This window comes from Schistocerca nitens, chromosome 8, assembly GCF_023898315.1.
Source record: "Schistocerca nitens isolate TAMUIC-IGC-003100 chromosome 8, iqSchNite1.1, whole genome shotgun sequence".
NCBI classification, from domain to species: domain Eukaryota; kingdom Metazoa; phylum Arthropoda; class Insecta; order Orthoptera; family Acrididae; genus Schistocerca; species Schistocerca nitens.
The window spans coordinates 558300350-558422245 of NC_064621.1; the positions used below are offsets into that span (position 1 = coordinate 558300350).

At 41.5% G+C, this 121896-nt stretch overlaps 1 protein-coding gene across 1 annotated transcript; it reads left to right on the forward strand.

Annotated features, from left to right (window-relative positions):
• The first annotated feature begins 52256 nt into the window (after nucleotides 1-52256).
• Nucleotides 52257-119541, forward strand: LOC126198665 (3-ketodihydrosphingosine reductase). The gene is made up of 8 exons (XM_049935148.1): nucleotides 52257-52300; nucleotides 64350-64465; nucleotides 67442-67610; nucleotides 67775-67914; nucleotides 88412-88606; nucleotides 104284-104451; nucleotides 117858-117959; nucleotides 119312-119541. The coding sequence occupies exons 2-8, from the start codon at nucleotides 64358-64360 to the stop codon at nucleotides 119420-119422; spliced, it is 993 nt and encodes a 330-aa protein (XP_049791105.1). The 5' UTR covers nucleotides 52257-52300; nucleotides 64350-64357; the 3' UTR covers nucleotides 119423-119541.
• The last annotated feature ends 2355 nt before the right edge of the window (nucleotides 119542-121896 follow it).

The following is a 121896-nucleotide window of genomic DNA, read 5'->3' on the forward strand; positions in this document are numbered from 1 at the left end:
AAAGCTTCTATTCTCTTCTTGTCCAAGCCATTTATCGTCCATGTTTCACTTCCATACACGGCTACACTCCATACAATACTTTCAGAAACAACTTCCTGACAATTACTATACTCGATGTTAACAAATTTCTCTTCTTCAGAAACGATTTCCTTGCCATTGCCAGTCTACATTTTATATCCTCTCTACTTCGACCATCATCAGTTATTTTGCTCCCCAAATAGCAAAACTCCTTTACTACTTTAAGTGTCTCATTTCCTAATCTAATTCCCTCAGCATCACCCGACTTTATTCGACTACATTCCATTATCCTCGTTTTGCTTTTGTTGATGTTCATCTTATATCCTCCTTTCAAGACACTTTCAATTCCGTTCAACTGCTCTTCCAAGCCCATTGCTGTATCTGATAGAATTACAATGTCATCGGCGAACCTCAAAGTTTTAATTTCTTCTCCATGGATTTTAATACCTACTCCGATTTTTGTTTGTTTCCTTTACTGCTTGCTCAATATACAGATTGAATAACATCGGGGAGAGGCTACAACCCTGTCTCACTCCCTTCCCAACCACTGCTTCACTTTCATGCCCCTCGACTCTTACAACTGCCATCTGGTTGCTGTACAAATTGTAAATAGCCTTTCGCTCCCTGTATTTTATCCATGTCACCTTTAGAATTTGAAAGAGAGTATTCCAGTCAACATTGTCAAAAACTTACTCTAAGTCTAGAAATGCCAGAAACGTAGGTTTGCCCTTCCTTAATCTTTCTTCTAAGATAAGTCGTAAGGTCAGTATTGCCTCACGTGTTCCAATATTTCTACAGAATCCAGACTGATCTTCCCTGAGGTCAGCTTCTACCAGTTTTTCCATTCGTCGAGAAAGAATTCGTGTTAGTATTTTGCAGCTGTGACTTATTAAACTGATAGTTCGGTAATTTTCACATCTGTTAGCACCTGCTGTCTTTGGAATTGGAATTATTATATTCTTCTGGAAGTCTGTGGGTATTTCGCCTGTCTCATACATCTTGCTCACCAGATGGTAGAGTTTTGTCATGACTGGCTCTCCCAAGCCCATCAGTAGTTCTAATGGAATGTTGTCTACTCCCGGGGCCTTGTTTCGACTCAGGTCTTTCAGTGCTCTGTTAAACTCTTCACGCAGTATCTTATCTCCCATTTCATCTTCATCTACATCCTCTTCCATTTCCATAATATTGTCCTCAAGTACATCGCCCTTGTATAAACCCTCTATATACTCCTTCCACCTTTCTGCCTTCCCTTCTTTGCTTAGAACTGGGTTGCCATCTGAGCTCTTGATATCCATAAAAGTGGTTCTCTTCTCTCCAAAGGTCTCTTTAATTTTCCTGTAGGCAGTTTCTATCTTACCCCTAGTGAGACAAGCCTCTACATCCTTACATTTGTCCTCTAGCCATCCTTGCTTAGCCATTTTGCACTTCCTGTCGATCTCATTTTTGAGACGTTTGTATTCATTTTTGCCTGCTTCATTTACTGCTTTTTTTGTATTTTCTCCTTTCATCATCAAATTCAATATCTCTTCTGTTATCCAAAGATTTCTATTAGCCCTCGTCTTTTTACCTACTTGATCCTCTGCTACCTTCACTATTTCATCTCTCAAATCTACCCATTCTTCTTCTACTGTATTTCTTTCCCCCATTCCTGTCAATTGTTCCCTTATGCTCTCCCTGAAACTCTGTACAACCTCTGGCTTAGTCAGTCTATCCAGGTCCCATCTCCTTAAATTCCCACCTTTTGCAGTTTCTTCAGTTTTAATCTATTCATAACCAATAGATTGTGGTCAGAGTCCACATCTGCCCCTGGAAATGTCTTACAATTTAAAACCTGGTTCCTAAATCTCTGTCTTACCATTATATAATCTATCTGATACCTTTTAGTATCTCCAGGGTTCTTCCATGTATACAACCTTCTTTTATGATTCTTGAACCAAGTGTTAACTATGATTAACTTATGCTCTGTCCAAAATTCTACCAGACGGCTTCCTCTTTCATTTCTTACCCCCAATCCATTATCACCTACTATGTTTCCTTCTCTCCCTTTTCCTACTCTCGAATTCCAGTCACCCATGACTATTAAATTTTCGTCTCCCTTCACTACCTGAATAATTTCTTTTATCTCATCATACATTTCATCAACTTCTTCATCATCTGCAGAGCTAGTTGGCATATAAACTTGTGCTACTGTAGTAGGCGTGGGCTTCGCGTCTCTTGGTCGCAATAATGCGTTCACTATGCTATTTGTAGTAGTTCACCTACACTCCTATTTTTTTTAATCATTATTAAACCTACTCCTGCATTACCCCTATTTGATTTTGTATTTATAAGACTGTATTCACCTGACCAGAAGTCTTGTTCCTCCTGCCACCGAACTTCACTAATTCCCACTATATCTAACTTTAACCTATCCATTTCCCTTTTTAAATTTTCTAACCTACCTGCCCGATTAAGGGATCTGACATTCCACGCTCCGATCCGTAGAATGCCATTTTTCTTTCTCCTGATAACGACGTCCTCTTGAGTAGTCCCCGCCCGGAGATCCGAATGGGGGACTATTTTACCCCCGGAATATTTTACCCAAGAGGACGCCATCATCATTTAACCATACAGTAAAGCTGCATGTCCTCGGGAAAAATGACGGCTGTAGTTTCCCCTTGCTTTCAGCCGTTCGGAGTACCAGCTCAGCAAGGCCGTTTTGTTTAGTGTTACAAGGCCAGATCAGTCAATCATCCAGACTGTTGCCCCTGCAACTACTGAAAAGGCTGCTGCCCCTCTTCAGGAACCACACGTTTGTCTGGCCTCTCAACAGATACCCCTCCGTTGTGGTTGCACCTACGGTATGACATCTGTATCGCTGAGGCACGCAAGCCTCCCCACCAACGGCAAGGTCCATGGTTCATGGGGGGGGGGGGAGCCTTGATACGTTGTTGGAATCAATGTCCTCCAATTTCACAAGTATATACTCGTTACACTACTGTCATAAAGTACCAGCTAGCTGCGGACTCGCGAAAGTAACTTTTGCATCTCGGCCCAAAACTATGGATACATAAGACATGTTACTTGCACCAGAAGGTGCAATAATCATTTCCGACCATTCTACTCTATTTGAAACTGTACGTGCCACATGATTCTTGATACGACACACCACCGGGATACTTTTAGAAATGCTGGCACTTTTTCAATGACCACAAAATGAGTAGAGCCTTCCCCTGCCGTAACCAAAAGGTCATTAGCAATGCCAATCACACAACACTGAGACAGCGCACAGCACAGCAATAAAGACAGTCTACTTACTTGCATTGTAGCAATGACGTCGCGGCTGGCAATAGCTTTGCGCATTATCTGACATCATCTAATTCTCTGAGTATGACACCAAGTCAAAAACACTTAAAATCATCAAACAAATTCACTTCCTACACCACTTAACTTTCGACAACATTATTTATGTAATATGCGTCAACTCAAGGCGTATTTTGCCATAGCTGAGGAGCTGCCTCAAGATACGTCCATTCGCTTCAGATCCCAGCCACGTTCTCCGGAACAATATCGCGTCCTATCTGCTGTCCTATCAGGGCGCGAATGACGCCACGCTACCACCTATAATAACTATGAATGTTTTTGGTCTTAGAATACTTTCCATCGATACCTTCCAGTCAAACCGTTGTAGAATTATACCTGCCAAAACTTTATCTCTGTCCCAACTATTACAATCCATAACATTATCAGTCCCTACTTCGTTGGTTGGTTGATTTGGGGGAGGGTACCAAACAGCTAGGTCATCGGATTAGGGAAAGATAGGGTAGGAAGTTGGCCACGCTCTTCCAAAGGAACTGTCCCGGCATTCTCCTGAAGCGATTTAAGACAATCGTGGAAAAACCTATATCAGGATGGCCGGACGCGGGTTTGAACCGTCATCCTCCCGAATATGAGTCCATTGTGATAACCACTGCGCCATCTCGCTCGGCTCCTACTTTGTCTCTAAATTTTTACACTACTGGCCCTTAAAATTGCTACACCAAGAAGAAGTGCAGATGACAAACGGGTATTCATTGGACAAATATATTATGCTAGAACTGACATGTGATTACATTTTCACGCAATTTGGGTGCGTAGATCCTGAGAAATCAGTACCCAGAACAACCACCTCTGGCCGTAATAACGGCCTTGATTAGCCTGGAATTGAGTCAAACAGAGCTTGGATGGCGTGTACAGGTAGAGCTGCCCATGCAGCTTCAACACTATACCACAGTTCATCACGAGTAGTGACTGGCGTATTGTGACGAGCCAGTTGCTCGGCCACCATTGACCAGACGTTTCCTATTGGTGAGAGATCTGGAGAATGTGCTGGCTAGGGCAGCAGTCGAACATTTTCTGTGTCCAGAAAGGCCCGTACAGGACCTGCAACATGCGGTCGTGCATTATCCTGCTGAAATGTAGGGTTTCGCAGGGATCGAATGAAGGGTAGAGCCACGGGTCGTAACACATCTGAAATGTAACGTCCACTGTTCAAAGTGCCGTCAATGCGAACAAAAGGTGACCGAGACGTGTAACCAATGGCACCCCATACCATCACGCCAGGTGATACGCCAGTATGGCGATGACGAATACACGCTTCCAAAGTGCGTTCACCGCGATGTCGCCAAATTCGGATGCGACCATCATGATGCTGTAAACAGAACCTGGATTCATCCGAAAAAATGACGTTTTGCCATTCGTGCACCCAGGTTCGTCGTTGAGTACACCATCGCAGGCGCTCCTGTCTGTGATGCAGCATCAAGGGTAACCGCAGACATGATCTCCGAGCTGATAGTCCATGCTGCTGCAAACGTCGTCGAACTGTTCGTGCAGATGGTTGTGGTGTTGCAAATGTCCCGACCTGTTGACGCAGGGATCGAGACGTGGCTGCACGATCCGTTACAGCCATGCGGATAAGATGCCTGTCATCTCGACTGCTAGTGATACGAGACCGTTGGGATCGAGCACGGCGTTCCGTATTACCTTCCTGAACCCACCGATTCCATATTCTGCTAACAGTCATTGGATCTCGACCAACGCGAGCAGCAATGTCACGATACGATAGTCCGCAATCGCGATAGGCTACAATCCGACCTTTATCAAAGTGGGTAACGTGATGATACGCATTTCTCCTCCTTACACGAGGCATCACAACATTTCACCAGGCAGCGCCGGTCTACTGCTGTTTGTGTATGAGAAATCGGTTGGAAATTTTCCTCATGTCAGCACGTTGTAGGTGTCGCCACCGGCGCCAACCTTGTGTGAATGCTCTGAAAAGCTACTCATTTGCATATCACAGCATCTTCTTCCTGTCGGCTAAATTTCGCGCCTGTAGCACGTCATCTTCGTGTTGTAGCAATTTTAATGGTCAGTAGTGTATATTAATCCGAACTCGTCGAATCGTTTGAAAAGGAGTGTCCACTGCTGCAAGCTACGCAGTATTTTTGATCTAGGACACATTCCGTATCCATTCGCCAGCTTTCGAATTTTCCAGAACCGGTGACTGTGCCTGCGCAGCAGTCACTTGCGTTTCTCGGCCAACCGCGCCGCATGCTGCAGCACTGGCGGATTCCACCCGCTCTGAATACTCGTGAATTGATAGGCCAGCGGAATTAAAACGTAAATATCTATTGAACTGTTAGTCGGATCACGTTGTAGTTTCCTTCTCCACGAATCTAATAAAATTCTCTATGAAACTGGATATGCTATTATTTGCTCACATTTCCTTTACTTATCATAATTTACACAATGTTGGACGAGGAGTTCAGTGACGTGGACAGTCTACACCAATACCGCTGCCACGTCTCATTATGAAAAATTAATAGTTCCGTGTGCCTTTTATAGCTTAAAACGAATATTTTGCTCATTCTACAAATGATTGAGGACAAGCACAACTTTTAAATTTTTAATCTTGTTGTAGTAGTTCATTTAGTGTAGCAAATTATCAAAGAGCTGTTCCGGGGAAAAATGGCGACGTACAACGCGCACTTGGCTAACCTATTCCTCAGTTAGCTAGCCCCGTATTTGTCTCGAGATTGTACAAGTGGCCCTAAACCCTACATGTTTTGATAGAAAAAAGTTAATATATTTTGGTTTTCGGACTTTGGTGCTCCAATTACTCTGCTATATTTGTGACGCTGCCTGCCAATAAGGAAACCGTTAGATGTGTTGATGGAGCTTTTTTTCTTCTGGGTCGAAGTCTGTCGTCTTCTGATGTTGCTTCTACTGGGGGTGATAGTGTGAATGCTGCTTCACCTACTGCTGGTGATGTTGCTCCTGTGCCATCTATTGCTGCTGCTGTTATTATTGTAGATGAGTGTGCTGTGACTATCTCGTTTCCCTCTTCAGAGACTTGTCCTTGGTCTTTTGTTGCTCTTCTGCAGCTGTTGTCACAGCTGCTTTTCTGCTGCCACTCACTTCTGTAGCTGATGTTTCTTCGTGTTCTGTTACTTCTGCAGCAGGATTCGTTAGTAGTGAAAGGTCTTCCAGGACTTTGACGGCCTTGGTTTTGCAAGATATTTTGCAGGTCTCATTTTCTGAAGGTAATGCAACTGTGTCATATTTCTCACGTGCAGAAGAAACACTTGCCATGGACATTTGGTCCTCTGGCTGAGTAGTGATTTGTCCCATTTATTTAGATGCATTCTATGTGTTATAAAGTGCTTGCTTTCAGGATCATCTAAGAAGATAAAAACGGCATTTAAAGTGGACTGTCAGATCTTTTTGTAAGTCCTGGTGGCTTCGTGTATCTCTTTGTTTACACATGAAGATTAGGTTAGGTGATACTTGTGTATTATGCCTATTATGTTCACATTCTGATTCCCTAATGTACATTGTGTCCCTCGTAACATTCTGATCGCTACTTTGAGTTCATTCTTATATACATCGTTTGCACCGCCCTTTATCATGATTTTGTGACACTCGATTCCCGTATTCACAGTCCTTCAGAATTTTCTGCGAACCTGCTCCACCTTTCACAGCACTTGTATTCTTGAGATCTTGCTGATAATGAAGAATTCCTGCAATTCCTCTGCCATGGCTTTTTGAAAGCAAAAATTTGTTAACACTTTTTGATGTCCCTTTGTTTACATTGTTGCACTGTCTGCTTACCTTCGCTTCGCGACTGTCAGTACCTACAGATCATTTCCCCACTAAAATACACTCCTGGAAATTGAAATAAGAACACCGTGAATTCATTGTCCTAGGAAGGGGAAACTTTATTGACACATTCCTGGGGTCAGATACATCACATGATCACACTGACAGAACCACAGGCACATAGACACAGGCAACAGAGCATGCACAATGTCGGAACTAGTACAGTGTATATCCACCTTTCGCAGCAATGCAGGCTGCTATTCTCCCATGGAGACGATCGTAGAGATGCTGGATGTAGTCCTGTGGAACGGCTTGCCATGGCATTTCCACCTGGCGGCTCAGTTGGACCAGCGTTCGTGCTGGACGTGAAGACCGCGTGAGACGATGCTTCATCCAGTCCCAAACATGGTCAATGGGTGACAGATCCGGAGATCTTGCTGGCCAGGGTAGTTGACTTACACCTTCCAGAGCACATTGGTTGGCATGGGATACATGCGAACGTGCATTGTCCTGTTGGAACAGCAAGTTCCCTTGCCGGTCTAGGAATGGTAGAACGATGGGTTCGATGACGGTTTGGATGTACCATGCACTATTCAGTGTCCCCTCGACGATCACCAGTGGTGTACGGCCAGTGTAGGAGATCGCTCCCCACACCATGATGCCGGGTGCTGGCCCTGTGTGCCTCGGTCGTATGCAGTCCTGATTGTGGCGCTCACCTGCACGGCGCCAAACACGCATACGACCATCATTGGCACCAAGGCAGAAGCGACTCTCATCGCTGAAGACGACACGTCTCCATTCGTCCCTCCATTCACGCCTGTCGCGACACCACTGGAGGCGGGCTGCACGATGTTGGGGCGTGAGCGGAAGACGGCCTAACGGTGTGCGGGACCGTAGCCCAGCTTCATGGAGACGGTTGCGAATGGTCCTCGCCGATACCCCAGGAGCAACAGTGTCCCTAATTTGCTGGGAAGTGGCGGTGCGGTCCCCTACGGCACTGCGTAGGATCCTACGGTCTTGGCGTGCATCCGTGCGTCGCTGCGGTCCGGTCCCAGGTCGACGGGCACGTGCACCTTCCGCCGACCACTGGCGACAACATCGATGTACTGTGGAGACCTCACACCCCACGTGTTGAGCAATTCGGCGGTACGTCCACCCGGCCTCCCGCATGCCCACTATACGCCCTCGCTCAAAGTCCGTCAACTGCACATACGGTTCACGTCCACGCTGTCGCGGCATGCTACCAGTGTTAAAGACTGCGATGGAGCTCCGTATGCCACGGCAAACTGGCTGACACTGACGGCGGCGGTGCACAAATGCTGCGCAGCTAGCGCCATTCGACGGCCAACACCGCGGTTCCTGGTGTGTCCGCTGTGCCGTGCGTGTGATCATTGCTTGTACAGCCCTCTCGCAGTGTCCGGAGCAAGTATGGTGGGTCTGACACACCGGTGTCAATGTGTTCTTTTTTCCATTTCCATGAGTGTAGTATTGTGCCTAGAAATAAATATGAGAAGGACCTATTATTCAAACAGCCCACGGAAAATAATGGACGCTCGCTGGAAAAATATCAAAAAAGTATTCTTGAAGTTCTCGGAAAACAGAATCCGGCATGATCGACTAGGGAAGCTTACGCTGCGCTTATATCAGCCATAGATCTAGTAGGTAGCACATCTATACGTCAGCGGTAAACAGAGATTTACTCCGCAAAGCAAGGTGTTTTCTAAGGGGACTCTGAATGTTTCAAACCCGTTGCTAAATGGAGGTTAGCCTTATCTAAATACTGTAGAGGACGGACATTGCAGCGGTTCATAGAGTAAAGAAGAATAGATATGATTACTAGGAGATTCCTGAAGAAAACAAGAAAAGGAGGCTTTGGCCAACTGCTGTAATACACTCCTGGAAATTGAAATAAGAACACCGTGAATTCATTGTCCCAGGAAGGGGAAACTTTATTGACACATTCCTGGGGTCAGATACATCACATGATCACATTGACAGAACCACAGGCACATAGACACAGGCAACAGAGCATGCACAATGTCGGCACTAGTACAGTGTATATCCACCTTTCGCAGCAATGCAGGCTGCTATTCTCCCATGGAGACGATCGTAGAGATGCTGGATGTAGTCCTGTGGAACGGCTTGCCATGCCATTTCCACCTGGCGCCTCAGTTGGACCAGCGTTCGTGCTGGACGTGCAGACCGCGTGAGACGACGCTTCATCCAGTCCCAAACATGCTCAATTGGGGACAGATCCGGAGATCTTGCTGGCCAGGGTAGTTGACTTACACCTTCTAGAGCACGTTGGGTGGCACGGGCTACATGCGGACGTGCATTGTCCTGTTGGAACAGCAAGTTCCCTTGCCGGTCTAGGAATGGTAGAACGATGGGTTCGATGACGGTTTGGATGTACCGTGCACTATTCAGTGTCCTCTCGACGATCACCAGTGGTGTACGGCCAGTGTAGGAGATCGCTCCCCACACCATGATGCCGGGTGTTGGCCCTGTGTGCCTCGGTCGTATGCAGTCCTGATTGTGGCGCTCACCTGCACGGCGCCAAACACGCATACGACCATCACTGGCACCAAGGCAGAAGCGACTCTCATCGCTGAAGACGACACGTCTCCATTCGTCCCTCCATTCACGCCTGTCGCGACACCACTGGAGGCGGGCTGCACGATGTTGGGGCGTGAGCGGAAGACGGCCTAACGGTGTGCGGGACCGTAGCCCAGCTTCATGGAGACGGTTGTGAATGGTCCTCGCCGATACCCCAGGAGCAACAGTGTCCCTAATTTGCTGGGAAGTGGCGGTGCGGTCCCCTACGGCACTGCGTAGGATCCTACGGTCTTGGCGTGCATCCGTGCGTCGCTGCGGTCCGGTCCCAGGTCGACGGGCACGTGCACCTTCCGCCGACCACTGGCGACAACATCGATGTACTGTGGAGACCTCACGCCCCACGTGTTGAGCAATTCGGCGGTACGTCCACCCGGCCTCCCGCATGCCCACTATACGCCCTCGCTCAAAGCCCGTCAACTGCACATACGGTTCACGTCCACGCTGTCGCGGCATGCTACCAGTGTTAAAGACTGCGATGGAGCTCCGTATGCCACGGCAAACTGGCTGACACTGACGGCGGCGGTGCACAAATGCTGCGCAGCTAGCGCCATTCGACGGCCAACACCGCGGGTCCTGGTGTGTCCGCTGTGCCGTGCGTGTGATCATTGCTTGTACAGCCCTCTCGCAGTGTCCGGAGCAAGTATGGTGGGTCTGACACACCGGTGTCAATGTGTTCTTTTTTCCATTTCCAGGAGCGTAGATTGAATAAAGTCTCTGACATTTCGGAGGTGTGGAGGACAACCCTGTCTCCAAAACATTCTAATGCAGTTACTTCTCCACTAATGGATCCATTGTGATTAGAGGGATTTGTGTCAAATATGCCTCCTCCATCTTGCTCTGAAGTCCTCATGGCTATTCCACAGGAAACAGATTTCAATTACCATCCGCTAATTTCATTCACTATACATGAGTTGGAAGTTTGTAATGTTGATGCATTAATTTGTTCTCAAAGCGGTGCTGATATTCAAGACAATAAAACCAGGTTAAAAGCCGTGAGCTATCTGGGGAAGTTAACCTTGCATTACTGAGTAAATGTTTCACCAGGTATCCAGTCTAGCTTACGAAATTTCCGACCAGACTAACATTAATTATAATCTTTTAATAGTCATCTTACGACAACCGGTGATATATATATATAAAGAGAATTTAAATAAAAAGAAATAAATCAGTTTACATTTTGACATTTATTTTAACATTGATCATTGTTCCGTTAAAATTTCAACATATTACACTTGATTCGTAGCTAAACTGGTGCCTTATTTAGGATTGTGAAAATGTGAATTTGTAATCATACGGAACACATCAAATATAGAGCCAAGATTGGGAGACTGCATACAACCCTGCATTCATAAAATAACACACGAAGAACGTTGAAACATATGCAAGAGGAAATTAACCACAACCAACCGATTCAATTTTGACCCAAAGAAGTTACATTCGTAGCGCAATTCTGTCCGTCATGAAATTACCACACACTGGTATACTAAATTCATACTAACTCTCTGTGAAATCTTCCTGAAAAGAATAGCTGAGGGCTACTTTGATGAATACAGCACATGTTTCACGTGGTCAACTTGGTTTACACAAAGAGTGTAACTCCACAGTAATTTTGATAATTAAAATAAATTACATCTAAACGCAATTTACAAAAAAAAACCTCGAACTGTTTACTATCGTCTTACTATTAACCTGATGGGTCAAACAATTGTACAAGCACGTGGTACTGGTCTCACAAAGTACACCCCACGTGGGTTGAACATAAAGAAAAGTTGCTGTATTGAAAAATATTGTCAAGACGAGACGTTATAATCTCACGCACATTCGCATTTAAGATTGATGATCTTAGTTAGAGTTATGGATCATCCACACATGGTACCACTTCACTCACGTAGTAGTGACAAAGCAACTACTGGAAGATATTCTAGACTTCACACTCGAATTACACTGTGTTGCAATTTAAGATAACATTAGATATTTTAGATCTAAAGCTGAAATAAAGGTGATTAAATTTTCAGTTATCCTGAACTTAAGAAATCCATTGTCCTACGGACTTAGCAGACACGCGCTTAGCCGGAGATCTTACCACTTCAGACGCTCTCCGCGGACAGACTGACCTGGGCCCCTACTGAGCGTGCTTAACAGATACAAACGGAAGTGACCAGAGAGGCAGCTTCCTACACCAACATGACAAGAGATGGACAGGACCACACTAAGAATAGAAACCTCTTTGCTTTTATGAAGCGTATCTACCTGTTCTGACGTTGGTCCTACTGTTCTCTAGCAGACAGGCTTGTCTGCTACCATCAAGCATGCAACTAGAAATACATTTGCGCATTCATCCTTTCACACAGAAGGGAAGGGGGATGACAATATCTTATCATATACAGTATATAAAAGAAAGCGGATGTAGGTTCCGTATGAGACTGTGTGACATGAATTACATATAAACTGTGTTTTAAAGTGTAGTAGTGTGACAGATCGTTCTTGATTATGTGTAAAAATAACACGTTCCACTGCTCAGTCTCCTCCCAGATAGAAACACCACAGTAAATTTAGAAGTGGAATATGTGCCGTAAATGACAACAGTTTAAAAAAATTAACATGAAAGGAATCCAACAGAGACCTTTCAAGTTGTTATGAATAATTCTACTAATATTTCTCCAAGAATTGATTATGTTCACTACGAAATGATAAAAAATCTTCCACTGGATGCTTCCGAACTACTTCTTTGGATATTCAATGAAACGTGGGGAAGAGGAATGGGTGACCTGGATATTATCAAGAGCTGGTGTCACATCTAAAAATAATGATGTTAAGAACTTCTATTCTTGGAAAGCTGAGAAAAAGTCATTGCACAAAACTGTTATACAATACACTGTTGCTCTGGCGAAGAGAAATGGATTATCACCCTTATATTGAAACCTGGGAAAGACACTGAAATTCATACCTCATCATTTTGTTTGGGGAAAATTCTTGGAAAATATATCAGAAATCGTCTTGAGATATGACTGGACAGTAATGAACTACTACCTCAATCAAAATTTGGGGCTATTAAAGGAAGAGGTGTTTGTGCAATGACATTTCCAAGCTTTCCAAGAAGTGAAGTTCTTAACGTCATTATTTTTAGATGTGACATCAGCTTTTGATAAAATCCAGGTCTCCATCCTATTTGAAAAGCTAAAGCGAATAGATCTTCCTAGCAGCTGGGATACAGTATTAATACTTTCCTCGCAAAGAGAATTTTTTTTCAAATACCAGAAACAATTTATAGGCCTTCTGGTTCTATCCAGAGGCTTATCCAAAAGAGCAGTCCTTAGAACCTTGTTTTACTTAATTTATTCTATTGATCTTGAAGAAATTATTCCTCCAAATGTTCACATACCACTGTTCGCTGATGATATATGCTTATATTCCTTTGGTTCTACAGAGAGCTCTGCAACTGACAAGCTTATAGAGTCAATAGCAGAAGTGAAGGATTGACTATGTGCAAATGGCACTGATGTTTTTTCTTCAAAGTTAAACCGTCAACCAAATTCTTGGGAATCTGATTCAGTTCATTCTATTCCTCGCATTAATTCCAGTACATATACTTGTCTCCCAATCAGAAACCTCATCAGACCTTTAACTAGAGTTTGCTGGAGTGCAAATGTTAATGTTCTATCGACCATACACAAGGTGTTGATTAAGAGCAGGATCGATTATGCTTGCACAGTGTATGGGAATGCCACCATCGACCACATCTGTAAATTAGATGCTTTTCAACATAGCTGTATCCAAACTTATCTGGGGGCGATGAAATCAGCTCCAACAACTGCTGTCTTAGTGTAGGTGCGGAAAATGTTACTTCATTTAGGCGACAATGGCTCGGCGGCGAATATACGCTGAGGTGACAAAAGTCGCGGGACTCCTCCTAATATCGTGTCGGGCCTGCTGCTGTTGGAAGTTCCCTGCGGAAATATTGAGCCATACTGCCTCTATAACCGTCCATAATTCCGAAAAAGTTTGCCAGAGCAGGATTTTGTGCACCAACTGACGCCCCAGTTATGTCCCATTATGTCCCATAAATGTTTGTTGGGTGGCCATATCATTCACTTGCATTGACCAGAATGTTCTTCAAACCACGAAAGATTGTGGCTCGGTGATAAGGCGCATTGTCACTCATAAAAAAAGTATCGTTGTTTGGGGACAAGAATTCTATGAATGGCTGCAAATGGTCTCCAAGTAACCGAACATAACCATTTCCAGTCAATGATCAGTTTGACAAGAGGACCCAGCCTATTCCATGTAAACACAACCACACCATTTTGGAGACACCACCAGCTTGAATAGTACCTTCTTGACGATCTGGGTCCATGGCTTCATGGGTGTTGCGCCACACACCAGCTATACCATCAGCTCTTACCAACTGAAACCGGGAGTCATCTGACCAGCCCACAGTTTTCCAGTTGTCTAGGGTCCAAGTGATATGGTCGCGAGTCCAGGAGGGGTGCTACAGGCAATGTCGTGCTGTCAGTAAAGGTAACCGCATCAGTCGTCTGCTGCCATAGCCCATTAACGCCAAATTTCGCCTCACGTTCCTAGCGGATACTTTCGTCGTACATTCCATATTGCTTTTTTCGTTTTTTTCACGCAGTGTTGGTTGTCTGTTAGCACTGACAACTCTACACAAACGTAGCTACTCTTGGTCGATAAGTGAAGACCGTCCAGATCGGTCAATAAGTCAATGCTGTACTTCGTTTTCTTGAGATAGAAACACCACAGTTCAAATGTGTGTGAAATCTTATGGGACTTAACTGCTAAGGTCATCAGTCCCTAAGCTTACACACTACTTAACGTAAATTATCCTAAGGACAAACACACACACCCATGCCCGAGGGAGGACTCGAACCTCAGACGGGACCAGCCGCACAGTCCATGACTGCAGCGCCTTAGACCGCTCGGCGATTGCGTCTCAAGACAACCCAAGGGCCGTGTAGTAAAAGGCGGGATCCAGAGAATATGTGGTCATGACAGGCTTCGGAATTTCTTGAGAACACCAGCAATTAAGCACATGTCTGTTTCCATGTAACGAAGTGTGTACTCCCCCAAAGTGAAGGAGTTGAATTCCCACCAGACATTCACAGCATGCTCATACTCTGTATCCTTACAAGGGTGTAAGGTTGCGTTATGATGGGTAGCCTGGTTTCGTTGACTTTCGCCATACTATACTCATACTCGCATGGAACAACCCCCTTCCTAGTCACAAGTTGGAACTTTTCCTCGTCGCAAGATGCAACACGAGTGATATGCATATCCTCCCGAGGTAGAGTTTCAATGACTTTCTTGAGTGTTGCCTGCATAAGAAAGGAAGTGGTGCGTCAGCCTAGGCATCATTCGTTTGTAGACTGAAATGTATTTCTCGACGCTCTCAGGTAGGACACTGACCTGCTCTTTCTCCGTGCCGAAATCAGCCAAATGCTCAAAAAGAAAGTGAGTGTCATACTCGCTTAAATTATGGAAGAAAACGGGTATGTGCCTTGGTAACTGATACTTGAAATTGCACATATTGTGAGCTGCGTCGCAGAACTTTCCAGTACGATACAGTGGTCCCTGCGAGGAGATTCAGCTTTTCTAACAGCACCCCACAAATTTGACAGTCAACCGCGTCATTGTACAAATCTTCATTCTCCTTCGATTTGATCTTGGGAATGTTGTCGCTGTAAAGCTTGTCAACCTCCATGAAAGGTTTTTGAGCTCAGTGAGCAGCCAAACTTTAGGATTTGTAGCGATTAAGACTTGAATCACAGGACGGTACAATTTGGAATGCTGCCACATATAGTACGTGTTTTTCTGTAAAGGTAGTATGTCAGGGCATAGGATTACCTTCACAGTGGGTCACAGGACGGAGGAGGCATTCAAAATCGGCACACACAACACTTGGGTATCGCTCCAGATGGTGAGCATTTTTAATCTTTAGGAATTTGTTTTCCTCGGGAGACATAACAACACGTACGTGGCCATTCGAAGCAGATGTGCTGCTAATAACTTGTTTGAGGAAAAATAATTGAGACACCTTAACCAATATGTTTTACACGACAATCTATTGACAGTTGGGAAGAAAGGAGTTGGGACACGTCTTCGATCCAAACATAATGATATTTGCCTTTCTCCATATTTTTTTTCCATCGGAGAATAAGAACATCTTAACATGCATCTTACGCTCAACGACAGATTCTGAGAAATGGAGGGTTCCACCGACTATATGTTCGTTCTGCTCATCTGACTTGCGTTTCTCCAGGCCATAGACACGAATCGATATTCCCATATGCTGCGCCTCAAGTTTAGGTATGTCCTGGATCTTGATAGGTACCTCGATAACATCAAACTTATAACACTTATGAATGTCCACGTATCTACTGTATCGAGATGTGCACTACGGATTATGATTTTAATCTTTCTCGCAAGACAGAACTGATCATGCAAAACAAGCCTGGTCGGCTTTACGTTCGACATTAATACATGTCCTCTTGTCTGTTGTGTAACGTCCCCTTAGAAAAATGTATCAATTACTATGCTGGTTAACCCCTTCCGTTATTTGAAAATACTCAGACATTTCGCTCTTTACTTTTTCTGATCAACACTAAACTGACACACAATATTTTTAGCGCAACGCAATCTGACTTTCAATAATCTCTACAAAAGAATGGCCCTGACTAAAATTAACCTATACCTTTCACAAATCACTTACCTCACAAAAATCTTCGTTACTCGAACTACCGCAATACAGCGAGCGCCACTACTGCCAGCTTAATAAAAGATTCAAACTACTAAAGGCACTAACTACTGATAGGCATAGTTAGCAAATGAAAGATTTTGATAGAGAACAAACAATGTATTTAACTTAATAGTGTTCAAAAGTCATAATATATATAGCAGTTCATGAAATCCAGTCTTACAAATGTACTGTCTCTGATGGACACACGTCCAGATCATCTGCTCTCAAAATTTCGCCATCTCTCTCCCCACATCCACCACTGCTGGCGGCTCACCTCCAACTGCGCAACGCTACGCGCTGTTAACAGCCAACTGCCCAACACTACAATGGCGAATATTACTCCAACAATGCAAACCAACCACAGCCTTCACACAGCACAGTCAGTGATTTTCATGTAGCGCGCTACATGGCTTTACCAACATAAAAACCTAAACAGCCTACTTACAGCTGTATCCTTAGGAAGCTTGATATAGCTGGACCGTCCATTTACTGGATCTTAGACATGGGTATGGATGTCTAGGTGTAGCATTCGGCTGAGTGCATCAGCTGATGTTCTCACTTTCATCTCGGAAAAGCGGGCAGTATAGCTCTCAAATGAATTCACAAAGCCACTCTGTAATCGATGGACTCCACGTCATCACCCCAGCATCCCCAAAAGATAATGAAGACTTGTCTCTTTAACGCCAGGGGCGACTGTGGGGCTAGTTCGACAGTTCGATACACAGCACTGCACTGCATTTAACTGCAAGACACTGTGGGTTACTAACGACCTTGAGGAGCTCTGTTCCCACAACAGGAAGGCACGCTCTGAGAAACCCAACAGGGTCGCAATACCTTCCTGCCGGATTCTCGATTCTAGTGAACGATTCGCTCCTCAAAGGCGTCCGCAGTCACCGAGTATTCTAACTGCGGTATGGTATGACTGACCTGATGTTCTTCGCTAAAGGGACAGGAGAGGGAACTGGCGCTAGCCACAGGAGTCCTACGACCAGACGATGTAGCTGCTTGCTGTGAGATGTTGAGGCGTTTGCGCCACACCTTGCGAGATTATCGAGCAAGAGAATGTGGAGGAGGAGGAGATGCCGAGGTATTGGACCAGCGCTAGCAGCTCGGTTGCTGCAGCAGCTCTGACCCACTTGCTGGCGGAGGGTGGCCCACGGTAGCCAGAGCCGAGCTGGTTCGGGATTAGCGTTGGGGGCGGCGGCGGGGGCGGCAGCAGCGGCTTCTCGCGCGGCGACCAGTGGTGCCCCACCGGACCCCCCTTTGACGAAGCAGGCTTCGCCTCCCCTGGTGGCCACACCCTGGCGTAGAGAGAGAATGTTTGTTGTTGTTGTGGTCTTCAGTCCTGAGACTGGTTTGATGCAGCTCTCCATGCTACACTATCCTGTGCAAGCTTCTTCATCTCCCAGTACTTACTGCAACCTACATCCTTCTGAATCTGCTTAGTGTATTCATCTCTTGGTCTCCGTCTACGATTTTTACCCTCCACGCTGCCCTCCAATGCTAAATTTGTGATCCCTTGATGCCTCAGAACATGTCCTACTAACCGGTCCCTTCTTCTTGTCAAGTTGTGCCACAAACTCCTCTTCTCCCCAATTCTATTCAATACCTCCTCATTAGTTTTGTGATCTACCCATTTAATCTTCAGCATTCTTCTGTAGTACCACATTTCAATTCCGTTCAACTGCTCTTCCAAGTCCTTTGCTGTTTGTGACAGAATTACAATATCATCGGCGAACCTCAAAGTTTTTATTTCTTCTCCATGGATTTTAATACCTACTCCAAATTTTTCTTTTGTTTCCTTTACTGCTTGCTCAATATACAGATTGAATAACATCAGGGAGAGAATAACGAACACAATTAAGCACAACGTTGCAGACATCGCCAGCTGCTGCTGCTGCAAGGAAAAAAAGAACACTATTTATAAACAGAACGAGAATGTGTGTACAAATCACCTATTTCGCTCTGGCTCCTTGACATCTCCCTCAGATCATCCGGCAATTCCTCACGCAGACGAAGGTCTTCCACCATCTCATCCACTCGCTGTGGGATTTCATCCTCCCATGAATTGGAGAAGAGCCAACTGTCCACCTCATTGATATCACCTAAAGTGACATATTAAGTTTTTAAATAATAAAAGCATGTACACACGCGGAAAACTACGATTTTTTTATTTTTATTTTTATTTTTTATTTTTTTTTTGAGTACGCACTTACAGGACATCTGCGATGGCTACTGCTTATCCTTGACACACGCCCCTCCCTGTTCATCTCCTTCTACTGAAAAAAGATCTACAACAACAGAGCAAATGCAGTACGTTACATACACTATGAATTTTTTTTTTGTCAAACCGCAACATATTATGTACACACAGTACAAAGAAGAAGAAAACTATATATGTACTATTTACAATGCCGACGCTGCTGCTGCTGTCGTCTTTCAGCAGCCAGATTACCAGTTATATGTTGACCGTATACTCAAACAATGGGACGACTTGCATTCAATACTACAAAATTCTTAGTGAAAGAGTTACAGTTATCTATTCTGATTTTCGAAATCATGGAAAACAGCAAAGACTCACTTGCTGACTACTAAATAACAGTAACATACGTTTGTCCGGAAAATACGTATAAAAGTTGAATAATAACTTTATTTTACAATTATTCAGGTATTACAATATGGTCTCCTTCAAAGTACTCGCCCTGAGACGCGATACACGACTGCCAACGCCGTTTCCACTGTTGATAACATTGCTGAAAGTCTTCAGTTGTGATGTTGTTCAGTTGCCGTGTCATTTCCGCCTTGATGGCTTCCACATCTCCCCAGTGCCGCCCCCGAAGCACCATTATGCATATAGGGAACATGAAGAAGTCACACGGGGCTAAGTCGGGTGAATAAGGCTGGTGGTCTGTCACGGTGATTGAGCTTCGGGCCAAAAACTCGCGCACAACGAGCGACGCATGAGCGGGCGCATTGTCGTGATGAAGGATCCACCTGCCCCCTTTTGCCAACTCCGGTCGAACTCGGGCCACACGAGCTCTGAGACGTGTCAGAACTTCGACGTAAAAATTTCCGTTCACTCTCTGACCGGGAGGGACAAATTCCTTGTGAACAATGCCCCTAGAATCAAAGAAAACAATCAACATTGTCTTCACATTGGACCCTGATTTTCGCGACTTTTTTGTTCTCGGTTCTCCTGCTAGTTTCCATTCCTTGCTTTGAGATTTGAGTTGCACATCGAATTCGTAAAACCAGGACTCGTCTCCAGTGATGACTCGGTTCAGAAAGTCCCCTCGTTCCTCTGCTTCCAACCAATCCTCACAGCACTCGGCCCTCTTTGCTTTCTGTTCTGGCGTCAAGAGCTTCGGTACGATTTTCGCACACAATTTCTTCATTTCAAGCTTTTGTGTCAGGATTTCGTGAACGATTGTTTTGGGGATTGACAGCTCGTCAGCAATCATTCTGACTGTCAATCTACGGTCTTTAAGAACACAAGCCCGAATTCGTTCAACATTTGCATCGGAACTCGATGTCGACGGGCGTCCTGGGCGAGGGTCATCGTTCACTTCTTCTCGGCCATCCCGGAACCTTTTTAACCACTTGTTCACTATTGATTCCTTCAGAGAATTGTCTCCGTAAACCTGTTTCAAACACTCAAAAATCTCACGGCCATTCTTGCCTAGCTTTGCAAGAAACTTGATGTTGACGCGCTGTTCCTCAATCAGAGAGAGCTCCATGCCGACGGCAGGTGAAAAAGGGCAACTGTCAACAAGCTGCCGCACACTCCCACCTTCACGCAGAGTGCTCTGACTCGAACTGAGCGTTGATGGGATTGATTACAGCAGTAGTCCCACCTGGCGGTGACTGCAACTTGTAACATAAAGACATTATTCAACTTTTATACGTATTTTTCGGACAAACCTCGTATTACGTATATGAAGGAAAATATACATACTGCTTACAATGCTGTTGCTGCTGTTGTTACAGTTGCTGTCTCTGATGTATCTCAGCATTCATTTCATCCTCAATTTAGTGGACGTATGCTGAAACAATAAGATGAAATGTGTTTAAGCTACGACATTCTGCGTCGAAGAAAAACTTGCAGTCGCCAATTTGAATATTAGCTTACCAAGTGTGTTCCATTGCCTCGGACGTTGGCCACCACCGGTAATGCCACTGCTGCATGATGCCGCTGATTGCTTCATTTTTCCAAATAAACTGGAAGCCACACACACAGGAGCAAGAAGACGATCTGAGACACGGGCAAACAATGGCAGAATGAATTTGAGTTGGAGGGGGTAGGTTTTATACAGGGTGTTACAAAAATGTACGGTCAAACTTTCAGGAAACATTCCTCACACACAAATAAAGAAAAGATGTTATGTGGACATGTGTTCGGAAACGCTTAATTTTCATGTTAGAGCTCATTTTAGTTTCGTCAGTATGTACTTCACTTCCTCGATTCACCGCCAGTTGGCCCAATTGAAGGAAGGTAATGTTGACTTCGGTGCTTGTGTTGACATGCGACTCATTGCTCTACAGTACTAGCAGCAAGCACATCAGTACGTAGCATCAACAAGTTATAGTTCAATTCTTTTATCTTGGCGGCTCGCGCATGCCCGCCCAGACGCGGGAGATTGCTGCGTTGCCAGTTGCAAACGACGCACGCGCCAAGAGAAGCAACGCCCTAGTATAGTGTTGTTGTTGTGGTCTTCAGTCCTGAGACTGGTTTGATGCAGCTCTCCATGCTACTCTATCCTGTGCAAGCTTCTTCATCTCCCAGTACCTACTGCAACCTACATCCTTCTGAATCTGCTTAGTGTATTGATGTCTTGGTCTCCCTCTACGATTTTTACCCTCCACGCTGCCCTCCAATGCTAAATATGTGATCCCTTGATGCCTCAAAACATGCCCTACCAACCTATCCCTTCTTCTAGTCAAGTTGTGCCACAAACTTCTCTTCTCCCCAATCCTATTCAATACCTCCTCATTAGTTACGTGATCTACCCACCTTATCTTCAGCATTCTTCTGTAGCACCACATTTCGAAACCTTCTATTCTCTTCTTGTCCAAACTATTTATCGTCCATGTTTCACTTCCATACATGGCTACACTCCATACAAATACTTTCAGAAACGACTTCCTGACACTTAAATCTATATTCGATGTTAACAAATTTCTCTTCTTCAGAAACGATTTCTTTGCCATTGCCAGTCTACATTTTATATCCTCTCTACTTCGACCATCATCAGTTATTTTACTCCCTAAATAGCAAGACTCCTTTACTACTTTAAGTGTCTCATTTCCTAATCTAATCCCCTCAGCATCACCCGATTTAATTTGATTACATTCCATTATCCTCGTTTTGCTTTTGTTGATGTTCATCTTATATCCTCCTTTCAAGACACTGTCCATTCCGTTCAACTGCTCTTCCAAGTCCTTTGCTGTCTCTGACAGAATTACAATGTCATCGGCGAACCTCAAAGTTTTTACTTCTTCTCCATGAATTTTAATACCTACTCCGAATTTTTCTTTTGTTTCCTTTACTGCTTGCTCAATATACAGATTGAATAACATCGGGGAGAGGCTACAACCCTGTCTCACTCCTTTCCCAACCACTGCTTCCCTTTCATGCCACTCGACTCTTATAACTGCCATCTGGTTTCTGTACAAATTGTAAATAGCCTTTCGCTCCTTGTATTTTACCCCTGCCACCTTCAGAATTTGAAAGAGAGTATTCCAGTTAACGTTGTCAAAAGCTTTCTCTAAGTCTACAAATGCTAGAAACGTAGGTTTGCCTTTTCTTAATCTTTCTTCTAAGATAAATCGTAAGGTTAGTATTGCCTCACGTGTTCCAACATTTCTACAGAATCCAAACTGATCTTCCCCGAGGTCCGCTTCTACCAGTTTTTCCATTCGTCTGTAAAGAATACGCGTTAGTATTTTGCAGCTGTGACTTATTAAACTGATAGTTCGGTAATTTTCACATCTGTCAACACCTGCTTTCTTTGGTATTGGAATTATTATATTCTTCTTGAAGTCTGTGGGTATTTCGCCTGTCTCATACATCTTGCTCACCAGATGGTAGAGTTTTGTTATGACTGGCTCTCCCAAGGCCATTAGTAGTTCTAATGGAATGTTGTCTACTCCCGGGGCCTTGTTTCGACTCAGGTGCTTTCAGTGCTCTGTCAAACTCTTCACGCAGTATCTCATCTCCCATTTCATCTTCATCTACATCCTCTACCATTTCCATAATATTGTCCTCAAGTACATCGCCCTTGTATAAACCCTCTATATACTCCTTCCACCTTTCTGCCTTCCCTTCTTTGCTTAGAACTGGGTTGCCATCTGAGCTCTTGATATTCATACAAGTGGTTCTCTTCTCTCCAAAGGTCTCTTTAATTTTCCTGTAGGCAGTATCTATCTTACCCCTAGTGAGACAAGCCTCTACATCCTTACATTTGTCCTCTAGCCATCCCTGCTTAGCCATTTTGCACTTCCTGTCGATCTCATTTTTGAGACGTTTGTATTCCTTTTTGCCTGCTTCATTTACTGCATTTTTATATTTTCTCCTTTCATCAATTAAATTCAATATTTCTTCTGTTACCCAAGGATTTCTATTAGCCCTCGTCTTTTTACCTACTTGATCCTCTGCTGCCTTCACTACTTCATCCCTCAGAGCTACCCATTCTTCTTCTACTGTATTTCTTTCCCCCGTTCCTGTCAATTGTTCCCTTATGCTCTCCCTGAAACTCTCTACAACCTCTGGTTCTTTCAGTTTATCCAGGTCCCATCTCCTTAAATTCCCACCTTTTTGCAGTTTCTTCAGTTTCAATCTGCAGTTCATAACCAATAGATTGTGGTCATAATCCACATCAGCCCCTGGAAATGTCTTCCAATTTAAAACCTGGTTCCTAAATCTCTGTCTTACCATTATATAATCTATTTGATACCTTTTAGTATCTCCAGGATTCTTCCAGGTATACAACCTTCTTTTATGATTCTTGAACCAAGTGTTAGCTATGATTAAGTTATGTCTGTGCAAAATTCTACAAGGCGGCTTCCTCTTTCATTTCTTCCCCCCAATCCATATTCACCTACTATGTTTCCTTCTCTCCCTTTTCCTACTGACGAATTCCAGTCACCCATGACTATTAAATTTTCGTCTCCCTTCACTACCTGAATAATTTCTTTTATCTCGTCATACATTTCATCAATTTCTTCATCATCTGCAGAGCTAGTTGGCATATAAATTTGTACTACTGTAGTAGGCATGGGCTTTGTGTCTATCTTGGCCACAATAATGCGTTCACTATGCTGTTTGTAGTAGCTAACTCGCACTCCTATTTGTTTATTCATTATTAAACCTACTTCTGCATTACCCCTATTTGATTTTGTATTTATAAATATGTAATCACCTGACCAAAAGTCTTGTTCCTCCTGCCACCGAACTTCACTAATTCCCACTATATCTAACCGTTAACCTATGCATTTCCCTTTTTAAACTTTCTAACCTACCTGCCCGATTAATGGATCTGACATTCCACGCTCCGATCCGTAGAATGCCAGTTTTCTTTCTCCTGATAACGACGTCCTCTTGAGTAGTCCCCGCCCGGAGATCCGAATGGGGGACTATTTTACCTCCGGAATATTTTACCCAAGAGGACGCCATCATCATTTAATCGTACAGTAAAGCTGCATGTCCTCGGGAAAAATTACGGCTGTAGTTTCCCCTTGCTTTCAGCCGTTCGCAGTACCAGCACAGCAAGGCCGTTTTGGTTAATGTTACAAGGCCAGATCAGTCAATCATCCAGACTGTTGCCCCTGCAACTACTGAAAAGGCTGCTGCCCCTCTTCAGGAACCACATGTTTGTCTGGCCTCTCAACAGATACCCCTCCGTTGTGGTTGCACCTACGGTACGGCCATCTGTATCGCTGACGCACGCAAGCCTCCCCACCAACGGCAAGGTCCATGGTTCATGGGGGAAGCCTAGTATAGTATAGTTCGCAAAGTAATGTTTAGGGGGGAGCGCGCAGTTAATGAAGTAAAGCCACCGCGGCCGCATTAACCCTTTCGCTGGTACAGAGTCGTGCTCCCCGCATTCCGCACTGTTCGCGATTGTCATCACTGCACTGCTCGCCTGTGCAGACACATGGTGTTCCGACTGCTTTGACACACTTATCATTCGATTTCACAAAAACTATTTGGCCCAAAAATTTGATTTTTACACATGTTCTTGACTGATACCTTCCCCCCATAAATGACTTAATTTTGTTTCGATGTTCAACGCAGTTATTGTGCATTATTAAATGTAGTAAACCATTGCACAAAATTTTGAAGAGTTTTCAGAGGTAAAAGTCCATAGCGTATACTTTCGGTATGGTAGATTTTAGCTGCCACAATGTTGAGAATGAAATGTGGACAAGTTACCTAAATGTCATATAAAATTTACTGTATAACAATATCTCATTTAAGTACCAGATACGTGTCGTATGTAATATTCAGAAATATTCCGTCTTTCGCGACTGCAATAAAAGTTTTATTTATGCCAGAGTCATTTCGCTTTTTTCCAAAAAATTCTGATTAAAACAAAGTTGGTGAAGTACACAAAACTGAATTGTGGACTTAATAAAACATGGAAACTAAAATATATTGTCAGTGAGGCGCAGTGCGCAAACAATTTGTGTTTGTCACAACGGGCAGCAAATACTTGCCAAAACATAGATCAGTCGACGAAAACATTGAATATGATGATGTTGCCAAAGCAGCAAAGCAAAGAATTGCGTCAGACAATCAAGTAGCTCAGCAACGTACGAGCCGAAATTCTGCTCTAAATAATACTTTTAATACTGTCGCAAAAGAATATATCTCAATATGAATAGTAAAACAGCGACTGCAGAAGAGAAGATATACAAACAAAACAGATAAAATGAATATTGTGTGTGTGCCTTTTCATTGTTTTTAATTGCTGTGAAAAGAAATATTGGAGGACAAAATTAGAAAAACCGAAAACTTATTATGATTATAATGAAGAGACAAAGAACTAGAAATTTCAAAAAATTACATTCAAACGAATAAAATTCATGAAGTAAGACACTTCGATATTGTTTTTAAATAAAGAAAATATTAAGCAATGCACAAGGTTTAAACTCTGAAACTTTGCTTCACAGCCAAACACCTTAACTATTACGCTAACGCAGCTTGCCATTCAATATAAGTCCTGGAGGACTCTAAACGATCTAAAAGCTCACGCAAAATACCGACAAACACTGTTGGTATGACTATGAATTACTCACGTTTCATCGAAGTACAATAGGAAATAAACAATTGCCACTGTTCTTTATTGCGAAAAAGCGGTTCATGAGAATGATACAAACACCTTTCCTTGCTATCGCCTGAATTGGGAGGCTTATTGCTTGTTTGGTTTAATCAATTAATAGAATATGAAACAATTGTTATAAAGAATGCTTTTCCAAACTTTCTATAAAAGAAAGTCTGCTATCAAGACATTGCTTTTATTCAATTACTTTACTTATGACTGAACGTTTCTAAAACTGAAGACACTCGTCCGTGTTCTGAACTGCAGTCGAGCTCTGGCAACGTCGTTCTCTGTTCATTGGCTGACTGTGTTTTGTGACGTCAGATGCGCAGAACGAACCTAAACTAGGCCGCCATCGTAAATGACTCGCACTATAGTGTTCATCAGGAACGTGGTTTTGCCCCCGCACCGCCCCCGTCAGTCAGTCCGCACGCTACTCGTTCGTTTCTTTCATCAGTCGACTCGACTGAATCAAGCTAGCGAGCAGGTGTACTTTCCTATAGCATGCGCGGCCACGTCATCGTATATTGTATGTTTCCGTCTGGCACATAGATAACTAACACATACCTACGAGAAAAGTCACAGTCATTCTGGTGCTGTCAGTACATTATTCTGTCTGGCATTTGTTGGAGAAAAGACACGAATATTCTACTGTTTTCTTGTTCAGAGAACCTTCGATATGTAGCATTATAAATACTGACTATTCGCCATATAGGAAGCTAGTTTACATTCAGAAGCAGAAATATTAAGACTGAAGAATGAATAAGTAAAAATTCCTAGTTAAAGAAGTGCAAGGGTGAAGATTAGTTCAGAGTGTGAATGATCAGTTGATTGTGAAGCATTAACAATAGTAATTCATAGCAATTATTGTTATAAAACTTGTAATAATATATTTACTGATAACATAACAATAGTTTCCCATATGGGAAATTATTGATGCGTATGTGTATAATTCATCACTTAAGGAAGAGAACCACAATCGTAACTTTTTTATATTATAAGATGGCATTGTCTTGCATATGTGTATAATCAGTTTAAATAAAACTTTCTTAAACTTTATATGCCACTTGATTATTTTTTATTACGGTAAAAGTAAAGGTAGCTCAAGATATCTTTAGTTCCCCTCTTTGAGGTTTTTCTGTATCCGCCACTGGCAGAGAGGAGCGAAAAAAGTGCATTCCTTAGCCGAAACAGTTTATAAATCCGGTAATATTTTGTTTCGACTTGTCATCTCGCCCTACGTGGATGGGTCACAAAGTATTCTTGCATTCGTGCATCCTGAGAAAAACTCTAGATGATCTCTCTGTGCATCTTGGAAGTGTTTCTCTATCTGTAACGAACCCTCCCTACAACATTGTCTCCGATTTTATTTGAAACTTATCAGAATTAGTGCACAGTATACAACGCATTCGATGTCTCGTGAGGAAACAGAGCTAGCTTATTCCACGTAATCAACACATTTCAATATTTTGCTTTTGGAAAGAGCATAACATGTGTTCCAAACTGACACAACGTATTGATGCTAATGATACAGACCGGTTTTCTCATACCAATACTGTAATTGCCATTCTGCAAAGACTGTTCCGCAGCAATGTTACTCATGTCACCGATCCAATTACACACGATCTCTCTAGATGCATGCATGCTGAGGAGATTAACACTCCTTATTGATGTGTAGCAGACATGATCCTGAAACAATTGAGAGTGTTGTGATGATATAACAGGCGGTTAAGAAGAAGAAGAAACGTATGATTTATGCATGATGGAGCTCCAGATGAAGGAATTTGAAACATTTTGCATAAATCACTTGTGCTATCGATTCTGCAGTACAGTTGCAGCGTTTGGATTTCATGTCCAGAAGGTACTAGAAAGAGAGGAATGATCATAGAATGTAAACACACACTCCTAAGGCTACACAGTTCTGCACTTAAACACGCTGATACCAATATAGCATAATTTCCAAACGGTGGGCGCTGTACACCTTCATAAATATATGTAGTGCATGTATAGCAAAGAATCTATTTTATTTCTTTTGTGTAGAATGTAGTAACTTTATCATCTTAAAGTTTGTGTCCATAGTGGTACAAAATTTGAAGGGTGGATGTATGTGAGGTGTTGGCAATATATTTCCACACAAGTAATATATCGGAAAACCACACTGCTTTAAGAAACTACCTGGCAGATTAAAACTGTGTGCCCGACCGAGACTCGAACTCGGGACCTTTGCCTTTCGCGGGCAAGTGCTCTACCAACTGAGCCACCGAAGCACGACTCACGCCCGGTACTCACAGCTTTACTTCTGCCAGTACCTCGTCTCCTACCTTCCAAACTTTACAGAAGCTCTCCTGCGAACCTTGCAGAACTAGCACTCCTGAAAGAAAGGATATTGCGGAGACATGGCTTAGCCACAGCCTGGGGGATGTTTCCAGAATGAGACATTCACTCTGCAGCGGAGTGTGCGCTGATATGAAACTTCCTGGCAGATTAAAACTGTGTGCCCGACCGAGACTCGAACTCGGGACCTTTGCCTTTCGCAGGCAAGTGCTCTACCAACTGAGCCACCGAAGCACGACTCACGCCCGGTACTCACAGCTTTACTTCTGCCAGTGCTTCGGTGGCTCAGTTGGTAGAGCACTTGCCCGCGAAAGGCAAAGGTCCCGAGTTCGAGTCTCGGTCGGGCACACAGTTTTAATCTGCCAGGAAGTTTCATATCAGCGCACACTCCGCTGCAGAGTGAAAGTCTCATTCCACACTGCTTTAACATTATAACGGATTTAAGTGCAGAACCCTGTAGCCTTAGGAGTGTGTGTTTGTGTTCTATGATCAGTTCTCTCTTTCCATCACCTTCTTGGCATGGAATCCAAACAGCGTTAACAGTACTGCAGAATCGATAGCACAAGTGATTTATGTAAAATGTTTCAAATTCCTTCACCTGGAGCTCCATCATGCATAAATCATACGTTTCTTCTTCTTCTTAACCGCCTGTTATATCATCACAACACTCTCAATTGTTTCAGGATCATGTCTGCTATACACCAATAAGGAGTGCAAACCTCCTCAGCATGCATGCATATAGAGAGATCGTGTGTAATTTGATGCCTCTACAGCTCCCTCTAGTACCATGGAAGTCATTCCCTCAGGTCTAAGATGTTCTGTCATCCTGTCCCTCCTCCTTATCAATGTTTTCTACATACTCCTTTCCTCTCTGATTGAGCACAGAACCTCCTCATTCCTAACCTTATCAGTCCACCTAATTCTGTGCTCCAAACATACATTCTCAGAAGTTTCTTCCTCAAATTAAGGTTTATGTTTGCTACTAGTAGACTTCTCTTGGCCAGGAATGCCCCTTTTGCCATTGCTAGTCTGATTTTAATGTACTTCTTGCTCCATCCGTCATTGGTTATTTTGCTGCCTAGGTAGCTGAATTCCTTAACTTCATCTACTTCATGACCATCAATCCTGATGTTAAGCTTCTCGCTCTTCTCATTTCTGCTACTTCTCATTACTTTCGTCTTCATTCGATTTAATCTCAGTCCGTATTCTGTACTCATTAGATTCTTCATTCTATTTAGCAGATTATGTAATTCTTCTTCACTTTCACGCAGGACAGAAAAGTCATCAGCAGTTACAGTATCGGTATGAGAACACAGGTCTATATCTCTAGCATCAATAGGCTGTATCAGTTTGGAACACATGTTATGGTCTTTCCGAAAGCAAAATATCGAAATGTATAGATTATGTGGAACCCAGCTCATTCTGTTGCTTTATGAAACTTCGATTGTAGCGTATATTGTGCTCTACTTCTGATTAGTTTCAAATAAATTTGGAGACAATGTTGCAGAGAGGATTGGTTAAAGATAGAGAAACAGTTGCAAAATTCAAAGAGAGATCATCTAGAGTTTTTCTCAGGATGCACGAATGCAAGAATACTTTGTGACCCACCAACATAGGGAGCGATGGCCAGTCGAAATAAAATCTTAACCAATGTGTAAAGTGTTTTGGCTAAGGAACGTAGTTTTTGCGCCTCCTCCCTGCCGATGGCTATTTCGTAGACTAAGAAACAGTATTGTGATATGTGGTGTAAGCAGTGTAACAGGGTTCGTGACATGTCCACATGTATAAAGCGGTCGCAAGGTAATGAATGTGGTTGGTTTAGCAATGATACTTAAATTGAAAATCATGCTGCAAGTCATTGGCCGGTAGCACCACGAGATCGACCGATGAGGCGTTTTGTTGACATGACAAGTCGTCGAGAGTGGTGGTTTGGTACTCGAGTAACTGGATAAAATGCATTTAAATTATGGGAAACCTGGTAAAATTACGAAGATTGAAGGAAAGTACATAAAACTGAGGCAAATATGACAAAAATGTGGATGAATGAGGGTACTTAGATAGTCGCCTTGGAGTATGAAAATCATTCCATTCCTCCACCGGTGCGATTGTCAACTGGTGGTACATACTAGTCGAGCTCTATTGCTTTTAGTGTCTAAGATACCCTTGCTCTACATAGGGTTATGCATTGTAAGCCAAAGAAATGAAAGACGCAGGGTCCAAACAATCGGATGACATGATGACCACCACCTTAGCAACAGAAAGAGTGATCCTATACCTGGCTGGAATATGCACCGAAAATATAAGAGATCAACGCTCTTGGTCTCTTCAAAAACGGAACATCTTGATGTCAGTTACCCTGTCAATGTAGAACATGAGTTTATATGTAGAAGTCATCACCTTTGGATAGCTCGTGTCTTCGACATTTTTGTCAATAATGAACACCACCTGTCTTTTATTTCAACCATCCTGTGTGTTGTGGGAGTAGCTTACCTTACACTATGCGATGTCCAGCTTCCTGTAGAAGTCGATGGATTGAAACGTGTTAATGTCAGTTTAGCAGCCGTCACAGGCCTCATTGGCATACTAGAATAACAAAATGCGTGGCTGCGTCCAAAGCTGTAGTCATACAATGATTGGACGTGTTACAGCAAAAAGAAAAAGAAAAGAAAGCAGTTTATCAAAGTGCCTATGACAACACAAGAGCTGTCTCTTGTAATTGATAGTCTGTGGGATATGGTTTTCTTACAGTGCAGGCACAACAACGTTACACAAATCTGTGGAGGCGACTTCGATCACTGGTCACCTGCTCCAATGGACCAGAATATGTAGTTTTAATGGGATCATCACCTATGGTCAATGTCAACGCACACACAGTATTTGTTTTGGATATATTGGAAAAGATAGACTCAGTAGAGTCCTATCGGATTCACTACCAGGTGACATTAGCGAAGCTTTTATAGTTCGTATACTCTGTTGGATGTTATAAAAATAATGAGAGAGAGACAGGGTGAAAGAGAGAGGGAGGGAGAGAGAGAGAGCGAGAGAGAGAGAGAGGCACTATGCTGTCAGTCAAAATTCTGATGCCAATAAATAGTGGTAAATCTAGAGTAGTAATCACAGGGATAAATTAAGGGTATTAGGAGCTGTGCATTGGATATTTGTAGACAGTCATTCGATATCAATGAGTTGTAGGTGTCATGCTCCTGAATTGTCTTGTGCAGTCTGTGTATACTACGTGTGCATCTACCTAGTCAGTGATGGGTAGGGGAATACGCAGCACTATAATTATCAGTACACCGCAGTAGAAACATGATGGGATTTGACAGAATTAGCAGGGACCTGTGACGTGGTGAGGAACATCTCTCACTCATCAAAATCAGGTGAATTCAGATGCTATATATAGAAGACTAGGAGATTAGTGAGAATATGACAGGTAAGCGATACTCTGACGAGAGGGGAGTTGAGGCGTGTGCTCTATACCACTTCTTCTAAGTGTTATGGGCACACATACGAGTATTACAATAGAGCACGGCTGTCGCGATATTATGTGATTTCGAGAGAATTAGCAGAGGTCTGTGATTTTTTGGGAGTATCAGTTCTTCTTGCTCCGACATACACCGACTATCATGTAAGGATGTACATAACATAAACAAAAGACATGAGGACTTTTTAATTGTAATTATGCCCTTTATTCACTGCCAAAAATGTGATAATGACTACATGGTGGGAGGGTTTTGCTAATGGGAAGCTATGGTAGGTAATCCAAAACGACACCCAGCTGGAGTGAATGTGGACATACCAGAATTTTTCAGATGGTATACACTTACAAATGATAATCACGCTACTTGTCGGGAAAGGTATGTTGCTGGAACGTTAAATTCCCGTTTTATTAGTTTATTTTTTCCGGTAGTGGTATTGCGAGCACACTCCAGTCAATCCCCTGCACTGTCTCCTGCAAACTGTTTAAGGACATAGCGCAACTGAGCTGAAATTTGAAATTCTCAGCAGTGGGGAGAGGCCATGCTGTTAGAAGCACCATGTCATGGATTGCGCAGCCCCTCCCGCTGGAGGTTCAAGTCCTCCCTCAGGCATGGGTGTGTGTGTTGCTCTTAGTGTAAGTTAGTTCAAGTTTTTTTTAAGTCTAGGAACCGATGACCTTAGCAGTTTGGTCCCTTAGGAATTCACACATATTTGAACATTTTTTGAAATTCTCACTACCATTTCCAGCCATCTCCAATGTAATGGATTTCCCACCAAACTGTGCTAATATCCATAAACAGGATGCAAGGAGAATCCAGAAGGGGAGAAGAGTAGGATTTAGAAACCAGGTGGTTGTAGAGTGGAATCCTGGATAGCCACAGAATTTCCTGCCAAATACGCCAATCCTAGTATCTACCAACAGGAAGCGGGGAGAGACTGTCTGACACAGAGGCTATCGATTTAATTAGGTAGTCAATCAATCTGATTAAGAAGAAGTAGCACAAATGGGCCACTTCCAAGACATCCACAGCCCAATATTTTATGATGGCTGGGGATTTACCAGGCTGCTTTGTTCAGGACAAAAGCGAGGTTAGTGTGCATTCCAGTTGCATGTGACAGACATTCTCTGCTGCAGCCACTTGAGAGAGAAAGAGAGGGAGAGAGAGAGAGAGATAGATAGAGAGAGAGAGAGAGTTAGCATGCGTTCGACAGGAATTTTCCAGATATCAATAGCAAAGAGTTGCCATCACCTGACACATTGCCTGACAGGGAGTAACCGGAGGGGTGAGGAGATCGGAGGAGGAGATTGGAGGGAGGAGGTGTAGGGAAGTTGCTTCTCCCAGCGTCGTAATCATGCATTGGTACATACAAGACATTGGATATATGACGACTGTTTCTCCTACAAACTGCAATATTCCAATCAATCAATGTGATGAGGTATTTCCTGCCAAATATGCAAGCAATCAATCAACAGTGCCTCACTATTCTGAGGAACTGATTCGTTGTGGGATCAATGGAGTAATTACTTTGACCTAACTGCCCCAGCCTCCACCAGTAGGATTTGAGGTGACACCATTAGAGTGGAGGTACAGCAATTGAGTTATTTCACACCAGGGAGGAGTCTTGTCTCCCACTAAAAAAAACTAAAACTAACTCCGTCTACAGGCCGCAAGCGACCCATCGGGACCATCCGACCGCCGTATCATCCTCAGGTGAGGATGCGGAGAGGAGGGGCATGGGGTCAGCACACCGCTCTCCCGGTCGTTATGACGGTTTTCTTTGACCGGAGCCGCTACTATTCGGTCGAGTAGCTCCTCAATTGGCCACACGAGGCTGAGTGCACCCCGAAAAATGGCAACAGCACGTGGCGGCGGGATGGTGACCCATCCAAGCGCCGGCCACGCCCGACAGCGCTTAACTTCGGTGATCTCACGGGAACCGGTGTATCCACTGTGGCAAGGCCGTTGCCCCTTGTCTCCCACAAACTGATTAAATAAAGAATACGTGGCAACCGGTTATTGACACTGATTTGAATTTCATGTCATGAGATCCTTGCTCTCCAGCACAGGCTGAGTCTTTTTCCCGCCAGTTTCCATTTGGGGGAGGGATGAAATGAGGGTAGGGGAGGGTGGTGGGGATTTCCTAGGACGGGGAAAGTGGCTCAGAACCGAACAAGTGTCCCTTTTCTGAGAAGGGTGGGTGAGGAGGAGGGGAAGTGAGATGGGGTGGTAGCTTTCTCAGAAGTACTGATTATCCCCAGGGGTCATAAATCAATTAACATAACAATAGGTATTTCCGGGAATCATAAACCAATTAGCACAAAGTAGGTTAAAGGGAAGGAGAGGGGTGGTTTAATTGATCAATATAATTAATTGGCATATAAATTTGATATCAAAAGTGAACCAGAATGAACACTACCCTACTACTTGTGCATATTGCTATCCCATGAATTTTGTTGTCTCGGTGTATATTGGAAAGGATAGCATTTACAACTCATCCAGTAATTAAGAAATGTGAAGTGCTACACAATATCTTGAACAACAGAATATTATATGAACCTCCAAATTTATTTAGAAGTTTTCAGATGCTGAACCATCTTTTGAAAATTATTATAACAAAAGAAGAGTTCTTATTTATGAGAGGCCATTTCGTCCCTGCACGTTCTCTGGCCCAGTGTTTTAATAGGACTTAAGTGCATACATTGCAGTAGCCTTAATGTGATAACCTGCACATATCTCCAGAAGAATGGAACAAAGTTCTACATATTTCTACGGATGGTTCAAAAATCGCATCAGAAGGTAACATGCTTGTGCTTTCTTATGCCCAAGAATCTGTCATGTTGAACAGTGTAAGATTCTTTCATCAGCCTTTTCATATCAGGCAGAAGCAGTACCAGTCATGGAGGTCATTAACTACTCTTAAACCCAGAATGACGAAAGGATCGTAATTATTGCTGATTCTAAAAGCATCCTTACATCAACATCTAAATCTACATTTGTACTCTGCAAACCACTGTAAGGTCCATGGCAGAGGGTACCCAGTTATTAGGGTTTCTTCCTGTTCCATTCACATATGGAGAGTAGGAAGAGTGATTGTTCGAATGCCTCTGTGCATGCAGTAATTATTCTCATCTTATCCTGACAATCCCTATGTGAGTGATATGTAGGGGATTATAGTATATTCCTAGAGTAATCATTTAAATCTGGTTCTTGAAACTTTGTTAATAGACTTTGTTGGGATAGTGTACGTCTGTCTTCAAGAGTCTTCCAGTTCAGTTTGTTCAGTATCTCTGAGACAATCAGCCATGGTTTAAGCAAACCTGTGACCATTCATGCTGCCCGCATCTCGTGGTCGTGCGGTAGCGTTCTCGCTTCCCACGCCCGGGTTCCCGGGTTCGATTCCCGGCGGGGTCAGGGATTTTCTCTACCTCGTGATGGCTGAGTGTTGTGTGATGTCCTTAGGTTAGTTAGGTTTAGTTAGTTCTAAGTTCTAGGGGACTGATGACCATAGATGTTAAGTCCCATAGTGCTCAGAGCCATTTGAACCATTCATGCTGCCCTTCTCTGTATATGTTCAATATCCCCCACCAGCCCTATCAGAAATGGATCCACACACTTGAGCAATATCCTAGAACTGGTCGCACAAGTGATTGTAAGCAATCTACTTTGTGGATTGATGGCGCTTCCCCAGCATTCTACCAATAACCCAAAGTCTACCACCTGCTTTACACAAGGCTGAACCTCTGTGATCATTCCATTTTATATCTCTACGAAATGCTACACCTAGATATTTGTACGAGTTGGCTGATTCCAACAGTGCACTGATAACCACAGCAGTTGAGTCCCATAGTGCTCAGAGCCATTCCAACAGTGACTCATTGGTTTTATAGTCATAGGATACTACTTTTTTTCATTTTGTGAAATTCAAAATTTTACATTTCTGGGCATACCAAGCTGCCAATCTCTGCACAATGTTGAAATCTTATCAACGTCTGACTGAATAGTTATGCAGCTTTTCTCAAATAGTACTTCATTATAGATAACTGCATTATCTGCAAAAAGCCTGATTTTACTACCAATATTGTCTACAAGGTCATTAATATGCAACATGAATAGCAAGGATCTCAAGACACTTCTCTGGGAGACACCCAAAGTTAGTTCTACATGTGTTGATGACTCTCCATCCAAGATGACATGCTGTGTCCTTCGTACCAAAAAGTACTCAATCCAGTCAAAAATTTCACTTGATACCCCATATGATCATAGTTTTGACAATAATCATAGGTGCAATAATGGCATCCATCCATCCTAGAGGGATGATGGTGTAACATACTTGGTTCAGAGTCTGCAGCGTCTGCTGTGGCTAAAAAGTCCCACTCGAGAGTGGCAGTCCCTACTACAGTTTGGACATGTGAAATTTGAGGGACTTCGAACAGAAGCCGCTCTGTCTCTTCGCTTTGTCCTCTTCCTGATTTGTTCCTGTGTGCGTTCGTCTTCTGAGAGCTTGACGCCGTTGCGCACTGTTACTCGCCACTTGACACAGTCATCTGCAATGCTTTCCCAGCGACTTTGATTGATTCTGGTCTTGGTCAGGTCTCTCTTGCAGACATCCTTGAAACGAAGATGCGGTCGTCCCACTGGCCTCACACCCTCCTGAAGTTCTCCGTACAGCAGTTGTTTCAGTATCCGTTCAGGATCCATGCGCCTGACATGTCCCAACCATCTTAGACGTCGATGACTCATGAGTGCAAAGATGCTTGTTGTGCTTGCACAATGAAAGACTTTGGTGTTGGGTACTCTATCTCTCCAAGAGATCTGAAGAATCTTCCGGAGACAGCGGAGGTGGAAGCTGTTGAGTCGAGATTCATGCTTAGAAAGAGTTGTCCATGTCTCACAGCTATAGAGAAGGGTGCTTATAACACAAGCGTTGTAGACTTTTAATTTAGTTTTTGTGGTAAGCAGTCCGTTGTTCCATACTCTGTTTTTCAATCTAGCCATGACAGATGATGCCTTTGCGATTCTGTTAGTAATTTCAGTGTCCATGGACAAGTTGTTAAATATTGGGGATCCCAAGTAGGTAAAGTCATCAACTACATGGAGAGGATTGCCATCAATGCTGATGGATGGGAGGTTGGTAGTGCTCTGCGCCATGATCTTAGTCTTTTAAAGGCTGATGAGTTGACCAAATTTTTCACAGCCATGTGATAATTTGTTGATTATATACTGCAGCTCATCTTCTGTGTTCGCTACTAGAGCTGCATCGTCCGCATATAACAACTCATGGACAACAACTGTATTTACTTTGGTCTTGGCCTTGAGGCGAGCAATGTTGAAAAGATTTCCATCAGACCTCGTATGTAGATACACTCCCTCCTCACAGTCTTCAAAGGCAAATCTGAGCAGACACCACTATTAAGAGGCAATGCTTCTGATGTTTTCCCGTTGAAGCAGATTGTTGCTTGTTTTTTCTCATGGAAAGAGACAATTATTTGCAGTAGTTTAGGTGGGCATCCAATTTTCTGCAACAGTTTGAAAAGCCCATTTCTGATCACTAAATCAAACGCTTTAACAAGGTCAATGAAAGCAATATAAAGTGGCCTCTGCTGCTCACGACATTTCTTTTGTAGCTGTCTTAAGGAGAAGATCATATCTATGGTTGATCGGCCAGGCCTGAAGTCACACTGAGATTCTGGGTAGATTATGGAAGCTAAGATTTGTAATCGCATTAGGATGTCTCTTGCATAAGCTTTCCCGGCTACACTTAGTAATGAAATGCCTTGGTAATTGTTACAGTCACTTCTGTTCCCTTTCTGTTTATATAGAGTAACTATCCTCGAATTCCGCATACTCATCGGGACATAACCTTCATCCCAGCTGCTGTGATAAGTGAATATATACACTCCTGGAAATGGAAAAAAGAACACATTGACACCGGTGTGTCAGACCCACCATACTTGCTCCGGACACTGCGAGAGGGCTGTACAAGCAATGATCACACGCACGGCACAGCGGACACACCAGGAACCGCGGTGTTGGCCGTCGAATGGCGCTAGCTGCGCAGCATTTGTGCACCGCCGCCGTCAGTGTCAGCCAGTTTGCCGTGGCATACGGAGCTCCATCGCAGTCTTTAACACTGGTAGCATGCCGCGACAGCGTGGACGTGAACCGTATGTGCAGTTGACGGACTTTGAGCGAGGGCGTATAGTGGGCATGCGGGAGGCCGGGTGGACGTACCGCCGAATTGCTCAACACGTGGGGCGTGAGGTCTCCACAGTACATCGATGTTGTCGCCAGTGGTCGGCGGAAGGTGCACGTGCCCGTCGACCTGGGACCGGACCGCAGCGACGCACGGATGCACGCCAAGACCGTAGGATCCTACGCAGTGGCGTAGGGGACCCCACCGCCACTTCCCAGCAAATTAGGGACACTGTTGCTCCTGGGGTATCGGCGAGGACCATTCGCAACCGTCTCCATGAAGCTGGGCTACGGTCCCGCACACCGTTAGGCCGTCTTCCGCTCACGCCCCAACATCGTGCAGCCCGCCTCCAGTGGTGTCGCGACAGGCGTGAATGGAGGGACGAATGGAGACGTGTCGTCTTCAGCGATGAGAGTCGCTTCTGCCTTGGTGCCAATGATGGTCGTATGCGTGTTTGGCGCCGTGCAGGTGAGCGCCACAATCAGGACTGCATACGACCGAGGCACACAGGGCCAACACCCGGCATCATGGTGTGGGGAGCGATCTCCTACACTGGCCGTACACCACTGGTGATCGTCGAGGGGACACTGAATAGTGCACGGTACATCCAAACCGTCATCGAACCCATCGTTCTACCATTCCTAGACCGGCAAGGGAACTTGCTGTTCCAACAGGACAATGCACGTCCGCATGTATCCCGTGCCACCCAACGTGCTCTAGAAGGTGTAAGTCAACTACCCTGGCCAGCACGATCTCCGGATCTGTCCCCCATTGAAAATGTTTGGGACTGGATGAAGCGTCGTCTCACGCGGTCTGCACGTCCAGCACGAACGCTGGTCCAACTGAGCCGCCAGGTGGAAATGGCATGGCAAGCCGTTCCACAGGACTACATCCAGCAACTGTACGATCGTCTCCATGGGAGAATAGCAGCCTGCATTGCTGCGAAAGGTGGATATACACTGTACTAGTGCCGACATTGTGCATGCTCTGTTGCCTGTGTCTATGTGCCTGTGGTTCTGTCAGTGTGATCATGTGATGTATCTGACCCCAGGAATGTGTCAATAAAGTTTCCCCTTCCTGGGACAATGAATTCACGGTGTTCTTATTTCAATTTCCAGGAGTGTATGTTTGAGAAGAAACGACTTGTTATACTTAATAACCTCTGCAGGGATCCCATCTTCACCTAGGGACTTTCTGTTAGCAACAAAATCTATTTCTCTACTGAGTTCTTACATAGTAGGCATTGGATCTAGTTCTTCCATAACTGGCAATTGTTTGATGGCGTCACATGCATCCTTGCTAACTTCATTCTTGGTTGCATATAACTCGAGGTAGTGTTCAACCCAGCGTTTCATCTGTTTGCCTTCATCAGTAATGACTTCACCCGTCTTGGACTTCAGAGACATAAGTAATGCAGCTTTACTGTATGATTATGATGGCGTCCTCTTGGGTAAAATATTCCGGAGGTAAAATAGTCCCCCATTCGGATCTCCAGGCGGGGACTACTCAAGAGGACGTTGTTATCAGGAGAAAGAAAACTGGTGTTCTACGGATCAGAGCGTGGAATGTCAGATCCCTTAATCGGGCAGGTAGGATAGAAAATTTAAAAAGGGAAATGGATAGATTAAAGTTAGATATAGTGGGAATTAGTGAAGTTCGGTGGCAGGAGGAACAAGACTTCTGGTCAGGTGAATACAGGGTTATAATTACAAAATCAAATAGGGGTAATGCAAGAGTAGGTTTAATAATGAATTAAAAATGGGTGTATGGGTAAGCTACTACACACAGCATAGTGAACGCATTATTGTGGCCAAGATAGACACAAAGCCCACGCCTACTACAGTAGTACAAGTTTATATGCCAACTAGCTCTGCAGATGATGAAGAGGTTGAAGAAATGTATGATGAGATAAAAGATATTATTCAGCTAGGAAGGGAGACGAAAATTTAATAGTCGTGGGTGACTGTAATTCGATAACAGGAAAAGGAAGAGAAGGAAAAGTAGTAGGTGAATATGGAATGGGGGTAAAAAATGAAGGAGGAAGCCGCCTGGTAGAATTTTGCATAGAGCATAACTTAATCATAGCTAACACTTGGTTTAAGAATCATGAAAGAAGGTTGTATACATGGAAGAGGCCTGGAGATGTTGGAAGGTTTCAGATAGATTATATAATGGTAAGACAGCGATTTAGGAAGCAGGTTTTAAATTGTAAGACATTTCCAGGGGCAGATGTGGACTTTGACCACAATCTATTGGTTATGAACTGTAGATTACAACTGGAGAAACTGCAAAAAGGTAGGAATTTAAGGAGATGGGACCAGGATAAACTGACAGAACGAGAGGTTGTAGCGAGTTTCAGGGAGCATTAGGGAACGATTGGAAGGAACGAGGGAAAAAATTACAGTAGAAGAAGAAGATGTAGCTTTGAGGGGTGAAATAGTGAAGGCAGCAGAGGACCAAGTAGGTAAAAAGACGAGGGCTAGTAGAAATCCTTGGGTAACAGAAGATATACTGAATTTAATTGATGAAAGGAGAAAATATAAAAATGCAGCAAATGAAGCAGGCAAAACGGAATACAAACGACTCAAAAATGATATCGACAGGAAGTGCAAAATGGCTAAGCAGGGATGGCTAGAGGACAAATGTAAGGATGTAGAGGCTTATCTCACTAGGGGTAAGATAGATACTGCCTGCAGGAAAATTAAAGAGACCTTTGGACAAAAGAGAACCACTTGCATGAATATCAAGAGCTTTGATGGAAACCCAGTTCTAAGCAAAGAAGGGAAAGCAGAAAGGTGGAAAGAGTATACAGAAGGCCTATACAAGGGCGATGTACTTGAGGACAATATTATGGAAATGGAAGAGGATGTAGATGAAGATGAAATGGGAGATATGATATTGCGTTAAGAGTTTGACAGAGCACTGAAAGACCTAATTCGAAACAAGGCCCCTGGCGTAGACAACAATCCATTAGAACTACTGACGGCCTTGGGAGAGCCAGTCCTGACATACTCTACCATCTGGTGAGCAAGATGTATGCGACAGGCGAAATACCCTCAGACTTCAAGAAGAATATAATAATCCCAATCCCAAAGGAAGCAGGTGTTTACAGATGTGAAAATTACCGAACTATCAGTTTAATAAGTCACAGCTGCAAAATACTAACGCGAATTCTTTACAGACAAATGGAAAAACTTGTAGAAGATGACCTCGGGGAAGATCAGTTTGGATTCTGTAGAAATGTTGGAACACGTGAGGCAATACTGATCCTACGACTTATCTTAGAAGAAAGATTAAGAAAAGGCAAACCTACGTTTCTAGCATTTGTAGACTTAGAGAAAGCTTTTGACAATGTTGATTGGAATACTCTCTTTCAAATTCTGAAGGTGGCGGGGATAAAATACAGGGAGCGAAAGGCTATTTACAATTTGTACAGAAAGCAGATGGCAGTTATAAGAGTCGAGGGGTATGAAAGGGAAGCAGTGGTTGGGAAGGGAGTGAGACAGGGTTGTAGCCTATCCCCGATGTTATTCAATCTATATATTGAGCAAGCAGTAAAGGAAACGAAAGAAAAGTTCGGAGTAGGTATTAAAATCCATGGAGAAGAAATAAAAACTTTGAGGTTCGCTGATGACATTGTAATTCTGTCAGAGACAGCAAAGGACTTGGAAGAGCAGTTGAACGGAATGGACAGTGTCTTGAAAGGAGGGTATAAGTTGAACATCAACAAAAGCAAAACGAGGATAATGGAATGTAGTCGAATTAAGTCGGGTGATGCTGAGGGAATTAGACTAGGAAATGAGACGCTTAAAGTAGTAAAGGAGTTTTGCTATTTGGGGAGCAAAATAACTGATGATGGTCGAAGTAGAGAGGATATAAAATGTAGACTGGCAATGGCAAGGAAAGCGTTTCTTAAGAAGAGAAATTTGTTAACTTTGAGTATTGATTTAAGTGTCAGGAAGTCGTTTCTCAAAGTATTTGTACGGAGTGTAGCCATACATGGAAGTGAAACGTGGACGATAAATAGCTTAGACAAGAAGAGAATAGAAGCTTTCGAAATGTGGTGCTACAGAAGAATACTGAACATTAGACGGGTTGATCACATAACTAATGAGTAGGTATTGAATAGAAATGGGGAGAAGAGGAGCTTGTGGCACAACTTGACTAGAATAAGGGATTGGTTGATAGGACATGTTCTGAGACATCGAGGGTTCACCAATTTAGTATTGGAGGGCAGCATGGAGGGTAAAAATCATAGAGGGAGACCAAGAGATGAATACACTAAACAGATTCAGAAGGATGTAAGTTGCAGTAGGTACTGGGAGATGAAGAAGCTTGCACAGGATAGAGTAGCATGGAGAGATGCATCAAACCAGTCTCAGGACTGAAGACCACAGCAACAACAACATAACTCGAGGTAGTGTTCAACCCAGCGTTTCATTTGTTTGCCTTCATCAGTAATGACTTCACCCATCTTGGACTTCAGAGGAGCTGTTTTTCTGACAGTTGTTCCAAATGCTTTCTTAATACCATCGTACATTGCCTTAGCATTCCCAGAATCGGCCGCTTTCGGTATACCTGCACATAAATTCAGCCAGTAGTTATTTGCACATCTCCTGGATGTTTGTTGTGCCCTGTTCTTTGCTTTTCGTAGGTCATCTCGAGTTCTTTCATTTGGGTTTGTTTTGTAAGCAAGCAGGGCTTTCTGTTTAGCCTCAGTGACTGGTTCCATTTCTTCCAAATTTTGCTCATACCAGTCCTTATATCTTTTTCCTTTTATTCCATAGGTCAATACTGCTGAGTTGTAGATTGCTCCCGAGCGTTTTGCCCATTTCTTATCAACATTCCTTTCTGCTTGCACGTTTCCTGGGAAAGAACTTTCGAAATTACTGGCAAAATCCTGCTTTCTTTGTGTGTCATGAACATGATCTGTGTTGATACGAGGATGACCTCTCGGTTTAGCGTGGCGATATTTCTTAGGAGTGAGCCTCAATGTGCACGCCAGCAGGGCGTGATCAGTGTTGCAATCAGCACTATGATAACTTCGTGTCAGTAGCACATTTTTGGGACCATTACGCCTATCTATGACGAAGTCAAGCTGATGCCAGTGATGAGAGCGTGGGTGTCTCCAGGACACCTTGTGCTGATCCTTAAGCTGGAAATATGTGTTTGTAATGCAGAGTCAATAAAAGCAGCAAACTTCAAGCAGTCTCTGGCCATTTTCATTCATTTTTCCCACCCCACGATGTCCCAGGAAATTCGGCCATATCTCATTCTCTGATCCAACTCTAGCATTAAAGTCCCCTAGAATATACAGTGTCTCGGAGCTAGGTACCTTGGCTATTCTGTCGCTGAGTAAATCATAAAACAGATCCTTCTCTTCCATGCTGGATGATAAGGTGGGAGCGTACACATTTAGGATGTTGGCAGTGCCGCTTGAGCAGCATATTTTTAAAGCAATAGTTCGCTCTGTTCCACCAGATGGTGGCACATTACAGTCCAGGAGGGTGTTTTTAACAGCAAATCCTACGCCATGAAGTCTTGGCTCGTCTTGAGACTTACCCTGCCAGGAGAATGTGTAATTATCCTCCCTGATAGAGCCCGCATCTGGAAGCCGCGTCTCCTGCAGTCCTGCGATGTCAACATTCAAACGATGGAGCTCTCTGTCAATTACGGCAGTCTTACGGATGAAATCAACCTCTTGGGCATCATCAATGTACCTTGGACACATGGTCCTAACATTCCAGGTGACAATACGAAATAGTGATTTCTTTATTATTTCATTTTTGTTTTTAATAGGTGTACTATATCAACTCGCTTGTCGAAAATTACTTCTAAGCTCCACACACCCCGTGAAGCAGGCAGATAGTGGCGGGACAGCACGTTATTGGCTGGGGGCTGCCCAGCTTGAGGCGGCGGTAACTGTCCAATGAGATGCAATGATGTCTCCCACCGTCGGAAGTGGCCCCTGGCACTCGAGTCTTACGCCAATCAGACAGAGCTTACAACCACTAACTGCCTCTTCCAGTGTTGTGCCAAAGTCCTCGGCCGTCGCTGAAGTGTGCTCTCCAGGATGCTACCAGCCTGAGCGATAAATATGAAGACATGTGAGTTACCCAATCATCACGGTCTCCATCTTGATCTAAATGATAATATCCGGAGGAAAGGCAATATCAGTGATATCACTTCGGTTGCAGGAGCTGCCGAAAGGGGACGTAGTACGCCATCCAACAGCCTTTGGGGCCACACTCCTGATTTTCTTTCAGGGTTCTCCCTTAGCCTTCATCCCCCCCGAGACCAACCTCAAGGCAGTGGTGTGTTGAGGTAATTAGAGAAAGAAAAGGAATGGTAACTGAGGAGAGGGTAGGGAATAGGATATATAGGATATAGGATATAAGACGGGTCGTTGTGAGGCACACTTTGTCTGGCTCCTCTGCTGAGACCTGCTCAGCTAGGTTGGACCTGCCAGTAGCTACGCTACCGCCAATATAGCTCTCAGCTTCCTTGGAGCACACAAACTCTCCCGCCCACAAGGACAGTGCTATGATAAGGCGTTGCCTCATGGGAGAGATAGGTGCAGTACTGAATCAAATACTTTTTGGAAATCAAGAAACACTGAATCTACTTGTTTGTCTTTATCCAAAGTGATGTGTAGGTCGATGATAGCGTGTCATGACCTCACAGAAATGCGGGATGCTCTTCGATCAATACCCCTGCGATTTGCAGTGGGATGATAGAGGCTAGCATGAGTGGGGTGGTTGTAGGAATCTGCAACATTCTATAATAATTAATACTGGAATACTTTAGTAAATAACTGTTACTTAACTTTGTCCTGCTACTGCACTCCAGGAACTTAACTAATAACAACTATCTTTCTTGAATACAAATGACTCATTAACAAACATTAACTGGATTATACAACAAGCAAGATAACACAATTCTGGTACTATGTGCGTAATATATGCGCGAACTAGAGGCTGTGAACCTAGTATCGAGCTGAAGGCTATTCTAATCTGACTTCGCTCACGACCTGTAGCTGACTCAGCCGGTGCGATCTGCAAATCTCTGTCCGTGCCATATGGCGGCGCTGCAAGAGCCCACGAGTCCAGAGAGGTTGCAAGTGCTGGATCGCTATCGATTATCGCAACCTCTAGCGTGGTGTCTAATGCTGAGACCAAACAAAGCTCGCAGTATGTCTTGTGAGAAAAGTGCGAGATGGATTTCACATGATCAATGTTTTCGAAAACCATACTGGTTGGCGTTGAGGAGGTCATTCTGTTCAAGGTACCTCACTATGTATGAGTTCAGAATATGTTGTGAGATTCTAAAACAAATCGATGCCAAGTTTGTTGCCACAACTGCATTAAGGTCACTGATACCCGTTTTGATGCAGACATCCTCAAAGACGCAGGTCCACTTGTTGCTATTAGATCTGATATATTTTCATCATGAGTAGGGTTCCCAACCATCTGTTCTAGGTAGTTTTCAGAGAAGGTATTTAGAGAAGTTTCATAAGAAGTCTTCTCACATCCACCACTAACAAAATTGTAATTTTCCCAGTTAATTGTTGGATGATTCAAGTCTCTGCCAATGATTACAGTCCAGTTGGGTAACTTATGTACAAGTGAACTGATGGTTTCTCAGAAGTTTTCGTTTACATCAGGAGATGAAACTGGTGGGCAGTAGAAGGGTCTAATTATCATGTCATTCCCACCCCTTGATACTGAGTCTTGTCCAAACTATCTCAGAAGCAGCTTCAATTTCTATCTCTGAGGATTTGAGTTTTTTGTCTGCTGTGACAAATACACCACCTCCATTTCCTATTTTCATATCCTTTGGATATACACTTACGTTTTCCCTAAAATTCTCACTGTCATTTATTTCAGGTCATAGAGAGCAGAAATTGGAGTAAATATAACAATAAATTCGTTATTGACATAGCTGACGAAATATGGAATATTCATGAAGAAACACATTAATTTACTTTGGATTAAAGCTCACCCAGACATTTTGTTTAACAAAACTGTAGACCTGATGGCCAAGGAAGCTGGCACATCCAGAACTCTGTTAGACGTCAAACTACCTTAAACCAACTTATAACAGCAAATTAAAATGAATATCAGATCCCAGTGAGAAAGGAGTGGAAGACATCACTTGTTAATAAAGAAACCTTTTATGTTGTTGTTGTTGTTGTGGTCTTCGGTCCTGAGACTGGATTGATGCAGCTCTCCATGCTACCCTACGCTGGGCAAGCTTCTTCATCTCCCAGTACTTACTGCAACGTATGTCCGTCTGAATCTGCTTAGTGTATTCACCTCTTGGTCTCCCTCTACGATTTTTACCCTCCACGCTGCCCTCTAATGCTAAATTTGTGATCCCTTGATGCCTCAGAACAAGTCCTACCAACTGGTCCCTTCTTCTTGTCAAGTTATGCCACAAATTCCTCTTTTCCCCAATTCTGTTCAATACATCCTCATTAGTTATGTGATCTACCCATCTAATCTTTAACATTCTTCTGTAGCATCACATTTCGAAAGCTTCTATTCTCTTCTTGTTTAAACTATTTACTATCCATGCTTCACTTCCATACATGGCTACACTCCATACAAATACTTGCAGAAACGACTTCCTGACACTTACTATACTCGATGTTAACAAATTTCTCTTCTTCAGAAATGCTTTCCTTGCCATTGCCAGTCTACATTTTATATCCTCTCTACTTCGACCATCATCAGTTATTTTGCTCCCCAAATAGCAAAACTCCTTTACTACTTTAAGTGTCTCATTTCCTAATCTAATTCCCTCAGCATCACCCGACTTAATTCGACTACATTCCATTATCGTCGTTTTGCTTTTGATGATGTTCATCTTATATCCTCCTTTCAAGACACTGTCTATTCCGTTCAACTGCTCTTCCAAGTCCATTGCTGTCTCTGACAGAACTACAATGTCATGGGTGAACCTTAATGTCTTCTCCATGGATTTTAATACCTACTCCGAATTTTTCTTTTGTTTCCTTTATTGCTTGCTCAATATACAGATTGAATAACATCGGGGATAGGCTACAGCCCTGTCTCACTCCCTTCCCAACCACTGCTGCCCTTTCATGCCCCTCGACTCTTATAACTTCCATCTGGTTTCTGTACAAATTGTAAATAGCCTTTCGCTCCCTGTATTTTACCCCTGCCACCTTCAGAATTTGAAAGAGAGCATTCCAGTCAAAATTGTCAAAAGCTTTCTCTAAGTCTACAAATGCTAGAAACGTAGGTTTGCCTTTCCTTAATCTTTCTTCTAAGATAAGTCATTAGGTCAGTATTGCCTCACGCATTGCCATATTTCTACGGAATCCAAACTGATCTTCCCCGAGGTTGGCTTCTACCAGTTTTTCCATTTGTCTGTAAAGAATTCGTGATAGTGTTTTCCAGTTGTGACTTATTAAACTGATAGTTCGGTAATTTTCAAATCTGTAAACACCTGCTTTCTTTGGAATTGGAATTATTATATTCTTTTTGAAATCTGAGGGCATTTCGCCTTTCTCATACATCTTGTTCACCAGATGGTAGAGTTTTGTCAGGACTGGCTCTCCCAAGGCTGTCAGTAGTTCTAATGAAATGTTGTCTACTCCCGGGGCCTTGTTTTGACTCAGGTCTTTCAGTGCTCTGTCAAACTCTTCACTCTTTCGTATCTCCCATTTCATCTTCATCTGAATTCACTTCCATTTCCATAATATTGTCCTCAAGTACATCGCCCTTGTATAGACCCTCTATATACTCCTTCCAACTTTCTGCTTTCCCTTCTTTGCTTAGAACTGGGTTTCCATCTGAGCTCTTGATATTAATACAATTGGTTCTCTTTTCTCCAAAGGTCTCTTTAATTTTCCTGTAGGCAGTATCTATCTTACCCCTAGTGAGATAAGCCTCTATATCCTTACATTTGTCCTCCAGCCGTCCCTGCTTAGCCATTCTGCACGTCCTATCGATCTCATTTTTGAGACGTTTGTATTCCATTTTGTCTGCTTCATTTACTGCATTTTTATATTTCTCCTTTCATCAATTAAATTCAATATTTCTTCTGTTACCCAAGGGTTTCTACTAGCCCTTGTCTTTTTACCTACTTGATCGTCAAACTATGAAAAAACATTGCATCAGTAATACCAAAACCATGGAACAGGACTACAATATTAAAAACTCTTTCAACCTGCTCTGCCACAATAGTCAGCTATTGTGCTATATAAGGTACTCCATAACATTCTATCAAGGAAACAAATAAGAATGCAGGGGACACACAAATACATGCATCTCAGCCTAACATTTCTAAATTTAGAGATAATAGCTTGCTTCCTCTATGTATGGTAAAGCTTTGCTCAGGGGCTAACAACAACAATAATATAAATTTCTCACATACTTCATCCATGGAAACATCAATGCCATCTTATGTTTCATCCAAAAGAGCTAAAGAGCTTGGAAGTATCTCTACTGCTGCATACAGAAGTGAAAATCTGCACCATGAGTCTTATCGAGAGTAAGAACAGTGCAAAAAAGAAGCAGTGATTTCTTATGGCTGGAACCCTCACAACCACAGAGACATCATCGAGTGGAAAAACCCCTGGCTGTATCATAGGTCACTAAAGGGACAATTCAGTTTTAAGTAAAAAATTGAAATATGGTGTGAACATAGAAAGAGACTCACAACAGGACAGTGAAGATAGCTGCAACAATCTTATTATTTTGTTTCAAAAAGTCAGACCTCCCAAAAATAAATTAGACTTTCTATCTGTAAATCTTGGTGATATGGATTTTGTTAATCATGGACATATTTTATGCCTTACTGAGCATCATATGACAAATGCAACTGAAGGGCTGCAACTTGAGGGGTATGATTTAGCTACTTATTATTGTAGAACAAGTAGATAGAGAACAAAATTATTTATAAACCTTCAGATTTAAACAAATATTCTGCAGATCAACATTTTGAAGTCTGTGGGATTGAAATAACTGCAAAGAACCTGACAGTTACATTGCTTACAATTTACAGAGCTCCTGCAGGGAAATGTATTTTTCTGAATAAGTTAGACATGCTTTTGGGAAAACTTTTTTCCAAATCCAGAAATTTAATAGTTGCTGGGTATTTTAATGTCAACTTCTTAAGTAACAGTAAGACTGACCTGATACATTTAATGAATTCTTACAACTTGGTTGCTTTGGTTAACTTCCCCACTAGAGTTACAGAAAATTGCAAAAGTCCGATAGACAATAGTTTCATTGACAAGAACAGAATCAGCAATACAAGTATACTCCAAGTCATAAACTGCTTTTCTGATCATGATGGCCAACTGCTTAAGGTTAATAGCATCAGTTTATACAGAAAATGTCTCGCAGATCTACCAGTCCTTTAGATGTGTAAATACTAAAACTGTTTCTGGCTTTAATTACCATCTATCACAAATAGAATGGGACCCAATTTTAGGATAAGTGACGTAAATGATAAATTTAACATTTTCTTAAATGAATTTATCTCCCTGTTTGAAATGTCTTTTCAAAGAAGAACTGTCAGGAGGAACACTGAGGCTTCTTCTAGTAAACCATAGATTACAGAAGGAATTAAAATTTATTGCAGGACTAAGAGGGAATTACATGCCTGTGAAAGACAGTGAAATGATCCCCTTAAAGGATCTTATTATAAACTTTACTATAAAGTTTTAAAATGGGTGATAAACAAATGCAAAAGCTTATGTATTAAATGTGAAACTGATAACTATAAAAACAAAATTAAAACAATTTGGAATGTCATAAATTGAGCGCCTGGCAAAAATAATTGGAATGATAGCACCATAAAGATAAGCCATAATGACAAGGTGGTACATAATCCTGTAGCAATTTCTAACATATTTAACAATCATTTCTTAACTGCTGCAGATCATGTTGGTTGTAAGGATTCATTGAACATGGCCCTGAATTTATTAGAAAGAATTGACTGCAGCATATATGACCCAATTTATATAGCTCCAGTCACCACTAGTGAAGTCTTTAAGAAACAAAAATTCCTCACGTATCGACAACATTTCATCGAAAGTTGTAAAGCTCTGTAGTATTATATATGTCAAGTTCTGTGCCACATTTTTAATGAATCTTTGCAGCAAGGTTTTGTCCCAGAGAGATTTAAGATTGCTATTTTGAAACCATAAAACACCTCACTATTCATAACATCCTCAACAAAAATCAATTTGGCTTTCAAAAGAACAGAACAACAGAGCAGGCTATTTTCCCTCTCACAACTGAAATTCTTGAGTCACTAAATGACAAAACGTCACATACTGGAATTTTATGTGACTTGTCACAGGCCTTTGTCTGTGTTGATCACAAAATTCTCTTAAAAAAGGCCAATTTTTATGGTTTAAATGGCATTATTGGTAGATGGATTAAATCATATCTACACAATAGGAATCAGAAAGTGATAGTAAATGATTTTGGTGGCTGTCCTGTCTCATCTGACTGGGGAACAATAAAGTGTGAAGTGCCACAAGGATCCATTTTGGGGCCTTTACTATTTCTTATCTTTGTCAATGTTCTCCCACTCTGTACAAACACTGAGAGCAAATTTACTCTTTTTGTTGATGACGCTACTATCATGCTTGAAAGTTAATCAATCAGTGAACAAGTAAATAAATGTAATGCTGTACTTGTAGTTGTCCTACACTGGTTTAAGTCTAATGGGTTCATACTAAATATTGAAAAAAAAAACACATCATATTCAATTTCATGCATGACTGCAAGAAAATGAAGCAATCAACTTACACTGTGACAGTAAAAATATATTACAGCGTGTCACCTCTAAGTTTCTGGGCATTATAATTGATGAGAACTTAAACTGGTCTGGGCATATTCTAGATCTTCATAAAAGACTAAGTGTAGCAACTAATGCCCTGGGTGTAACTACCCCCATTTGTGATATGGATAGTATCAAAGCAGCTTACTTTGGCTATTTCTACTCCATCATGTTATATTGTATAATTTTTTGGGGTAATCAACCTTTAGCTAAAATAATCTTCAGTGCACAAAAGAAAGCAATTAGAATCATGAGTGGTGTTCATCCAGGATATTCTTGCAGAAACTTGTTCTGTAAGCTCCAAATATTAACCACCACATGTCAGTACTTTTTTCTTTGATGATTTTTGTCTTAAATAACGACTCTCTTTTCACATCCAATAATGCATACCATGATCACAATACAAGGTCTAGAAATGATTTACACAGATAACTAAAACAGCATACAAAAAGGCGTTCATTATTCTGTCACAAAACTTTTCAATTCTCTTCCATCTGATATCAAAGCCTACAGCAGAGTAGGCATACTCATTGACTGTCTCTGTAATTTTTTATTATATTTCCTGTTCATATGCTAGTCTCTGTTTATATTATGTTAGTGTAATTTGTCTTCACTGCCTAAGATGATCAACCTACGAATTATCTTTTTTCTGTACCAAAAGTTATTTTCAGTATTTTACAGCACATTTATTTGAACTGTATCTATTTAATTTTAGTACCTACACCCTTTAAGCTTAAATCACCAGATTGCTACTTTCCTGTCATTGTACTAATGTGTATTGTGCATCTATAAATATGTAAACCTGACTCGTTCCACATCCTTGTGATTCATCACTATGTCGATTCATGGTATTTGAAATGAATAAATAAAATGAATGATCAACTTTGAGAACAATTCCTTTCATTTCTTAACAATCTTAAGTTTCCATTCCCTACAAGTATTATTAGTCTTTTAATATGGAATGATAGAGCAGTGCTTCGATACCTGTCAAGAAGTTGAACACATTCCAATTTTCGCTGTTAATGGCTAAATAGTGCACTCACACTGAAGGTCAAATAAGCAAACACACGTGTATTACGACGTACAGGGTGCACTATGCGTTTCTTTGTTGCCTATTGAGATCCATATACTGTATTGGAACTGCTAGACTTAAGGTCGCTGTCCAGCGGTAGATGTGAAATCGGTTACTGGGGAACCTTGAATTGATTTGTAACAAGTTTAGGTTTTGTACATTTCTTTGGTTCGTTCATCTGTCTTTGTGTCATTCTCCCTTTCAACCCTGACGTTGTTATACCGGTATTGAACACACAGAACTCCTGCAAATTTGAGAAAAACTAACAGGCAGTGGCAAGTACTTGCAGCAAAATGCAAGAAACTCATTCCACTACTTTGCGGAAACTACTTCTGCAAGTAGACGGAAATAGCAGAAGTCGACTTGCTGAAGGTGTTTCCATGTCGAGTAACTTACAGAATTAACTTCTGCAAGGAACTTGCAGAAGTGTACTTGCTAGTTGACATGTGCCATTTGGCAAAGATTTATTTACATCTTTGAATCGACATTGCAGACCAAAGATTGTAAGTATTCTAGCTGGCAAAGTTAGTAGTTGTTTATCTCGTGTGACAACATCTACAGGTGTTACCGGTCAGTATAAACTGTAATTGGAAAATGAGCTGCAGTGAACAATGTCAGATGTCTTCGAATGGTGTGTGAACGTAACAGAATTCATGTGACTAACTAACATCGTGATATAGTGTTTTTTGGGGCTGTACTGAGGAATAACAACTTCTATAATACCTCCGGTCTATTTTCAAAACTTTGTTTAGCCAGTTTTTTGTGTGTATGTATGTGGTTGAAATTGAATAGTAGTGTTTAACTAATATCGTAATTCTGTGAGGGGGATCTATCGAACGGATGGTAATTACCTTTAATGATCATAGAAAAAAATGCCGTCGCGTTTTTTAACCGGAAATCTAATTTCATGAAGGAACACCTACGCCAAGCGAAGTATGTTGCCATACAACGTCTACTACTTCGTAGACAGTGAAAATATGTTTGTAACCCATATTCCAATTATAGGCTCGTTTGTATGGAGAAAAGTGTTCTCTCTCTCTCTCTCTCTCTCTCTCTCTCTCTCTCTCTCTCACACACACACACACACACACACACACACACACACACACACGTCCACGTTTTTCCATGTCTTTTACATTTCCACTAGCTGAAACGTTCTGTTAATTAAGTGTAAGTATAACCCATAATGAACCACGTTCATATTTATATGCAAATGTCACAGCAGATAAACGACAGTTTTGTGTGGTGTGAGGCTGTCACTGTGGCATTCGGTTGCATGGTAATAACAGCAAGTTGATAAAATATGCGCAAGAAAATTACTATAATGTCCAGTAGTTAATTCAAAATCTAAAAATGTAGCTGACAGTAGTTACTGTTCATGAACAAAATATTTCCTCCAATCATGCTAGGCTACTTAGTGGTAACACTAACCACTTTCGCAGTATTCCTTAGGTGAAAACTGCTTCATTTGTAATGCTGTATTACAAAACAATATGGACACAGTCTTGTTTGGATTGGATAAATGTTTCATTTTAAGTTTTCTCAGCTTGCTACTGTTGCCACTCTATATTATTATTAGGCCTATTATCATTATTATTATTATTACCATGAAGCTAACTAAGCTTGTCAATCCTCACATCACAAAATTTATAGAAAGAGTGGCTAATTAGGTGGTAGCATTTCAACTGTTGTTGTACCCAGTCTGAAGACTGTTTCGATGCAATTCTCCATTCTAGGTTGTCTTACACAAGCCTACATTCACTTTAATGTGCTTCCTGTAGTCAACCCTTGGTCTCCCTGTACTGCAATTAACCAACCCCCCCCCCCTCCTCTATTAATAAACAAACTACTACTTCAGCTTCAAAATGTCTTACCAACCTATCCCCATTTTAGTCAAGTTGTGCAATGAAGATCTGAAGATCTCTCCTATTCAATTTGATTCAGAATATCTTCATTGGTTATTCTTTGTACCCATCTTATATTCTTTAGGAGAAGAAAAACTTCTTATCCACGATAGCAATGAAACACTGTATTGTGGATAGCCTAATTGGTTTCGGTAAACTATGTTACTATCATCACATCTGTAATAACATTACAATAGGTGCTACAAACTCTTAAACAAATAATGCCAGATTAACCCATAGAGGAATCAATGACAACATACCTTCGCACAGGTTATTAGGCTATAAAAATCTTGTGCCAGATTCACACAAAATCTTTCCATTAAATCACCAAATGCATGACATATGACACGAATGATGTGTTGGCTCGCCAAAAATAAAAGTTAAAATTACTGTGTACATAAATTGCCACAACATTGCATCCGTATGATGACACATCATGCCTATTAGGGTGCCACAAGACTGACTGCTAACAGCCAGTGCACGAGATGAACTGGCAATAAGTACGACAGGTGTTGCTGCAGTGCATAGTTTCTACCATTAAAAGTGAAATACGTAATTTAAAACCAACTGTGATTCCAAATAAAAAAAAAAAAAAAAAAACCACTTTTGGATGATTTCTTCCTGACAAAACATAGTTAAGACATCCCATACATTATATTCACAATAAATGCATTATATATTATATCATCACAAAACTATAAGTGCCTTTGACAGCATAGTTAAGTAAGCGCCAACATAAATACCAAAGTTAGACCGAATGCCAAAAAAGCTTTTGGAGATAATTGAAATACAATGGTGTTCAACCCAAAGTCTGGAACTAACACAACTAGTCTTAAAATTATACCATTATAATGCAACACGCAATGCTTAGAACACGGAAATATTGAGTGATGTGATTGCCTATATCAAGACCATAATTACTATGTGGCATTCAAACAGAAAGCGGTCAAAAATAGGTACAGCCTGCTTCTTAGATTGAGCACATGGACGCCTGTAGCAAATACTACTGAACAAAAAAACAAAACATGAACTTTGGATAACAATGCTATGAAAGCTCATTCATTATGAACTATATATAATGATGCCTAGGAATATTGTCATGTAGCCAACAATCTGCCTGTGTCCACAAAGGCAATCTAGTGTGGTTGGAACTCTGAATAACTCACAGGATATGCCAGAGATCCAGCATGGGTTCAAGTAATTAATAATGGAATACTTGGAGGCTACCCTTAATAAATCATTTTGTTACACCATTGTAGCACGAAGTCCATGTGCATCGCCATATAGTCGCAGGTACTAAAGATCTAATCACACCAAATACTCAGTGCCTGCTTGCAGCAAGGAAAACTGCCTGAGCCCGGGTTGTTGCCACTTGCCATTCAGAAGCAGCTCCTCATTGTGTGTGAGATGTACAGGTTTCTGCTTTTCCAGATTCACGAGCATACCAAACCATTTGGCCTTCCATGGAGGCAGTTTTTGCAAATCATGTTTGAACAATGAAGCTTTTTGTGATTCATAATCTTTTGACACTGACTCAGAACTGGAGCCGATTGCCACACAGCTACTGAAGAGGCCAAGAATTTTAGTGAGGTACCGGAGAAACTGCACTCATATGTGTTTTTAATCCAATTTCATTGAAACTTTAGGTGAGTGCCACAATGATGCAGCTATTTTACAAGCAGATCTAACAAGAAAACTCCCATTCAGGTTTTGTGGTAGATGGCTCAGTGGATACAGATCAAGCATGAAAACAGGAAGAAGATGTACTGAACTGTGGAAAAAAGGCAAAATAGAAACATTGAACAGTTGAAGGATAAGAAGTGCAATATAGAGCAGCTTGAAATAGCAGCTTTGTTGTGGCTCAGTGGTCACGGTGTTGGACTGCCATGCGGATGACCCGTGTTCGAACCTCCTCTCTCTCCTGTCCTTCACTTTTTTTTCCCCACAACATTATGTACTGTCCATCTGGTCACTGAAATGTTTGTTCCCCTTTTGTAGTCTTGGCAGTTGTCATACTATACACCGTTTATAGAGTATAAGTCATGTGGTAAGAATACCATCGCAAGTAAACATGATAAATATTGAGAGCAGGAGAGATACCACACACGAGGCCTGTCTAAGAAGTATCCAACATTTGGCCGAAAAAATATTTTGAATACCTGACAGGGTTCGGACCCTAATCCCCTTCAAAGTAGGCCCCTTGTGCTTGCACACACTTAGTCCACCAATCCTTCCACTGCCGGAAACACCTCTGGAAGTCTTCTTTTGGAATGACATTCAGTTCTGTCCTCGTGTTCCGCATTCTCTCTTCTCTACTCTCAAAACGGGATCCTTTCAGTGGTGTCCTCAATTTTGAAAACAACCTTGAACTCGCAAGAAGTCATTTCTGAGAGTACAGAGGTTGGCGAATACTGTAATTCCATGTTTGGCCAAGAAATTTTGGCTCAAATGTGATGAATGTGCGGGGCCGTTGTCGTGACGAAGTTGCCAGTTTTTCGCCATCCACACGTCTGATATTTCGCACCGGACTGCCGGAGAACATCTCGATAGTACTCCTTTGTCATTGTTCGTCCTTCCAGTGCGTATTCATGATGCACAATTCCACGGATATCAAAGAAGACAGTTGATTTTGCTTTGCACCTGCCGCACTTTCTTCGGCCTCAGAGATTCTGGATGCTTCCGTTGCAACAATTGTCTTTTTGTTTCTGGGTCATACCTGTACACCCGTGACTCATCTCAAGTTATCATGGAGTTCAGAAACCCAGGATCATTGTTGATGGTGTCCAGAAGGTCCTGTGCAATGTCAAAATGGAGGTGTTTTTGATCCGATGACAACAACTTGAGCACGAATTTCGCAGCCACTTGGTGCATGTTGAGATCATCACGCAAAATTGCATGTGCGGAATCTTTACTCACTCCAACCTCTTGGGCAGTCTCCCGCATGGTCAAATGACGATCTGCCATCGCCAAATTTTGCACCCTCTCAACAACAGCTGCACTCTGAGCAGTTACCTGCCAGAACGCTGGTCACTCTCCGCTGATGTGTGGCCATTTTTGAATTGGTTAACCACTCCTTAATTTGTGTTACACCCATCGCATCTCTGAACACCTGCTGGATCTTACAAATTGTTTCAAATTGAGAATCACCAAGCTTTTGACAAAATTTGATGCAGTATCTTTGCTCAGCACGTTCAGTCATTTTGAGAGAGCCAGTAATCCAACGAACACATTGTGTAGCAGCTTGCGACCGACAGGCAGCGACTGATGTGCTGGAAGGTGGGGACAAAATTCACACATGTGCATGGCCCATATAAACAGGTACTCATCAGCATTGAGTTTCTTCTTCTTTCTAGTAGTCAAAACAAATGGCATGCTTAGAACAAGAGTACCATAAGGCTGTTTAGTCAACAGTCCTGTAGCCTCTGCTATACTCCATGTTTTCCAAGCCAATATGTTAGCATCTGGAAAAGCTTCAAGGCCACCATAATCTGCTTGGTTGCCCCATACAACAACAAGTGTAAGCCATGTACTACCTCCAAACACAGCCTGAACATCACAAGTGAAGTTCAGATGGAGTCCACGAAAAACATTTGGACCTCCAATCAATTGCTGCTTATTAAACTGCCCAGCCAAGTCAATATCAATCGCCTTCAAACTGTGATACACAGGTACGCTGCACCGCCAGCGACGACGCCAAGCACGTCACAGAGGCATTACTGGGGGATGTGTAGGATGGTACCGTGCTATCGTCTCTCTTTTGCGTGGGAAGATCAAAGGTCGGATACTTTTTAGACAGATTTTGTACATGTCTCACAGAAATGAAAACAACAAATAGATAGGTGTGAACTATGTTATAATAAAGTAATTCAAGAGTCAAAACTTCAAAAACGTTAAAAACGTATGTTTTGACAGAACACAGGAAAACTGCGTGATTGTGAAACTGTTGTGTTCATTTGTTGCAGCTTATGAGACAAATTATTGTGTTTTCATCATTTCCTTGAGAGTGATCACATTCATACGAACACATAAATTGGTCAAGGAAGCAATCTCACTCACATACCAGGCATACAAATTAGGTGCGTTGGTAAGACATTACTACCATATGGCACATGTACTGTCACTAATGCCTTGTATGACATACCAGACGTGTTTTCCGTTGGAGGATTCGGTTGTCTTGTCACCTCGTCATCAAACATTTGCAGTTCCCATTTGAAAACCACTCCGTTTTGGCCGCACCTTTCGATAGGGTACTGTCAGATAACATGGGTCCCTGCTCTGGTGCAAGGACCCAGGGTGCTTGCAGTATATATGTCAGACTGTAACTGATTGTATTTTATATTCAGACTAGAGGTCAAAGGTTAGTTTGCCAGCTGATCTGCCCTTTATTTTAGCTGACAATGAGACAAATGTAGTATGATTTTTAAAATTTTGTGGGATGTCAGATATTTCCCCTAAAGTTCCGGGAGAAGTTAAAAAATGTGTAAACTACCTGGCTCATCTTGGGTTTTAGGAATTGATCAGCCAGTCACATTATCTCGATTTACTTTTTTATTCTTTGTTCTGTGGTTCGGTTAAGATTTAAATGATATATTTTAACACTGACAAGATAAAATATTGTTTGCGTATTACACTTAGGTGAAAAAAGTCATGGGATTGCGATATGCACGTAAACAGATGGCTGTAGCATCGCGTACACAAGGTGTAAAAGGGCAGTGCATTGGTGGAGCTGTCATTTGCACTCAGGTGATTCGTGTGAAATGGTTTCCAATGTAATTGGGCAATATGGCGGGAACTAAGACTTTGAATAGAAAATGGTAGTTATAGCTACACACATGGGACATTCTGTTTCGAAAACCATTAGGGAATTCAATATTCTGAGATCCACAGTATCACAAGTGTGCTGAGAATGTCAAATTTCAGCCAATACCTCTCACCATGAACAGTGCACTGGCCGTTTGCCTTCACCAAGAGCAGCGGCATTTATATAACATTGTCAGTACTAACAGACAAGCAACTCAGAGTGAAATAACCACAGAAATCAATATGAGACATCTGACAATTATCTGCTAGGACAGCGTGGCAAAATTTAGTGTTAATAGGCTATGGCAGCAGACAACCAGTTCTAGTACCTTTGCTGAGAGCACGACATTTCCTGGAGCATCTCTCCTGCGCTTGTGACCATATCTGTTGGATCCTAGATGACTGGAAAACTGTGGCCTGGTCAGATGAATCCCAATTTCAGTTGGTAAGGTCTGATGGTAGTGTTTGAGTGTGGTGCAGAACCACGAAACCATGGAGCCAAGTTGTCAACAAGGCACTGTGCAAGCTGGTGGTGGCTCCATAATGGTGCGGGCTCTGTTTACATGGAATGGACTGGGTCCTCTGGTTCAACGGAACAAATCATTGACTGGAAATGGTTATGTTTGGCTATTCAGAGACCTTTTGCAGCTGTACATGGACTTCTTGTTCCCAAACACCGATTGAATTTTTGTGGATGACAATGTGCATATGGGTCGACAGAAGCGTCCGATCCCACGCGTCGGCTTTGACCCGTGGCGTAAGGGTGTTGTCGTGTGTGACGTCATGGCGGCGCGGAGTTTGGTTTGAGTGTGGCTGTCTCCAGTTCTGTTTTATCTTACTTTATTTACTTTTCTGATCTGTTCGTTCTATCTCGTGAGATTTTTTTTTTTTTAATTTAAAAACACTTATTACTTATTTTAATTATCTGTTTCCTCCAATTTCTGTTTTAGTTTATTATATTTATCTTTCTGATCAGTTCGTTCTATCCCGTGAGATTTTTTTTTAAAAAACAAAAAACACTAATCAGCTACTGAAGCATCTTTATCTTCTATGGGTTGCAGGGGTTACGACCCCTGGGGAGGTGGGTGGGTATTCATGCATGGCTGTCTTCACTTACACGTTGTAGCTACGCAAGGCGTCTAAATTTGTTTATATTTAGTTTGCCCCCCACCCAAAACACCCCATTTCCCGCGCTTGTCCCGTTAGTGTCATTAGGCTTATTGTGGAAAGTGTCTGTTTTTGTTTCCGCCATATTTGTGACGTCATGGGTCAAAGCAGACGGGCGGGATCGGACGCTTCCGTATTTCCGTGCATATTACCGGGACACAATTGTTAGCAGTTGGTTTGAAGATGGTTAGAGTGAATGATATGGCCACCCAGACTGCCCAACATCAGTCCTATTGAACATTTATGGGGTGTAATCGAGAGGTTAGTTCATGCACAAAATCCTACACTGGCAACACTTTTGCAATTATGGTCAGCTCCAGAGGCAGGATGGCTCTATTTCTGCTGGGGGCTTCAAACAAATTGTTGAGTCCATGCCGTGTAGAGTTGCTGCAATACGCTGGGCAAAAGGAGATCTGGCATGATATTAGGAGATATCCCAAGCCATTTATCACCTCACTGTAATGGGTAAGTGGATGTGAGTGATAGTGGAATAGTGTGATTGTAATTCTAAGTGGAATTATAGGCTTTTTTTGTTTTCTCTGTTTTAATTATATTCATCGGAGACAATTTTGCAACATAAAGGCACTAATAACTTTGTTGTGGCGTGCCCTAAACACACACACACACACACACACACACACACTACTTTCCTTGTCTTTTGTTAATGTGTATCTTGTCTCATTCTGTATCCCTGAAGTTCCTCCTCCATCATGGGACATACAGAACACGATGAATGAATGAATGAATGAATGAATGAATGAATGAATGAATCGAAAAAGGTGCTCTTTGCTATGCTAGTAATCAAATCACAAAAATGGAATAAATGAAATCCATTTAGAATCATATCAATATGTATAGTTAGTGGATACATGATCTAAAATTTGAGGAGGGAGAGGACAAACATGAATATGAGCATTTTCAGACTTACTGTAGAATATTTAGATAAAGTGAGGTGGTAAGTATTAAATATGATGTACAGAGCAGTGTACAAGAATGTCTTATTTTATATTATAATAACGAAAATAATCAGTTATTGATAATATAATTTAAATGGATAGATAAAAAAGTCTACTCACTAAATGGTGGCAGGGACGGACACACACACACACACACACACACACACACACACACACACACACAAAAGGATTTAACTTTTACAAGCTTTTGGAGTCAGTGGCTCCTTCTTCTGGCAGAAGATTTGAAGGGGAAGGAAGAGGGGTGAAGGAAAAGCACTGGAAATGTTTAGGGGAAGGGATACAGTTTAGAAAAGTCACCAAAACCCAGGTCAGGGGAGACTTACGGGACAGGATAAGGAGGAAGGACTGATTTTTGGGTACTGCAGTGGATGAGATTTGAAAAACTGCGAGCTTAAAGGTGAATAAAGACAGGGTAATATGCTAATATGCAAGACAGAGGTTACTACTAAAGCACCATGCATGAGTTAATAATAGTGAAAAGCTAAGTGCATTGCATGTAACAGAGGTGGGAGGGGGATGGCGAAAAATTGTCAGAAAACTAAAATATAGCAAAGAAAGGAGTATTTCCTGCGAATAAATGCTGTGACAGAAAGAATTAACATAAATTAAGGCCAGGTGGGTGGCGAGAACGAAGGACATGTAGTGCTAGTTCCCACCAGCGGAGTTCTGAGAAACTGGTGTCTGGGGGAAGAATCGAGATAGCGCATGTGGTGAAACAGGCACTGAGGTCATGACTGTCATGTTGTACAGCATGCTCTGCAACAGGATATTATGTGTTGCCTGTATACACCCTGTGCCTATGCGCATTCTTCCCGACCGATAACTCGGTGGTATTCATGCTGATATAAAAGGCCAAACAGTATTTACATAAAAGCTGGTATGTGACATGATGTTTCACAGGTGGCTCTCCCTTTGCTAGTATATGTTTTTTCAGTTACAGGGATGAATAGGTGGTGGCAGGAGGGTGCATAGGGCAAGTCTTGCAGTGGGGACAGCCAGAGGGGCGGGGAGAGTAGGGAGATGGGTGCAGAAGGAGCGTAGGGTCTGACAAAGATATTGCGCAGATTGCGAGGGTGACAAAAAGCTGTTCTGGGTGTGGTGGGCAAAATCTCAGACAGGATGGATCTCATTTCAGAAGTTGTTTTTTGGAGGAATCACCAGGATTGGATGTGATGGCCCGGGAAATCTGCTTGTGAACTAGGGACTTGAGATAATTACGTCCAGTGAAGGCTGAAGTGAGAGTGGTAGTGTATTAGTGTAAAGAGTCTGCATCCGAACAAACATGTTTGGCTCGAATGCCAAGACTGTATGGGAGGGAACATTTGACGTGGAAAGGATGGCAACTGTCAAAATGGAAGTACTGTTGTTTTTTGGTAGATGTGGACGGAAACACGATCACATCAAGGAAAGTGGCATCGGATTCGGAATAGGACCATGTGAAACTTAATTGGGAGAAGGTATTTAGAGATTCCAGGAATGTTTAACAAGTCAGGCTCGCCATTAGTCCATACGGCAAAGATGTCATCATCGTGAAGCTCATCCTCACCGAAGACCAGCTACACACTTCCGTCCACATAAAACATACCAACAAAAAACAGTACTTCCATTTTGACAGTTGCCATCCTTTCCATGTCAAACATTCCCTCCCATACAGCCCTGACATTCAAGGCAAACATGGTTGTTCTGAGCACACCACTTGTCACCCAGTACTATATTGGTCTTGAATGTATCCATCAGCTTGTTCGACAAGGCCCCGACTTCCTAAAATCATGCCCTGAAATGAGATCCATCCTGTCAGATTTTGCCCACCACACCTAGAATAGCTTTTTGTCACCCTCTCAATCTCTGCAATATGTTTGTCTGACCCTATGCTCCTGCACCCATCTTCCACCCTCTGGCTCCTACCCCTGTTATGGTCCCCGCTGCAAGACTTGCCCTATGCACCCTCCTGCCACCACCTATTCCAGCCCTGTAACTGGCAAAACATGTTCTAGGAAAGGGAGAGCCACCTGTGAAACAACACGTCATGTCCTCTCAGAGTAAGCTGATACAATAGCTCCATATTTAGCAATTATATACAACTGCTTGCGCACAGAAAGATCTGTACTTAAAGACTGGAAAATTGCTCAAGTCACACCAATACCCAAAAAGGGAAATAGGAGTAATCCATTGAATTACAGACCCATATAACTAACGTCAATTTGCAGTAGGGTTTTGGAATATATACTGTATTCGAACATTATTAAGTTCCTCGAAGAAAACGATTTATTGGCATGTAGTCAGCACGGATTCAGAAAATATCGTTTTAGCGAAACACTCTTTATACTCGTGAAGTAATGAGTGCTACATTTTGATTACACTATAAGTCACACAAATATGAAGGCTGTAAATTCAGCTAAATACTTAGGGATTACAATTACAAATACCCTAAATTGGAACAATCACATAGATAATGTTGTGGGTAGAGCCAACCAAAGACTGCAGTTCATTGGCAGAACACTTAGAAGGTGCAACAGGTCTACTAGAGAGACTGCTTGCACTACAATTGTCCACTCTATTCTGGAGTATTGCTGTGCGGTGTGGGATCTGCATCAGATGGGACAGACAGATGACATTGAAAAAGTACAAAGAAGGGCGGCTCATTTTGTATCATTACGAAGTAGGGGAGATAGTGCCACAGACATGATACATGAATTGGAGTGGCAATCATTAAAACAAAGGCGTTTTTCGTTGCAATGGGATCTTCTCATGAAATTTCAATCACCAGTTTTCTCCTCCGAGTGCGAAAACATTCTGTTGGCACCCACCTACGTAGGGAGAAATGATCATCACGATATAAAAAGATAAATCAGGGCTCTAACAAAAAAGTTTAAGAGCTCGCTTCTCCCACGCACCATTCGAGAGTGGAACGGTAGAGAGACAGCTTGAAGGTGGTTCCGTGAACCCTCTTCCAGGCACTTTATTGTGAATAGCAGAGCAATCACATAGATGTAGATGTACTAGCTGTTATGTAAGCACTATTCGGCCTTTCATATCGACATGACTACCACCCAGAACTTCTGCCAGAAGGAGCCACTTGCTCCGAAAGCTTGTGAAAGTTAAATCCTGTTTTTTTTGTGTGTGTGTGTGTGTGTGTGTGTGTGTGTGTGTGTGTGTGTGTGTGTGTGGTCCTCTGCTGCCACTTGGTGAGTAGATTGTTTCTTATTTTATATTATGTTATTTTATTTATTGCATATTTGATCTGACCAGTTAGGCCCTTAAGATCCTATCTTATAACTGACCAGAAGCAATGAATACCAAACGTATTACAAATCCTTCCCAATAATAAAAATAATGATGATGATGATGATGATAGGCGTTTAGATCACAGTATGAGCATGTAGATTTGAGTAATGTATTGCAGAAAAGTTAAAAGGCTCAGATTGAAATACTGTGTAGATTACGTGACCCACATGACATCAAGAACATTTCCAAGTTTTAATTCTTCTCTTGAAAGCATTAAATTAGTTCAGTAATTCATTGCATATAATATGTAAGCTTTTACATAGAAGCCAAGAAAGCTTTATGGTCCATTGACATTTACAAAAGGGAATACATTCTCACGAGACATTAGGCATATTTCTTGTAGGAATGTCTTTCCTGTATGTTTAGGAATCAAACAGCTTTAATGATTGGCACCTGATGATGTGTACTGTTGGCAGAGTAGGTATTATGTTTTGTGCATGAATTTAATTGGTTTTAGATTAAACTAGAGTGAATTTTTGTTTTCAGGTGTGAAAATGTTGATTTTGTTGGCTGTTACCATTTCACTTGTGTTTGTAATATTTCTCATTTGGATCTTACGGCAAAAGAGCAAAAAAGTCAGCCTTAAAGGAAAACATGCCATTGTAAGTTGAAAACTTATCTTTTTTAGTATATTGACTTATAATTAAAGTGTTCATGAGTGGCAAATTTGTGACTGTTAAGACTGTGTAGTGCTGGTTGACAACAATTAGAAATGTGGCTAATATCAGGTGAATCAACGGTTTCCCATATGATATTTTCTGTAAATTGAATCCAGCCATTCCTTGGACGTTTGGGTTCCAGATTAGCACAAATACTTTATTATTGAGTGTGTTTGAAATTTATTTTAAAAAGATAGGGAATATATTTTATTAAATCCAAAGATGCAATTTTAAAAACTTGGCGCATATATTTTATAAAATCCAAAGATACATTCCTTTTTAAATTTTGTTTTCCTTGAGTGTGTACATAATTATACAGTAGTATCACTCCCTGTGAAATGTCCCAAATTTTTAATTGTCACAACACTGATACACAGTGGCAGCATGCTTTATCACACAGCTGATTTACAAGCATTATATCAGCACTGCATGTGTCTGGTTGTTGCTTAATATATTCCAGGAACACATCTGCAGCTCCAGCACCAGCAATGTAAGAAATCTTCATGCTCTCTTGTCCTATGTCCTCTTCATTACTTTCCTGCGTGCTTTTTATTATTTCTTCATCTGTTAAAGTGTGGTCTGTCTCCTAGTTTCCCTCATTTGGCCACTTAGCCTAATCATCATTAATTTCTCCTTATCTTGGGAGTGTGTGGAACATTGCAGTGTACAAACTATTAGCAGTTGATGATTCCGAATTGACTGGCTCATTCCTGTTGCTCAGTACTAGATCCAACTCTGCATCATTGGATGGCCAAACTTTATTTCAACTTTTCATTATGATAACACTCCCCACTGTATACCATGCCTCGGCTGCTTCCAAAACATCATCACATAACTTGATTGCTTTCCACACTTTCAGCATAGTCTTGACAGAGTCATGTTGACATTCGTTTGGCAAGGAGAAAAGAAGTGCATGTCGATAATGACGTTGAATTGAGTCCAAATTTCTGTGGTCCTTAGGCTGAAACAGGGATATCACATTGGGTGGAAGAAAGAGTGTTTGTATACAATCGGATGTTGAGTCAGAAGGATGACTGGGAACATTGTCAGTAGTAAGGGTAGCTTTCAGTGAAAGCATTTTCTTCTTCAGTTCTTTTCTACCTACTGGTACAAGCACTTTGTGGAACGACCGAGACAATATTTCTCTGTCCATCCACACTTTCTTCTGGGCACAATATTGCACTGGTAGTGTGTTTATGTCACTGTGTTGAGAACGCCTTTTTTGCACTGTTGTATGAACTGTATATATAAACAGCTATATCTGGTTCTTCATTCACACTCTTTCACATAACCTTCTGTTTTCCCAATTCACTATCGATTTGGTTTGCATACTGTCAAATAAGATCTTTCTTTATCTGAAATTTCAAGTTTCTGTTTGAGGTCTATTGCAACATGTGTCCTTGTAGAAGACATGATACTGAACTATAAAGAATGGCACAATTTCAAATGTGTGTAGCATTGTTTAACTTCATAATTAACTAACAAAATTTTTGTGCACAATAATTCATTGTTGTGCACTGTTTAGGATGTGGGCTGGATATTATTGAGAGGCCAGACTACTGGGGGTGGGATTAGTGAGAGTTTAGTGTAGCTTTTTTTTTTCATAGTGTATATGGATTGAATGTGGTTATGTGAGAACCATGAAAGAGCCTAAAATGTCATGTTCATTGAAGAAGTGCATGTGAATAAAATTATAACATACATATTGGGTATCGGTGGGAATTTTGTGATGTAATGTCTGTGTTGCATTTACAATTGAAAGAAATTTAAGGTAATAACAGCACATCCAAGTTCATTACAGGATCTTTGTTTCATAAACAGATTTGTTATGGTGAAAAGTAATGTTGAGAGTTGCAGATTATACTTTTAAAAATTAAGTTCTACTCCTGTACATGAATATCTGCTTTATTTTAGCTATCAAACTAATTGACGGGAATTTACCGAGCTGTCCTTCAATACAACCTACTTGAAGTAATAGTTTTGTCCTTAAATGTATCATAATTGTTTTATATATTAGATCTTCTTCTTCTTCTTCTTTTTTAATTTGCCAGTAAGAGAGAGAATCACTCATATTTAGATAAAATGGATTAATGAACTTGCTTGAAATCAGTTGTTTAATACTCTATACATTCTCGGGAACTGATCTGCCAGGGACCAGAAGAGATTAGCTATACGGTGGAGAGTATGAGAGGTTCACATTGTGAACTGTTACGGTTAATTGATTTGTGACTATCGACATTTAACAGGAAACATTTAAAAGTAAACAAGTTAACAGAGAGATAAAAAAGAATAGAAAAGATGCAGAGAAGTAAAAAGCTCCTTGCTTATGTTAATTTCTTGCTTTGGAAAGCAGTATGCTGCAAATGTAATGCTTATACGTATACACTGATTAGCAAGTGAATTAGAAATTGGTGCTGTGATGTAAAGTAAAATAGTTTGATGTGGCATGTCACTGTGAGCCCACTGCATCATATGTTGAGTGTTTGGTTAACAGTAACACACAAGCTGAGCAAGACTGGGCATCTGAGTACATCTGGCATATGTTGGCAGGCTCAGTATGTTTGATTGCTTTCATATCATTAATATCAGACGCATGTGCTATGCCATTGGGTACAGAATCCAAAACCATAAATAACTAAACATCTGTTAACTGGACATCATATGGAGCAAAGGTAGTGTGGGCACACCAATGTGTGACACAAGAAACAGGAATAGCTTTTCAGAAGCTGAAATGAGTAGTTAGTTTATGTCACTGGTAACAGAGTGATGGGAAATTAGTTCTTTGTCACATGCAGTGTGCTCTAAGTAGATCACAAAATAGCTGTAGAATATAGCTGGGATTGGGGTGTCTCAGAGGAAACTTGGTTGGTCTGTGCCCCAACTTAACATATGTATTAACAGCTGTGACATTTATTGTAGGTGACAGGAGGATCGAGCGGCATTGGAAAGGAAGTTGCAGCAAATCTTCTAAGAAGAGGTGCAAGTGTCACATTAATTGCAAGAAACCAAGAACGCTTGAGCCAGGCATACGAAGAGCTGAAGAAGTGCATTACCGATACTCAGAACCAGGAACTTAAGTATTTTTCGTGTAAGTGCAACTGAAAATTCTTAAATATTGTGGCCATTATAATACGCGCTCTAAGCAGAGTTCTTTCGTGGAAATTACTACAGGTGAAAATAAATTGTATATTTTTTTCTGAGAGTTGTGCTGACTCGGTTGCAATGCTGTTTTACTGTGATAGTTAATTTCAGTGGATGTGGGTGGCAATTATGAAGATGTGAAATCTGTTGTGGAGAAAGCAACATGTGGAGTCTCAGTGCAGATGTTGGTCAATTGTGCAGGAACGTCAGTGGCAGGCCGCTTGGAAGACTTGTCGATAGAGGATATAAAGGTTTGTAGCAAGAGGTGTTAGTAGCAGCGGTGTATTACAATAACTAATTTTTTTAAAAAATTCTTGTTTTCATAAGTCAATCATACTTGTTTCTGATGGAACAGCAATGTAGAATACCCATCCTTTGTAATGTCCTCCCTGTAACACTTTCTAATGCTTGGCATATTTGAATATAGTTGTAATCATGATATTATGAAGAATTATACTGACAGTTGGTAAAATTGTTGTTTTATCGATAGACAGCCAATTTCATGATCTAAAACCGCATCATCAGTTGCGAGAATGTTAAAAGGTCATAGTTGTACCCAGCACAACTAGTCAAGGTATATTATTCAGTGAATGTTATCTACATTACACTGTGAAACAATGGGTGATAAAGACGTGATCCATTAATTTCTTTAAATTGCTGGTGGGTGGATCATGTCGTTATAGGCCCTTGTTTTAAGATTTGCGTGCATTGGTGAGATGGTAGGGCAGCCTAGCTGTGGGAAGAGTAGAAGGGGCCCGCTCAGGTGACTAAGACTGGCTAACAGGCTTGTGCTTCAATGGGCACTTCTACTCTTGCCCTGCCAATACACTGACACAGGCAAATCTTAAAACAAGGGCCTAAATTACATGATCCACCCACCAGCAATTTAACAAAATTAATGGATCATGTCTTTGTCAACCTTCGTTCACCAGTGTGATATAGATAATAATCATTGAATAATGTATCTTGACTAGGAGCAATGGGTATGCCAATGACCTTTTAACATTGTTGCACCTGATGATGTGGCTTTTAGGTGGTTAGACTGGTTGTCTATCAATAAAACAACAATTTTACCAGCTGTCGGTGGAATTCTTGTTAACACCATGCCTTTCAACAATTGAGGATGCCCAGAATGTAACACACTTTGTGATAGTTGTAAGCATTTAATTGCAACACTATTCATTTGACCTGTGTATGTGCTGGATCTTCAGCATTTAAAATATATTCTGATATGGTTGAAAATTTGGCCATTCTATCATTTCAAATTGCAACAGGAAATACACAAAATTTAGTGCAAATTGCAACACCAAAAAGAAACCCCCTGCGAGTCTTGGGGTTAGAATAAGCCCAAGGTATTCCTGCCTGTCGTAAGTGGTGACTGAAAGGAGTCTCACACGTTTCGGCCTTTGTGATGGTCCCCTGTAGAGTTTGACCTCCATTTTTCAAAATTTTCCTGAGGAGTGAGCCAATGGGGGAAGGGCGCCTTACATGGTGCATCGTGTCCGTCATGTGCTGAGACCTCTCGCATCCTTTGTCAATGTGGATCTGCATTTCTTCTCATTCTCCAGCTGTTGGGCGAGGTCACCGTCCTGGGTGCGTATTTTTCCATCAGCTGTGCAGTATCTTTTTATACGCTGACGATGGCAATGGACTTGTTTGCTTGGTTACACCTGATATCCAGCACAGTAGCCAGACCGTTATGGTGGGGCCACCATGTACCCTGTTGGTTCTGGGTGGCACCTGTGGGGAGGGCTCCTGGTTGGAGTGGGTGGCATCAGGGCAGATGACATGAGATGAAGTGTAGTCCATCATCTCTTGCTGGTGGTGAAACACCAGCAGTCTCTAAGCATTCACAAGCTCAATTCAACGCACAGAAGTACGGCCCCAAATCATTCCCCTCTCTGGCCACACCATGGCAGGAACATCAGGCTAAGGATGGCAGCGGCTCTTACTCGCTGCGGTTCCTTGTATGTTAGAGAGCTGATGATGAAGCCTCAGTTTTTTGTTGAGCATATAGAGGACAAGTTTGGGGAGGTGTAGGGCTTGTCCAAAATGAGATCTGGGTCAGTCTTTATCAAAACAGCATCCTCTGCCCAGTCACGGGCTTTACTCGCGTGTGACAAGCTGGGGATGTTTCTGTTACCATCACACTCCATAAGAGCTTAAACATGGTCCAGGGTATCATATTTCACAGGGACTTTCTTTTGCAGTCCGACGATAAGCTGCGCACCAATCTAGAACGGCGAGGTGTACATTTCGTTCGGCGTATCCACCAGGGTCCGAGGGATAATCAGGTTGCCACTGGTGCCTTCATCTTGGCCTTCGAGGGTGATACATTACCCGACAAGGTCAAGGTGATGGTCTACAGTTGTGATATAAAACCCTATATCCCTCCCCCAATGCAGTCCTTTAAATGTTGGAAGTTCGGTCATATGTCTTCCTGCTATACTTCCAGTGTCACAGGTCGAGATTGCGGACACCCATCATATCCCAATACTCCATGTGCCCCGCCTCCCATCTCGTGTCAACTGTGGAGAGCACCATTCGCCTTGCTCGCCAGACTACAGGATTCTACAGAAAGAAAGGAAAATCATGGAGTACAAGATTCTTGACCGACTGACTTACACGGAGGCTAAGAGGAAATTTGAATGCCTACATCCTGTACATATGACATTATCTTATCCCGCTGTTACAACAGTTCTAGCCCCATCAGCTCTGCCAGCCCCCAGTCGCCTCTCAGAGCCAGAAGACTACATCTGCCTCCTTGATGGTGGGGCTCCCTGTTGTTCTTGCACTACCTACTTCAGGCGTAACACCCCCCAACCATCGGGAACGTCCATCTCCATTGTTCAGCCTGAGAAGTGTACAACTTCTTCAGCTGCTCTCGCTAGGAAGGGGGCCCCTTGGGTCTCTCCCTTCTCAGGTTTTGCTAGTGGAAGAGATGACACCTGACAGTGGTTGAAGAGCCCAAAAGCAGATGGTCACAGGGCTTCATGCTCATCCTCAGTCCCGGAGACTGAATCAGTGAAGTCCTCCCAGCCAAGGAAACCCAAGGAACAGCGAGAGAAATCCAAAAAGGTGGTCACCAATACCAAGGGAATTGTGGTGGCACTCACACCACCGCTACCTCCAAGCTCTGCGTCTGTGGATGAGGTGGAGATTCTGGCGTCTGCTGAGGACATAGATCTCGCCGGACCCTCAGACAAAATGGATATAGACTGCTCAGGCAAAAAGTCGGTGGCAGCAGGTGACCCTGATGCATAAACTGTCTCATTGAATGTTCCATGCCTTCCCAGTCTAACGATGATGTCATCCTCCAGTGGAATTGTGTGGTTTTTTCCACTGCCTGGGTGAGCTACGGCAGCTGTTAAGCTTTACACCTGCTATCTGCATTGCCCTCCAGGAAACCTGGTTTCCGGCATTGTGGACCCCTGAAACTCAGACTGTGGTGAACATGTGCCCTTTCAAACCCCTCTTGAAGTTGTGGCTGTCAGAATAAGGACGATGCAGGAAATAACTGTCTGCAATGTATATCTTCCTCCAGATGTTGTAGTATACCTGAATGTATTAGCTGCACTGATTGATCAACTCCCTATACCTTTCCTACTCTTTGGAGATTATAATGCCCATAACCCCTTGTGGGGCGGCACTGTGCATACTGGCCGAGGCAGAGATGTCAAAACTTTACTGTCTCAGTTCGACATCTGCCTCTTAAATACTGGGGCCGCCACACATTTCAGTGTGACTCAGGGTAGTTACTCAGCCATTGATTTATCAGTTTGCAGCCCAGGACTTCTCCCATCTATACACTGGAGAGCACATGACAACCTGTGTGGTAGTGACCACTTCCCCATATTCCTGTCACTGCCCCAGCATCAGTCACACGGACGCCTGCCCAGATGGGCTTTAAACAAGGCAGACTGGGAAACTATCATCTCTGCTGTCACTGTTGTTCACAGGAACATGGTTGAGCAGGTGACTACAACAATCGTTTCTGTGGCAGAAAACACGATCCCTCGCTCTTTAGGGTGCCCCCGACAAAAGACAGTCCCTTGGTGGTCACCAGAAGTCGCTGAAGCAATTAAGGAGCTTCGGCGAGCTCTACAGCAGCATATGCAGCACCATTCTCTGGAGTACCTCATAGCCTTTAAACAGCTCCATGCTCACGTTCGCCAACGTATCAGACGATGGAAGCAGGAGTGTTGGGAGAGATACGTGTCGACCATTGGATGCCATGGCAAAAATCAAACGTGTTTTTGGCTACCAGACCCCAACAGGTGTTCCCAGTGTTAACATAAATGGCATGTTATCGACTGACGCAAACACGGTTGCCGAGCATTTTGCTGAGCACTATGCTCGAGCCTTTGGATCGGAGAATTACCCCCCAGCCTTTCACACTCTCAAACGGCGGCTGAAAGGGAAAGTCCTCTCATTTACTACATACCACAGTGCATCCTATAACACCCCGTTTACGGAGTGGGAGCTCCTCAGTGCCCTTGCACATTGCCCCAATACAGCTCCTGGACCAGATCGGATCCACAGTCAGATGATTAAAAATCTCTCATCTGACTACACGTCACATCTCCTCGTCATCTTCAACCGGCTCTGGTGCGATGGCGTTTTTCCATCACAATGGTGGGAGAGCACCATCATTCTAGTGCTCAAACCCGGTAAAAACCCACTTATGTGGATAGCTATCGGCCCATCAGCCTCACCAGTGTTCTTTGTAAGCTGCTGGAATGTATGGTGTGTCGGCGGTTGAGTTGGGTCCTAAAGTCACGTGGCCTACTGGCTCCATGTCAGGGCGGCTTCCGCCAGGGTCGTTCTACCACTGATAATCTTGTGTCCCTGGAGTCTGCCATCCCAACAGCCTTTTCCAGATGCCAACACTTGGTTGCCATCTTTTTTGATTTATGAAAAGTGTATGACACGACCTGACAACATCATATCCTTGCCACATTATATGAGTGGCGTCTCCGAGGCTCACTCCCGATTTCTATCCAGAATTTCCTGTCGCTTTGTACTTTCTGTGTCCAAGTTTGTGCCTCCCATAGTTCCCCTGCCCCCCCATATCCAGGAGAATGGGGTCCTGCAGGACTCTTTATTAAGTGTCTCTCTATTTTTAGTGGCCATTAATGGTCTAGCAGTAGCTGTAGGGCCGTCCATCTTACCATCTCTCTATGCAGACGACTTTTGCATTTCATACTGTTCCACCAGTACTGGTGTTGCTGAGCAGAGTCTACAGGGAGCCATCCACAAGGCGCAGTCATGGGCTCCAGCCCGTGGTTTCCAGTTTTTGGCAGCAAAGTCGTGTGTTATGCACTTCTGTCAGTGTCGAACCATTTGTCCGGGACCAGAACTTTACATTAATGACGATCCACTCACTGTAGTGAAGACATATTGATTCTTAGAACTGATTTTCGATGCCTGATTCACTTGGCTTCCTCACCTTTGTCAGCTTAAGCTGAAGTTCTGGCAGCACTTCAATACCCACCGCTGCCTGAGCAACACCAACTGGGGTGCAGATTGCTCTAAGCTGCTGCAGCTCTACAGAGCCCTTGTTCAATCTCGCCTTGACTATGGGAGTGTGGTTTATGGTTCGGCGGCACCCTCAGTGTTGCATTTACTCGACCCAGTGCACCACTGTGGCATTCGCCTAGCGACAGGAGCTTTTAGGACGAGTCCGGTGTCCAGCGTCCTTGTGGAAGTGGGAGTGCCTGCGTTGCAGGTTAGGTGTGCACAACTGCTGGCCAGTTACGTAGTGCACATTCGTAGTTCTCCTGTGCATCCAAATCACCATCTCCTTTTCCCACCCACGGCGGTTCATCTCCCGCATCAGCGGCCCAGTTCAGGGATTCCAATTGCAGTTCATGTCTGATCCCTTCTTTCCGAGCTGGTGTCCTTGCCTTTACCACCAATACTTGAGGTCCATTCACGTACATCTCCATGTTGTACACCTAGGCTGCAGCTTCGCCTGGACCTTTCACATGGCCCTAAGGACTCAATTAAACCTGCGGCTCTTCGCAGCCACTTCCTCTCGATTCTTGACAAGTGCTAAGGCCACGAAGTGGTTTACACCAACGGTTCGATAACTGATGCTCACATCAGCTTTGCGTATGTCCATGGACAACGTATTGAACAGCATTTCTTCCCCGATGGCTGCAGTGTTTGCACTGCCGAGCTGGTGACTATATCATGCTCTTGAGCACATATGTTCATGCCCCAATGAATTGTTTGTTGTGTGTACTGACTCTGTGAGCATCCTACAAGCTATCGACCAGTGCTACCCTCACCATCCTTTGGTGGCGTCCACCCAGAAGTCCATCTATGCCCTGGATCAGTCTGGTCGTTCAGTGGTGTTTGTGTGGACCGCAGGACATGTCGGCATCCGCTTCTGCAGATGGGCATCTCTGAACCTGACCTGCATCCTGACTTATGCCGCAGGGTTTTTCTGCTTTTCGAGACAGAATGGCATAACAGTGTGCACAACAAACTTTATGTCATTAAGGAGACTACGAATGTGTGGAAGTCTTCCATGCGGGCCTCTCGCAGGGTATCAGTTGTTCTCTGCCAGCTCCGCATTGGCCACGCTTGTGCCATGAAGACCCACCTCAGTGTCGGTGCGGTGCCCGGTTGACAGTGGCCCATATTCTGGTGCACTGTCCCACTTTGACTGCCCAACGACAAAATCTTGGGTTACCGGACTCGTTGATGCTCATTTTATGTGATAACACCTCATTGGCTGATTTAGTTTTGTGTTTTATTCTTGAGGGTGGGTTTTATCATTTGATCTAAGTTTTAGCGCATATCCGTTGTCCTGCTGTGTCCTCCACCCTAGTTCTTTTAGGTTACCGTATTTACTCAAATCTAAGCCGCACCTGAAAAATGAGATTCAAAATTGAGGAAAAAAAAATTTCCTGAATCTAAGCCGCACCTGAAATTAGAGGCTTGAAATTAATGGGGAATAAAAGTTTTAGACAGCACCTCCAAATTGAAACAAAGTTGGTCCATTGTAACACGAGACACAATTTAGGTCGAATGGATGAAGATACAGCTACAGTAATTTGGTTTGAGTCGTAAGCTTAACAATTTAGCTTTACCAAGTAGCCATTGCTATGTGTCAGGCGCTCCGTCCGTATTTATATGGGTACCCTTCCTTTTTCACGTGCTTTGTCTGGTTTGAATAGATTGCTTATTTTGCTAGATCTGATAAGTGCCGTTCTCTTTGTTATAGGTGTTTACGTCACTCTAAGCTGAAAATGTATTATTGTACTGTGTCATGCATTGTTTGTCGCATTCTGATAATGAGTATTTACGACCTGTCGCTGCTCGCGGCATGACTTCCTTTTGTGCGCACTACCGTGGCTTACAATAAAAAAAAGGAGAGGAATTGTCTCATAAGCGAAACAATGGCAAGAGACTGCTATTTGTTGTTACTTACACTGCTGCTTTCTTTGATAATGATCAACAAGAAGCAAATAATAGACTGCATATGATAGATTATGTTCTGAACAAGAGTTCAGCGAAAATTTTTCTCCGTTTGAAAATCTTTGCAGGCGCCTCTTTAGTACATTACATTCTGCACAGAAATTAGTCATCTTAGATTTAAAAATTTAGTCAGTTGCCATGTTTCATTTCTGACTGTATCACTATTCAGCATAAGAATAATACAAATATAAACATGACATGATATGTATATTCTTCTGTGTTTGCTGTTGTCTCACTCTAGTTTCATAGTTTATTAGGCAGACAGAATTTAAATGCGATAGCAGCAAACATGAAAGAATACATGGCATGATGTTTACATTCTTCTACCTTTTTTTTAAATTTATTTACTGATGCAGAGGTTTTGGTGCCAGTATTTATCTCGCGACATTTCGGGAAATGTCATACTACCCATATTCTGGCGAAGAGTAGTATTTATCTTCGTGCCTGCAAAGCATGCCTGTGTAGTGCTACATATATTCGACGGCAGAAGTTAGTTGTGGCAGCATCTACCAACATTTTTCATAACTTCCACTTACTTTGCACTTGATCATAAGCCGCAGGCGGTTTTTGGATTTAAAAAACCAGAAGAAAAGTGTGGCTTAGATTTGTGTAAATACGGTAGAGGTTTTAATGTCTTGCAGAGTGGCTGACTTTTCCTTTCTATTCTCGTGGTTGGCCAGCCACTGTAATCTGCCTTCTTGTTTTATTCTCTTCTGTTGCTAGCGGCTCTGTTTTCTAGTCCTCTTTTGTTTCTTTTAGTGTTCCTTGCCTTTCCTTCATTCTTGTTGTTTTTCCTTTCTTTCCATTTTGTGTTATATGTCTCGTCTGTTTTATTGTAACACTTGTAGCATTGTTTTATAAGGAACAAGGGACCGATGACCTCGTAGTTTGGTTCCCTCCCCCCTTCTTTTAAACCAACCAACCAACCAAAAAGAAATGTCACTAAATTTGGTACATCACAATAGACAGATGATTAGGAGTACAGAACTGTACCAAAATCTGTGACTCTGAGAACCTGATATAGTGTGAAGGCTTCACATGGTGGAAACAGAGCATTTAAACGTTGTGTCATGGGATAGAAGAGAACCTCAGTCTGTTCCTGTGGTACTGCCCTCCACATGATTTATATGTAAGTCCACGGAGTAACATTGTCATTGTAGCAGCCACACAGACAGCATTCAGATGAAGCAAGTGGGGACAGAAAATAAAATACCACACTGTTCCATGAAAATATCTTGAAAATGATACTGTGCCAGGCTGTCTTACAAGGGGAGGGCGCGGGACGCAGGTCACTGATTTGGCTCTAATTGTGTTAGTAGAAGCTGGTAGATGCTTGAAGTTCGTAGAATATCTCATCTGGGTGGGCCATAGGAAAAGAAAAATCACTTTCCAAAGATTTTTGAATACAGTGTGAGGGATTCTTGAGCAACAATGCTAAAGTAATACAGTGACTGTCAGTTTGCCAGCTTGGGTGTGATTCCTCCTGTTAGCATCATTTTTACTTCTTTTTTTAATTCCTTGGAGTGGTAATGCCCATTGTCATAATGTTCTCATTGTTACTTGTTTGTAACGGCCTTGTGCATCCTGAAATTGTTCCCATGTTTTTGAATTCATGAATGCAGTTTCGTCATTTCTAGTGCCAAGTTGTTCTACTTCTCTCCTCCAAATTTGATGATAAATCCCCGCCTCCCACCCCAAGCTATTGTTTTAATAATGCAAACTTCTGATGTGGATGAGCATCATGAAAATTGATGACTTTCTTCTTATCAGACAAGAACACCAAAGAATAAGATTAATAACTGTTACAATCATAATCATTGTCGTTCATGTCTGTACTCGAAGAAGAAATCTGTTGCAAATAAAATGGGACTGTATGTAGTAAAAGTGTATGTGAAGAAGAGAGAGAGAAAGAGGGAGAATCCGCATACCTCTTCATAAATACACTCCTGGAAATTGAAATAAGAACACCGTGAATTCATTGTCCCAGGAAGGGGAAACTTTATTGACACATTCCTGGGGTCAGATACATCACATGATCACACTGACAGAACCACAGGCACATAGACACAGGCAACAGAGCATGCACAATGTCGGCACTAGTACAGTGTATATCCACCTTTCGCAGCAATGCAGGCTGCTATTCTCCCATGGAGACGATCGTAGAGATGCTGGATGTAGTCCTGTGGAACGGCTTGCCATGCCATTTCCACCTGGCGGCTCAGTTGGACCAGCGTTCGTGCTGGACGTGCAGACCGCGTGAGACGACGCTTCATCCAGTCCCAAACATGCTCAATGGGGGACAGATCCGGAGATCTTGCTGGCCAGGGTAGTTGACTTACACCTTCTAGAGCACGTTGGGTGGCACGGGATACATGCGGACGTGCATTGTCCTGTTGGAACAGCAAGTTCCCTTGCCGGTCTAGGAATGGTAGAACGATGGGTTCGATGACGGTTTGGATGTACCGTGCACTATTCAGTGTCCCCTCGACGATCACCAGTGGTGTACGACCAGTGTAGGAGATCGCTCCCCACACCATGATGCCGGGTGTTGGCCCTGTGTGCCTCGGTCGTATGCAGTCCTGATTGTGGCGCTCACCTGCACGGCGCCAAACACACATACGACCATCATTGGCACCAAGGCAGAAGCGACTCTCATCGCTGAAGACGACACGTCTCCATTCGTCCCTCCATTCACGCCTGTCGCGACACCACTGGAGGCGGGCTGCACGATGTTGGGGCGTGAGCGGAAGACGGCCTAACGGTGTGCGGGACCGTAGCCCAGCTTCATGGAGACGGTTGCGAATGGTCCTCGCCGATACCCCAGGAGCAACAGTGTCCCTAATTTGCTGGGAAGTGGCGGTGCGGTCCCCTACGGCACTGCGTAGGATCCTACGGTCTTGGCGTGCATCCGTGCGTTGCTGCGGTCCGGTCCCAGGTCGACGGGCACGTGCACCTTCCGCCGACCACTGGCGACAACATCGATGTACTGTGGAGACCTCACGCCCCACGTGTTGAGCAATTCGGCGGTACGTCCACCCGGCCTACCGCATGCCCACTATACGCCCTCGCTCAAAGTCCGTCAACTGCACATACGGTTCACGTTCACGCTGTCGCGGCATGCTACCAGTGTTAAAGACTGCGATGGAGCTCCGTATGCCACGGCAAACTGGCTGACACTGACGGCGGCGGTGCACAAATGCTGCGCAGCTAGCGCCATTCGACGGCCAACACCGCGGTTCCTGGTGTGTCCGCTGTGCCGTGCGTGTGATCATTGCTTGTACAGCCCTCTCGCAGTGTCCGGAGCAAGTATGGTGGGTCTGACACACTGGTGTCAATGTGTTCTTTTTTCCATTTCCAGGAGTGTATTTTGTCAGGTTTGGTGTATAGTATCAAATCTTCATCATTTACTAAGAAATTATCATTCAGAATTTCAATAAGATGCTCTAGAGCTGCTGACCCATAGCTTTTGCTAGAGGACCCAGAGGCGCATGGGAGTTGGTGATCATACCTTTTCTTTATGAATTGAATTGAAGAAGTGCAATGAAGACCACTGGTGAATTTTTATTTATTTATTTATTTATTTATTTTTCAAGAAAATCATTATCAAAAGTTATAGTTTTGATATTTTCACCAATCATGTCATGGTAGAAAATTCTTGATGGGTTTCCATTTTGCAATAAAATAATAGGTTTGCACAGAAAATCACTACAGATATGAGACATTGTTCACAACTGTAGAGACTGTTATGAACTGTTAGAAAACAGGTACAGTAACGTCCAGTTATAGGGAATTTGCTCCGAATGCATGCACAAAGGAGAACAAAGAAAAAGAAGAGAGTGGGGGTATGGCAACATGATGTTGCTACTGAAGGGCAGTTGAAATCACAAACTGTCAGAAATATATTATTTAAAACAATTCCTGTTTAAATGTATTAATTAACTAAATTTAAATAATCATGGGGCGATCAAAAAGTTTCTGTTCAAGGGTCTTGCTGTAGCATACATGCAACGTAACACAACTCCAATGTGGGTATGTAAGCACCAACATGGTAAGGGATTAGTGCAGCATTCCTGTCTTTCTGACATGCTTGTGGTAGATGTGAACTATGGTGATATAATTGCCAAATGCATCCGAACTGGACCAACGTGCAGTTATTCTTTTCTTGGGTAGCAAATGACAAATACTGATGGGCTTCCATCAGAGAATTAAGAATGTGTGACAGCATGTCTGTTGAAAACCTCCTCAGTGGAATGATTTGCCAAACAGTGGTGCTGCTTCATGATAAGACACATATTGCAAATGTCACAATGCAGAAGTTACACACACTCAAATGGGAGACACTTCTACACTCACTGTATAATCCTGATCTCTCCCCAAGCGATTATCATATCTTCAACCCCTTAAAAAAGTTCTTGAAGGGTTGACGATTCTTGTTGGACGAGGATGTGCAGCAGGCAATTACGGTCTTCTTCATGCAGCAAGAGGCAGTTACAGACTTCTTTATGCAGCGGGGTATGGTGTTTTACCAAACAGGTATCTTCAACATGGTGTGTCAGTCAGATGATTGCTTCGTTGCTCACAGTGATTTTGCCTGATTGGCATACCAATTCTGAGCTGTAAGCCCGTCGAACAGAAACTTTTTTACAGAATAAATTAATTTTGCTTGTATATATTGAATCAATAAATATGTTTAAATTTCATAAATAATAGTGTAACATTGCAAGGAATAAAATAAAATCGAAAAGAAAAAAAATTACAGGAGCAGTGCACTACCGTTTTTACTTTAGCCTTGTAGTTCAAAAATCCATGACACTGTACTCAAAAACTTTTAGAGTGTGTTTTCTCTTTTCCTATGGCCCACTCAGGCAAGATATTCTAGGGAGTTGAAAGGAGTGTCTGCCTGCTTCTACTCACACAGTTTGAGCCAAATCGGTGCACCCTTTCTTGTGCGCTCCCCATACTAATAACGTGGCTACATGGTTTACTTTCCATTATTTTCTAATGCAGTTGATAACCACAATAAACAGCCATAGATCACTTGAGCATTTTAGCTTTTGTTCACCACATCTTCCTTGCTTGACTTCCTTGATCTTGGGTGACAGGCTGTGCCGAACTGTCTGCTACTACGGTACAATGGAGATGGGCAATTTTGGGATCTCTCTATCAAAAGTGAGTACAAAATTTAATGGTAAACAAACCAATGTTTTCTGTTGAGACTAGTGTTTTCCATTGATTGAGCTTGTTGTATCACTGAAATTTTTGGACATGCAAAAGAGGAAGCAGGTGGGTTCATATGGATATCATCTGTCTCTTAATTTTAACCACTTATGGATTCATTTTCTTACTACCCAACCTATGTATTATTATTATTATTATTATTATTATTATTTATTATTTTCGATTATTCCCATTTAAGAGAGCATTTGAACTTGAATTCCTTTATGATGATTGTTTTTTCTGAGCCCAAATTTTCTTCATGTGTTCACTGTGTTGTTTCTTTCGCTCCGCTGTCCATTTGCATCCTGATCTCTTCTGTGTTGTAGTGTCAATTTTATGTTTTTTGATGATGATCCTGAATTCAGTTCTATTTTCTGCATCGTTTACTGTTATGTGTGCTTGTCTCAGGTCAATTTCAACTTCTTTTATCCATTTTGTTTTTCCCCTGCCTGAGTTGATGACTTTAAGAATTCGCTTTGAAATTCTGTTTTCATTCATCCTATGGATATGTCTGTAGAACTGCATTCTTCTTTTCCTTATTGTATCCGTAATCTTGTCTGTGTATTTGTATAATTCTGATGTTGGTCTCTTCATCCAGATTCCTTGCTCTTGTATCGGGCCAAAAATTTTCCTGAGAATTTTCCTTTCTTGTTTCTCTATTTCTTTGATTTTAGTTTGCCCACCTATTTGTGTTTTAAAAACTACAAAAGTAACCACTGTGTTTCGGGTGTTTCTCATCTGGAGAATCATTTTCAGGTTCCAGATCTGCTCTATGCATGATCGTCCCTTGCAAAAACCAGCCTGGTATTCTCGTATTTGTGGGTCAGCTTGTTCTTCTAACCTATTCATGAGAACTTTTGATAGGATTTTATATGTGACTGGTACGAGTGAGATACCCCTGTAATTATTTGGTTCAGTTTTGTCCCCTTTTTTGTGGAGTGGATGGATGAGTGCGCATTTCCATTCAGAAGGGATCTGTTCTGTTTCCCAAATGTTTAATATGATTTTGTGAATTTTTCCTGTTAATCTTTCATCATTTAGTTTCTATAGTTCTGCAATAATTCCATCTTCTCCTGGGGCTCTATTGTTTTTCAGTGTCTTGATAATTTCTACTATTTCGTTGATGGTTGGCGGTTTAGTGTCAGGATTTGGTGTAGACGTCTCGTAGTGAATATCGTCTGTAGGTCTTTCGCAGTTGAGAAGTTTGTTGAAATAGTCTGCGAGGATTTGGCAGTTATTCTTCGTGTTAGTTTCTAGTGAACCATCCGGTTTCTTGAAGCAAAGATTGGGTGGCTGGTATCCTGCAAAATGTTCTTTAAACGTTTTATAAAAATTCCTGGTGTTGTTCTTCTTAAAGTCTTGTTCTATCTCATCTAGTCGCCGTTTGTCATAATTTCTTTTTTCCCTCCAAATAGTTTTCGATGTTTGTTTTCGGATTACTAGAAATTGTTGCCATTTTTCTGATCTTTTGTAACTATTGAAGTTTTTCCAGGCATTGGTCCTTTCTTCTATTGCTTGGTCACATATTATATTCCACCACCTCGGGGGTTGACCCAATTTCATCGTGGATTTGAGGACGTCCACAAGTTCTGTCCAGTTTGTGGTGTTTGTCTGACTAATTTCCTGTAAGATGTTTTCCTTGTTGAGTTTTATGTATTCGGGGTCTGGTCTCAGCACTTTGTTTAGTTTTGGCTTTTTTCTATTGGGTTGTAATCTGGTCTTTATCTGTAGAAGATGGTTATTATTATTATTATTATTATTATTATTATTATTATTTCTCTCCCCTCTCAGACGCCACGTCTGGTCAAAAATGGAAAGTGACGCGGACCTTGATCAAGCGTGACTTCCTTTTAACTGTATGGTATATGTTACATTGCATTTAGGAACTTTTGGGTAATTTCCATGTATCAATAATTACAGATTTCTGTAGTATGTATACGTTTGGATGTAGCTGTATTGCGTTGATGTAGTGGTCGATATTGTGTGGTATGACTCCTGTAGTTGATAGTATAATTGGTATAATGTCAACTTTATCCTGATGCCACATGTCCTTGACTTCCTCAGCCAGTTGGATGTATTTTTCAATTTTTTTCTCCTGTTTTCTTCGGTATATTTGTTGTATTGGGTATGGATATTTTGATTAGTTGTGTTAATTTCTTCTTTTTATTGGTGAGTATGATGTCAGGTTTGTTATGTGGTGTTGTTTTATCTGTTATAATGGTTCTGTTCCAGTATAATTTGTATTCATCATTCTCCAGTACATTTTGTGGTGCATACTTGTATGTGGGAACATGTTTTATTAGTTCATGTTGTATGGCAAGTTGTTGATGTATCATTTTTTGCTACATTGCATTGTCTTCTGGGGTATTCTGTATTTGCTAGTATTGTACACCCGCTTGTGATGTGATCTACTGTTTCTATTTGTTGTTTGCAAAGTCTGCATTTATCTGTTGTGGTATTGGGATCTTTAATAATATGCTTGCTGTAATATCTGGTGTTTATTGTTTGATCCTGTATTGCAATCATGAATCCTTCCGTCTCACTGTATATATTGCCTTTTCTTAGCCATGTGTTGGATGCGCCTTGATCGATGTGTGGCTGTGTTAGATGATGTGGGTGCTTGCCATGTAGTGTTTTCTTTTTCCAATTTACTTTCTTCGTATCTGTTGATGTTATATGATCTAAAGGGTTGTAGAAGTGGTTATGAAATTGCAGTGGTGTAGCTGATGTATTTATATGAGTGATTGCTTTGTGTATTTTGCTAGTTTCTGCTCGTTCTATAAAGAATTATCTTAAATTGTCTACCTGTCCATAATGTAGGTTTTTTTATGTCGATAAATCCCCTTCCTCCTCCTTCCTTTCTGCTTAATGTTAATCTTTCTGTTGCTGAATGTATGTGATGTATTCTACATTTGTGGCATTGATCGTGTAAGTGTATTGAGTGCTTCTAGTTCTGTGTTACTCCATTTCACTACTCCAAATGAGTAGGTCAATATTGGTATAGCATAAGTATTTATAGATTTTGTCTTGTTTCTTGCTGTCAATTCTGATTTCAGTATTTTTGTTAATCTTTGTCTATATTTTTCTTTTAGTTCTTCTTTAATATTTGTATTATCTATTCCTATTTTTTGTCTGTATCCTAGATATTTATAGGCATCTGTTTTTTGCAACACTTCTGTGCAGTGTCTGTGGTTATCCAATATGTAATCTTCTTGTTTAGTGTGTTTTCCCTTGACTATGCTATTTTACTTACATTTGTCTGTTCCAAAAGCCATATTTATATCATTGCTGAATACTTCTGTTATCTTTAGTAATTGGTTGAGTTGTTGATTTGTTGTTGCCAGTAGTTTTAGATCATCCATGTATAGCAAATGTGTGATTTTGTGTTGGTATTATTATTATTATTATTATTATTATTATTATTATTATTATTGACAGATGTGAAAATTACCGAACTATCAGTTTAATAAGTCACAGCTGCAAAATACTAACGCGAATTCTTTACAGACGAATGGAAAAACTGGTAGAAGCGGACCTCGGGGAAGATCAGTTTGGATTCCGTAGAAATGTTGGAACACGTGAGGCAATACTAACCTTACGACTTATCTTAGAAGAAAGATTAAGAAAAGGAAAACCTACGTTTCTAGCATTTGTAGACTTGGAGAAAGCTTTTGACAACGTTAACTGGAATACTCTCTTTCAAATTCTGAAGGTGGCAGGGGGTAAAATACAGGGAGCGAAAGGCTATTTACAATTTGTACAGAAACCAGATGGCAGTTATAAGAGTCGAGGGGCATGAAATGGAAGCAGTGGTTGGGAAAGGAGTGAGACAGGGTTGTAGCCTCTCCCCGATGTTATTCAATCTGTATATTGAGCAAGCAGTAAAGGAAACAAAAGAAAAATTCAGAGTAGGTATTAATATTCATGGAGAAGAAGTAAAAACTTTGAGGTTCGCCGATGACATTGTAATTCTGTCAGAGACAGCAAAGGACTTGGAAGAGCAGTTGAACGGAATGAATGGTGTCTTGAAGGGAGGATATAAGATGAACATCAACAAAAGCAAAACGAGGATAATGGAATGTAGTCAAATTAAATCGGGTGATGCTGAGGGGATTAGATTAGGAAATGAGACACTTAAAGTAGTAAAGGAGTTTTGCTATTTAGGGAGTAAAATAACTGATGATGGTCGAAGTAGAGAGGATATAAAATGTAGACTGGCAATGGCAAGGAAATCGTTTCTGAAGAAGAGAAATTTGTTAACATAGAGTATAGATTTAAGTGTCAGGAAGTCGTTTCTAAAAATATTTGTATGGAGTGTAGCCATGTATGGAAGTGAAACATGGACGATAACCAGTTTGGACAAGAAGAGAATAGAAGCTTTCGAAATGTGGTGCTACAGAAGAATGCTGAAGATAAGGTGGGTAGATCACGTAACTAATGAGGAGGTATTGAATAGGATTGGGGAGAAGAGAAGTTTGTGGCACAACTTGACTAGAAGAAGGGATCGGTTGGTAGGACATGTTTTGAGGCATCAAGGGATCACAAATTTAGCATTGGAGGGCAGCGTGGAGGGTAAAAATCGTAGAGGGAGACCAAGAGATCAATACACTAAGCAGATTCAGAAGGATGTAAGTTGCAGTAGGTACTGGGAGATGAAGAAGCTTGCACAGGATAGAGTAGCATGGAGAGCTGCATCAAACCAGTCTCAGGACTGAAGACCACAACAACAACAACATTACTAGTGAACCAGGCAATGCTTTGTAATTGCGAAGTATGTGTGGGAATTGGATATACATCCTAATTGCCTTGTCCTCCCTCTCTCTGTCCATCTCCTCATCCTCTCTCTCTTTCTTCATCTCCTCTTTCTTCCCACTCTCTGTGTACATATTTGCTCCTCCTCTCCCTTTCCATCTCTTCCTCCCAACATGCTCTCTCTCTCTCTCTCTCTCTCTCTCCCCCTCTCCCCCGCTCCCCCCTCTCCCCCTCCCCCCTCTCCCCCCCTCACTCCCCCCCTCACTCCCCCCTCACTTCCCCCTCCCTCACTTCCTCCCCCTCACTTCCTCACTCCCTCCCCCTCACTTCCTCCCTCACTCCCTCCCCTTCCACTCTCCCTCCCCCTCCCATTCCACTCTCCCTCCCCCTCCCATTCCACTCTCCCTCCCCCTCCCATTCCACTCTCCCTCCCCCTCCCATTCCACTCCCCCTCCCATCCCATCCCTTTCCCCACTCTTCCCCTGTCTTTTTCCATCTCCTGCCACCCCCCGCCACCCCTCCCCCCCCCCCCGCCATTTTGTTCATGCCCTCCTGCCCCATCTCTGTGTCCATTTCCTCCCTCCTCTCTTTCAATCCCCTTCTCCCCCCCCCCCTTCTCTCTCTCTCTCTCTCTCTCTCTGACCTTGAGCCTTGTTTATTGTTATTGCAAACAAAACCTTGACTGGGAATTGCATTTGTTTAAAATGATGGGATAAACCGATGGTGATCATTGGTGTACGGGGTATGAGAAGGATCCCTGCAGCTTTTGGATCTGTGAGGGTAGTGGCTTCAATGATACTATTTCACATAGTTCTAATCTGTGAAGGGGTAGGATTACGAAGTTAGCCATAACTGCAACTTACCTGTTTTCTGGAAAAACTGACTGCAAGGAAGAAACCTGAACAACATATTGTTGGGTATACAATTTTTGTGTAAAATTCTATGTAAAGAGAGAGAATATATATGAAAGAAGCAATTTGTGTAATTGTTTAAATGCCCAGTTATTGCACTTAAAACTAACTGCGAGAAAGAAAATGAAACAACACATTTTCTTAGCACAGCATGCCACTTTTTTTCCCAGTCGGTTTTTTTGTTGGGATCTTCAGTCCAGAGATTGGTTTGCTGCAGCTCTCCGTCCTATTCTATCCTCTGCAAGCCTCTTCATCTCCAAATAACTACTGCATCTTACATCTTTCTGAATCTACTTACTGTAATCATATTCTGGTCTCCCTCTACAGCTTTTACCCACCCAATTCCCCTACCCCCCCCCCCCCTCTTCCCTCCAATTAGAACAACTGATCCCTTGATGTCTCAGAATGTATCTATCAACCATTCCTGAAATAGTGCATGCTCACTTGAAAGTCACACCCATTATCAGTATTTTCTCATCCATAAGAGTGTGCTGCAAAAGAGCAATACTCTGAACTTCTGATAGAGCCCGCCACGGGCAAGTGCCTGTTTAAAACCTGCCATACTATGGTAACGCTCAGTTATCATGTTATTACTGCTTGCATACGGTTGCTTTATTTTATTTTGTTCAGTGTATGTTACGATGATTGGCATATATGCCACAGTCTGATAAAAGTTGTACTAACATTCTTGGTTGTGTTGCGTGTCCAAGTTACAACACAAGTGAAGAGGAGTGTAGCATTGTTCTCTGCGTGGTTCCCAGTCTCTGGTTGGTCCTCCATTGTGTCTGATGGTTTTCACTCCGTCTGGTTGATTGGCAAGGGGTTCTTACTGCAGTGTTGCAGCATCTTAGTTAGCAGCAGCAGCAGGCATTTGCCACAGGGCAACACAGTCACGCCCAGGTATTGCAAATGCTTGCCTCTGTATTGGTCAGTTTGGGTCCGTCTCAGTCTACATCACTTGCCACATCACCCCTTGCACCTCCTGTTTTGCCTTTCACTGTCCTGGTCATTTACCCCCCACTGTTTCTGTCTTATGAGTCTTTCAAAGAATGGGAACTAAACAAAAAAACAGTTGCGGCAGCACTTTCCTGCATTTGGAATGACTGATGTTACCTTATGCCATGCTTTCTTTTTGTCTTGGTTATTGCCTCACTTGTATCAACTCCTTTGCCAACTGATCCCCAACAGGATTTGTCTTGACTCTCTTTTGATAACATATGCAACCTTCTTTCGAAATACTGCTGTAAACGGACACACATGGTTGCTGCTAGGGTTGAGTTGTATCGGCATCGCAGGAAACAGGAATATTCCTATAAGCCTTGGGCACCTGAGCTTCACAGATTAAGCTGCCATTGCCACTTTGTCACTGATGTATTTAAGGAGACATATGCTGACCAGATGGTTCGTGACGCAATCATTTGGTCGGTCCCCGATCGTGAGGTTCATGAGTGGGCTCTTCAGTGTGCAAAACACCTCCCTCTCCAATGTTCTGGCTATTGCACAATTGTTTGAGCCTTCAAGGACTGTGGGTACTCAGATTGAATCATGGTGTGATGTTGCAGAAGTTTAAACTGCTCCCCTCTGCCGTTTGTCGGACGGTTCACAGGGGTACGATATGGTGGCAGCAGTTCAAGTAATGGACACTATTTCCAGTGAAGTTAATCTCATCTCTGATCAAGTGCCTTACACAGTATATATTTAAGAAGTATGTAGTCTACGTCCATGTGATTTTTATTAGAATAATGTGAAGTAAATCAGGTGAAAAGGTTTCAAGATTTTTGCGTACAACTTCCCCCTTTATGTACTATATATGTTTAAAAAAAGTATGGTCTTTGTCCATCTAAATGTTTATTAGAGCGTGTCGTGTAAATGTATGAAGTAAATCGGTCTAGAACTTTTCGAAATAATTCGGTCTAGAACTCGTCAAAATTTTTGGAAAAAATTATAAACAACAACTTGTCTTTACATGGTTTTGTGTGTGTGTGTGTGTGTGTGTGTGTGTGTGTGTGTGTGTGTGTTTTCTGAGTTTAGTAGAGTATCATGTAAAGATTTTAAGTAAATCAGTCAAGACCTTTTTGAGATGTTTCCAAATACTGTTGCCCCTATATGGTATACGTCCATGTGAATGTTTGTTAGAGCATTGTGTAAAAATTTGAAGCAAATTGGTCTAAGACTTTTCAAGATTTACATTAACAATATTAAATAACAACTTGTCTTTATATAGTAGTATAGGTTATTATTATTGTTGTTGTTATTAATATTATTCACTCCATTATTTCTGGGTGTGTAATTTTCACAAACATCAGTGTACATTGACAAGGAACAATAGCTGAAGGCAAAGACATGCATTGTAAGAAGTGCCTGTGATTTTTGTCTGCAGAAAATGGTGAACATAAACCTGCTGGGCACCCTTCAGATGACACATGCAGTGCTGCCTCAGATGAAGAACAACAGGGAGGGCAGCCATATTGTGCTTGTAGGATCCCAAGCTAGCCTCTTAGGCCTCTATGGTTTCAGTGCTTACTGCAGCACCAAGTTCGCCATCAGGGGATTGGCCGAGGCCCTTGAGATGGAGGTTAGTACTGTAATCATTGTTTTCTTTGCATGCTGCTGATATAACAGTAACTTAATCGTTTCATATTTCAGATAAAGGTTTAAATCGTGGATCAGTAATGTATGTTCCAAAGTGAAGTAACAACCAGTACTTATCAAACGTTGGCTTATGGATGTAAAGATTTGAAAATTGTCAGATTTGCTAACTTTATGAAGATTTCTCAGTTATTTTATCTCACTGTTTCTCCTGCAACTTGCCTGCCTAATTTTTGTAAACACCCATTCTAGCACAGCAAGTAGGCCTACGTTCTATGCATTCTACACCCATATGAGGAACATAAAATAAGACTACAGCCATGGATTACAACATTATTTCATTCTGTCACTTCATGTTTGTAAAGTTAGAGAAAAAATTTTCCTGCTCGTGTAATTTTTTTTTTACTTATGTTGTTCTGATTTGTTGATAAAGTCTTCCATAAGTGGTGGGGGTGGAAGGGGGACGGTTTGCGCAATTTAATCTGCAGTAGTTATTCTGTTTCAAGCCATCGGTTCTGCAATTGTTTTTTTCGAACCACTTTTCTCTCCTATATTTACTGTGGTTACTGCATTTTCTTTCTTATTTCCTATTTATTCCATCCCCCCCCCCCCACTCCAAATCATAAACTCTCTGTCCTAGGTCTAAATCTGCATATATCCTCCTCCAAGCCACAATACAGTGCACAGTAGAGGTACTTCGGGCCATTGCCAGTCATTCCCTTTCATGTTCCAGTCTCAGATGGACTAAGGAAAAAGTGGTTGCTTGGGCCATAATTTCCCTTATTTTGTCCTTACCTGACCTGAATGTTGGAGACAGTACAATCTTTCTGCAAACTGTTGCAAATTCTAGGTGCCCAAATTCCATCAGTCTACATTTACATCTATATCTACATACATAGTCCACAAGCCACCGTACAGTGTGTGGCTGATGGTACCCTGTACCTCTACTAGCCATTCTCTTTCCTGTTCCACTCGCAAATAAATCTAGGGTAAAATGACTGTCTAAAAGCCTTTGTATGAGCCCTAGTTTCCCATACCTTATCTTCATGGCCCTTACGCAAATTATACGTAGGTAGCAGTAGAATCATTCTGTAGTCAGCTTTAAATTCCAGTTCTCAAAATTTTCTCAGTAACGTTCATCAAAAAGAATATCATCTTTCTTCCATGGATTCCCATTTAAGTTCCCAAAGTTTTTAATAGTGTTTTGCAAAAGATAGTAGTTCTGTTCCCTCCAAGCATTCCTGACTACGCTAACCAAGCATTGCTACGACACCCTTATATCGATCAAACCAGTCCATAGGAAATCTACAAACACCACTCTGAATTGCATTGATGTATTCTTTTAGTTTCACCTGGTAAGAATCCCAAACAGTCATGCAGTGGTTGCCCATGCATTCTGTACACGATTTCCTTTAGAGTTGCAATAAACTATCCCATAAATTTGCTAATAAACTGTAGTCATCCATTTGCCTCTCCTACAACTGATCTTATGTGGTTGTCCCATTTAATCTCATTTAGCAATCTTACACCTTGGTATTTAATTGAAGTGGCAGAGTCAAATGGTGTATCATTAATACTGTTCAAATAATTCAGTTTCCCTCACTCATTCATATTACACTACCTGACCAAAACAGTCAATCACTCAGACGGAGAGGAGGAAACCAAATGAAACTACATATTGATGTTATCTCACTGAATACAAAACTGAGTCAAATTTGTAAAGAACGTGGTGGTAGGAGGCCACTTACCAGTGTGATGTTGCACCCTCTCTGGCCTGGATTCATGCACTGATTTGGGTAGGAAGAGTGTCGTAAAGCCATTATATCCTCTCGTGAAGCAAACTGGCCCCTCAGTGGCTGTAACTGCTTCTTGATGTACTAGCACTGGGATGAAGTTGTCATCTGAACTGGTTCCACACGTTCTTTTGGGAACAAGATTTAGGGATCTTGCTGTCCACACGAGTAACTCAACATCACGCATACAGTTGATAGAGACACATGTTGTGTGTGAGCAAACATTGTCCTGTTGAAAAATGTCAGCACGATACTGCCACATGAAAGTTAACGCATAGGTACACAGGATGCCCTCGATGTACCTTGTGGCATCAGAAGTATCTTAGGTGCTACGAGTCGTGACCTGAAGTCATACCTGACAGCTCCCTACATGATGATGGCCAGAGAATCATTGCTATGCCTCTCCAAAACATTGCAAGAATGGGATCTCTCCAACATTGATGACTGTCATCCGGAGTTGTTCAGAACTGTGAGTTATTGCCGAACACTGTGCGTTGCCATTCATGTACAGCCCATTCTTCCCGGTCCTGGCACAACTCCAAATGCAGCCATTTGTGTTGTGATGTTTACGGCAGACTGCAGGTGGAACGATAATTCCCTAGTTTGGCAGCTGCTAGTCTCCAACCAAAGGTGCGGGATGACACCGAATGCTGCAAGGAGTCCATTACATGCTCTTGGATGGCAGTTGCAGATGTGAAGGTGTTACAATGTGTTTGGTGCCCATACAGCAGTTCCAACTGTAGTGGCCGGACGTTGGCCAACCGAACCTCGCCCAATGGGTATCCCTGCCCTTGCATTCCCACGCAGTGCAGCATCATGTCACTGGCGTATCCAAATGCATCAGGTCACTGTCACATCAAAATGCTGCAGAAATTTGGATGTTGTATGATTTAAGTGTCAGGAAGTCTTTTCAGAAAGTATTTGATGGGGTGTAGCCATGTATGGAAGTGAAACATGGATGATAAACAGTGTAGACAAGAAGAGAATAGGAGCTTTCGAAATGTGGTGCTACAGAAGAAGAATGCTGAAGACTAGATGGGTAGATCATGTAACTAATGGAGAGGTACTGAATAGAATTGAGGAGAAGAGAAATTTGTGATAAAACCTGACTAGAAAAAGGGATCGGTTGATAGGACATGTTCTGAGGCATCAAGGGATCACCAATTCAGTATTGGAGGGAAGCATGGAGGGTAAAAATTGTAAAGGGAGACCAAGAGATAAATTCACTAAGCAGATTCTGAAGGATGTAGGTTGTAGTAGCTATTCGGAGATGAAGAGGCTTGCACAGAGCTACATCAAACCAGTCTCTGGACTAAAGACAACAACAACAACAACAACAACAACATGATTTCACCAGTCAAATAAATGGGAACCCACAATGAAACCTTTTTTAACCTTGTGCCAAGTGCTAATAAAACTGTCTCACATTAGTGTGTGGCACCTCCACTCCTTCATAGGGATTACTCAGCACCTGACACTGTTGACGTCTCTTGTTTACCCAAACAAACCTTGCAACAACACTAAACATGAACAGTACTAATGCACTAAAGGTGGCTGTTACACCTGTCACAGAGAAGTGCAACAGTAATCATTAACGTACTCATCGATAGTGGATACGACAAATCAAACACTGGAAAAAGTCCTGCTCACTACCCTTCTCACCCCTCCCACAGTGGTATTCCACCATCCACCGAACCTACACAATATCACAATATACTCGTCCATCCTTACACAACCGTCGCAGGTTCGAGGCCTGCCTCGGGCATGGATGTGTGCGATGTCCTTAGGTTAGTTAGGTTTAACTAGTTCTACGTTCAAGGGGGCTGATGACCTCAGATGTTTAGTCCCATAGTGCTCAGAGCCATTTGAACCTTACACAACCCCTGCTCCCAATCCCGTACCTCATGGCTCATACCCCTGTAATAGACCTAGATGCAAGACCTGTCCCATACTTCCTCCCACCACCACCTACTCAGTCCGGTCACTAACATCACCTATCCCATCAAAGGCAAGGCTACTTGTGAAACCAGTCATGTGGTCTACAAGCTAAGCTGCAACCACTGTGCTGCATTCTATGTGGGCATGACAACGAACAAGCTGAAACTTCCTGGCAGATTAAAACTGTGTGCCCAACCGAGACTCGAACTCGGGACCTTTGCATTTCGCGGGCAAGTGCTCTACCATCTGAGCTACCGAAGCACGATTCACGCCCGGGACTCACAGCTTTACTTCTGCCAGTATCTCGTCTCCTACCTTCCAAACTTTACAGAAGCTCTCCTGCGAACCTTGCAGAACTAGCACTCCTGAAAGAAAGGATACTGCAGAGACATGGCTTAGCCACAGCCTGGGGGATGTTTCCAGAAGTAAAGCTGTGAGTACCGGGTGTGAGTCGTGCTTCGGTAACTCAGATGGTAGAGCACTTGCCCGCGAAAGGCAAAGGTCCCGAGTTCGAGTCTCGGTCGGGCACACAGTTTTAATCTGCCAGGAAGTTTCATATCAGTGCACACTCCGCTGCAGAGTGAAAATCTCATTATGGAACAAACAAGCTGTCTGTCCACATGAATGGCCACTGACAAACTGTGGCCAAGAAACAAGTGGAACACCCTGCTGCTGAACACACTCTCAAACTTGATATCCTTCATTTTAATAACTGCTTCACAGCCTTTGCCATATGGATCCTTCCCACCAACACCAGCTTTTCTGAATTGCACAGGTGGGAACTTTCCCTGCAATACATTCTACTTTCCTGTGACCCCTTTGGCCTCAACCTTTGTTAGTCACTATCCTCACCCATCCAGCCCCTTCCCTGTTCCCATTTCAATACTACACAGCCCTTATTCCACCACCACACCCAGTCTTTTCATTTCTCTCCTTTTCTGCTTCTCCCCCCCCCCTTTCCACTGCCCTCCGTCTAACCTACCATACTATCCCTCCCCCTCTCCACCTCAACCTCCTCCTTACCCCCACCCAGTTGCCACTTCCATCATGCGCTGGCGCTACTGCTTGCAGTGTGGTTTCAGTTGCCTGAGACTGCAGTCGTGTGCGTGAGTTGTGTTTGCATGAGTGTGTGTGCATGTGTGTGCGTATATGTGTGTGTGTGTCTATTGTTGATGAAGGTCTTAATGGCTAAAAGCTATAATTGTGAGAGTCTTTTTGTTGTGTCTATCTGTGACTCATCATCTCCGCTATGCGGTGAGTAGTAGCTTTTCTTCTCATAATATTATATGTGTACAAAGTTATATTGACATTTGACTTTGTCTTCTGGGTGCATCAGTTTCTTTCCCAGGCAGTGTAATTTACATCTAGCCAGATTGGAGGCAAGCTGCCATTCATTTCCCAAAGTAGAAATTCAGTATGTCATCCTGTATCCAACAACTGTCACTCAGTGATGAGTTTTAGCAGTACCCAACAGTGTTGTCAGCAAACTGTCTCACTAGGAGACAGCCAGACTTGTCATTTTGAAACCGGTTTTGATTTTTTTTTTAAGTTCACTTTTAGTCACCTTTGCAAAAACACCTTACATAAAACTTTCCAAGAGAGAGTTGGAGTTACTTAAAAAGTTAAGAAGTATAATATCTTTTTCACAGTTCCCTCACTTGCAACTGCAATTGGTCTATTGTGTGTTACAGCATTCCCATCTCTCTTCTTTCATTGCTTTGTGAGTGCAGTACTGAATCATTAATTGAAAGCAATCAAAAGATAACTAAATATTCATAGAGAAATACAGTTTATATTTTATAGAAAATATTGTTTCCAAATTGGTAAGGAGACTATGCATGTAAATGCAGAATTCCCAACAAGTTGTTGTTGTTGATTTGGGGGAGGAGACCAAACTGCGAGGTCTTTGGTCTCATTGGATTGGGGAAGGAAGGGGAAGGAAGTCGGCCGTTGCCCTTTTAAAGGAACCATCCCGGCATTTGCCTGAAGCGATTTAGGGAAATCAGGATGGACAGATGCAGGATTGAACCGTGGTCCTCCCGAATGCGAGTCCCAAGAAGTCAAAATTAATTTAATTTCTTGCAATTATTGCAACAATTGGAAATATTGATACAAGGCTACAAGAAGTCAATTAAGAATTACATTTGTCAGCCCTGTGTGTCACGGCTGGACTTAGTTAAGAGTGAGTCTGGCCCATACCTGACTCCTAATTAAAGGCTCTGAGATAGTCGGCTCAAAATATGTGTGTTAAAATACATTTGTCAGTAATGGATTACAGAATTTAAATCATCATGACACATTTAGGATACTTCGCGCACAAATTTTGTGTGGTGGCAGTCAACATTTTTGGAGCTGTTGATCTTGAGTGATGTTTCTCAAAAAGGTAATGGCCAGTCTTAAAGCTGCACCTTGAAATGCCAGTTAGCTATATGTAGCAAAGATTTAGGAGTATGGCTTCTACAGAGTACAGCTCTTATAGGCTTCCCAAAAGCTCAGTCGCTTCTGCCTTGCTGTCCTGTTTCACACCTTTGTCAAGTCTATGTCTCAAGCAGAACTTGGGAGGTGCCATATTAAATTTTGTCCTAATCTTATGAAGCCCATATTTGGTGGGTTTTATATTATAACTTACATCCTATGACTATATGTTGCTCCAAAGCACCAGCAAAAAATGTGTCATTATTGCTATGATTTGATGTAGGAAAATGGTGGGAAACTTCATATTGATGGTGAAAGAACTTCCATATTTCATTGTTTTTGCATTAGAACTTGGTTTTATGAAAATATGCCATTTCAGTCTGACAGTGTGTTGAAGATGAATCAAAAGCCCATCATTCTTGGTATAATTTCATATAATTAAATGTCAGTTAATGTGGCTTAATGCCTTTAAGAGATCATATAAAATAAGGTCAGTTAATGTGGCTTAATGCCTTTAAGAGATCATATAAAATAAGAATCACAACTCCGGAGGATTAAGGTATTTTAGAGGATAAAGACACAGACTTATGATGCCAAAGTTCATGTGTTCTTGTCCTGCTTCCTCCAGATTTTTTTATTGACCTTCATGTGTTCCGAAAGATTCTGGGACTTTCTTATTAATTTAATATAAATATACACTGTAACATCTGAAGAATAAGGTTCCCTATCAAAGTTGGTACCTTACAACAGAACCACAAGTAATGACAGCTGCTGCCATATGCAGCAACGAAAGAGAGATGTCGGCATGGACATACCCTCAAAAAGTTCCATATGCCACCACTGCCAGAAGATTACTTAAGTCATAGTGCAATCCAACTCATCCTCTGCAATCATTGCATACAACAGTATCATCTTAGGCAGATGTAGCAGCAAGAGTTATGTTAGAAGCCAGAACTGTGTCTCAAAGTTTATAGTCAGTTGTACACTAAGAGGAGACTGTAATTTTGTATTGTATCGAGTGATAGGTTGCAGAGTTGAGAGATAGTAAAAAATCTGTGGACATAGATTGTTTCCAAGTTAACTATTTCAGACTGTTCAGGTCTTAATAAACTGATCTAATATTTTGTGTGTGTAGTAGTATCTGCTTCACCTCCTCCAGAAGTAAATCTAGGTGTGCTAGGACTCACTGCAGTGCTGATGCGAATGTCTCAAGTGTTTTGTGTTTTGTTTGTCTGGCACTGCAATGTACATATGAGCGCCCCCCCCCCCCCCCTCTCTCTCTCTCTCTCTCTCTCTCTCTCTCTCTCTCTCTCTCTCTCTCTGTGTGTGTGTGTGTGTGTGTGTGTGTGTGTGTGTGTGTGTGTGTGTGGGGTTGGGTGGGTGGGCGCGCGCGCGTGCACGATTGTTTTCTGAGTTGCTGCCTGATCTGATTCACTGTTCATTATGTATTTATTCATACAAAAATCACAATCAAAGCACAATACTTGGGATGTCGCAATAACATCACTATTTCATCATGTGAACTCGTAAATGCTACAGTGTAAAAACATATAAAACATTAAATGTCGCAAGTTAAGAATTGAAAGCACATAAAATGTTATGCATAAACAGCATTAAAGTACCTATACATGTTGTCTTGGAGTTAGTTTTTTGTATTATTTAATAGTTGAATATGAAACGTCAAGAAGGTGAAGTGTGAGCTTTTGGTTTTAGCGTTATTCTGCCACTGCTGCTACTCCCCTCCCTCCCCTGCCCAACAAACACTCCCCCTCCCCATACATCTCAGTCATAGTGTCAGACTGATCTGTAAAAGTATTCCAGGGTCCAGCTTAGTTCTGATTGATGTTACAGAGTTCCGCAGTATGGAAACCACAAGGCGTACCTGGTCTAGTCTAATGTCAGTAGATTCTGAGTAATATCATGGATGTTTAATCAGATTTTGAAATTGAGGAGAAGAAAATGGATAACATACTACTGATTGAAATTTAAGAATATTACCACAGTGGTATACTGAAAACTTTGGTCGTCTGCCCATAACAATTTTGTCTACAGATGTTTGATAAAATTCCTTCCTCTGATGGAGAAATTCTTAGTCTAGTGACAGAAATTAGAATTTCATTTGTTGTAGAAGGTGGAATATGAAGCATAATTCTCTTTCACAGTATGAGCCCAAAATGCAGCTGATAATAAGTCATAATTTGTATGATGCGACTAACAAGCTAGAAACAGAAGGGATTTTGTACCCACAGATCAGAAGAAAACATGACACATAAAAATATAAACATTTTCTCTTCCATTTTCCCAAACTTCGTTTAGTACGCTATAAGATCTTGTGTGAAGAACATTGCTACTTTAAATGTGATCCAAAGTTTCTGGTCAGTTCTCAAAGAAAAATTCATAAGGCAGTTAACAATGAGTCATCCAGACTGAGCATGGAAATTCTTTTGTATAGATATGTAAGTGCAGACAGGGAGACAAATATTTAATGTTTGTGTTATTTCCAGTTGACAGTCACATTGTTCTGCAATTTTGTTTTTCTGCCTATACAACTCACTCACAGGACAGACAAATCGATATTTCTTTTGACAATGCTGATATAGGCATTTCTTACTGCATCCATTCTCCAATACACCACTGCTTCATGAGGATAACTAATTTCAGTTTCTTCACTTTCAGCGTATTCGTAGTCTGGTATATAGTGTTAAAGTTGTTTCTGCCCATATGCGTGTGTTAATTTAAATTCACTTATGCAGGTGAGATTGAATGTACACAATATTTTTTGGAGCTCAAACTATGATCAGAACAAAACCTTGAAGCGAGCCACTTTGTCAATGTGCAAACTTCTCCAATTATATATTCTACACTTGCCGAAACAATAACTAATGAATCCAGGGCTATTCATCTCTCACTTTCAAGTGCTAAGCTAGGAAATACACATTCTTTATGATTTATTTAAGGTAACTTCCAGTGTGAATTCACAGCTGAAATTTGGCAATGGATTTTAAGCGATGTTAACTATGAGTGGCAAAAAAATGACAGGTTTCAACACGACAAGTCTTACCGTTCCTTTCTGTTCCTGAACTTTGTCCTGAAAGACATCTGGTAGATGTCATAAAATCATTCAAAACAGACACATTTTCTGCACCATGCGTATTGAATAAAACACACTTCGGTGCATGCACATTTCTTTTTCATACTAGTTGCCATTAAAGAAATTTGAATTATATTCATGGAAACATGCCTGTGTGTAATTAGTTGACGGTGAGAGGCTTCATGAATCACAATATAAAATGGTATGTGTTTTGATTATCTATAACAGCATATCGTATTATATTTTAACTATATTGGTATATTATACTGCTATTATTGCAGAAAGCTAATCTTCAGTTTTAGTAAATACTTTTAACTATTCATGTGAAAAAATTAAAATCAAACTTCTGCAATTTGAACCCATGTTATACTGCTCAGTAAGCAGTCCCTCTTATCATTCCACCAACTCTCTAGGTAAATGTTGAAATGAGCTCAACATGATTGTTAACCTTATTGTTTCGAACAATAAGGCATAGTCAGCCTGTATGGACACATTTAGAGAGACTGAATTACTTTACTTGCTTGTGGGAGCACCTTACCCTAAGGGGGCGAGCGGCATTATTCTGCATGAAGTTCTCACGTTATTCACTCATGTGGTGGCAGTATTCTGCAACATTGACTGACACTCTAATGCAAAGAGTTATGTCTGTTATCACATCATCGTTCTGTAACAGCTGATGACTGTACTCCTGAACCACTTTGCATTGAGTAGTGCATCCACTTTATTCATGAGCCATACCTTGTCACCAACAGGCTGTTTCTTGCTGTGTTGCTGCTCTTATGGAGGATGGGAATTTGATAGTGTCAGAGATCATGACATGTTATGCATTGCACACTATGGCATTCCTGAGGGCACTGGGTGGTGATGAATAAAGCAATATTGTGATACTGGAGAATCCAGTAGGCATGTGGGAATTGGGCTATTGGTGTGTAATGTAATGATACCAGTCCACACGAATGAACTTGCAAACACACATAAAGATATTTTTTGGGAGCGATGGTCCATCACAGATATAAAAGTCACATGTAATCTGTTTTGACCCCTAATATATCTGCACATTATCTCGCAGTGGCTGTGGGGCTTGATGTGTTCCTGTGGGGTTGGGGTGTGTGACAGAGTAAGTGGCTGATGTGAAGCTGCCCAGTATACTCATATTGTTATGGTCCCACTAGAGTGAGAACTGCACTGAGGCACCAAAGAAATGTACAGGCATGCATATCCAAATACAGAGATATGTAAATAGGCAGAATATGGCACTGCGGTCGGCAACACCTATATAAGACAACAAGTGTCGGGCGCAGTTGTTAGATTGGTTACTGCTGCTAGAATGGTAGGTTATCAGATTTAAGTGAGTTTGAACGAGCTGTTATAGTCGGCACACGAGCGATAGGTCACAGCATCTCTGAGGTAGTGATGAAGTGGGGATTTTCCTGTATGATGAGTGTACCGTGAATATCAGGAATCCAGTAAACATCTAATCTCCGACATTGCTGCAGCTGGAAAAAGATCCTGTTAGAATGGGACCGATGACAACTGAAGAGAATCATTGAACGTGACAGAAGTGCAACCCTTTCACAAATTGCTGCAGATTTCGGCGCTGGGCCATCAGCAAATGTCAGCGTGCAAACCATTCTATGAAACATCATCGATATGTGCTTTTGGAGCTGAAGGCCCACTCATTTACCCTTGATGACTGGAAACGTGTTGCCTGGTTAGACGAGTCTCATTTCAAATCGTCTCGAGCAGATGGATGTGAATGGGTATGAAGACAACCTCATGAACCCATGGACCCCGTATGTCAGCAGGGGACTGCTTAAGCTGGTGAAGGCTCTGTAACAGTGTGGGGCATGTGCAGTTGGAATGATATGGGTCCCCTGATAAGTTTAGATATAACTCTGATAAGTGAGACGTACATAAGCATCCTGTCTGATCACATGCATCTGTTCATGTCCATTGTGTATTCCAGTGGGCTTGGGCAATTCGAGGACAATGTGACACCCCACATATCCAGAATTGCTACAGAGTGGTTCCAGGAACACTCTTCTGAGTTTAAACACTTGTGGTGGCCACCAAACTCCCCAGACATGAACATATCTGTGATGCCTTGCAATGTGCTGTTCAGAAGAGATCTCCTACGGATTTATGGACAGTCCTGCAGGACTCATGGTGTCAATTCCCTCCAGCAGTACTTCAGATATTAGTCAAGTCCATGCCACGTCATGTTGCGGCACTTCTGTGTGCTCACTGGGGCCCTGCATGATATTAGGCAAGTGTACCAGTTTCCTTGGCTCTGAGGGATTAGTCTGTTTCCAGCAAGATCAGTGTCCAGTACAATATTATCTATAGTGAAGGATTGATTTGCAAAACAGAATGAAATTTTTCTTCGTGACCAACCTACATGTGCCCCAGATGTCAGCCTCACTGGAAACATATGAATGGGCATGGAACAGACACTTCAAGAAAACTGGCCTGATCCTGCACCAAGCACCTGTCTGACCTTTCGAACATTGCCCTAGCCATCTTGGAGCAGATTGCAGAAAATGAGATGCTTATTAGTCACCTCGTAGACTCCCTACTTTCCAGAATTCAGATGGTCATTGAAACGAAAGGCCTTTGGATGGGATGTTAAATGATAAAGATCAGAATCCTGCCACTATGCTTATCAGTCTGTTGACTGTGCCACCAAACTATGAAGTTGTTATACTAAGAACTATCATCTTAAGGTATTTCATACTGTTATCCCATCTTTGGCTGTGCCTTACTACTGCCAAGAGCCTTTTCTACATAATAAAATCCTAGGGATGACACGGATCAGATTTTCTTGTGGTTTTAGAGGGTGTGTGCTTCATGCTTAGTGTCAGTAAGCCATAACTTAATTACAAGTGTCCTTTACTCTTATTAGCAGTACTGCACACTGAGTTGCTCTTATTATCAGTTCTGTACACTCAATTGGCAATTAAAATTTAAGACTGCCACTTTTTCAGTTGTCAATTTTACATGGAGAACAGGAGTGGTCCTGCCTCGTTCCCCTGTGGCACTTACTTTTGTTTCTGATGAACACTCATTGTCCAGAACAATGTGTTGGGTTATATCACACATCAAGTGTTGGATTCAGTCACACATTTGAGTAGCCTACTTATTCTGTGTGTCTGCACCTTTTACTGTTTACAGAAGGAGACACTTCGTCAAATCTAAAAATATAGAATCTACATGTTGCCCTGCATCCATGGTTTGTAGGCTATTGTGTGTGAAAAGAACAAGCTCTGTTTTGCATGAGCAGTACTTTCTTAATATTGATTGATTTATGGACAGAATACTCTCTCTAGGAAATTGAATTCTAACTTAAAAAACAACCAATGATTTTTGCAGTAGTCCAAAGTTAAGGGTATTGGTCTATAATTTTGCACATCCATTCTTTTGTGCTTCTTGTATGTGGAGTAACCGCACCACACTGATTGAGAAGTGACTGAATAGGAGCTTTTGTCTTTCTTAGTGACTTCTACATAGGACCAGAATTTTCCATGGTTTTTGGATAGATTTTTGTAAGTAAGAAAGTATCTAAGGAAGTGTCCTATGAGGAAATGATATTTATTATACATGACACTGCTTTCCACATTACATCCCAAAACTATAATTTATCTAAAATCTTCACTTTGAGCAATACAATTTACACTGATGAGCCAGAACATTATGACCACCTACCTACTAACAGTATAAACCCGTCCAGGCAATAGCAGCATCACCTGGTGAGGAATGACTGCTAGTTCAACACATGCATAGTGCCTGTGGTCTCAGTGAGCATGCTGTCCATGTTTAGAATTGGGAAGGCACATGAGCTCTCTGATTTTGACTGAGGACAGGTTCTTCATTTGTTGTCCTTGGTGTCAAAGTACTACATTGCTATACTGGCTGAAAAATGGGAGGGGGGGAAGTCAAACAGGGACGACTTTAAATGATGTAGTCAACATTTGCATATTTGAGTTTCACAATTGTTTACTTTCACAGTTCACAGCCCCACATATACACATTTATATGGCCAGTGCACTATTGTTTAACTTTCAGTAAGCCTCATTAATAGTTCGCAGGCGAACATCCACATAGTGCCACAATAGTTTACTGTTGAACATCTACGAGCAGTAAAAACCTAAACACACAGTTCTTGAAGAATAGCAAGGTACGCATGGAACACACATTGTCATTTTTTTAGCACACGGCCTAATTGTGTTGCACTTATTTTACGGATGCATTGTTGTTGATCTAACCAATACAGGTTCCTTGATTGAAACTCCGCTGTGGACTGACTGTCTCAGGACCAAAAATTGGGCCCTTATATATCGTCACAATAATAGGTGCCAAAACTACACATTGTTTGAAGTTAAATTTATAGAAATTACAATTAAAAATTAACTCATTAAATTAACTGAATACATAGAAAATTTGGTTCTTTTTAACAGTTTCTTCTACTGCAAGAGTTAGGCCGAATTATTTGTTTAAATCATGAAATTAACAAATATCATTACACAAACAATACTTTTAACAGATACTTTTGAATTAATTAAGGACTGGTTTTGCTAATAGGTTTTCAAATAGAGCCGAATAAACACTTTAAGAATACTATTAGTTGTTTCTCCAAATGTTTATACTGAGTACTGAATTTATAATTGTTTACACATCAACAATAGAATATTATTTACAAAACAATTACTGATTTCACCCTATAATAAAAGATACTAACTAGCAATCATCATCATCATCTTGGACAGTTTCCAGCCACTGGCTGGGTCTTTCGGGAACACAAGCCTCTCCATCGTGTTCTGTCTTTCCACCATTCCCCCTCTTCCACCTTCGTCCAGTTCTCTCCTCTTCTCGTCACACATTCCTTCACTCCCTTCACCCATCTATCTCTTGGTCTTCCTCTGGGCCTCTTCCCCTCCAGTTGCAGATCAAACATCCTCTTTGGAATTCTTCCTCATCCATTCTCTTCATGTGTCCATACCACTGCTGACTAGCAATAGTCAAAATAAATTAGAAAATCAATTACATACATACAACTAAGCACAAAATTAGATCTGGTGTTATATTCTTTAAAACTGAGGACCAACCTTTCTCTTTTATGAAAATGCAGACTACACTCACATATATTAATGGTAATTAGTTAAAAGTGAAAAAACGAATTTAAGGAGGCAGATGGCAAAACAAGAAGTAAAAATATTGCAGCTTGCTTCGTCACAGGCTTGGTATGAGCATTTCAGAAACTGCACAACTTGTCAGGTGTTCAAGAAGTGCTGTTGGTGAGTGTCTTCAACACATGGAGAAACCAAGGTGAAACCATGTCCAGACATGGAATTGTGCCACCATCTCTCATTACAGATCTCGTACATCGTTGGCTGGGCAGACTGGTAAAATAGGACAGACAGCGGACTGCGGCGGAACTAACATCGAACTTTATACTGGGCAGAGTACAGGTGTAGGTGACCACACAGTTCACCAAACACTCCTAAGGACCGACCTCCACAGCCAATGACCCTTTCGTGTGCCAATGTTAACGCCACAACATCGGCAACTGTGACTGAAATGAGCATGTGACCGTTGGCACTGGACATAGGTGCATTGGCAGTATGTTGCATGGTCTGATGAATCTTGATATCTTCATCATCATACGGGGTGGGGGGGTCACGAATCCAACATCCTCCAGGGGAACAGCTCCTTGACACCCTGTACTGTAGGACAGAGACAAGCTGGTGGCAGCTCCATTATGCTCTGGGGAACATTTACATGGGCATCCGTGGATCCAGTGGAGCTCATGAAAGGCACCATGATGGCCAAGGAGTATCATACACTTGTTGTAGACCACGTACACCCCTTATGATGATCATGTATCCTGACGGCAGTGACATTTTTCAACAAGATAATGCGCCATGACACAAGGCCAGGACAGTGATGGTGTGGTTCAAGGAACACAGTGGCAAGTTCCAATTGATGTATGAGCCCCTCAGTTCACCAGATCTGAACCCGATCAAACATATCTAGAATGTGATGTGATTGAACGTGGCATCGCCCCCCCTCCCTAGGATTTACAGGAATTAGGTGTGTGTGTGTGTGTGTGTGTGTGTGTGTGTGTGTGTGTGTGTGTGTGTGTGTGTGTGTGTCTGTGTCTGTGTCTGTGTCTGTGCAAAAGTTGGATGTACTGCCTATTAGTTAGGTGGTCATAATGTTTGGCTGATCAGTGTATTTTGTCAGTCATGGATTTCATTTTTGAGAAGGCATCTCTTCTCTTCAAACATCTGGCTTCTGTATTAAATAATGACTGACAGTGCAGCAAATCTAAATTATTCTTTTCTATCAAATACTTTAGAAATAAATTTATTGACAATGGTCTGGCAGCAACGAAACCTTATGCTTGTTTTTTACTTTTTTTGCCTGCAGTGTAAGCCTTACAATATATCAGTGACCTTAGCCTTGCCTCCTGATACCGACACACCAGGATTTGCCGAAGAGGAGCGCACAAAGCCAATAGAGACCAAACTAATCTCACAGACTGCAGGGCTGTACTCTGCTGAAAAAGTTGCTGCTCAGCTTGTAGAGGATACTCTGGTAAGTTGACAACTGAACTAAGATGTATGTAAAATGTATTAGTTGGTATGGTTTTCTCTTTTTTATAGTTAGTAATATTGCTCTATTCTGTTTTTTCAGTAGGAGACGTAGCAATAAAAAAATAACTGGTCATTCATTTTTACTTAATATTTATTTAGTTTGCAGTCAAAGTACAGAAGTTGTCAGTATGAGAATGTTTGCAAAGAAAACTCTCTCTATTGTGTATGCACATTAATTTAGGGAAATGTTCCATCTAAACTGGCAAACCCAGCCTTTGAAACACTTAGACACATTCTCAGAATAGAAGTTGATGGTCATAATCTCTAAGTCCTTTATAACAGATACATGTGTAAGACAAGATGAAAATTATCTCCAGCAGTCCTATTAAACTGTACTGAGTGAGGTGGTAAGTCAGTAGTATAGTTGTGCAAATCTCTGCCAGTCCATCCAGACTTAGCTTCTCTGTATTGCTGAAGGTGAAAGCTGGAATAGAATAGAAACTTTGTCACATAACATGTCATTTACAATCAAATGATTGGAACATAGGTGTCTTGTCAGGTTAAAGCTACTTTCTAATTGTAAGTGTACAGAATAATTCACAGCTGTTTCATAATTTTATGTACAATAAAATGATTTGATATAATCATGTTTAAAATAAAGTAAAATTAAGAGTAAATATTTACTTAAAGTACCTTTTTAGCATGAAATAGAATAAAATTACACATCAGGCATAGTTATTTGTGACAATCAGTCATAGATTCTTCTACACTGTAGTAACATTTACTTGCTAAGACGCTTTTTTAAATGAAATTCTGCTTGTTCATAATTTTTAAATTTTTCACAGATTTCATTCCCAGCCTCATACCCATATAATAGGGCATCTTCTCCAGTAGTTTTAGCCTATGAATTGGTAACTTATACTGAGATCTGTTTCATGCGTAAACAGGCTATTCTCAAAAATTGTCTCATAGGTAATAGAAGCCAGAAACAATCATAAGATCAAGGACCTTGTACAGAAATCTGCATGATTGTCTTTTTTCTGCATCTGCAGTGACTAATGATTTTTTCTGTAGCCTAAAAACTGTCTGTAAGTTTGTTTTCTCTGATCTCCAAAAAATTATACCATATCTAATCACAGACACAAAATACGTGTGATATATAACTTTTTTTACTGGCACTTCTATTATACTACTTATAACATTCATTTGCAAATCTTGGACTATTTAGACGGTGACACATGACATCTACATGATCTGACCATAATAAATTCTTGTTCAGTATTACACGTAGAAATCTGGTACAGTTTGTGGTGACAAGGTGATTTTCCTCATATTATATTTCAAATAGATCTGGTACAGTTTGTTTTGTGGTAAAGTGGATGATTTGTGTCTTTATTAGATTTAGTTTCAGTGCATATTTCTCACCGAGGTCCCGATTTCAACAAGAGTCAGCTGAAGATGGCTAATTAAATTTTCACTTTTCTCACAACAGATCTAACGGTTTGTTGGAGATGGTAGAAGGCTGAGTGGTTCTAGAATTCATGCAGAAATTCTCAAAACACTACACTGACTATCGCTGTTGAATCATCTGTGTAAAGAATTGTGTCTGAATTTATGTTAGTTGGCATGCCATTTATATTATACAATAACAGTATTGGCCCAAACAGGCCCAAGGATAGACCCTTGTGGCATGCCTTATTCTGTCCTTTTCCAACTTGAGAAGTATCTCTTGCCATTTTCTTCTGTTACTACTCTTTGTTTCCTGTTTAATAGGTAAGATGACATCCAACACAGCGAATTTTCACTGAAACCATATGCTTGTAACTTACAAAGTAGTAGTTTGTGATCTGCTGTGACAGAGGCTCCAGTTAGGTCACAAAAGATGCCTAATACACCCATTTTACTATCTAAACTACTACTAATTTCTGTAATAAGTTCATTGATGTCTTGCACAGTGCAGTGTCGTACTTGGAAAGCATGCTGATTGTTCTGGATAACATTATGCAGATTATTATAGTTAACTATCTGGTTGCGTGCTACTCATCAGATATTTTGGAAAATATCGATAACAAAGAGATTGGTTGATTATTACCCACATCATCATGTCTGTCTTTTTTATAAATGAGTTGTATTTCAACATACTTCAATCTATTGGGAAAACATTCTTCCTCGAAAGATTGAGTGATTATAAGGAACAGAGGATATGCAATACTGTTGGTGATTGCCTCTATTATTTTTCTAGGAGTTTCAGCCCAGCTTACAGAATTTAAATTCTTCAAAGACTTTATATCAGCTACTTCTGAATGGGATATATGTGCAAATTTGAATTCAGTGGAGTTAGGTAAAGTAGGAACAGGATACACATTTGGAGTTGAAAGTTTGTCAGTTGGACATGGATTTATGAAGTGGCTGTTAAAAGCTTCACAGATCTGTGTAGGGTTCAGAACAGTCTCACCTGCAACTATCTAGTTCAAGTTTTGATTGTCTGCCTTTTTTATACCTATTTCATTGTTTACAATGGACCGTATTGCCTTAAACTTATTTTTAGCATTTGAAATGTAAATATTATTCACTAATTTTTTTGGCCTGTCTGACTACTTTGTCAAAGATTTTTTTTATATTGCCTTATATAATTTAAGAATTCTGGGTCTGTATTGACTTATGCCTTCATATGAAGGAAGTTCTCTTTTCCTCATGCTTGAAATCTGAATACCCCTTGTTATCCATGATCCCTTCTTAGGCAAGTCAGTTTTTATAGTTACAAAAGGAAAGCATTCATGAACACCATCAGGAAGGTCTCCAGAAAGTTATTGAAATTTTCATTTACTGAGGACTGAGCAGTAAATGGCCATGAGATGAGGCTGATTTTACTGACTAACATTTCCGTATTTTCTTGTTTAAAATTTCTGACCTTCCTATTTGTGTACCTTGGGGTAACACAAAGTAATGGCACTGATAGAGCATTGTGGTCTGAGATCTCTAAGATTACTGTATATTTTCCTGTTACTCTGTAATTTAAGCTATTAGCAGTATTATCTAAACTTGTCATTTCTATAAAATTTAGAATAAAACAATGTGTGGACATCAGCTCCTTCATCTTAAAGGCAAATTTGTCATTTTCTTCTCACATATATATTGAAATCAGCACAAACAACAATTTTTTATGTAACTTTTCAGTTTTGAGTTAATGGAGTAAATTTTCACGCTTGACCAGAAAACTGCAGGATATTGAGTAACCAGGGGTACGAAATATGCTCAATATCAGCATGTTATAATCCTTAAGTGCCATGCAGCAACTCTGAAATCTGTGTTCTTAATTTAAATCATTGAAATTTTGCCTGATATGGTATTTTACTGATGAATGAACCATAATAGTCAAGCCATCATACCTTTGTTTCTACAGAAGCCAGTTGCTACTTCATAATCTGTAAGTTTGTTCAATAAATTTGTATATTCATCTCTAAGCCAGTGTTCACATAAGAAAATGACCTTCCCAGACCATTTTGTTCTCTAGAAGTACTTCCAAGTCATGAAGCTTATTGACCGGATTATTTGATAAACCTTCCAATATTTAAATGCATGATAAGATTATTATTTGCAATTCTAGATATGATGTCATCAAAATTATCTGTTTTAAACTGACCAGGAAGAACTTTTTGTAGGTTACTTATCTTACTGTTTCTTTCACTTCAGTTTCTACTAAAAATCCTTAACATGGTTTGGTGGTGAAATTTTTCTCTTGTTATGGGGATGACTGACTCCCTATTGCTTCTTCTGCTGTTGTTTCTTCTGTTGATATTGTTGATTCTTATGCTGCTGCTGCTGCTGTTGTTTATTTCCTTGCTGCTTGTTCTTGTGATGATAATGGTCCTGATTCTGGCGATGCTGATGCAGCTGCCACTGGTGACAGTGACACTGTTGTCACTGTGGTGGTGGTTCTGCTGTAGATTGAGATGATGATGGTGCTTCTGTAGTTCCTGCCACTTCTGAAGAGGACTGTTTTGCTTCAGTTGATATTGATTTTGGCTGCCACTGTTGATGGCTGTGCTGTATCAACTGATGATGGTGGTTTTGTTTCTGATATTAATAGTGGTTCCTTTGAAAGGGCGTAGCTGATTTCCTTCCTCAGTCTGAGCTTGTGGTCTGTTTTTAATGACATTATCGCCAATGGAACATTAAAAAGTTATCTTCATTTTTAAACAGTGTATTAAAAAATATGAAGACTTTGGAACAGATAATTAAAAAGGGTACTGAGTATTGCCAATGAAACTGGGAAGAGGAAAACGAGGTGTTGGAGTAAACTGTTTGGCATTCCTGAATGATTGTGTTGTACTGTCTGTAAATTTGGAAGACACAGAAATGTAAATCAGTCACTTGGAGTAGATAGCCAAGAAAGCAAGTTTAAGAACCCCCAAGGAGAAGATGAAATTTTTTGCTAAAAAAAAATCACCAAAATTTTTAGTGACCTACATTAGCAACACAAAAAACATGTTTAGAAATCTAGGAGAGATAATGAAAGAAAATTGATTAAAGCAATATGCCAAAGATTAAATGTCAGACTAAATCGAAAAAGGATATGGAATAATGAAGACTTTTAACAACAAAAACAACAGCAGCAGCAACAACAAGAGAAAGCAGTAGCAAAAAGAAATGTTTACATAAGCTAAGCGATAGAGATTAAAATTATTTAAAAGAAGAGGGAGCCTCTTACAGAACCTAATAAAAGAGAAAAAGAAAAGGATGAAATTTGCTGATTTTAACATAAACATAAAAAAAAGAATACAGTGAATCATCACAATTTATTGATGTGATTCAAGCAATTTGGTTTCAAGTTGAATTTCACAGAATTCACAAGAGAAAATAAGCATACTGCAAACTGTAATTCTGACAAATAATACATTTGATGATACAAGAAAATGCTGCATTGATTTAGGGATATCTGATCATTCTGCATTGTAAATAAATAAATGAGGCATTAAGAAAACAAGCATCAAACAATACCTCAGCAAACAAAATATGCCTAAGCTTGTTCTGTTGTAGGCTTGAAGAAGTAATTTGGCTTTCAGATCATTGAATACAAGTTATAAAAATTATGATAGTTTTCTTGGAAGTTTTTTGCAAAACTTTTCCCACTACAGACTGCCATAAAAAATTACATACAAACATCTGCTGGCACAAAACTGTCAAGTGTTAAAAAACTGAAAAATAATACAAACATAGATTTTATAAAATGGTATAAAAAACTATCTGGAAGGATGCTAAAGACAGCAAAAGAAATTCCACACAAAATATTCATTCTGACCCATTCAAATAAACCAAATGCTGTGTGGTAAGTCATAAATATGAAGTTGGTGTGATAGATGGCAGTCCACAAATTTCCAAAATCAAGTTTGGTGGCAAATCCATTGTAAATTCCTCTGAAAAATCAGAATACTTCAGTGAGTTTTTTTAATATATGTATCTAAATCAGATGATGTTGTAAGTAGTTACCTAGAGAATGTCCATCCCTTTGGATTCAGGCAGGATAACAGGGAAGCCCTAACTAAATTTGGAAAAACTGGAGCAAAAGATGTAGAATAGTAGTATTGTCCTTAAGAAATAAAAATTGGAATGGATGGAATGAAATATCCACTAGAGTAACTAAAAGAGTTTCTGGTAAAATATCAGGACCCCTATCTGTAATTATTAATAATAAAGTATTTGAAAAAAATTGTACAACTCAGATCCAAAATTTCATAGCAATATCTAATATCATCATGTTAAATGAGATTGGCTTCCAGAAAGGCAAAAGTATAACAAGTGCCATCAACATTATGAAGGCTTTTGACTGTGTAAACCAATCTCTACTACTCCACAAAATAGAAGGATACAGAAAATACTTTTAATACAGAATCAACAGTAGTGCTTTGAAATTGTTCAAATCATATTTAGCAGAGAGAAAGCAAAGGTTATGGGTAATGTCGGGTCAGTAAATTGTTTTTCAGGCTGCAAAATTATTTCACAGGGAGTTCCACAAGATACCATTTTAGTCTAATCATATTGTTTTATATAAGCGATTTATCTCTATATATAACATCCTACTCAGTTTTATGTGTGGACTATACTTCTTTACTTGCTGAAAGTGAGACCACAGAACAAATTTCCCAAAGACTCGTTGGCTCCCTAAAGAGTTTAGAATATTGGTTTGATCTAAACGGATTAAAATTAAACATGACAAAGACTTAACTAACAATAATGGAAATTCATTGATGGAAAAATACGTAAAGTAAGGGAAAGGCAACCACTCACCTATAGTGGACTAATGAGTGGTGTACAGAAACACAGAACAGAAAACAGTATTCACTCTAGCTTTTGAGCCCTTGCTCTTTCTCTAGTAAAAGTACACACACACACACACACACACACACACACACACACACACACACACACAATCACAATCTCATGGTCACAGCGAGACTGATAGACTGATTATTGATTATTGGAGAGCAGTTGCCTGATCAGGAGGAGGTGGGGAGGGAATAGGAAAGGTCACAGGAGGAAAGGAAGGGATAATGGGATAGTGTGAGGCAGGTCTTTCAAGAGATGACTCAGCAGCTGCACAAGATGAAAGGAATTCAGAGGGTAGAGCGTATAAGAGATAGCACGATGGAGAGTGGGAGGGGGAATGGAGAAGTGGAGAGGAGAGAAAGATGAAGATGGAGGGGGAAAAGAAAGAGAGAGAGGTGAGAAAGGGAGGGTGGAGGAGAGAGGAGAAGAGGGGAGGGGGGGTAAAGTGAGGCAGTGGAAAACTGGTTAGCAGAGGTTCAGGCAAGCAGTACTGTGAGAGTGCAGGATATGCTGGAGAGACAATTACCATGTTCCCATAGTTCAGAGAAACTTGTATTGGAAGGGAGAATCCAAATGGCCAATGAAGGGAAGCAGCTGTTGAAGTCATTTACTTTGTGATGCCCAACATGTTCAGCAACTATATGGTCAAGTCTACGGTTGACAGTGTGGTGGTGGCCATTCATGCAAGTGGACAATTTGTTACTTGTCGTGCTCTCAAAGAATGCTGTACAGTAGTTGCAGCATAGCAGATATATAGCGTGGTTGGTTTCACAGTTGGCCATGCCTTTTATAGAGTAGGTCGTGCCTGTGACTGGACTGTGGTAGGATGTGGTGAAGGGGTGTATGGGACTCGTCTTGACCTGCATCAACCACAGGGCAATGACCCATGGGGTACAGTATTCAGAGCAGAATTGAAGGAGGGATGGACAAAAGATATTCTGTAGGTTTTGTGAGTGGCGGAATAATACTTTTGGTGATGTGGGTAGGATTTTGGGATGGATATTCCTCATGTCAGGGCATGATGAGAAATAATCAAAACCCTGGTGAAGGATGTGGTTGAGCTTTTTAAGGTCAAGTTGATACTGGCTGGTCAACAGGTTTATTGGCATTAGAGGAGGAGATGGAATGGGAGATCTGTTCATCATGAGCTGGGCAGGATATTATCTGTGGATAAAGGCTGTTGGTGGTTGCCATACTTGATATGAAAAGATGTATGTATGGAGCGATTTGAGATGTGAAGATCAAGATCTAGGAAGATAGCTCATTGAGTTGAAAAGAAGCAGGTGATGCAGATTGTGGAGTAGGTGTTGAGGTTATGGATGAAATGTGAGCTCACCAACTTGTTTTCTGTTGTCTGTTCACATTCATGTCAGTTTGTCATCATACAGCTGAAAATCGTAAGTACAGGATGGTGTTTACTGAATAACACATACAACCCCACAGTTTTGGCATCACTTTCCCACACATTTATTAGCCACAAGGTTCATTGTTGGGACAATGACTAGTTTTAAGTCCTTAATTAAAGTTACCACTGTCAACAATCACTTGTACTAGAAACAATCATAGTCCAAGCCTCTTGCCAACTACAACACAACTCGGTCAGAATATTCATTAATTTGAATTACAGAAATCACTTGAATATTTTTGGGCATTGACATTACTGAGTTTTTGTTCATGCTATTACATGTATTTTCATGAACAAATTGTGACTAGCTATTGCGTGAGCGGACGCTGAGAGCACACTCAACATAGGTGTTACATATTTGTTAACTTGACCAGGACTGTATGCAGACGGACTGACATTGAGTGACATCTGAACTAATTAAAGACTTTTGTATGAACAAATTTTTATTTCAGAAACTACATAACCATTTGAGAAATCTTTAGGCTAAATTTTACTGTGCAAGATGGGCTATAAGTATAAATAAAAATTTGGGTTGTGAAAAATGCTGTGGTGTAAGAATTTAGAAAATTTTATGGAATCATTTTATACACCTGTGCCAGGAATACCCAACTTAGGAATACAAACATCATATTGAAAATCATGGTAAATTATGTGTAAGCTTAAGTAAAGACGTAATAAATAAGCAAAGTACATAATCTTGTGCATAAAATTCAGGCCTGCAGAAGTATAATGGCAAAGGTGGAAATTTAACAAGCATAGTGGAAAAATCTGTAGTGGAAAATGTGGCTGCTTCTGAAATTGGATATTAATTATCTCAGTAATTAAGTAAACAGAATCTGAAATATGTTATTTGAAAGTTGAGCTGTAACTCTTTGTGACTTGATGTCACTATATCTAGAAATATGTATTGACTCACAAGTTTTTTGTTATTATATAATGAGGTGGAATTTTCAAATAGGTATAACTTGTAATTAACTGATTTTCCAGTAGAACAAAGTGCAGCATCAATATCAGCACATCAAAATTGTTACCGTGAATAATGAATCCAAGTGGGAAACAGCTTGATATTTTGGAATTTTCAAACACCTTCCACATGTGTGCGATTTAGAGAATGTGCAAAATCTGAGAAATAAGCCAAGGGAAAAAGAAAATTACAGATTAACAGGAGTTGAAGTCATAATAGATGGAATAGTTCCAAATTGCTATCTCACATGAGTCCAGATCATGAAAATTTCACCAATGAATCTGAACCAGACGAGGGGATTTAAATGTGGACTTGGTAGGAAGAATTCCTCCAGATGACCAATAAATAAATTAGCATAGGTTGTTGCCTTGCGAGTACCTGTAGCAGGACCATGGGTTTGTTTATACATTTGGCTTTTGAAAGTGAAATAATTGTAGACTGGAATGGGGTTGGCTAAGAGGATTTGGAAATGGGTGGTGATTTTGGCATCAGGATGTCATTGGGAAAAATAGTGGGCAGTGGGATGTTAGTATATTAGGATGTTGTATCCACAGCCCAACAAGGAGTCTGATGATAACGGGACAGGAACTGTGGAAAGGTGGTTGGAGAAGTGAGCAGTGTCTTGAATGTAGGATGGGAGTTGATGGACAGTATTTGGAGGTGTTGGTCAACAAAGGCAGAGGTTCATTCTATGGGAGCATTGTACCTGGCCACAACAATATGACCAGTGGGAAGACCTATGCTATTGTTTTTTGTGGAGTAGGTAAAACAGGATCGATTTCAACCAAATTTGGCACGGGGAGATATAGGCAAATATGTGTGCTTTTTCCTGCGCCTGGTGGCATATAGGCTGCCCTGCTTGACACACGTTCTGTGTAGGGACAGCATCTGTTTGCCAAATCAATCTGCTTTGCAGGGCAGCCTGTCTGTCAGGAGCAAGAAACTGTTTTCTGGGCCCCAACAGGTAGGCAGTAGGCAGGCTTGCACAACAGGCATGTTGTTTTGGGGTAAAATCAACCTGCTTTGCATGGCGACCTGTACATCAGGTGCAAGTAAGTGATTTCCAAGCCCCTGATGTGTACCCTGCCCCGCATGGCAGGCATGTTGTGGGAGTAGTGTTGGCCTGCTTTGAACTGTATTGCAGGGACTACATGTGCTGATGAGCATGGCTGCAGATAGGTTGAGATGGACAGAGGGAAGGGTAGGAAGAAATAGACACAGAGAGAGAGAGAGAGAGAAGGAGGGGGGGGGAGAGGAGGAGATGCACGAGGAAGGTGTAGAGGGGTGGTGGAAAAGGAAGAGGGAGAGGTGGAGCTGGAAAGAGAGAGAGGGAGGAGATTATGTTCATAGGGAGAGGGGAGGAAGATTTGGCCAGAGAGAGAGGAGTAGAGGAAATGGACAAAGAGAGAGAAAGGAAGATGAAGAGAGGGGGGGGGGGAGAGGAAATAGACAGACAGAGGTAGACAAGAAGAGGGAAGGGACGAGATGTGTTCAATTTCTACATCAAACGCATATGAAGATGAAGCTGTGGGGAAAAGCTGGTAATAAAAAAAACTGAAAATTTTCACATTGTGGAACTAGTTTGGTGTAAAAAAAAATTAATATTAATTTTATTTCAATTTTAATATACTATATATGAGTCAGTTATATTACTTATGTTGTCTATTTATGTGCGCAACTTATGAGATAATAAAATCCTGATTTTGATATTGACATAATTGAAACTGGCATATGTTCCTGATGTTGACCTTAATGAAAAGAAGAAAGCTATTGACTAAAATTGAAAATGTTCTGTCCTTAATAGTTGATACTACTGAAGTAAAATTGTAGGTGATAGTCACAATAAACAAATAACAGCATTGTCTGACAAACCAGATCAAAATTAGGTAATAATACACTATTGCGAATCTTGAAGTTTTTGTGGAGAATTGAATGTTCCATTTTAGGGCTTGCAGCCAGTTCATTATTTCTACTGTTTTGACTCAAATCCTAACATTTGCTTATGCCAGTTGGTGTCGGACTTTGAGTGTGAATTTCTAGTTTCTTATTTCTTGATATGCCAGATTATCTACAGCAAAATGCCAGGCATATGTGTCATATATGCCTTATTTTTATTGTAGCATCACCTACGTGATATATTATTTTTTGGTGGTTTGATAACAAATGCATCAACAATGAAATGGTGTGAATGTGACATACATATACATGGGTGTGTCAAATTGGTGGTAAGCATCAGACAGTACAGAAACTCAAACAAGAGTAAGACTAAGAAGGAAATGGATACTTGAATTGTCCAACTGAAAATCCTCATCCTTGTTGATTAAGCTGTGTATCAATGGTTTGTCCATTAGTTCTGAGTACAACAGTTCATAATGCGTGGGAACTCCATGGTATCAGTCACTGTATAGAAACTTCAAAAGAAACAGAGATTACTGCATAATAAGAGCAAAACAAGTCATAGGGCTATAGATAGAGATACACTGAATGAAACGCATTTGGCTGTCAAGAGAGCAATGTGTGATGCCTTCAGTGACTGCTGTAGCAAAATATTGTCAAATGACATGTCACAAAATCCAAAGAAATTCTGGCCATATGTAAAGACTGTTAGTGACACCAAAGTTAGTTTCCAGTCAGTAGCGAGGGAGGCAGGAACTGAAATTGAGGGTAGCAAAGCGAAAGCTGAAATGCTTAACTCCGTTTTCAGTAGGACATACCCTCTGCCATGCACCTCACAGTGGTTTGCGGAGTGTAGATGGAGATGTAGATCTAGTTCCCTGCTGAGTGACTCTCAAGAACATGAGGCTGTAGTCAGAATCTAACAAGTGTTTTATTTATTTAAATGACCAGTGTAAATCCAGTGTTCATTCCCAACATATTTATTTGTCTGTAGAAAGCAATTGTGTCATTGTTTGATACTTCATTCTTGCATTGTGCACATAGTTTGTCTCATATAACGGTGAGTTTAATGCATTGCTAATATCTCGTATGGAGCTGGCCGCTGTGGCCCAGTGGTTCTAAGCGCTTCAGTCCGGAACCGCGCGGCCACTACGGTCGCAGTTTCGAATCCTGCATCAGGCATGGATGTGTGTGATGTCCTTAGGTTAGTTAGGTTTAAGTAGTTCTAAGTCTAGGGGACTGATGACCTCAGATGTTAAGTCCCATAGTGCTTAGAGCCTTTCTTTTATCTCCTATGAAATATTTTGAAGACAGTGACTTTGTTGCCATATAAAGCCATATTTTACTCCAGATAGATAATTTACTTTTGGAGAATTTGAAGAGAGGGGCATTGAAGTTTTCAGTTTTGAAAATAACTGTGTTCTGGAGCTACACTGATGACACATTAATTATAAGAAATTGGAGTTCACAGATCATCTCAACTTATTAACATAGGAAAATTACAGTTACCACAAAACGGATGTCTACAGGTTTTGGATTTTGTTTGTTCAACAGGTCAAGGATGGGACTCTAAGGCATTTTATTTAAGGCATATATATCTACAGTTATACTTGCAGAAATATTGTGTAAAATAGAGGCTTTCAAAGAACTTTCAGGCAATGTGTAAATGTTATTAAGTAATCATATGAATATAATAGAGGGAAACATTCCACGTGAGAAAAATATATCTAAAAACAAAGATGATGTGACTTACCAAACGAAAGTGCTGGCAGGTCGATAGACACAAAAACATACACACAAAATTCAAGCTTTCGCAACCAACAGTTGCTTCATCAGGAAAGAGGGAAGGAGAGGGAAAGACGAAAGGATGTGGGTTTTAAGGGAGAGGGTAAGGAGTCATTCCAATCCCGGGAGCGGAAAGACTTACCTTAGGGGGAAAAAGGACAGGTATACACTCGCACACACACATATCCATCCGCACATACACAGACACAAGCAGACATTTGTAAAGGCAAAGAGTTTGGGCAGAGATGTCAGTCGAGGCGGAAGTACAGAGGCAAAGATGTTGTTGAAAGACAGGTGAGGTATGAGCGGCGGCAACTTGAAAGTAGCGGAGGTTGAGGCCTGGCGGATAACGAGAAGAGAGGATATACTGAAGGGCAAGTTCCCATCTCTGGAGTTCTGACAGGTTGGTGTTAGTGGGAAGTATCTAGATAACCCGGACGGTGTAACACTGTGCCAAGATGTGCTGGCCGTGCACCAAGGCATGTTTAGCCACAGGGTGATCCTCATTACCAACAAACACTGTCTACCTGTGTCCATTCATGCGAATGGACAGTTGGTTGCTGGTCATTCCCACATAGAAAGCTTCACAGTGTAGGCAGGTCAGTTGGTAAATCACGTGGGTGCTTTCACATGTGGCTCTGCCTTTGATCGTGTACACTCTTTGCCTTTACAAATGTCTGCTTGTGTCTGTGTATGTGCAGATGGATATGTGTGTGTGTGCGCGTGTATACCTGTCCTTTTTTCCTCCTAAGGTAAGTCTTTCCGCTCCCGGGATTGGAATGACTCCTTACCCTCTCCCTTAAAACGCACATCCTTTCGTCTTTCCCTCTCCTTCCCTCTTTCCTGATGAAGCAACCGTTGGTTGCGAAAGCTTGAATTTTGTGTGTATGTTTGTGTTTGTTTGTGTGTCTATCAACCTGCCAGCGCTTTCTTTTGGTAAGTCACATCATCTTTGTTTTTAGATTTTTTAAGTAATCACGTTGACATATGATTATTATTTATTACTAATTTTTTTTTTAATTTGTTGCAGTGTAAGGAGTTCTTCAGCACAGTGGGATTTGAGAGTTGGCTTCTGAGAACTATTAGTGCAGGAATGGCTCCAGTGACCTCATTGATAGAATTATTTTCACAGGTTTGTAGTTTATTTTTCTGTTATTACAACAATGCTCATATTACAGCATCTCATCCAACATGCATTTGTCTGTGTGTCATTGCCTAGAGCATTATTTGCTGGTTTGTCATCATATAGAACGGTTCTAGGTGCTTCAGTCTGGAACCGCGCTGCTGCTAGGGTCGCAGGTTCGAATCCTGCCTCAGGTATGGATGTGTGTGATGTCCTTAGGTTAGTTAAATTTAGGTAGTTCTAAGTCTACGGGATTGATGACCTCAGATGTTAAGTCCCATAGTGCTTAGAGCCATTTTTGTCATCATATAGGCATTTTACATACAGACAGGGATGTACTGAAAATAGAAGTACCATCTCTGCTGTAACACAAGCTTTATTAATGTACTGCACATAAAGCATTTTACAGAGGAAGGTTTAAAAAATACATATAAAAGATGATAAACACCACTCAAGGATTAGTCCTTAGGCCTGTTCCAACTGAATCCTACAAGGCAGTATGAAGAGTGACCAATGATCATGGGACATGTGATCAACATGAAGACATTGCCCCATATTAAAGTTCACTGAATGTGCTAAAATATTAGGAAAACTTAAAAGAAAAAAAAAAAACCTGCATGTGACTCATCTGTGAGAGTAGCACACCTCTGATGTTTTGGCATTTTGAATATCATTTTGATAAAAATCACGTAGCAATTTTGCCCAGATGGCCAGTCTACTCTGATGATTATCTTTGGCACTTAAGAGTGAAATCTCACAAGTGTATGCTGGCTTCTTAAGATTTTACTTCTCCCACAAGCAGAACCATATTTTTGAGAAACTTGAGTCATAGCATGTGAATGATCTTTTGCCCATGCGTACTGCTATTACTGTACAGTACTGACCTTAATATTCATTTCAGTCATGGCACAAAAATCTCTAGGCTTGAGCATATTGTGATCAAACTGAAACTACAATGATTATATATTTAACTACCCTTCCAGCATGTCCTAATGTCCCTACAGTACCACTGGCTTGATTCTGTCATCTCTGTAATGTGCTCTGAAAACAATGCTAATTTAATAGTCTTTCTTCAGTCATCTTGGGAAGTTACAGCTGCTCTGACACAATGATTTCTGTCAGGGAACTGAAATGTGGGAGGACATTGACATCATCTCCTTTCCTTTATCATCAAATATGAACCAAGGTTCACAGGCTTTGTACACATGCACGGAATTGCAATGAAACAACTGACTTCAGTTATTCACTTTATTGTCTTTATTGGCACTCTATATATGGCTTTCTTCCACAAAAGCATTAATTATGTGTAACCATTTGTTATTCTTGACCTGATTTATGTGTTGTTTGCTTCAATTTTCCAGGTGCTACTAATGGGCCCATTTCGTCTAGTCGGTGCTGGATATTTGCTGTCATTTCAAAAAATTGTTCAGAACTGTATGAATAATAAGGTGCCGACAAAGAAGACGGAATGACATATAAAGACTCATACTAAAATTATTGTGATACGTTTGTGATAAGAATATGAATAGGTATTTCTACATAATGTACTTGTCTACATTACATATTAAAAATGAACTGTGTGAGTGTTTCAGTGTTGTTCTTTTATTCCTTCCAAATCACTTCCTGATGGTACACATGTTGCAAGGGACTGCCTTGGGGTGCACGTGTGTGTATGTATGCGCACACTAATGGTAATGGTATTGTAGTCAGAGCACAGCAAGCTGTGTTTAAAAATGCAATTGTTTTGCTTCTTAATTTGTGAAAATAAATGTTTAGTAAATTGATTCATGGAGCTGATGACAAGCCTCAATTCCCAAATACAACAGAAGCACCAGAGAATGATCTGGAGGAAGTCACATTCACCTCCTAATTTATACTTCTCTAAACCACTCGAAGTAAATGCCAAGGTGCACTCTTCGTAAACTCCGAATCAATTTCTTTGAATATCCTTGCCAAAACCATTAATAATCAGTTTCAAGATCTCATGAAGAGTAACATACTTGCAGAGTCTCATACACTGATGAGCCAAAAAATTATGACATCTGCCCATTTCAGTACTGAATGTCGCCTGGTGATATTGGAGGTGTGTGACATGGTAAGGAAATTATAAAAGCAGAGCAGAGACGGATGGTGTGAATGATTCTATTCCTTTTTTTAAAATTACTGTTTGGACTTGTTTGGTGCAGCCCGCCATGAATTCCTCCATTGTGCCAACCTCTTTATCTCAGAGTAGCATTTGCACCCTATATCCTCAATTATTTGTTGGCTGTATTCCAGTTCCTTCTTCTCATACAGCTTTTACCCTCTACAGCAGTGGTTGCCAACCTTTTCTACCTGGTGCCCCTCTTTGCAATCCCAGAATGTTTCATGCCTCCTTGTGTATGGATTTAATCTACAGGGTGTTTATAAATGAATATCGCAGTTTTTGAGCTTTATAATATTTATTACATTAAAATTACAGTTATAAATGAAACATCAAATGAAAGAGCAACTCAAACAGTTGTGTTTGGCACCAGGGCCCATGTGCAACGCGCAATGTTTCCGCCGTAATCCGCTAGACAGCGGTAGTAGCAAAGATGGCGACTAGTGAACTGAAAGCGTTTTGCAGTTTGCAAAGACCGAATCTGTAGTTATTGTACAATGTGCGTTCCGGCTGAAGTTTGGTTATGATCCTCCAAGTGACGATAACAATGGTAGAGGGTATCATCAATTTGAAGATACTGGCTGCCTTCGTAAAGGGGTAGAGCTCAAGACGACCAAGAGTTAGTGAAGAGACTGTTGAGCGAGTGAGAGAGTCATTCACTCATAGCCCAAAGTTGGAAGAAGATGAGCCAGAGAACTTCATTTTCCAGCCACCCACCTCACTGGCATAGCGAAGTACGCCATTGGTTGAACTTAACTGTACCCAAGTGCTGGATAGGCCATAAAGGGCCCAATGACAGGGCTTGCTTTGCATGGCCTCCACATTCACCCGACTTAATGCCATGCGATTTTTTCCTTTGGGGCTTCACCAAGGATTGTGTGTATGTGCCTCCGCTACCAGCAGAGGTCCCTGAATTAAGAAACTGGATTGAAGCAGCTGTTGCTACAATTGCTGAAGACACACTTATCAACGTTTGGGAAGAACTCGGCTATAGACTTGATGTGTGCCATGTGACAAATGGAGCTCACATTGAACATTTATAAGGTTCTTGGTAAAACTGTTTTAGTTGCTATTTCATTTGACAAATCATTTATCGCTGTTAGTTTAATATAATAAATATTATAAAGTGTTAAAACTGCGATATTCATTTATAAACACCCTGTATTAATTAATTAATTTTTTTGCTTCTTTTGAAAAACTTTGACAATAACCTCCAGTTTACACTTTAGTAAAAGAGGGTTATCAAATGTAGAGCAATACAAAACTAGAGTGCTTCAAAGAACTTGCTAGCCAGAATAGAAATGTCTTTATATCTTGGATATCTAATGATATTGTTTTCAGTTGAACAACATTTTCCACATCTAACACTTCTTGTGATGAAAGTTGCAAGAAAAATTCAGAACATCAATGAGACGGTTTGAAATGTTTCTCTCTCTCTCTCTCTCTCTCTCTCTCTCTCTCTCTCTCTCTCTCACAGGCCGATCCTGAATGTTTGGATTCAAACTAGTTTAATCACATCTAAGGTCACCCTCCACATTTAGGCGACTGTGGTGTTTTGTTTTCATGATAGCTAGTGTGAATAATCTGGTCTCACATACATATGTAGATGAGAACTTTTTAAGGCTGTCTTTGCAACTCCTAGATAAAAAGGAAGGAAACTGGTCCAAAAGTCTTCAAACGCCATTTTTTGCAATTGTTATTCAGCACCCAAATCACATTCCAATTTAGTTTCATCAGAAAATCCATCATGTTAGTTGTGATCATCCTAATTTTCGCCGCCAATCTTCTGGAGACCAATTAGGA

Coding starts and splice junctions, on each gene's coding strand:
- LOC126198665 (XM_049935148.1), top strand. CDS start 64,358: ATGTTGATTTTGTTGGCTGTTACCATTTCACTTGTGTTTGTAATATTT. Junction 88,607..104,283: donor CCGAGGCCCTTGAGATGGAG/GTTAGTACTGTA, acceptor TTTTGCCTGCAG/TGTAAGCCTTACAATATATC. Junction 117,960..119,311: donor TGATAGAATTATTTTCACAG/GTTTGTAGTTTA, acceptor TCAATTTTCCAG/GTGCTACTAATGGGCCCATT.